This window comes from Falco rusticolus, chromosome 9, assembly GCF_015220075.1.
Source record: "Falco rusticolus isolate bFalRus1 chromosome 9, bFalRus1.pri, whole genome shotgun sequence".
NCBI classification, from domain to species: Eukaryota; Metazoa; Chordata; class Aves; order Falconiformes; family Falconidae; genus Falco; species Falco rusticolus.
In genome coordinates, this window is record NC_051195.1 from 28,367,177 (window position 1) to 28,476,275 (window position 109,099).

Sequence of the window (109,099 nt, forward strand, 5' to 3'; positions counted from 1 at the left end):
AATGAGGATAACTTTGGCTAGTTATTCAGACAGTGAAAGCAGCAAATAAGTAAAGGGAAAGGAAGTGGAGAAAGAGGAAATGAGGAACATCTGATAGAAAATACAGGCTGAGAATTGGGGAAGATTATTTAGAGAAAGTAAGGATGTCAGGCACAAATCTAAAGTTAGCAGGACCAAGCACAGTTCAAAGGAGGCATTTTGTGTGCCTTAGGAACAAAATAATTTATATCTAGCAATTGCATAATAATTAGGGTGGTGGCGGGGCTAAGATTTTAGTGATGATGCAGGGGGGAAAAAAACCACAAAAGTGTTGGTTAAATACTTTTCCAGATTTTGGGGGTGAGTGGGCAGAATGAATTCTGGTATGAAGGAATATTTCATGGAAGTATGATAATTAAGTAGACTGTTTTGTAGATTAACATTTGGGGGGCAGTAAAGTTTTATAATTTGAAATTAATTGTGCTAAATACTTTCTGAGAAGATCTATGCTCTATGATTTTTTTCAGTTAGTTTTCAACAAACTACAGTAGAACACTAGGGATATCCCAGGCAATGGGAGAGGTGCTATTGTTGACCAATATCCCAGCAGTATGGTGGTGGGTAGCCTGGAGAATGATTGCCAATTTAGTTTGACATCAGTTCTGTCTAAATTACTGGATAGATCTCCCCAATAACCAACTCTTAATAGCTAGTTCGATAGTATTTTGGGTTTTTAGAGGTTAAGACTTGTCAAAGCAACTTGCAGAATAATATTTTTGTAGAAATGGATAGCGCTGTTAAAATGGATAATGGGAATGGATGCATCAAAAAGGAAATTACTCATCCCAGATGGAAGCAAACCTGTGGGTTCATGTGGTCCCCTCAAGCAAGCATATGAATCTGCATCTTAGAACAGAGATAATCCCACCTACAAGAGTCTGCGGCAAGAAATTCAAGGGATATGTTCCTTTTGGGTTTGGAACTTGGCTAGAGGATGCATTTATAAGGAGGGGTGGGGGAAGTTATTTCAAGTTCCGATAGGCATTTTCATTTGTCTTTGCTTTCTTGAAGGCTTTTTTTGTTTACAAAGTCAGTCAGATGACTTAACAAAATAGATATCAAACAAGCCTGGTGTGATTCTTATTTGGAAAAAATGGGCTGCATTTTGTCTTATGCACGTTATAACTATTAACATTCTCTTCTTGATTTGTTTTTGCAAACGAGGCTGGAGGATCATCAGAGTTCTAGGGGAAAAAAAGTATTCTTGAATAACTGAGTGAATATTGACTAAACCCTGGCTGTAAGTTAAGGGACTTCTGAAGTCTAACTTCCCTGGTGGTTAGGAACCACCTCAGAAAAGGGGAACTGGAAGAACTAATCTCCCTGGCTGCTATTTGATAGCCAAGGGGGTGGATTATGAGTGTAGGACTGGGAAGGTAGCTGGTCCTTTATCTGATCTATTTTCCAACTAATTATTTGCACTTGTTTTATTTTTCAGAGATAGCAAATGTGGTTGGAAACAGCAAATATGAATATCTTGTGTTTAAACTTCTCCACAGCAATAGATGAATGTCTGATGTTCTGATTACAAAAGTCTCCCTGTGACTCTCCAGCAAAGAATGAACTAAGGGATTAAGACCTGAATAACAACAGACCTCAAAAATAGTTATCAAAGGAAATCATCATTAAACAGCTGTGTTTTCAGAGGTATTTTGCAAGAGGCCTGATGGCATTAGACATTTTCAATAATGATCTAAAAAGTACAAAATCATTGCTGATTTACAGATGGAGTTTGTCAGTGCTAGGAGGACCAGTACAAATACCAATTAAGTCAGAGGAAAAAGTCTAAAGAAGCCAAGAGTGATTTGAAACATAAAGAGGAAATAATAGGCTTCAAGCCAAGCTTGTAAAAGCACAGCTAATGCAACTTTGGGAGGAAAATTGGACATTCAAATACTGAATAGACTAGAAATATTTCCAGACAATGTTGTCCGGAAAAGATATGCAGAGGTATGTGTGTGTATGCATATATATCTGTATCTATCTATATATAATCTGTGACAGCCATAACTCATAGTTTATTTGCTTTCCTATATTGTATGCACTGCTGCATTACCATGGAGGGAGAAGGTTGTCCTGTGGGTAACCTTACTGTGACAACTGCAGCCTCTGTTTGCCTCTTGACTTGTAATTACCAAAAATATGTAGAAAACCCTCAAGGAATCTGTAGAGGAGAAAGACTAAATTTAAGAGGCTGGACACCTGAAAAGGGAAGAGTTACAAAAGCTATAACAATTGATAATCTCTTTGGCCTTTCCCAAGTTGTATAACTGGCTTAGCATGGTGCAAAAGTATCAGGCTTGGTCACATTCCTTCTTTTCCTAAGACATCTTTATACCTTGAGCACCTGTGGGGCTGGGAGCAACTAGCGAACCCGACTTTGGGGTTAATCATGAACCATAGAATGGGTTGGGTTGGGAGGGACTTTAAAGATCATCTAGTTCCAACCTTCCTGCCATGGACAGGGGCACCTGCTACTAGACCAGGCTGCTCAAAGCCACGTTCAAGTTGGCCTTGAACACTTCCAGGCATGGGTCATCCACCACTTTTCTGGGCAACCTCTTCCACTGTTTCACCACCCTCTCACAGTAACGAATGTCTTCCCTGGCTAGGTATTTTGTACCTTTTTACTAGCCCGATGCTCAATGACAGTGTTGCCCAGAGCTGAATTGGGTTTGAAGTGTGTTGAGACAAGAGCTGGGTTCTCAGTTTGGAGATGGCCTGTTCAGGGTGGTTAGGATGCGGTAAAGGACATAGGTGTTCAGGCCGAACTTGAGGGTGAAGTGGGTGATACTAAGATGACTTTGGTTGGGTAGCCAACGCACAAGGGATTAGTATTGCTTGAGACCAATCAAGTTTAAAATGTAAAATTCTGGGTCACATTCAGAAGAGAAGCACCCCTGTTGGTTTTCTGAAAGATGAGTTAGATGGGGTCTACTTCTTCAATTGTGTTTTGTTACAGTTTTGTCAGCTAGGTCTGAGGACAGGCTTCATAGCTCAGTGGAAGCTTCCCTTCCCTGAGCAGAGCTGAAGTTTTATGGCAAACATTTCCATCAGCATTTCCTAGCTGCAGAGCTGTTGCCAGTATGCTTACATGGAGAGCAGCAGAGCCTAAGGGTGCACTTCGGCAGTGGGCATAATTTGACATAAATTTTTACTGCTGAAGGAGACAGAAAAGGTGCTCGTCCTTGCTGCTAGCCTTGTTCTTTTTTTCTGCAGTAATTTTCAGCTTGTCTAGCTTGAAAGCCAGCACTAGCCCAAGTGAGAGAACAGGAGGCAAGGGTAAAGGTCACTCAGATTAAAGTTATTGGGAGGGAACTTCGCTGTAAGACAAGGAGAGACACAAAACCAGCGTTGTGCTCTGAAGCAGCACTACGTTAGCAGTACAAATTAAGAAATAAGTTAAAGGAAAAAGTGTGAGAGACCAGATGGAAGGGAACAGAGTCATCTAAGTGCACGCTGAACAAATCCATCAACTTGTGTCCTCTCATGCATTCACTCCCTCCAAATGCAGCTGGAAAGATCAATTTTCCAGCCTGCTCTTTGGGCTCCTTGTCCCTCTGTCCTTTGTGCTGTGCTAGCTGGTGAACAGGGCAACTCAACTCCAGGGCAACGCAGGTGGTATAGCAGTCACCGCTGTTCGTACTCTTGTCAGTGCTCAGCCACCACCAGCAATGCTACAACTTTGCCTGTTAGAGTTCTTGTCTGAATGCTCTTAGGCTTTTACTGGTCCCTTCCAGCTTGGAAAGAGCTTTCCGTGAGGATCTGCAGAGCCACTTCACTGTCTGCCTTCATATTGCCTTTCAAATTCCCCTTGTAATGTCAACATACTCCATAGCCAGTGATTTAAGTTTCTGGTATGAGGAGACACGTGCCCATCAGTCTGACCCGCACTGTCCCATGCTCCCTTGTGACCTTCATCCATCTGTACACTGCATCTCTTCTGATCAAAAAGTAACCCTTTTGGGGTGGCTGAGTGGTTTACAGGCTGGGACTTGCACCTTTGAGCAGACATTTTTATTTTGCATGAATAGAAGTTAAAGGCTCTTAGTTTGATTTGTATTTTCCCCTTTGTTTCTGATCCTCCTGAGAGTCTTTGGCCTGATCATAGAGGGCGGTGAATGCCAGATTGCTCTTGGGGGAGAGGATGAAAAGAAAATGGGCCTATTTTTACAAAGGACTGAGAATTAGCTTGTTTTTTCATTAACTATCTGCAATCTTTCAGCCAAAGCTCAAACCATCACTGGCCTTTGAGCTCTGTGTTCTGCCTGGAAGAGGTGAATCAGCAGTTCAGGATGTAGAAACCACTTCAACCCCTCAGTCAGTCAGTTCACAGCGCTTTCGCACGCGGCTCGGAGGGCTCTGGAGACAGCGGCGAGAACTGTGGGTACAGCGGCTGTGGTTTCTGATATTCACTCATAGTGACGCTGCAGGTGGGGGCAGGGGAGGCAGCAGCCTCTCCACCTTCCTCCCTGGGCTGTAGCAAGAAGGGGGAGACTCCTCCAAAAGCGAGGGATATAGGGAATTCGGAGACCCTGCAGCATAGCTGATGGGATAGAAACATCCATGGTGCATGGCAAAGCCCAGGGAGCAGGCATGCAACAGGAGGGAAGGTGGAGCTCCTCCTATGTGGAAGGTGGTAGGGACAGGTAACAGAGTGGGATCTGGTCCTCTGCTGAAATCTGTCACTCCCTCTTACCTGCTCTTTGCCACAATGGCAGGGGGCAGCTCTTGCCAGGGAGAGCATCTGCTCTTGGCCAGGATCCGCCCTTAGCTTCTGGTTCCAGCTGCTTTTTGGGAAACACACTGGAAATCTGCAATTTTGCCTGGAATTGAATGTTCTCAGTGAGTTGATCTACAGCTTCTATATATTTAGTCTTGCTTTTCTGAAATAGTATAGGAAGCCTACTGTTTGTCAGCTTAGTTTGAGACTGTGGTAAACATTGTTAGTTGAAGCTGGAAAGAACTTTATTCTGGTAAAGCTAGTGGTCAGATTCTTGTTTACACAACTTAGAAATACTGTTGTGACAAAAAGCATGAAAGCCATGAAGAAAAGAAGAAAAGAATGTTCCAGAAGTGTGTTTAGGACTTATTCTATCATTAGCCAGAGAGAATTAAGACCTTCTTTTGAAATGAATCAGTTGCAAGTTTAAAGAATAGTTTAGCAAGTGGTTTTAACATGTGAAGTGTCGAGCTATGTCTACCCCACCTGCTAAAAAGGACAGTTAGACCACCTCTTCTTTCCCACGCTGCACTTGTGACTGTCAGCCTGACCAGAGAACTTAACCTATCTGAAGAGCAGCCTGGTTTAAAAAAAAATATATATTTTTTTTTTAGAAAAGCAATCTGCACTTGCACAAATGCAAGGTAGAACTATGGCAGAAGAAAGAGGTAGGATAGTCCCTTTTTGTGGCAGATCAAACAGGGGAGTTAAGCCAACTGTGACGCTAAGCCTTTGCATGTCATCTTAAAAGTAGTGTTTTACAACAGAACCTGGCCTCATGCTATGAAGTCCTTGTTAAAGACAGTAATTTTACAGTTGCTTTTTAGGTTACAAAGCGTGTCTCAGCTTCAGAGACTAGTAATTTCTCTACCAGTTTAAGGACCTTTGAGTGTTGTGGCCACTTGGTGTCTGTGAGAATGCTAACTGAATCCCATAAGCCTGGCTGGGAATAGATGCCCTTCTGTAAATAGGCATCTTGGAGAGCCTCTTCTGCCCATTTACTTCTCAGAAGACTGTAACCATAAATTTGCATTGTAATATATTGCAAACCACATCTCAGGAACTTTTGGTGTGGTGTAGTGGTTAGTCTTTAGGTTTACTAGCATTTCACAGAGGTTATATATAACGCATCAGGACTGCTGTTAGGTAGTCCCTAATGCCTAAAGTAGCAAGTAACTGTTTTAACTCCTGCTGGTTTCTCCTGCCTCTGCCCCTGAAGTCAGTCTGCGGGAAGGAAGCATGGAGGATGCCTTCTTTCCTGCTGCAGGGCTCTGCTGCCTGTGTTTCTCTTTCAGCATGTTTCTCCTTGCCTAAATGACATTGTCCATTTTTCCCCCACATTTTTAAAGTGATAGCAGAACTACATAGATCTTGTAGCACGAGTTGTGCATGAACTTTACTAGGCTGACAATCTCCAAGTTGTTATTAGTCTGGCAGAACACAAAAGAATATATCAAAATGAAAGAAGATGAATGTAAGAGTAGGTGTAGCCAAAGCGTGCTGCTCTTTCCCCGGCCCTGGGAACTCCACCTCTCAGCAGGAGGGAGCATGCTAGGAGCCCTGCTTCGTGGGAGCTTCCCAAGACAAGCAGATGAGGTGGTCCAGGGGACAGAGCATCAGGCTGGATATTTGCTGCTCTCCTGTGCTTTTTCATCATCTGGGGAAATGGGGCTAACGGTGCTGACCCCTGTAAAGTGCTTGGCAGTCTATGGGTGGAAAGCACTGTGACAAACTTAAATGTTATGTTTCATTACTAGGGAAAGGCTGGGTTTCAACAGATGGAAAAGCATGATGGTCAGCTCTAGCATTACCTGTTTGGTATTAGTTCCCCGTATGTGTGGGGAGACAGCACTGCTGGGGAGCTGGAGTCAGCTGTGAAAGCCACAGAGTCAAGGGGAGCCTGGGAATAGTGGGAAAGTAGTGAGACAGTCCTGGCCTTGGTGTCCATGGGCTGAGAGAAGGCTGGACTCGGAAGGTTGTGACACGAGCATGAGAAAATATGTGCACACAAAAGCCTCCTTGTGAGTCTTGTGACTGCTATGGGATAATTGCAGCTATCCTGTCTCGCCAGGAGCTTTATGGGGGAAGCTGAGGTTAATGCCAGCCTTGCCTTGCGAGCCTAGCATAGGAACACTACCAGGTCTGCACTACACTAGTGACAATGGTCTCATCCCATACTGTCACTGGGAGCTGCTCAGCATGTGACAGACTGAAAACAGCTCCAGCTGTAACATTGTCAGTGAGATCTTGGGTGTAATCTGGTTTAAATCCCTCCTGGTAAGTCTGGTATTGACACCCAGGGACAAGCTGCATTGTTCCTCTCTTGGATTTCAGCATCCTCTAATTTCTGGGGGGCTGCCGCTGGTGCTGCACTGGTGCATGCTGTGGCACAAGCTCCAAGCAGGAGATCTGGCTACATCCAAGCAGCAGAGCTGCATGCAGGAGCAGACCCCAGAACAGCTCTAAAATCTGCTTCCTTTGCTGTTATTAGAGTCTCCCATAACCTAACCAAGCCAAGGAGACCTTTTCACAGCTGCAGTGATGACCTGTGAGGCAAAGGTCCTGGCACACCATGCATAAGGCAGGCATGCAGCTGAAGAAGCAGAAATACTACAGCTGGCCTGAAGGAAATATGAATGGAGGTATGTGTGTGTTTGTAAGAGACAGAGAGAGAGGACTGGAAGAAGCAACAGAGCAAGGGTTAAAAGAATGGTCTGTAGTGATAACCAAGGACGTGACTGACTGCACTGAAACTGGGTAAACACTGACAAATGTGGTGTTTGTGACAAACCCAGCAGCATGCGCCCTGATAAGCTTTACATGGATGGCTTGTCAGAAGAAGGCATGGGTGCTGATAAAGCCGCTGCGCAGATGACTCCTTGGGGAAAAAAAATTGTGCTCCGGTAATAGAAGGATGACAACAAGATCGGAGCACATCCCGTGTGCGAGTCCTTCTCCTCTTCTCCCAGCAGGAAGGCAGACTGCGGGACCCAAAATGAATGGGGAACAAAAAAGGGCGCTGAGCAGATACCTGTCCTAGGGCTCTTGGGGGATGAGGTAAGAGAGATTTCAAGACAAAGGGGTTATGCCATAGTTACTGCTAGCTCCTAAAGATGGCAAAAGACCTGCCCAAAAATTTGTAGCTTGCCACTGAAGAGGAGCCAAACAGATGCAGTGAGGACTTGGCATCTGGCAGCCTTGGTCCCATCTCATGTGGGACCCTGCCAGAATGCCTGGGTGACCTCGGTGCCTGTGAGTACAGGAGGAGTGAGCATGAGTGAGACTGAAATTACTTTTGAAACACACATTTTCTGCTCTGTAAGTTCTTGCACTGTTGCTACACTAATTTCCTGTACCATAGCTACACTAAAACTACTCCATTCTTAAATGAGAGAAAGGTGTGAAGCCTTTGTTTATAACTGGTAATCTCAGCAGAGTTTAAGAAGTTCTTGTTTTGGTGTGATCGGTGGTGCAAAAAAGTGATCAGGTCCAAACCGAGCTGTGAGAGGCTCTGAGGGCTGAAAATTGTTGGGCAAAAATATCAGACAAAACAGAACAGGAGGACAAGGAAAGTTGTTGGATGCTTTCAATGATGGGAAGTGCAAAGCTGAAACTACTTAGCTGTCTTTTGCCTTCACCATTTCCACCCAAAGTAAGTTGACTTCCCGTGTGTCTGTGTATAGGGTGAGCAGGTCGTGGCCCAGGAGGAACCCACTGCTGAGAGTCATCTGAACAAGATGTGTGTGGATCCGCATCAGTTTACAATGGATTTTAAAGCTCGGGCTCTCATCTGCTGAGAGGAGACAGCCACACAGATTCCTCTTTGCAGAGTGACCATACAGCTCCTATTTCTCCTTCAGCCTGCTAGCCCTCATTTCTGTACTTCACATCTCTTCAAGTGATCCACCATCTCTTTGGGATCAAATCCTGCTTTCAATTAGTATCATTGTCCTTACAAGTATCTGAAGTTTGAGTTATTTTTCTCATGTTTGTCTTTTTCCAAGTTTATTGTTTCCTGTGTAGGATGGTGGTTTCCATAGATACCTTGGACATTATTTATCTGTCCTCCCTGGATATGCAGTTCCTCCAATGAATTACAGTGCAGTTTGTCACTTCTGCTTGAGGCTTTTGCTCCTTCATCCATATCAGTTCTATACTGAGCATTTTCATGCTGTTCTAACCTGTCTTGTCATCTCGATGTATTGGCTTGTGCCCTTATACAGCTTTCAATCCAACGATGGAACTCCTATCCCAGCCAGTTTTAAATTAAAAAATGGTACATTGCATGTCTATTTTAGGATTTTGTACTGATAATTGTTGGAAACTTTAGCTCAGCTTTTCTCTGCTATGGGTAACTGCTAAACAGAACAGTGTTTTGTTATTTTTGTTCTCCTCCCTCCTCCCCCCCCCCCCCCCCCTCCCTTGAGAAACGTTATCAAAGGAAATAGGTCTGCACAAAGTACTCAGGATTGGTATGGTCCTATCTGAGAGCTCAGCTAGCACTGACTGGTATTGTTTGAGACAACTCTCACATGAGTTTCTCTCCTTATCCTGTTTCTAAATTGTCCCAGAGGAAAGCATACGTCCTGGATTGCAGAGGTAGATGCTAATGTGAGTCATTGCTTGGTATTTAGGCTGAGAAAGTTGACCACTATCAGTCTTCCCGAATCCTAGCAGAAGCCAGGAAAAATCAGGATGCTGCCTAAGTTAGTGCTTTCTTCTTCAGGGCTATTCTGCCCTTATGGGACTATTTACTGCCCAAGTGGGTCTCTTCTGCTGATTCAGCACCACAATAAGTGATGCCAGGGCAGCTCCAGGCCACACTTAAAAAATTACAGAGACCATTAATCACAAGTTTTCTCTTTAGCTGGTTTATAAATGGATTTGTTTTCTTTCTTGCTCCTTTGTCCCAGAGCTGTTAATAAATAACCTTTCTACTGCCCCTGCTCCTGCAGGAGACGTGAGGAAGGAAGCCTGTGCTCATGTGAACTTGCTGCAGCTGCTGCAGCTGGGCTGGGATCCTGTGGCTGCAAGGTGGGCTTTAGCTTGGGCTTGGGACCTCCCATCAGCAGAGGGAGAACGGTGCTCAGAGAGGCTGGGAAATGCAGCCGTGGCAGGGAAGCAGCGGACCTGTAACTGCTTTCTGCATGGGCCCAGGTTTGCTGGCCATTCCTGCTCTGAGGAGCTGTGCTCATCTTAACAGATCAGCTGGCAGCTCTTTTCCATACTATAAACCGGTCTCCTTCGCCGGAGTGGCTGTGTCACAAGCCTGTCGCTTCTTCAGCTGAAGTAACCTCCGTTTGTTGGCTTTTGATGGTAGGAGCGTTCTTTCTCTGTCCCAGTAAGCAGCTTTGGACACGTTAGGCTAAATCACGGAGCAGAAAGCTGGAGCCAAGTGTTGTAGAAGAGTTTGGGACTTCCCTGCTCGCACCTCCTTGCTGGGAAACAGAGAGCGGCTCGTGACTCCTCTGGGGGAGATGCAGTGGGAGGTGGGAGCTGCCGTGTCCGTTTGCTGAGCCCGCGCCTGGGTGCAGTCTCAGAGGGTGCTGGGGGGCTGCTCAGGCACCCCGAGGTGATGGTGGTTTAACGTCTCTGCAGCAGCCCCGTGCGTGTGACACACAGGGACGGGGCAGCTCGTGCGCCTGTCAGAAGGACGGGTTGCTGTGACCGTCCTTTGTCCTTGTTACCACTCTGTGCCCATACTGCCTTATCCAAAATACTTCATGTTTGTGTTTTGAACTGTTTGAGGCAAGGGCTTTGGGAGATGGGGAGGGGGGAGTAATGAAGGCATACAAATTGAAGGCCAAACTATGGTTTGATTATAAATGGGTTTCTTTTCCTAAGCCTAGCTCTCCCCAGGATTCACTGTGCGTCCTGGTAATAAGCAATCTGAATTTGAGAGATTAATCACATCCTGTGCCAGCCCGCTTGTCCAGCAAAACCCCTTTGCTGTTTTGTTCCATGTCTGCATGAGGCTTCAGCCCTTGCAAGGTGCTCTTTTGACCATGAAAATTTAGATTCATATTTAGCATATTTAACCTTTGTAACCTCCAAGAAGTATTTCTCCTCTATACTCAGGAGCTTTGTCAAGGCCTGTCCCCCGCCACAGGCTTTTGGTCTCATGTTCCTTCCCATTGGTTGTCCTGAAAATACCACAGGGTAATTTGTTTCCTGCTATTTGAAATGGAAATTGTAGCAGCATGAGGAACAGAGCGTGATTTCATGCCAAATATCATGAGCGGATTCTCACTCATGGCTTGTGGGAATCAGTTATTAAGCTGACCTCTGAGAAGTCAGTGTACTTTTTTCCGCAAAGCCTAGGCAGTGGGATGCACTCCTCAGCCGGAGACAGAACCATCCCAGCTGTTCCCTGTCCTGTGCTGTGCAATGAGGAATGAAGATAGCCGTGCTGACAGCTCGAGGTATGGGGGCAAGTCTGGAAGTGTTTAATGGCAGAGCTATCTTTTTTATGCATGCGGACTTGACCTTGGCTTGCTGAAAGGAGGCAGTGGGGCTGCTGTCCTGCCTGGACAGCAAAGGAGCCTTTCGCTTCATCTGCTAGAATTAGTTGCAAAGGGCAAGTACCTACAGTTTTCCATGCTGCACGTGGTGCTATGCATGTTAAGGGAGGAAAAACTCACTGGGTGTCTTGCAAGCCTGAGATACGCTCCTCTGAAAGAGCAAACACCTGTGCTGGAAATCATGCTTAAAAGGAGTGGCACAATTCAGGTGTAGGCAAGATCCCAGGCACACGTAAGCACTGCAGCAGTCCCCAGCATACGCACTTGCATGTAGGGCTGCTGGGGAACGGTCACCATCCATCCCTCGGCATCCAGGGGTTTTGCCAGTGGTTTTGCTGATGCTGCAGCAGCCTGGAACAGTTTGTGCTTCTGCGATTGGTCTCCAATGGTTTTTGGTCCAGAGCGGGAAGTGAAACTTAAGAAAAGCTAGTTGCTTTGCTGTGCAGAAATACTTGGGAAGCTTGCGTTCCCGCCGGCTGCAGTGGCACAGGCAGCTGCTGTTTGCTCGCATGCGGCACTTTGGGCAGCAGTGTTGTTTTTTGGAAGCTGGGGAAGTGAGCCCTGAAAGCGGTAGTGTTGCTCAACACGCAAGGGGATCCCAGGAATCTGTGACTCAGAAAAAAACATCCTTGAGACATGGCGATGGTCTTGGTGGCCTCAGCCCCTTCAAGGCAGGAGAGGTTGTCAGTGGAGAGGGCATGGAGGGAAACCGGTGGCTTCTGGGAGGGTGTGTTTTGGCATCACTGTAAGCGCCGGGTGCAGAGCGTGCTGTGGGTGGTAAGGGGATGTATATGTTTTCTGTGTAGTCGTCCCCCCTGCCAGAACCTCTTGCTGGGGGCAGCAGTATCTGCAGTGCTCAGGACTTTGTTTTCCAGGAAGTTTCTGAACTTGCTGACCCAAGATGTGTATTGACAGTGGGGAACAGTTGTTCTGGAGACTGTTTCCTCTCTTTTGCCATGACAAATTCTACATTCCCTTGGTGTGGGTAGCTGATGGGGCACAGGGGAGGGTGCGCTGTGCTGGGATGGACTCACACATCACCAATCTTCCTATTAAAGTCGTGGCCCCGCTGTCTTTAGCAGCAACAACCATTAATTAGTTGTACACAATAGCTGCATGGGAACGAGTGACCAGAACAGGGGAAGGTTAGTGCCTGTTACCAGCCGGGATGCCGGAGAGAGAGAAGAGTGTAACCGTCAATATAGAGATGAGGAAAGCAAATATGATGGTAGATTTCAGGGAATGGCAAGGTAATTCCTCAAAACCAAGGGTGTATCTCATAACTTGCCATGCATTACTTCCAGCATAAGGAAAATGGATATCAGCCCTGATCTCGATAGAGAAACATTACTATGGGAGTTATGAATTATTATACAAGTAATGCACACTTATTCAGTGTCAACAAATAACATCTAGTAGCTCTTAGAAGAAGTGATTTCCCAAATTTAAAAATACTTGAGCTGAATCAGCGGAGTATTTAAAATAGCCAAATAGGAATGCTAATCGGAAGCAGCCTATTCATTTCTTATTCTATTCCTCAAAAGCCTTAATCCAACAGTTGAAAGTTATGCTAATTTGAAAAATAATAACATCTCTAAAAGATGCTATTTCGGGGGAAAAAAGGAACCTACAATTAAGGCACATTTGAATTGCAAAGTGTAGAAGATAGTCAAAAGAAGCATAAGGAAAAATTATGGCTAGAGATTTAAGAAGAGGCAAAGAAGAATGTAGGGATATTGAGCACCGAAGAAAACCTGGTGGTGCCATTTTTGATGAAAGTTCAAGCTTTCTGGGTAATGGCAATAAACCTCTCCTGTTAAATATAGCTTTGATGGGCTGGTAGCAAATTAATACCAGAAGTTGCTTGGTAGGAGACTGATGTAACTGATAACAATTGTTTTCTTCTGATTTGAAAACCTCTTTGATGTGTGAATCCTAAAGAAATGAGTACAAGTAGGGTACAGTCCTGGCAGCCCAGTAAACATCATAAAATGTGAACACTGTCTAAAGGTCACTGTGTCAGTGGTGTCCCGCCACTTGGTGGTTGCTTTTGAGAATATTGAGTATCTCAGTCTGACTGCTGGGATGTAAGCCAGAAGAATATATTCCTGTGGAGAGAATATTTATGAACAGGCATCAGGAAAGCTTTGGTGGGGTTGGTGTATAATAACAAGGAGAGGGGCTACGATGCAGGGATGGGAAGCAGTTGTGAGTGCCTTTGTAGAGCAATCAAGGAGGCTGAGCAGTGCACACAGCACTACTGGGTGCCGTGGGAAGGTGTTTGGCAGGGGAATTCACTTTATACACAAGGTGAATAGGGAATTTGTTGGTGGGGCAGCCTGGGGTCGCAGGGATTCCTGCCTGGAACCACCAGACATCACTCCTTCAGCAGTAAACCCACACCACAGGGTCAGGGTAAGCAGGGACCGTGGGACTGCCTGAGCACAAAGCCCCTCTGTGCCGCGCCGGCTGCGGAAGGGAAGGAAGGGGCCTGTGTGCTGCCTGCTCCTTTGTGTCCATCTCCTGCTGCTGCTGCTCAGCTTTTATACCCACCAGCTCTCTAGGATTTCCACGTGCTTTCTTCTTTTCAGGTAAACAGGGGTCCTCTGATGTGTCTTGTGCAATTCCCTGGGGTCGTATCCCAGGCACAACTCTAAAAGCAGCAGAGAGTGAGGTGCTCCCACTCTACCAATGTTGTACATCTGAATAGCATATAGCAGGGTGGTTGCCATGCCTGACTTAGTCTGAATGCAACCTGGAGCTTTGTTGGAGGATGGAGGGAACAGATTTATTCAAACGCATCTGTATCCCATGAGGAGGGCATAACACATTGCATTGGTCTTTGCTAACAGCATGGCTGATGAACATGTCTTCTTTTTGCTTAACTGCCTTCTGAACTGAGGAAACAGAGCTGGAAGAAAGTCCCGGAGCCATCCTACTGTGAGGCAAGATCAGCTACAGCAGCAGTGGCATTTCATCTGAAGACAGAGAACAGGTCTTCCTTGCTCTTCTCTTTCTGAACTAAACAACCCAATTTCTCTAATCTTTCCTCTTAAGTCAGTTTTTAGACTTCTGATCTTTCTTCTTGCTCTCTTCTGGAGTTTCTTCAAGTGATCTACATCTTCCTGAAAGGCAGAGGTCCATTATTTTGGCATAGAACTTCACAGGAGGCTTTACCAGCACTAGATGGAGGGAAAGATTACTGCAAACGTATATGACTGCAAGAATGTTTTCTCTGGAAGTGCTACTTAAGCAATTGTTCACCATGATGGCTATTTTCTAAATGTCGTATTAGCTCATGTCCTTACTCAAGCCAGTTGGATGTTTTTCACCAGGGTCTCCCCTATTATCAAATTTATTTTGAATTCATTCCAGCCCTATGCGTCAGTGTGCTTTTGCTCCCAACTTGGTATTATCACAGCTATAGGCACATTCCTTACACCATCTTCCAGCTCACTCACACACACGTGTGTGTGCACCTGGCACAGACTAATTCAAGCACTCTGTCCAGCTGCATAGCCTAGATCCATAGGTCTGATGGAGTTTAAGACACGTAGGGCTGTGTGATTCCAAAGTATCAGATATCTCTGAAAGATGCCATCCAAAAAAACCATACTACATTGTTTTTTGATTATTAGTTTCACTGACATTCAGTGTTTGTACTCAGCACTTAGAAGTATTTAATCTGGAAAAAATTATCCAGTAGATGTGTATTTGTAATTGTTATGTAGGGCCACAAGGAGAGCCAGAGATCAGACAGTATTGAGGCCATGATCTTTGCCACATGAATAACTAAAACTTGGCGCAGAGCCTCCCACACTGTTTCATGTAACAGCTGTAAAAAGTGATGTAAAATCCTGATCTGGAGCTTGAATTCTAACTTCAGCATGTTCAGTGTCTTGCCCTGGTATTTTGAAATAAAACCTCTTAACCAAAGCAATTCACTTACTCTCTATTGCACTTGTATGGGTATTCTAAGACAAACCTGAGCTTCTCGCCAGCCTAAGAATATGTTTTTCTAATATGTTGGCCTGAAACAGGTGGTTTACATTGCTTTGCAGCAAGAATTTCCTAGGTAACTTGAACACGAGCATGTCTGAATGAAAAAGGCAGATGACGAATGAGTAAGAAGTCAGATGGGGCCAGAGAAGATTTCCGAAAAGGGTTTGGTAATGAATCAGTGTGGCATTTCTGAGTGTTATGACTCAGATGTTTGGTTGTGGGTGAATCTGAAGACAGGAGTGCCCATTTAGGTAGTGTAACTCAAAACCTGATGCAAGTTCAGCAGCCTCAGTGAGTGTGCAATTCAAACTGAATAAACTTCATGACTACCAAAATAGCGTTTTTCCTCAGCAGGAGGATAACATGCGTTCCCGCTATCCACCTCGAAAAAATAGCAGCACTGACTGCTCCATCCCCTTCCCTGCCAGCAGAACTTTGTAACTACGAATTCCTGCCAGTTACTAAATGGCATGGACTGTGTTGCCAGAGCCCTGTCTACTGGGCACTCTGCTGACCTGGATGTTCTTTGTCTGCAAGCACTTGCCCCAACAGATGCCCCTTCTGCCCAGGCTGCCCACCCTGTGTCACAGAGCCAGTCACAGGTGCTGGATGCTTTCAGATGGCTGATGGATTCAGGCACCCTTCAGCCATGGGCTCCTGTGCTCTTTCAGCTGGCAGTCAGGCAGGCAGGTTGGCTTCTGCTGTGAAGTACCTGGCATCTGACTCGTTTCACTTCATACTGTTCTCATTTCTCTGTCTTCAATTATGCCTGCATCCTTTTGTGATGGATCATAATTCAGTGGCTTCTCAGCACTGTGTTGTGTCTCTCTGATATGTTTAGGTTCAGGAGCTCTGCAGACTATATTCCCATTTGCTGAGCTACGTGATTACAAGAGCATCCAGCAGCTCCCCCCCAAAGACTGGACATGTGCTTAGGAAACCAGTTATTGGAGAGACTCCCAACAGACTGCAGCAGCAATGTGGGTGATCAGCAGCAGAGGTAGCTGCCAGCTGATGGGCAGGATTCATAAGACACTGTCTTATTCTGCTGTCACTCCAAGCCTTGTGGGCAGCAGGCAATGTGTCTTGGAACTCCCTTTGCTTACAGCGTGTAGCAGGGCTAATTCATTTAAATACGATCAAATAGAGTTGCTGGGTTGACTTAGCGTGGGCTGTGATGGTAGGTGATCGTGTGTCTGAGGTAGTACAAGTCCCAACCTCACTTTGTTTAGGCTGGGACTTGTATCACCTCCTGGTGTAACAGGTATGTTACAATATAAGGCTAGTCTTATTGCAGCTGTGGTCAGAGTGCTTAAGGAAAATAAAAGCAGATTATTCTGTATGCAGAAAAGGGCTGCTGGACTGTTCAGATAGATGGAAAAGTCTGGAAAGACAAAAATCCAGAAAAGATCATTGCTTATGAGTTGGTTAAGAGAATAAATTCCAGGAGGATTGGGTGTTGCAGAAGTTATGAGACAGAGGTGGAACAAGGACAGAGAATAGACTGGCCATAAATAAATTAAAGCTGAAAATGAGAATGTTTCTCACCGTACAGAGGTGTGCTGAGAGCATAAAGGTGACAGTGGGAGCTGCCTCTGTCCGGGTGGCACTCTTGCAGTAGAATAGTGATGGCCTTGTGTTACAGCCTCTTGTGTAACAGGCTGAGCATGAGCATCCAAAGGAAAGAGCAAACTGTAGCTGTTGTGCTAAGCCAGAGCTTACAGCAGTGTTTGTATTTATTAGAGACAATGGGTCACACTGAGGTTATCTGAACTGAGCATGGTTTTGGACTATGCACAGCATCTCTCCTTTTCTGCTTTGCAATCCTAATTTCAGTCCTTAAGCCAGCCTTAGCCTCTACTTATTGCATCTCTAAAAGCAGCTGGTTGCCTGAATCCTTTTAACATTTGTTGCTAAGTCTTGTTTGGTGAGAAAGAAGTTGGGAGGCGGGCAGCCTTGGCTGTGAGTGACATCTCCTGGCATACAGAGCTGCCAGTGACTTAGTGTGATGTCAGCTGGAGGAGCAGTTTCCTATTTGTCTTGCGGCTCTAGAAGACGCTGAGAACAATCCTGCTTCCTTCCCTTCACACAGAGCTGCATCTCATGCTAGTGTGGTCCTTCCTGGGTTATTCACCAAGAGCAACAGGGTGTCTGCAGCAAAACTGCTGTTAGTTGTAGTGGCTGCCAAAGTCATTCTCGGTTGATAGCTAACTTAGAGACAGAAAGGATGTTAGAATTGTTTATGTTCTGGGACCTGCACCAATCACTGTATGGAACCAGTAGTAGCCCCTACAAAAAAACAAAGAAACCAAAATTAGAAACAGACGGAGATGCCTGAGCAGCTGGACTGTGCTCCAACATCTGGAGAGTTCTTATGCCTGTGCGGCTGTGCAGGGCTCCAGCACCAGGTGGCTCTGAGCTTTGGGGCAGGGAAGAAGAAAAGCAGCATCATTTCTATGCCTGCTTACATCCTTACATGATGTTTTTATCGCCACTTACACTGGGCAGTATGGGAAGAAGAGCGGAGATCTGTCTCTATTTGGGTTCTGGCTGGGCACAGAGAGAGATCATGCTTATTTCATCTTTAGCTGAGGAAAATGCTGTGGAAGAAAAGTCCTGGGCCTGGCAATCAGAGGTGCTAGAGAGGCAAGTACTGCCCTGCTTAGTGGAGACTGAGGGGTGTTTGCACAGCATTCAGCAACATGAACGTGGGGTACAAAGGATCTGGAGGAGTCTGGGGAATAATTTAATTCTTTAGCCACTGTGGAATCTGCAGTTGTGTGTAGAGCTGATGGAGATAACCAAGTGTGCAGAAAAGGGAACTTGTTCAAATACCTTTGTGAGCAAATGGCAGGTGAGTTTTATTTTAATTACATTGAATTCTTTATCTGGATTTGCAATGTTGTGGTTTGGTCTTTTTGAGTCATCAAGTATTCAAACCTGTATGCTTTGAGTGCTGTTTGGAAGGTTATTGTTTTGTTAGGTTGCCTTCTGGATTATGCTTATAATTTGCTACCTTTTCTTGTATGAAAGATTTCAACAAAATGCTGCTTGGTAGCATTAGAGTTCACACAGATGGATGCTCTGGTGTGGGATACAGCAATGAAATCACATATCTACAACCCCCAGAGTCCTGAAAAGTTCTCATGATACTGAGCTAAAATTCAGGCAAAAGGCATGTTCAGGGTTAAGAAAATACTGTGCCTTGGAAAAAAAAATGACTAATCTCAGGTTGCAGGTGGGATGCAGACAATTAAAGTTATGCCTCTGCCTACAGATAAGGGATTTCTACAGCCGTTTATTGGAATGTTCCATTACAGTGAGAAAATTGTTCCTGCTTTGCTGTTAATGCTGCTATTTTCAGATCAGCTGCTAAAAGATACAGCAAACAGACAACACCCATCACAACAGGAAGTTTGGAAATCGTAGAAGTGATGCAAAGTTACCCATCCTTTGTTTCTGTGACAGTGAACACCCAACAAAGCTGTGGCTGCCTCTAGGCAAGATCTTAGAATAAGGGTGGCTGTAATTACATGGATGTGCTGTGCAACTGTCAGCAGAAGTTTCAGTTTTCAAGCATGCTAGCTTCATATCTACACTGTGCAGCTCATTCTACATTATAGTATGTGGTTTTATTCATTTTTCTAGCATTAATATGATTTGTGTTCAACAGAGATGCTCAGTGCTATCATAATCTGAGCCAGCTACTCTCTCCAATAAGAAGAAAAGTCTCCCAGCTGTCATGCTTTGCTGTTTCTAATAACTTCAAGCCACGAGTTCTGGGACCTTTCTGAATAAAGCTGTATAAAATGCATTCTTACCTCCCACTGTCTGGTATGTGCACTAGACTATTTTTTTAAGCTGCATTCTTGGAGCTATTGGCAAGCGTGCTGTGTCTCTAGTAGGCACTCATAAAATGCGAGCATAACTAGCTTCCAAATTTCACAGTTAGCCTCAGCAGATTTACACATAAGCGTGATGAGAGGGAGCAGAGAGCTCCAGGTCAGTGTCAGGTTTCCATGGACCTGCCTGCGGGGAGATCTTCAAAGCAAGTTCTCTTGGCACTTTTAGGCTCCGTTTTCTCTGGGTAGGTGGGAAGATGTTGTTTGCCTACAGTTAGAGATTTCCAAAGGTGCATTGCTTTTTTTCACTTGGGCTAACTTCTGAAAATAACTCTATGGTTTGGGGTTATTTGTAATACTGGGTAACACTTTGTATAGTACTGGCACGTGGGACCACTTTCATGTGAAACCAGAGTGGTTAGAAGATGGCCCTGTCCAGGAGATGAATGCTTTTCGTATTCGCATGCATGATGTGGGTGCCAGGATGGATTTGGAACATTGACCCAGTACCACCTGAGGGCTGGAGAATGACCTATGGAACTCCAGCACTGGCATGCAGGTGCAGAGCAGGTTCAGTCACCTTACCTTTTTGGAGCATGAAGATAGTTGATGTGGTTGCACAGAGGTATTATCACCCTGGATGACCTGTAGTATATTTCTAAACATCTCCTAGAATATATCTGTGTAAGGAGCAGACAAATTAGTACCCGTGTGAGCAGCCAGACAGTCAGTGCTTTTGAGTATGGAGCATCAGTGTGGGTCAAAATGGATTTCATGTCATAATGGGAACAAGGTATGTCCCCAGAGTGCTGAAGCTATTTGTTAATTCTAAGTGTTAATTTACAGCTAGATTATAAATCCGGAAAAAATACTTTTGCTGATACCCTTTCTAGAACTTCATTGTAAGATGGTATCTTATTAAACAACACCAAAACTGGCTGATCCTAAGTTGTGAAGTGAGATTTCCACCATGGAATATACGAAGGAGAATCCAAATCAGCAAAATGTCAAAGACAGCATCATGCTAGCCACTAACAAATGCATGTATATGTATATTGGTTCTGAAAGTTCAAATGCCGTATCAGTTGTGAACTATTTCCATCAGCCATAAGTGGCTTTTTTTTTTTTTTTCAGTATTCTACTGCTAACCATGTATTTTAAACTGCAAAAATCTTAATTTGTTAGATAGGTCATACCAAATATATCAGTAACAGTTAAGGAATCAGACTGGTACAAGTTTTGCAAAGTGTGTGATTTTTAAACATATTATACCAATTCTGCAAATACAGGCTGTTCATAATTTAGTGGCCTTGTGAGAACTGGCATCAAAAATCTCCATAGATTTGCAGATCATGTTTTCTATGTAGCATTGCCAAGTTGCAGGATGGCATTGTTTGGACTGACTGCTGCATACTGAAATGTTAGCGTTAGACTTCCTAAGTGCATTACTAGTGTTGTAATTTTGTTATATACATTGTCAAAACTGAAGTGCAAAGTATACTAGGACAAAATGTCACACGGAGTTAAAGCTTTGGGTTCCACAAGGTTACACAGTTTATATATTAGCTGTCTGTTCCTTTCAGCTTCTTGGGATTATTAAGCCAAATGCAGAGCTATAGAAGTTGGTGTTTGCCTCAAACAGATGCTCTTGCTATATAGTGGCTCAGGTCACCTGCAGGTATCTCAAGGGACAGGCTAACCACAAGCTACATCTTGAGGTCCTCTCTTCATCACCACCTGGCACAGGGCAGGGCAGCCCATGGAAATGTGTCATGGCTCATGAGAGCAAATCTGCAGGACACCAGCGCTGAGTTCTGCCTCTAAGAAATCCTGTGTGAGAACACGGGGCAGGGATGGGCAAAAACAGGTGCTTTGTGGTGGAAAGGAACTGCAGGAACGTGCCTGAAGACCTTTGGGGTGTGAGGTAAGATGGGCTACAGGGATATTAACATCCTTTTTCTGCTCTAGTCACAGGTACCAAACCAAAGATGTCCTGGACAAGAAAGATTCTACTCATCCTGGGACTCCTCTCTGCTTTGGCTGTAATTGCTTTAATTGCTGTAGCAGTGACCCAAAACAAGCCACTTCCGAAGAACATTAAGGTATTGCATGCTGGGACTCTTACAGGAAAAGAAGCCAGACTGGGGGGTTAGGTGTGAATAATGCTCCAGGACATGTTGCTGCCCTTGCTGGGTCTGGCTAACCTCTCTCTCTGGCTCCATGCTCCTCAACATCTCATTTTACATCTTTGTGATAAAAACAGATACAGCTTCACAGGGGATCATCTCCTCAGTAATCAGTCCCTATTTTGCTGCTTCTCTGCTCTTGCATCCTTTGATGGAAACTTTGCACTGAAGCACTACCGAGGAGAGCATGTTCCCACAGCTGCCAGAGATAGGCTGTTCGTTTCTGGTCCCCCTGTGTGTGGAGACTGGCATATGCTGTTCTGGTTTGGTGCCTCAGGTGCAATGACAGCTCTGTTTTGCCCACAGTATGGGATCGTGCTGGATGCGGGGTCATCCCACACTAACCTGTATGTATACGAGTGGCCAGCAGAGAAGGAAAACGACACTGGGGTGGTACAGCAGGTGGAGGTGTGTAAAGTCGAAGGTAAGAGAAAAAGAGAGTTGTGGAAGGGGCATGGATGAAGAAGAGATAATGCAACTAATGTGGGGGGAGGAGAAACCTGGAGGAAGAGGCCAATAGTGAAAACGGTGTTGTATCTGTGAGCTAATTTATATCCCACCACTTCCCATGGATAGATGTATGTGCCTGACCTCCTGGGAGGAAAGCTGGATCCACTTTTTCCTTTGTTTTTAGGATGCTTGGAAGTAAGTGCTTTTTGGGAAGAACTACACCAAAGAATGTACTTAAATAAAACATTTGCCTTTTTGGGAAGAACTACACCAAAGAATGTACTTAAATAAAATATTTGCATGCACCCTTGCTGAAGTGCCGACGAATGTCAGGCAGCTAGAGGGGAAGGCATGGTTTGCTCTTTTTCCAGGCTTCTGTGCAACCTAGGCACTGGGCTTGCAGGACAAGGTTGCTCAACTTACGCGTGTCATGGTTTATTTCTTATTCTACTTAACAGCTGTGTAGGTGTTGTATGGTTTAGGAAGCATAAATGAAGCCCAAGGATACACGTAACAAGGAACAGAGTTAGACCATCGTGGATCACTGCACTCTGTGGGGAGGTGTTGTCACAGCCCGCCTGGAGCCTTTTCAGGCCTGCCTGCAGTGCAGGGGACAGCCACGCTGTTCCCAACCTGCTGCAGCAGCTGCTGGGTGCTGCAGCGTGCCGCCATGAGCAGCATGCTGAGGCAAATGCAGAGTGGGCTGCACTGCTGCCCTTGCAGGCACTGGTCCTGGGGGCGGTCCGTTCACCAGGGGACATGTGGCCGGGAGGGACAATGAATTTTTCTTTGGGTTAGCACGAAAGGGGATAGCTGCAAAACACTTAATGCTGTAGTGTGAGCATACAGTACACAAATGACAGCATCTTCCCTCAGAAGGACCCAGCGCAATGAAGGGTCAGGGATTTTCAGGCACAGATCCGGGGTACACCCAGGCAGAGACAGAGATGAGTGTGCAGGTGTCCAGGGCATACTAAGCAAAAGATCTGTCCCACCGCAGCCCTCATCGCTAGTTCACAGCCTGCCTCACAGAGAGCGGGTGGCAAATGCTGGGCGCCATGGCCATCCGCGTGTGCATCGGGCTTAGCTGATGCTGTAGGTTTCTAAAACTCCTTAGAAATGGGGTGGTTGAATCTGATGTTGCTGCCTGTGATAGTAGCATGGTTTGTCATGACTGCTCGTGACAGCACTCTGGGGTTATGCTTGGCGTTTGAGCAATGGAGTGTCCTTATTTCTTGCAGGCCCTGGGATCTCAGGTTACTCCCATGCCACGGAGAAGGCCGGTCCCTCTCTGGCACAGTGCCTACGGCAAGCAGAAGAGGTGATTCCCTCAAAGCAGCACCAAGAGACACCTGTCTACCTCGGAGCAACTGCCGGCATGCGGCTTCTCAGGTACTGCACGGCTTGTCCCCTTCTCCTGCAGCACTGCACCTGAGATTGCCATGGATGCTCAGTGGGAGCCTCTTGGACAGAGTCCTTGGAAATGCTGCCAGCTCACACTTTGCCCAGAAACCCTCTTCTGCCACTGGCCTCTCTGAGCCCTGAGTCTCCCTGGGGTCTTCCCCTTCTTGCCCAGCAGGTTCATTTCCACTCACTCCAACTTTCCATCATCTCCAGCACCCATATGCAGCGCAGAGACACCAGGAGGGTAGCAAGTGCCCAAGCTGATGCTCAGGGGATGCTCAGACATCCCCCACATCAAGGGGATGCTCAGACATCCCCTACAGTCTGGTATTAGGCCTGACCCAGGATTTTTGAGCCCAACCATGTTGTGACTCCCCGCATACCTTGACTCAGCCCAAGACCATCAGAGCTAAGGTAACTTTATAATCATATCCTCCTTTAATTCCAATTTGTGATTTTTATGGGGGTGCTGCAGACCTCTTGCGTGGCTGGGACAGGGAGCTGATTTTATGTCTGTATTGTCTGGGAAATCTCCCTGGGGGGATACCAGAGGGCATGGATTTCTTCTGTAAATGGTGATGGTGAAGAGTGAGACGAATCCTGGCCTGTATCTGAAATACTGTGGCCAGCAGGACTAGGGCAGTGATCATCCCCCTGTACTCAACAGTGGTGAGGCTGCGCCTCAAATTCTGCATTTAGCTTTGGGCCACTTACTACAAGACAGACATTGAGGTGCTGGAGCATGTCCAGAGAAGGGCAAGAGGGCTGGTAAAGGGTCTGGAGCACAAGTCTGATGAGGAGCAGCTGAGAGGGCTGGGGTGGTTTATTCTGGAGAAGAGGAGACTCAGGGGGGACCTTATTGCTCTCTACAACTACCTGAAAGGAGGCTGTAGGCAAGCGGGAGCAGTTCTTTTCTCCCAGGTAACAAGCAATAGGACAAGAGAAAATGGTCTCAAGTTGAGCCAGGGGAGGTTTAGATTGAATGTTAGGAAAATTTCTTCATTAAAAGGGTTATCAAGCATTGGAACAAGTTGCCCAGGGACATGGTGGAATCACCATCCCTGGAGGGATTCAGAGAACACGTAGATGCAATGCTTAGGGACATGGTTTAGTGCTTGAACTTGATAATCTTAAAGGTGTTTTTCAACCTAAATGATTCTATGGGTCTCCATGGTGCAATCCCTACCAGGGCACATGCTCCAGGAGAACAGCTCAGCTCTGGTCTCTGCTCCAGGTATCACTCTCAGCTGTGGGGTCTGTAAGTGTCAGAGCTGGTGGCAGCTGTGCTGTCAAGGTGTGACAGAGAGGGATGTGGCCAGTTAGAGCTGGATGTACCCGTATGAATGACTGTTCTGTTACAATTAATGCTTGGTGGGGAGTTGCAGCCTGCTTACTCGGAACAAAGCCCATAGGCTGCAGAGAGCTGTCAGCCAGAGTCACTCCATCCTTTCTTTCGTTCATCCAGCTTGGAGAATGAAAGTGCAGCTGACAAAGTCTTGTCCTCAGTAGAGAAGACGCTACGCTCAGCTCCCTTCAACTTCCAGGGTGCCAGAATCATCAGTGGTCAGGAAGAAGGAGCCTATGGATGGATCACCATTAACTACCTGCTGGGCAATTTCAAGCAGGTACTGTACCAACGGCAAGTCCGTATCTGAATCGTTGGCTGGCAGCACTTTGTAAGTCATGCCTTGTAGGAGGGTGTCACAGGCACTAGTTTCCCACGTGAGCCATTTACCAGAGACCAGGAAGCTGCACATCCTGCCTCAGCGGTTATGTGAGTATATCCTGATACCAGTCAGTATCAGGATGTGCCACTGTAGTCAGGCTTAAAGTATTGAAATAAAACACCAGCATCTTCATAACTTTGCCTGGGTGTAGATCCTCCCCCCCGCACTTCCTGATCTAAAATATTTCTGTGCCTGCAAAGTTTGACTATGCTGCTTTACTATTGAGCTTATAAATCATTGGGAGCTGAAACATTAAGTAACCATTTTATCTCATAGCAATTGTATTGATTTCATATTCTTAATCCTCCTACAAATAGACATGATCTATCTTCTGCTTTTCCAAGCTGCATCTTTCTTGTACCTTGTTCCAGTTCTCATTTCATGCCTCCCTTCAGGTCTTCCTGCCTTCCTGTGTTCTGTGCTTCTGCTTCTCTCCTCATAGATATCTCTATATATATCTCTCTCCCTTAAATAACCTTCTCCATGCCTGATGTATCTGTTTTACTTTGGATTTTTTATTTATTTTTTTTTTAAAGTCTGGCTGGACAAAACTTCTACATTCCCTGAAATCCGTAAGTGAGACATCAGGAGCACTAGACCTCGGAGGAGCCTCAACGCAGATTACTTTTGTACCAAATGAACTGTCTTCTGAGTCCCCAAAGAACCTGCTCAACTTTCGTCTCTATGGCAAGGATTACCTAGTGTACACGCACAGCTTTCTCTGCTACGGGAAGGACCAGGCTCTGCAACAGAAACTGGCCAGGGACCTACAGGCAAGTGCATCTGTAATTGCAGGTGGAGATCCTGGACCCTCCCAGTTTTGACATACTGCTGCTGTAAAAGTTGCTGTATCCCAGCTAAATGTCTCATCCCTTGGTCTGGGTTTGGGAAAGGTCATCCTCCATAAAGACTGGGCAGATGGCCAAAGGGATGGCAGTCAACATTTTCAAAAATACTACCAGTTTGAGTTGCCTTGATTCTTGGGTATGGGATAGCAGGAATACTATGCCTAACTGAAGTACTCGAGGGAAAGACATTTCACCATCTCTGAGAATCCCAAATCAACAGCAGCTTCACAAAATGTGGCTGAAAATAATTTTCCCAGGGTCCTACAGGGAGGCTGTGGCAGTACCCACATCTCCCAAATCGCAGCCAGTGCCTTAAACCATCCTCATCATTTTGACCCAATGTGTGTGTCTTGGTGTGATGCACTGTGACAAGTATGTTGTGGCCACCCTTCCTCATGGCTCTTTCCCAGGGTGTTACTCTAGAGTGAACTGTAACAACTTGGGTTGATTTTACTTTCAGACCGTGGAGAACAGCAGCCTGCTTGATCCGTGCTTTCACCAGGGGTATCAGAGGACTGTAAATATAAGTGACCTCTTCAAAAACCCTTGTACATCAGCCAAGAAAAAGCAATTCCCTTTCAGCCAGTTGTACATACAGGGAGAGGGGAATTATCAAAAGTGCCGAAGAAACATCCAGAAACTCTTTAACAAACCAGTTTCCTTACTCCAGCTGCTCCTTCAATGGGATATACCTACCTCCATTACAAGGGGATTTTGGGGTAAGTCTTCACATTCTTCAACTCTCTGCAATTGAGAATATCAAAAAAGCAGAAACTCAGAGTAATGCTAGAGTATATTATCCATGGCTGGGGCAAAAAATCATTTACAAGATGGCTTTTTGGACGTGTGTCCTACTGGGTACCGCACTGTTCCCATTCTAACCCATCTCCTGCAGGCGTCTCCTTGGAGTGCTCCACTTACTGATTCATTTTTCAAGCAGTCCTACTTTGATGACCAGCACCAGAGGCAGGAGAGCCTGCTGCAGTCTGTGCATGATACACTGCTGCTGCAAACCTTTTCTCCTGAGTTCAATGGTCATACCAGATCTGAAAATTCATGCTTGCAGTGTGTGAGCGCTACTGAAACCAATCAGTCAGGTCACCTGTCCCATCAAGTTTGGCAAGCAGAGACAGCGCTTGGTCTGAACACGTCATGTGTGACACCACGTTGATCATCAGCCCTAGAGCTGCAACACTTCAGTGTTTTTGCAGCTTTCTGGGGGAAATTGTTAATACTCCCTTGCCCTGCTCATAAACTGCCCCCTACCTGTCGGCTGTTGGCCAAGGTCAGGGATGGGTTTTCTGGATTTTGGGTTATATGCTGGGGCTTGTGCACAGTCTTTTTCAGACCATCACCTCTGCTCTTTGTGGCAATGTTGACTGCAAGCTCATCTCGTTCAGTTGCCAAAATGGGATCATGGCTGTGATGGCAAGCAGTCTTCACCGTGTGCTGCTCTGGCACCAGTGCATAGAGGAGAGAGATTTCCTAAAGGTCTTCAGGATATTGTGGCCATTGAATTTCCAACTCCACCTTCCTTTTGGTGTCCTTAGCTCTCATCAGCTCTGAGGGGTGTGTCTCAAAATGACATCACTCTTGAACATATACGTACTTTTGTGTGTGTGACATTGCTTCTTATATTGCTCTATCTCTAAACAAGACCATTTTCTTTTGTGGGATTTCTGCTGTCCTGCTCATGCTGAAACCCAGTCAGATTAAAATATTCTTTCTCCTTCAGGCTTTTTCTGCATTCTACTTTGTGATGAACTTCTTGAACCTGACCAGCGAACAAAGCCCCATTGCCCTGGACAAAGTGACCAGCACCATTGAGAGCTTCTGTGCCCGGCCTTGGCATGAGGTGAGCAGTGCTTGTGGTAGTGGGCGGATGCTGCCATGTGGCCAGAGCTGCTGATGTTTTTCTGTAGGATAAGTGGCTGGGGATAACTTCCAAGGCAAAAGGGGGAAGATCCCCCCCAGCACCAGCAGTGGATGTTCAGGTGCAGGCTGGAACAGCAGGAACCTGTGATTAACTGCCTGGTGACTCCCTCCTTCCCTAGGTGAAGGCAGCGTACCACCAAATAAAAGAGAAGTACCTGAGTGAGTATTGCTTCTCTGGAGCCTACATCCTCTCTCTCCTGGAAAATGGCTATGAATTCACGCAAGAGAACTGGCAAAGGATCCACTTCCTTGGAAAGGTGTGTATCGTGGTGGGGAGGGCTCTACCCCAGCAGCTAACTTCAACCTCTGCTGCACAACCCGGCCCTTTTTCCCCAGGGGTGCCACTGCCCTGGCAATGCTGCAAGCATTCCTTGCACCTCTCAGTGCCGATTCCGCTCCTCTCCCATTTCAGATCGGCAGCAGCGATGCAGGCTGGACCCTGGGCTATATGCTGAACCTGACCAACATGATCCCCGCAGAGGAGCCCGCTGTGCCCCCTCTTTCCCATGGCAGCTACGTGGGGCTGATGGTGCTGTGCTCCCTCGTGCTGGTGTCTGTGCTCTTGTTCGCCTGGCTTCTTTCCACAAGCCCAAGTGCCTGCAGAAGGGGATTGTTTAGGAAGAGCCTTGTGGGGAGACGGGCCAAGTCCCCCTGGCCGCTCAGGGCTAGGAGACCCCAGCAGAGCAGGCTGAACTGCAGAGACCTTCTCGCCTCTCACTGAAGCTACTGACTGTGTACAACAAGGGCATTTATTTCTTCTGACTCACACTTGCACTGACAGACATTGGGACATCAGGCTCGCCACCTCTCTCTGACAAGGACAGACAAGCGGGTGTCCCCTCCTTGAATGGGTCATATTCTCATTCAATGAAACTTTGCTTGTTGTTTTTGCCTTGTGCACAGCATTATAGAGAGAAAAGCGGCAGCAATCTTTGGGAGCCAGTGCTCCTGCAAGGGTATCTCAGGGTCAACATCCCACTGAGCTCTTGGGAGCGATCACAGACAGGATGATCCTGCTCCTCCTCTACTGAAGTCGGTCCCGAGAGCCCTTCCTGCACCAGCACACCTCTGCTCGCCTGCCCGCACCCTGAGCCCTCACAACCCTACAGCTGGGTATGGCCATCTGCACCCAGCTGGGCCCCAGACACTGGCCGGGCTCCCAAATGCCACTCTGGGAATAGAAGGGATGAGGATGAAGAAACCGAGTGTGCTGGTGGTTGTCAGCCCTTAGCTGGGCTCTGGTGGCTGTCTGCTCATTTTGCAGGTGGCAAGAAGCCTCTTTCCCATGTCTTCCTGATGTTGTTGCTGGACCAAAGCTGGCTCACTGTTACACTGAGCCATTCCCATGTCCCTAGGGTACATCAAGACACGAGTTCCTGGCCAGCCATTGCTGACTTTACAGGGTCTCTGGTGTGATCAGCGTACCTACAGGTATACACCTACTAAAGCAATCCAGAGTCACTATGCTGATCATACAGCAGCCTCCAATCGAGGGAAAATGTTTATTAGGTGTTTTTATAGACAGCTGGCAGCAGTTAACCATCATGAGCATGCACAGATTGAACCACTCTTTCTGCCAGCAAAATCAGTGAAAATTTGCCTTCCCTTATGGCTTAGGTTTATCCGTGACCGTAAGACCCAGAGCTTAGTGAATGTACACACTGCAGCCCATGTTATAGTACACAACGAGGGCAATGCCACTGATCAGGTTTATAAATCACTTTCTTCCATTATCCATTCCTTGGTCAGAAAAAAAAAAAAAATAAAAATAAGGAAAGAAAAAAAAAAGAAAAAAAGGAGAGGTAAGTCAGAAATCCATTTTTATAAAAACACTTGGAAACCACTGGTGCCTGTCTACCTCCCGTGAAATCTTGGAAATCTGTTATCATCACCTGTAAGTGCTGGAGGCCAGAAGAAAGCAGATATTGTGGAGAGAAAGGCATGACAAGTACCCACCTTCACCTGTTTCCCAAAGCAGAGCTGTAGAAGGCATGAAGGAGATCAGGATGTGCAACCCCAGTAAAGTCTTCTCCTTTAGGCAAGCACACAGAGCTCGGGGTTTTCATGGTCTCCCAGCCTGTCCCTCTGCACAGTGCAGGCTGGAAAATGTCCCCCAGTTATTTCTACTTCATGCTTGGAAGTAGGAGCCGTAACATATTGAAGGACCTAAAGGTAAGGGAAAAATCTACTCTGTCTTGTGGTAAGACCTTTGGGCAGCTCATTGTTCTTCCAAAAATCTGTGTCCTATTTTTTCTCTGAATTAGCTGGCTTCAGCTTCTGTTGGATCTTGTTCTGCCCATTTCAGAAAGACTGAGTAACTCTCTGCTGTCAAAATCCCTTTTTCCTTGTGGTGCTGCAAGTCATCGTTTTATCTTATTAAATAGATTGAACTTTAGTCTGTAAAGTGCTCTGTGCTGACCTCACTTGTAGCTTCTGTGACTCCACTTTGAATATTTTTGTGTATTTCTGAAATCTGGACACCAAAGTTTTCAGCAGAGGGTGTTAGAGTTGCTAATTGTGTATATGAAAGCAATACCTTCTGGTTTTGACCTATACTCTATGTTCCCCATTTGTATATCTCGGGGTCAGGTCTTCTCACTTAAAGGAAGGTTTGGGGGCTGTTTTGTCCAGTTGGACTATTGCAACTTGGTCTTTTTTGCAGTCATTGCATTCCAGAATGGCTGCTGTCTCACACCATACATCACTGTCCCTTACCGTTAGCCGCTTTGCCTTCCACGTGGCTCCAACTGAAACACGTACTATTCAAGGAATATTCCCCCAAGCAAGTGATCCAAGTCAACCACAATGATGCTTCTGATACTGTTGTCCATTTATCAGGTCTTGTTTTATCTGCAATATATGGAGATGTTGGATTCACCTGGAGGTGGAGTCTTCCTCCTGTTGTTTTCAGCAGACAGGTGGATGGGAGGTTAACAGCAGTTTTTGGTCAGGGCTGGAAGGCAGGCAGCAAGAGCGTGTGTGATCAGAGCTGCTTCAGCTCCCAGTCAGCCCCACTTCCAACACACCCATCCTGTGCTACCTTCCTTGCATACGGAGTCTTCGTAGCAGAGCAGGTGTCCTGTAGAAGCTCCCCACACGAGCTGGTGCATCCTTGCTCCCCATGAACAGTGTGGAAACCTGCAGAATCATAATTTCTCTCCAGAGACCTCCTCAGGGATCTGGCAGCTGCTTAGTTGTATCTGTGATGCTGGAACTGTCAGATCCATTGAGACACTTCAGAAGTTGGTGCAGAAACTCCATGTGGAAATTGGTGTGGAGAGAATGCCTGTGCCAGACTGCTCTTCTGGTCTCTGCTAAGGGTTTATGCCAAAGGGAAAGATCAAATACAGAACCTGGGAGAAGAGCCTTAGCAATGTTTTATATCTTTATTGCAAGTCCCATAGTATTAATGTTGTTAGCTCTTAATTCTGGAGTCAGGTAATCAGCTGATATCTTTGTTTACTCTCTCCTGCCTTCTCTTGGTTTTTTGGGGGTTGGGTTTCATGTTCTTTTTTAAAGCTGTAAATGTGACTTGGATGCAACCTAAGGGCCTAAAACTAAAATAAATACAAAATATGTTACATTATTTTTAAACCTTAAGACTTTTAGACCACATTTATAAGTCAGTCTTTCCAGAGCTAGAATTCTAAAGTGAGACCAGACATGTTATTTAAAAATCACTTGAGCAGGCTGAGACTCTGGGAGTTGGTTGACTGATGGCATCCTGTCCAGGTGAGACCCTTGCACATCACTGGCTGTACTTGAACCTTCCCAGAAAAGCATATGATTTTTTTCTCCTCATTTCTCCTGCTATTGCAGGATTCTACCCATGGAGGCCACTCAAAATACTTGGTCAAAGAGTTCAAGTTTAATGAACATTCATTTCTTTGCTTCTGTGCTGCATCTGACACAGCTGTATGGAGCTCAAATGTGTGTTCCGGAGCCACCCAATGCATGTGTGAAGGCCATTAATGACAGTGGGGGGAATTTCCAAATATGCCGGTAATATGGTCTCACTTCTCTTGTTAATGCAGTTGATCTGCCTCACTGATAATTATCCGTGCCTTATTTCTAATTTGATAGCTTCTGGCTTTAATTTCCAACCACTGGCTCCTGCATAGTTTTGCTCTTCTGCGTTAAAGCATCTTTTAACACCTGATGTTCTAGTCTTGCAAATATTTGTTCGCTGATCAGCTCTGCTGGGCTGCTGAGATTCCAGACCTTGGTCTCTCCTATTTTGCCACAGGAAGCCCTGAGGTGTGTTGCAGCAAGGTGGGATGAGTGTTTCTCGTTGGGTTCAAATATTGACTGGTCCATTTTTGGGAAGGCTCCTTGCAGGGGGGTGTGATAGCTTTGCCGTGTACAGAAGCAGTCTGGTCTCTCTGGGACTGATGACTTCCATGGTATTCACCCAAGCATCAGGTGTGAGGCAAAACTATCAGAACTTCTCAGAAGAGAAAGGCTGGGTGTCCACAGCACGCTCATCTCTTTCAGAAAATAACCAGTCCCCGCCACAGGCTCGAAGTACCCTTTGCTCTCCTCACCGACACAGCCAGCTCTTCTCTGTGCGTGGGCTACAGCTGATTTCTCTGGCCCTACAGCAAAGCACACTGCAGCCTCCACTTGGAAGAAAGCTCTCAGAAGCGGGGCCATCACCTCTGCGGTGAGAGGCTGATTTGCAGTGTTGGTGCTGGCTGGGGCTCCCCAGCTTCTCCAAGAGCAGCTCTCAGCTGGACACATGCCCCTTCCTTCTCCATCCCAGTTCTTCCCGTGCTCTGTGCCAGGGGACGTGCAGGCTCTGCAGGGCTGCCAGTTGCATCATGGGGCTCAAGAGCCTGTTCAGGAGGGGCTGGGGGTGACACACCAAGGACAACAGCTCCTGCCAGCTGGCCCATGCACGTTCTTTTCGCAGCTCAGCCCAATGAAATAGATCTTCATTTTGATGCACGCACAAATCTCTGCATCCTTGTCACAATAAAGAGTTCTGAACTGGTGCCAGAAAAGTTTTGCACTGCTTTCCAGAAGATGGGAACTTGGCAGTAGTGGAATGGAGCTCCTGGCACTAAACATGGAAAAGTCCCGGGATGGGATTTCCTCTGTTGCCAGTTCCCTGCTGTTCTCCTGGGTTAGATCTGAAGTTCCCGGTGGATGGGCAGCATCCCCTCCTGGCGGGGAAAGGCACTGTGGTCCTTCCCAGGCTCCGGGCACCTCACACGGGTGGTCTTACTCCCAGGAAGGCTGCTAGTGCCCAAACCCATCTTTCCTTGCTTTAGCTTCACTCTGACCTCCCCAAAGGAGCTTGTTCTCCCCTGCCGTGTGCTGGATAGCTGCAGTCCTCTGTCTTCATTTTCCCTCTCCCTCCCACAGGCAGCACCACTGGCATCATAGTGGCACTGTGAGCCCCCCAAAGCAGGTGAAGGGCAGGAGGCCTGCGCCCCACGCTCACGCTGACTGCATGCCTCTGCATGCAGCCGCAGCTGTACCTCTGCCAAGGCAAACATGCTTGTCATGGTTCATCGTTTTCCTTTCAGCATGCACTCTCCCCAGTTTGCTCATTCTTACAGCTCTTAGCTTGCAGCTTTCCTCAGATTTTCCAATCTTCCTCTGGTAACAATACAGCCAGAATTAAAACAAATGCACCAGGTGGAGTCTTTCCATGGCCGGCTCTGGAGGAAGCAGCTCCTTGCTGCCTGTGACCCTTGGCAGCACCACGAAGGAGAGGATGGGGCTCGCATTCGCGTTCCTCTCACTCTCACCACCGTGGCACAGAACATTCCTGCTTGCCCTCTTTCTCCTGCTGCCTCAAGGTCTCTCCATCTTTGAACATCTAGGGGGGAGGGAGGGGGATGATCCATCCCAGATGTATTAGCTGCATTTTCCAAATTAAGTCTTTGTTTACTTCCTGTACTGTTTCTAAGAGCTAATGTCTTATATTGTTTGTTTCTGCTTTCATCAGTGTTGTTCAACATGTCCAAACTTATTATTGGCTTAAAGCTTCATTAGCATGTTGTTTTCCTAGAATGTAGTAAGAGACACGCTAGGTCAGATCGGACAGGCAGCACACTGGCGCTTGTCTCCAGCTGCGCAGTGGGCAAGAATTGAGATGGATAGTTAGGGAAAAGGTATGAGCCTTTGCTTCTAGCCACCAGGGTGTAGGAAATTGGTGATCAAGTGATTGCTTCTGGATCTGCATAATTAATAGCTGTAGTTGCACCAGTTCTCTGCACTCATTTAACTTTCAGTTTAGACAAAGTAATTTCATTGTGCCTTACGTGCAAAATTATTTCCTTTTATTTGATTTAAACCTGCTGCCTGATAACAGATTGCCTTCATCCCTATGCTACAGATAGCGCTGACTAATTCTGCAGACCTAGTAGCGTGTGAGATGTGTTCTTCGCCCACCCCAGGTTTTGCTCATGGCTCCTTTTTAGGATCTAACAGTCTGGCATTTCTTTTTTTCCTGTTGTTTCTCACATCAGTGTTGCTTGTCTCCATAGGAAAGTGAGAGCTTGTTGCATGCGTCCCTTGGCAGCACTGCAGCTTCAACTCCGCCACTGCTGTCCCAGGCTACTGAAAACAGCCTAGGAAGGCAAAGGGGAGGGGGGAGGCAGCCCAAACACAGGATTTGTGCTATTTTACTATAGCCCTGCCTAGTGTTCTCTGGCTGCCAAGTAACACTGGCTAGTGCTGGAAACCTGCCCACCTCTTTTGCATTGCCTTGGTTGCTGAAAGCGGGGAGAGAGAAGCTCCACAGGAACCCAGGAGCCCTGGGAGCACGATGTGAAGGAGACGAGGGCATGTCCCTCTGCTGTATGGGCTGCCAGCACCACAGAATACCACCAGACGTGGCTTGCTCTAAAGATAAAAGCTCCCATACCCATGCTAATTATAACTATACCCATGCCCCCAATGCCCCACCACAGCCTCGGCTAGTTTTGCTTGGTTTCCTGCAAGTGCTGGGAGAAGCTGGACCTCCAGCACAGTTTCTTGTTACCTGATCACAGATGGCTGCAATGCCGTGCCAGCTCCTGAAGCACTGACAAGTGAGGATGAAGTTTAATGGGGAGAAGTGGTTATTATGACTACTGTTAGCTTTATGTATGTATAATATCCTTCATTTTCTGATCATGTCTTCTAAAGATATTTGTTCAAAACCAGGACTTTTACACTTTTTTTTGATAGGGGCCATAACTGAGAGGAGAGCACTGTGCAGATGGGGCAGAAGACCAAGAAGGAACAGAGACAAGCAGAGAAAGGAACACTATGGTGGGACTGGGGTAGAAGAAAATTGGAAGTGGGAAGGCCTGAGTAAGCCAAGCCAGCAGCAGGCAAAGCCACGTCCTTTGTCCTCCAGCCTGCACTGTTTGCGTTAGAGGGTATAAACAGCGTCTCTCTGGTTTTATCAATTTGCTTCCTGGGAAACTGAGGCAGAAAGGCAGTTGGCAGCCAAAGCAGGTGTGGAGGGCAGGTAGGAAAGCAGTGGTGCTGGGCAACACTGGGAGAGGATGCTTTGCTGGGGGAAGAGGCAGCTAGAGCAAGCCTTGTCACAGGGGTTAGAGCAATGCAGCGTGGATCCGCTTCAAGGATGAAGGGAAGGCAGGTGTTTAGCATGGCACCAAGTATCCCGAGAAGCCCATTTCTGATGGCAGGAGGAGCTCCTTTCTAGCATGGCCTGGGCAGAGCAGCGTGGCATGCTCATGTTACCAAAGGGAGCCTTTCTCCTGGCACGTGCAGCCGTGATGGTAAATCTTTTGGCTCTTTGTGCTCACATTTGGGCTCTGTGAGGGATGTCCTAATGAACATCTGTCAGAGCTGCTGGAGTTTTAGTCCCACGAGGGAAGGCTGCCTCCCGCGGCTGCCACTGTCCGTGGGCAGAGCGCAGAGACCCTGAGGTGGGTGCTGCCCACCGGCTCAAGGATGTGCGTGGCAGAGTGGTGGAGAGGAACCAACTTCCCCCAAACCAGGAAACAGTCAGCAACTCTGTTAACAGACAGCGGGGCATAGTCACCTGCCTTTAGGCCGTTGGGCTCTCTTCTGCTGCCAGTTACCCGGTGCCTGCGGGGCTCGTTACCACGCCTGGTGCCGGGGCACAGCGGGGCGGTAGCGGGGCTCTAAGCAGCGCTCTCCGTGCTGGCACCTGCTCAGCAGACAGCTCCCGCATCAGCCCCCGCGTCGCCCTGCCCTCCCTCCGCGACGCGCTGACCCGGCGGGGCGGCCGGTGCGGTGCCTCTGGCTCTCCCGGGAGCGGCGGGGCGGCCGGTGCGGTGCCTCTGCCGGCGGCCCCCGGAGCCCCTGGCGGCGCCTCCGTCTGCTTCCCCAGGAGACGGGGCAGGGGAGCAGGCGCGGCTCGGGGCTGGCGGCCGGGACCCGGGGAGGAGCGGCGGGAGCTGCCGGCGGCGGGAGCCATGCGGGGCCGCCCCGGCGCCGTCCCCACGCACCCGGCTCTCGCCCCGCGGCCGGGCCCGGCGCCGGGCACCCCCCGCCCCCCTCCTCTCCCCCGCCCCGCCGCTCGCCGTGCGCTTGGCAGCCCCCACGCCCTCCGCAGCCAGTTTTCCAGCCCTGCGCTTCTTCTGCGGTGACAGCCAGTGGCCGCGGGGGCCTGTTTGCTGTCCGGTTAATAAGTGAGCCGGGGCGGGGGGAACTTCCCCGACGGCGGAGAGCGGGCCCGGCGGGCGGGCGGGCGGGGGGAGCATTCCTGCCCCGCGGGGCCCCGGCGCGCCCCGCTGCCGCTGCCCCCCGCCCGCAGGTGCAGGGGGCTGGCGCTCGGGAACTGGAAAGAGCTGGTTGGAGTTTGCACTTTAAGCTCCCGGCTGGGAGGGAGCCGGGGGCTGGGAGCGGGTCTGGGCGCCCGGCGCCGCGGGAGGATGGCTCGGTGGCTGCGGTCCCTGGCGGGAGCCCTGCTGCTGCTCGAGGGGGCAGCCGCCCTCAGCTTCCTCCACCATCGCTACGAGGAGATGGTGCAGGCCCTGTTCCGTGTGCAGAGCCAGTGCCCCTACATCACCCGCATCTACAGCATCGGCCGCAGCGTCGAGGGCCGACACCTCTACGTGCTGGAGTTCAGCGACTACCCGGGCATCCACGAGCCCCGTGAGTAGGGGGGGATGGGGACGGCGGTTCGGAGAGGCCAGGCTTCGTGGCCATGCTCCGTGCCACGCGGCACCGTGGGGGCACGGGGCCGGGGGTATCTCCCTTTCCAAGCAGGAGCCCCAGCGATGCTGGGCTGTCAGGGGATGCCAGCTCCAGCAGGGGCCGCGGCGGCCAGCCTTGGGACGCTCAGGCAAAACCCACATGCATGCACCACGCTTGCCTGAGCTGCGGCGTGGCCCAGGCGCGTACTTTGGACAGAGCTCTGATTTTTCAGTGCAAGCTAACACGAGCACCCAGGCACGTCCATCCCAGCACCCCACCTGCCCTGCCACCCTCTCCCTCCGAAACAGCGTTGTGCAGGTGGGGAGAGGCAGCACCCACCCTCCATCCTTTGCTGCTGGATAGTGGCAGGAGGGAAGAGTTTGGCCCTTCCTCCCCCAGACCCCAAAGCTGGGGGGGCAGTGAGCGAGGGACCCCAGCAGAGCGGGTGCTGGGCTGCTGCAGCCCCGCCATCCCTGCCAGCTGTGCAGCTCCTGTGACAGGCGGTCTCAGAGGTCTTTACCTGCTGCCACGTGGCCCTGTGGAGCCTTGGCAGCAATGGCCCCTTGAGCTGCTGCCCGTGCAGCACGGAGACACCGCCGCCAAGCCAGACCTTGCTGGCAGCCAAGTGCCCCTGGGGGAGCGGGGACCAGCTGGCTCTCCAGGCTGTGGGCTCCCTTGCTTCCCCGCCTTGTGCCCCTGGGCTGCAGGTGAGGACAGGGCTCTGCCTGCTTTTTGCAGTGTCTTTTGCCTTTTCAAATCCTGAGCAGTGTGGTTAAATGTAGGGTCTGACAAGTCCAAGCAGCCTAGTCCTGTGGAAAACTGCTGGCAGCACTGCAGGGGTGAGCAGGACCCATACCTGTGCCCCCCTCAGCAGAGTAACCCCCGCAAACCTCACAGCACCCCATGCCTGGCAGCAGCTTGCCCAAGTATGTGCTGCACTGGGGGCATGCTGCTCCCCTCCTGTGGCCCAGAGTATCACCTTCAGGGGTGCTGGGAGGCAGCACGGGTGGTTTCTCACCATGGCCACCTTCACACCAGCCCCGTTCAGTAGAGGGAAACCTGCACAGTGCTGAGGACACCTCAGGCACCTCCACAGCACATCAGGGGCTGATTCAAAGCAAGGAGTGAGCAACAGGCACTGGCAATGCACCACTGGATTTTAGACTTGCAGGACCACAGGAGAGCAGCTGGAAGGTGACCAAGATCTCCCCTGCCCCAGGCAGGCAGTGTGGACCTGTGGCCCTGCTTGTAGCATGGGCCACCCTCAGGCTGGCTCTTTCAGCTTGTAGCTCAAGGACTTTGGGAAACTGGGTTCCCTCGAAGGCCACGGAAAAGGAAGCCTAGAGTCAGTGAGCTTACATGCAGTAATTAGGGCTTATGTGTCCATGTGGATAATGTTTAGGGGTCTGCATATCAAAAAAGGCTGACGAGTCCTACTGCAGACTCAAACAAAGCAGAAAAGGAGAATCCCTGCTGAGACATTATTTTTTTAAAATAAATGCTGCACATATCCCCAGGACATTTTTATAGTTTTTATAACTGGATTACCTAATTAAATCAGTTCTCATGTCCCTGAAAATCTAACCATGTCAAAACACGTTGCCCACCTGTGGTGTCCAGTGCTGAGGCATAGCGATCAAAAGATACAGAAAAGCAAAATCTTTTGCCAAATTTAGATTTTTTTTTTAGAATCTATTTTCAGCACGTCTGACCGCAGTGTCTCCTTCCCACACAGTGAAGGTGCAGGGAATTTTGGACATGGGGCTGCAATGCGTTTTACCCCAGGGGTCCTGAGGCTGAGGGCAGCACGCTGCCACTGCGAGGCTGATCGCTGCTAGGGGCCAGAAAACTCACAGTGCAATGGGAGTCTCAAACTCTGGCAAGGCAACATTTGTAATGACAACCTATTTTTTTCCTGACCCTTTCATGTGAAAGTCAGGCTCCCTTTTTAACTGAATTCCCCTGGTGTCTCTCGTCCTGACCTGTGCTGACTCCAGCCTGCAATGGGACATTCTATTTTCCCACAAGTAACTGCTTTAAAAGACCCTCTGGGAAAGTGTAACCTGGCTTTCATGTGTGCTGCCTCTCTTTCAGCAAAGCAGCGAGTCCTGCTCTGGGCACTGTCTGTGGTCTCTAAGTCTGTTTTTCAAGACCTTATTTTTACCAAAGTCAGTGGCAAGAGATCTTTTGGCTCATATTGGAGCTGCCTGAGGGACAGTTTGATCCATATTCAACTCAGTTGCTGAGGGTTTGTCCAGGCTTTTGTCCCTGTCCCTTGAAGGTGAGGAAGCCCCTAAACCTTTTCCTTGGAGGCAGGTAAAGGGGAGGGAGAGAGGAAACCACTGCTGCCTCCCACCAGCACAGGAGTCAGGGGCTGACAGCAGCAGTCAAGGCAACCGTGTCCTGCCAGTGGAAGAGCACAGGTCGCCCCAAGCCAGGGGTTGGTTTTTTTCCTGCAGAGTAATGAAAAGCTCCTTAAAGCATGCAGAGCCAGGAATGTGCCATGCTGGTGAGAGGCACTGAAAGCAAACTGTGAAGGGCAGAGGTGGGAGAAACGGCCTGTCCCCTCCACTGCCACCCATTGCAGAGCTGGGAGGCCCCGTCACCCTGGGGCTCGGGGCAGCAGCAATCCTGCCTGCGCTCCCTGCTCCCTCTGTGCTGCCTCTCCCAGCCCAAGACCAAACACCTGCAGATACATCCTCTTGTGCGCTCCGAAGGTGAGCAGCATCCCAGTGGAGAGCCTGAGCTGCTCCCAGGGATGCTGTGACAAAACAAAGGGGAGCGATATGAGAACCATGCTACCCTCCATTGTTGAGGTTTGCATTTTTCAAGGGAAAGGGCCATTTCACACCATTTATCAGGAGTCTCTTGGGTTTGCCCAGGCTCCCTGCAGTAGGAATTGGTTCTTCCCCCCATTCCAGCCCTGGCTGATGGTATCACTCTCTTGTTCTCTCCAGTGGAGCCGGAGTTCAAGTATGTTGGGAACATGCATGGGAACGAGGTGCTGGGCCGTGAGCTGCTGCTGCAGCTCTCTGAGTTCCTGTGTGAGGAGTACCGCCGGGGCAACGAGCGGATCACCCACCTCATCCACGACACACGCATCCACATCATGCCCTCCATGAACCCCGATGGGTACGAAGTGGCTGCCAAGCAGGTACCAGGCAGCGATTGCCTCCTCCAGTTGGGTAGAGGCAGAAAGCCCTTCAGATCCCTGCAGGATCCCCTTCATTGTGGCTATGGGGAGGGGACATCCTTCCTTTCCATGCCCTGCCAAATTCGCCCCACTCAACTGGTGTTGCTGCTTCTCACCTCCATGCCAAGGGCTTGCGTCGTGTGTCCTGCCACAGGCAGCCCTGGCAGGTGATGGAGGAAGCTTCCTACATCTGTCTTACTTTCCCCGGGAGTTATTTGTCACAGGAGGGTCACTGCAAATCCCCTGCCCCAGGATGGGGAGGTGGCAGCTGAATGCCCCTGTCGTGAGCAGGCAGCGGCATGAGGGCTGGGAGGGAAGCCCTCTAGTTCTCCCCCAGAACTTCACCAGTTCCTTTATACTGCTAGAACTCAGACAAATATTTTATTCATGGCTCTTTCAGTTGAGGCAAATTGTTTATTTGGTTTGTGCTTTGCTCTGTCACCCTGGAAAATGAAGATACTGTTACTGACCTTCCCTGTCAGTGCAATATTCTTTATTCTTCTGCCAGCAATAACATGCATGTTGTGACTCAAAGGCACTGAAGTGCCGTTACGATGGCCGGTCCCTGCCGCCCTGACACTCAGCCTGCCTGCGCCCACCCTGTACTCACCCCCGTGATGCACCTTTGCCCTGCAGGGCCCAGACAGCAATGGGTACTTGACGGGGAGGAACAACGCCAATGGAGTGGACTTGAACCGCAACTTCCCTGACCTCAACACATTCATGTACTACAGTGGGGAAATCAGTGGGCCAAATCACCACATCCCGCTGCCCGACAACTGGAAAAGCCAGGTACCAGTCTGGGATGCTGTGAGAGCTACAGCATCCTCTTAGAGTGGCTAAGCGTGCAAGCTAATATGCTCTCCTTTGGCTTGCTGTGCTTGTCTCCTTCTCTATGCCTTCTGCCTGCAGAGAAACAATGTAATCCTGTCCCATATCACAGCTTCCACCTCTGCCAGGAGGAGAGGCTGGCACCACAGCCAGCTTGGGGAGAAATTTGCAATGCACAGGGCAGAGGAGGTGGCACATGCTGGCTAACACCTGTGCCTCAGTTTTTGGGGCTGTGCCGGGAGAGCTGTAGCAGGGCATGCACGGGGGGAGCCTGCTCTGAGTGTCAGTGCAGGCAGCGGAGAATGGAGGAGGCTGCAAGGGCTGAAGCAGGCATATTGCAGGGCAGGATCTGACATGACTGATCATGCTGCAATCCAGCGTGGAGCAGCAGCTAGGCCAGAGCTGGCTGAGCTCTTCTCCCTGTCCCCATCCTTCTTCTCCTCACAGGTGGAGCCAGAGACGTTGGCTGTGATCCAGTGGATCAGCAGCTACAACTTTGTGCTCTCAGCCAATCTCCATGGTGGAGCAGTGGTGGCAAATTACCCCTACGATAAGTCTCAGGACCAGCGGTTCAGGAGCCACCGGCGCACAGTCAACACACCTACCCCTGATGACAAGTTGTTCCAGAAGGTGAGCACAGGCCCAGCAGGCGAGGGCATTCCTGCAGCCTCGGCAGGGTGCAGCATGTGAGAGCTGGCACAGAAGTCTCTGGTCACTGCCTCATGCAGGAGCTGAGCCAAGAAACATGTTGGACATAACATTGGCAGACTATGGCATTTCTGCCAGCCAACGGCTCATGAGCCAGGTTCGGGCAGTCCCACCATGATCTAGTCCCACCACATGGACAGGCCAGTCTTAACTCTCAGGAGCCCCTTCCTCATCCATACCGTGCTTGGGTTCCCCATAACCCCAGTACCACCAGTGTCTTCAGTACCATCCTGCTCTTCCAGAGCTGGAGCCTGCCCCCAGCTTTGCTGCACCATTGTAACGTGTGTGTGGGTTTTTTCCTAGAGGTGTGGCAGGGTCTGGATGGGGGTCTATTGAGAGCAGGATAAAGGAGGTGGGTGCCCAGCAGGGACCTGAAGAATAAGAAATACAACAAAAAGCGCACCAGGAGCATAGGCAGACATCAGGGAATGTGTAGGTCTATGCTGCTGATCCTGCTAGCACTAGCTGAAACCTGTGGTTTTTCTCCATTGTTAAAATGTCCCAGAAAACAGTGCCTTCAGTCACTGCTTCCATTAGGAAATACCCAGCACAAGAAAAAGCAAGTCTGCATTAGAACAGTTAATGAGAAAAATAAGTCTGAGCTGGAGTTCAACCTTCTCTGGAAGCAGAGGCTGTGCAGGGGCTTGCCAGGACCTGCTGGGATTAGGGCCGTGCTCGGACCCAGATGTAGAGAGGCTGCAGTCTGGGGCGTAGGCTAATGATACCCACATAGCCTCAGAAGTCAGAAATGTAGTGAAGTAACTGTTTTCCTGCTGACAGAACAAGATTACACCAGCATCTGAACCATAATACAAGGGTATAGAGTTTGCATTTTCTCTAAACTTAGAGTTTGCAAAACTCTAAGAGAGACCAGAGTTTGCATTTTCTAATGCAAACTCTGGTCTCTCTTAAACTGTGTCTTATGCAAAGGACAGGCTTTCAGTGCAGTGGCCCAATTTTAGCCCTGCCTTCATGTCTAAAAATAAGCAGTAATTTTAATAAGGGCAATAAACAAGTGGTTGCTAGAACCAGTAAGTTGCCCAAACTCTTTCCTAATCCAAATTCCCATGATATATATGGCATTTGCATCAGGGCTTGTACTGGTTATTTTTCCTCACATATCTTCTTCCCCTCTTAGTGCCATTTGTTGTGTGGGGTCCAGCTCCAATGGGGCTGGGTGCCCCTGTGTGGGCCCAGTGCCCTCCACTCCTCCTCATCTCATCAGGAGCAGGGCAGAAGCCACCTGTGCCATCAGCAAGCCTCCAGCTTGCCAGATTTCTCCTCTTCCTTCTCCACCTTCATTTGCATATGTTTTGTAGAGGTCCTGACCACCTCGTATTATGGTATAGTGTTTCGTGGCAGTAAAATGCAGGAGCTGTCTCCTGTCTGACTTCACTCCCACGCTCCCCAGCAAAGCCTGTGTGGGAAGGAGGATGTTTTGCCCAGAGCGGGGCAAGCTCCCTAGCTATGTGGGGCTGGAGTGGTGACGACCAGCTGCTCTCTCTCTAGCTGGCCAAGACCTACTCGTATGCCCACGGCTGGATGCACCGTGGCTGGAACTGCGGGGACTACTTTGCTGATGGCATCACGAATGGGGCATCCTGGTACTCACTCAGCAAAGGTAAGGGCTGGGCACCACCCACAGCAAGGTGCTGAGCTGAAGAGAGGTGAAGGGATAGGTGAGAAACCTCAGGATGGGTTGGAGAGCTGTGGTGATAGCACCATGCCCATTACTAGACATCATTCTGAGGTCTACATCTCAGACCAGGAAGTGGCTTGGGAAGACTGGAAGTGGCTTGGGAAAGAGCCACAGAAATAGCCAAGATCTGTAGAGACCTGCTGTCTGCTGCTGGACAAAGGAAGCATTAATCTGTTAGCATATTTGAAAATGCTGTGGTGTAACTCCATGAAGACCCAAAACTGTGACCAAAGGGAAGACATTTCTTGTAGCTGCTGGCTCCTGAAAACTCTGATTAAGAAAGGTACAACGAGGAAACTGAAAATCAGCAGTTTAGGGTAGAAAAAAAAATTGAAGAGGAACTGGAAAGAGATACATAGCCCCTGTGGTACCCAACCTCCCTGAGCTTCTTGAAGGCAGAGTGGAGGGTGATCCAGCTGAAGGAGAGAGTTGGGCAGCCAAAAGGGGAGAGGGCTGCGTAGAGAAGGCTCTAGTCACACTGTCATGGAGGGAGGAGGATGCACCTGCAGAGCAAAGAGGAAAAGCAGTTCGGTTCTGGCTGAAGATAGGGGCCAGGATGCCTGGACATGGGACTGGGGAGGGAAGGGAGCCTTGCATCCCCCTGGATGCTGTTTTTCTCTTCCAGGCATGCAGGACTTCAATTACCTCTATACCAACTGCTTTGAAATCACCCTGGAACTGAGCTGCAATAAATTCCCCCCTGAGGAGGACCTGGAGCGGCAGTGGATGGCCAACCGAGAGGCCCTTGTTGCTTTCATTGAAGAGGTAGGGGGGAAGTTCTGAGACCTACACCCTTCTGCAAGCCCCCATGGGCCCTGATAGTAGGGGACCAGGAGGCACTAGAGGTGGAAGGGAGGTGGTCATGGAGCTCGCTGGGTGCTCTAGTTGGTAGTCTTTGGGGATACTGTTGTGTCCTAGACTGGCTGTGCCAGGGAGAAAGAGGAGAGCCAAGGGCTTGGGGAAAGGTGGGGTTGTCACCAGGGCTCTGCCCTCTTCCAGTGCTCGGCAATATCCTCTTGAGCAAAGGAAGGTCCTTGACCCAGCAGTCTGTCTCCCTCCCTGCAGGTTCACCAGGGCATCAAAGGTCTGGTGTCAGATGAGAACAACAACGGCATTGCAGGAGCAGTGATTTCTGTCCAGGGAATCAGCCATGACATCACCTCTGGTGGGTTGTCAGTCCCCTTGCATGCTGTCCCTTTTGGATACAGCCTCTCGGAGGCTATCTGGATATGTGGGAGGAGGTTAGCAGGCAAGGCTGTAGTATGTGTGGCCAGCATGGTTTGCTTCCCAAAAACACTAGCTGTGAGAAATGTTCCCTGTGCAGCCTGGACCAGGGAGGTCTGAGGAAAGTTTAGGAAAGAAAGAGGTGAGAACTGGATTGCAACCTTATTTTAAAGGACTTCAGAAAGTCAGCTACTATTACCTGAAAGAGAGAGAAAATGCATTTGTATATAACCAAAGAGAAGACTGAGGAAATAATCTACTCAAGTATCATATCTACGCAGAGCTGAAATAGCTGATAGCAAAGAACACAATGGCAGAACAAGATGAAAGACTGAAAGTTCAAGCCAGATAAATTTAGACTGTGAATGAAGTGCCACTTTAGTTTATCCAAGTTGTGGTGGTTTCTCATTTGCTCAACAATTTTAACCTCCTTTTCATAAACATCCTTCTCCAACTGGACCAGACGTTACAGACTGGCTGCAGAAAATAGCTGATATTCCAGCTCTTCAGAGGTCAGACTGTGAAATCATCAACACTCCTTCTGGCCATAGGTCTGTGACTCAGTAACACTCTAATACTTGGCACTTACTATGCCAGCCTGCATAGGAAAGGGGAGTGTGCAAAAGATCACAGAATCCCAGAGGCGCTGGCTGCAAAGTGCTCTCTGGGGTCTCCTGTCCAGCTTCCTGCTTGGAGTGGGATTGTCCACAACATTGCCTCCCTGGGACTGAACAGAGGGAGAAAATTACTCCCTTTGACCTGCCAGACACCCTCCCCCTTTTCCCTTGGAAGCCCCTGGCTCATGTGTGTCCAGTTAGCCCCACCTGAGCCAAAATAACACAGGCTGCCTGTAATGATTACTCAAATTTGCAATACCCATCCAGTTCCATAGATGGGAATATACTCAAATCGTCAAAGTAATCAGCAATGTGCTGCTGCCTCCCTGTCCCCTGTCCCTAACCACAGCAGTACACAGGCCATCAAAGTGCTTCTGGGGCTTCCTTATGCAGGGAGAATCAGGGAGCAGCTGAACTGATGAGCATTTAAAACCCTACTGATAACCCAAACCTGGCAAAATTGTGTATGACAGGAATTAGAGACTGCATTGTGCATAAGGAGTCAGACTGGAGCTGTGATTGCCCTTGGGTCTGCTGCTGCCTGGCTGGCAAGTGCTCAGATTTGCAGCCTCCCTGCACAGGCACAGCCAGTGCTGCTGTACCATCCCCTTTCATTCGGCATTTACATACCGACTGACTGCTCCTCCATGGCACTTAATGAGACATCACTTGCAGTCTACCAATCTGAATCCAGCCTTGCAGTGTCCAGCAGATTTGGAAGGAAGGCCAAAAAATGCCTGGGTTTTGAAGGCCACACATCCTTGAGGAAGTATACTCAGCAAGACTTACTGGAATATCTTTTGTTGTGCTCCCTGTGCATCCTGAGTGCTTTCTCTTCCCACCTTGTGTTCCAGGTGATACAGGGGATTATTTCCGGCTGCTGCTGCCTGGCACTTACACTGTCACTGCCTCTGCAGAGGGGTACCAGCCACAGACAGTGACCACAACAGTTGGCCCAGCTGCACCTTCACTGGTGAGTCAGGCTGCATAGTCATGAGGGTGTCTCAAAATGTCTTCACCAAGGGAGAAAGAAATGCAGTGGGGGATGCCTAGTGAGTAGCAGAGAAAGGAGATGGGATGTAGAGTATTGCCAGTGGCTACAGGCTGTCTGCTTTGGCTGACACGGGGCTCCCTGCAGCTCACAGAGAGGGACAGGGTGAAGGCAATGCCATGTGCCTCTTGTTTCCTTACTGAGGGCTCACAGCTGCACTGGGCTGCCATGCCAGCTCCTGTGTCCCTCTGTCTTTTGGCCATGGGGAAAGCCCCCAGCCAACCGGGGCTGCTCCTCTTTAGCTCTCCCTCCAACCTCCACACTCTCCAGGACATGATGATGTGGAGACAGCATCTGTTCCCTGAGGTCCCGTTATCCTCCTGGTTCTGTAGGTTTCAGTACTCTGCTATCATCTGCATCCTGCCTGGGACCAAACATGTATCATGTAGCAAGAGACTGAAGTCTGCCTTTCATTCCGCTAAGAGCACCCAAGACAGATGAGAACTGGGTGCCAACAAGGAACGGACAAAGCACTTTTGGGAGATGAAGTGTTCTTGACCCCTACAGTGCCTTTCTGAAGGCAGGCTGGACAACTAGAAATTGGTTATAAAAAAAAACGCGCGGTGATTCCTGCCCCTGCTGTTGCCTTGTGGACATGGTGGCACCACAGCCTCCTCTAAGGACCAGCAAGAACCCCCTGGCTGCGGCATCTTGGCACATCATTTGCTTCACTGCATGCACACTGGACAGGCTTTGCTGTAAATACACTGCGGTGATTCTCCCACCCTCCGTCTCTTCATCCCACCCTACCCAGCCTCTGAAGTTCTTCCAGAGCTGCCCTTTTCTCAGGATTATAAACCTTCTAATTTTCGTCCTAAATTTATTTATGGTCAGTTTATCCTTATTTGTTCTTATGCCAGTGTTTTGCTTTAAATAGCTGCTCTTCTTCTCTGGTATTTATTCCCTGATGTATTTATAGAGCTGTGAAGCCCAGTCCTAGCCTTTTGTTTTGCTAGGTTAAGCACCCAGCTCTTTGGCTTTCCTTTTAGAAATAGATTTTCCTTTTACCCTGTTGCTGTAGAGGACTCATTTGTTCCCTGATGGTCTGATTTTTGAGGATCTCACCTCACAGCAGCCTTTTTGTGACCATTTCCCTCTGCCTCTGCAGCAGCTCCTATACCCACCATTCAGCCCATCCCTCCGCCAGGAAGCCCACATAGCCCCATTCCAGTTTCACCTTTCTGTATGCCCATTTATCTGATGCTGTGTCCTGCATGTTCCTTCTCCCCTTCTCCCTCTCGTACCTGTTTGCATGGCTATAGTGGATGGAGGTTTCTTTCCTGGAATTTTTTTTCCTGCATCTACTGGAAGCACTGGTTGCCGAAAGACTGACTAAACAGATTTCAGCTAATGAGATACAGTTGAAAAAGGACTGTCTGTCCTAAACCATCCTGTGTATTAAATATTCACAGAGATGCAAAGCAATGCTATTTCTCTACTCTCTGGTGAGAAAAGATGAAGAAAGAGCATAGACCAGTCCCTTGCCTTTCACAGCACATCTTCCAAACCATCCTAGGACATCACATTGCCACGGGAGCAACTCTGCATAAGAAATGTAGCTGATTGTTGGCACAACATTTTCCACAGGAAAAAAAGTTTCCAGCTTATTTAAAAAGTAAGTTCCCATTGTATCGTAACACTGGCTGAGGCCCCTTATTGCTTGTCTTGACCCAAGAGTCAGCTTTGAAGGCTAGCAGCGGAGGCAGGTCCTGTAGACCCCTGAGCCAGCAGAGCACACACACTGTTATACAGTTATTTTTGTTCTTTCTCCAGGTGCATTTCCAGCTCAAACAAGACGTGGTGAGGAAGCCCCTGGAGCGTAAAACCTCAGGCACACGCACAAACAACAAAGCCCTTCAGAAGAAGGTAGTGCCAAGAGCTACCCGCCGGGGGACCCAAAGATGAGGACAGCTCACTTGGCTGAGAGCTGGGGGAAGCCATTTATACGAGGCTTGGCTGATGACTCCAGCCAGTGAACTTTCCAACAGTCCAGCATGAAACTAGCCCAAATTATTATGATATTAAACGAGGAAGTATTTAATCCCTGAGCAAATCGTGAAGTCATTCTCAACAAAATGTGCCTGGGCTACCATTCCCCAGGCAGTGTGTCTGTAGCTGCTGAGCTCTTCTTCTGCACTCGCTCCATCTTGGAGAGCTCTGCTCCCTTTACTCCTGGACTCAGTTGCTACAGCCCCCATGAGATGCTCAGACACTAGTGCATACCAGGGAGGATGAATCCAGGCCCTGGTCTTTGACCTGCTGCATTCACAAGCTGGGCACATGAATCCTGGCACTGGTCCTCTGGGTGTGAGTGCCATGCTTCTCCCTCAGGTAAGGACACTTGCTGCCTGTTGACGATGAAGTTAGGGGGAGGTCAGTTTTAAAGCAGTCGGTGATGTGACCAGCTCTGAACACAGCTTGTCCCACACGTAGCACAGCCATTGCTGGTTGGCAATTCCACAAGTAGGAACACAGCATTGGGAGGTGTGGTCTCCTGGCTGATGTCACATTTATCTTGATGTGTCGATGGGACTTTCTGGTAGCTGGTTTGGATTATTTGTAGTCAGACAGGTTAAAATGATACACACTGGCAAAAGCCAAGGATTGTCCTATATCCTTATGTCTTCAGACCCAAAGCACATGGCTTGCTGAAGGATCTGCTTCAGCCAACACAAACTATTGGTCTGAGCACAGGAGCAACCAGGTGAAGTCTGGCAACTAGTGATGAGTAGGAGTGCAAGTCAGCTGATTTGATGTTCCTTTGAGGTAAATACCCTGAACCTTGGTCCTGTCAATGTGCAACAGGAAAGTGTGGACACTGGATGCCAGCAGTGTTCTGTACAGGGACAGCACAAGCCACATAAGTTGTGATTGGATTAGGGAAGACATGATCCGTAGTTCAGTGAGGTGGGGTACTACAGGCTGGGTCTTAAAATGCTGCTTAGTCTGTGTGGGCGGGTTTGGAGTGGGAGCAAGAGCAGAAACAAAGCTGGTTATTTCCATGGTGAAAATATCTTAAGCAGGCAAAACCCTTCTAGCATTCTCCATAGAAAATAAGTAACTCCAGAGGGATAAACAGTCCCACCCATGTACCCCAGCAATTTCGTTTTCCCAGTCTCCCCCATACAGCCCTTCATTGCACTGGTTCTCTCCATGTCTCAAGCCTGTCCAGAAAGTGTCTCCCAGACATCCCCTTGCTCCTCCTGTTCTGCAAACACCTTTTCATCTCTTGTGAGCAACCTCTACCACCCTACCGCATAGGCAATGTTCTGCACTTCATCCCTCACTGTCACCTCCTCCTCTGTCTCTGCTACAAGATGCTAGTGGCATTTTCAGCCCTAGAAGCATACACACACTCTCTTGTAGCTCTGCCTGCTAACAGAAGCTGTTTCTCTGTCATGTCTGTTCTTGGAAAGGCAGAGCAAACTGTCCCTTGCAGGGTATTTATACAGGCTATTACAAAAAAGTGCCAGGAACGGTAAAGCGTTTAACCCTGGCTGTGAGTGATTTCAGTCTGCAGAGGCCAGTATGGGCTGGAGACACTGGCCAGTTCCACATGTGCAACCAAAGCTGAATTCAGATTCTCTAATTTTGTGTCTTTTGGTGACAGAAGGAAGTGAAAAACGATGGTGGGACTGAGATGTTCAAACTTCTATGTCAGGGGTCCTCAAACTTTTTAAACGGGGCCGGTGCGCAGATGAAGAGGCAGGTAGTCATATGTGGCTGCTTGTTTCCCCCCCCAGCCTCCGGCGGGGGGGGGGGGGTGCTCTGTAAATACCGGGGGCCAGACTGAGGACCCTGGGGGGCCGTATCCGGCCCGCGGGCCGTAGTTTGAGGACCCCTGTTCTATGTGGTTTAACACCTCTTTCCCCTGGACAAGCCCAACAGCATCGCTCCAGATGCTGGACCCTCCTGTTTGAAGCCATGTGTCAGTGCACATTCACCCAAAAGATTTCCTGGTGGATGTGCAGGCACAGTGAGGGAGACCACCTTGCATTCCACAGCTTGGCCCCATGCAGTATGCAGAAGGGTCTGCTGTTACCATGTGTCTGACCCACATGTGGGAAGATATTGCTGCCCCCAACCATGGCACTAGCTCAGGGGGCTGAGCTAACTGCTCACCTCTGAGGATGCGTATGAAGCTGAGAGCAAGGAAAGGGCTCCCAGGGAGCGGCCTTAAGTTGGCTAATTCAGCTAGGCTGTCCCTGGACAGAGTGATGCTCAGCCTGCACAGAGCTGCCCATGCTACCCGCATCCCAGCAGTGTTATTGGTTGCCTAGCTGAGCCTCTTGGCTGCAGGGTGCTCTCATGTTGCCCTCTTGTGGTCCTAGAATATGTAGGACCATCTCAACTCCCCTTAACTTTCCAGCATAGTCAGAGGAGAAGGATTTCTTCTCTAGAACAGGACAGCCAACCCAGGAGGCCACAACACTCACCCTCAGAGGCTGCTGTGGGGTTGGCAGTGCAGCAGTAAAATTAGTCTCACTTGCATGCTTTTTCCCCTAGAAGAGGGTTCCTATGAGATACAACCTTCTGGAGGACTGTCTCTCTCTGGGGTGGGATTTGTTCAGCTCGTTCTCCTCCCAGCTCTGAATATTTTTGTGTTGAACAGTTTGGTAATGCTCCACTTGCCCATGGCCGAGCTCTCCACACGAAAACATGGTTACAAAATGTTTCTGAGGCAGCACTCTCTTAAGCAGGGCTCTCAAAGACTTGCCATGAACTTGGCCCCCAATGTTGCAAGTGTAGGCAAAATAGGGAGCTAAACCCTTGGACGCAACATCTGCAGTGCAGTGGTTTCACATTCTTTTGAGGCTCCAGTCAAGGCAAAAGCAGTTGACGGGTTTGTGTCAGAAGACACAGCGAACAGTCCTCCCCATCCTCTCTGGGCCACTCATGATTTTGTAGACCTCTTCCTCCACACTGCGTCCTTCTTCCAAGCTGAAGAGTCCCAGCCTACACGGTTGTTCACTGTACAGTCTGTTCCCATGCCCCTGAGCATCCTTACTGCCTGCCTCCAAACCTTATTCCATTCTCTTTTAACCTTTCTGAGATGAGGAGACCAGAACTGTATGCAGATGCTGGAGAACCATGTAAACAAAGCGAAGCCAGTCCCAGAAGAATGAACCAAAACTCTTACAATCAAAGCTGTGGGATGAGCAGAAACCCCAGTGGGGAGGGTGGATGTGACGCCATCAACAGCATCGCACCATGACAGCAGTGTGGGTCGCTGCCTCAGGAGAGCAGACGGGGAGTCAGCTCCCAGCCTGTGCACATACCGACACGACTGACAGCAGTGCGTGCAACGTGCTCTGCACACCCCGCGCCTAGCTGGTAGCAAGCCAAGCTGGGATCTGGGTGGTTGCTATGGAGAAGTGTAGCTAAATGCACAAACAAGTGCCAAACAGCGATAACTGTTCTGGGGACTGAGAGACTAGGGGCTTTACAGCGTGTTGCTGAGGGATGGTATCCCTTGGGGCATAGAGGCTTTTTTTGGCCTACCAGGAAAACCAGTGCAGGACCTACTGTACTCGGTGTGCCCAACCCGTGTGATGCACAAACTGGCCTTCCCTGTCACAGTTTTCTGCTGGGGAGCTATTTGGTTTTCTTCATCTTGGTGCTCTGGCATGATCTCACGGTGTATCTAAGCAGCCAAGCCAGCTCCTAGCAGTAAAACTGAGACTGCACCAGATGGACAGCGTAGACCTACTCGTCGGCTGCTGCCGAAGCTGAAGCCCACAAGGCAGCAAGAGACTCCCAGGAGAAAGCAACAGCAGGGAAGGGAGGCCCCGGCGCTGCTCGTGTCTGCAAGGCAGCAGCGCTTTGAAGAAGTCAGAGAGGGTTTGCGCAGGCAACTGCCTGCCTTGCTCCGCACCGGGCCCCGGGTGCTCTGCCAGCAGCCTAGCACGGGTGCCTGGTGCACAGGTGCTATTCCCGGCCTGGTGGCCACGCGGGTGTCTGCACCCCATGTCCCCGCACCTGGCACCCTACCCTGGGCATTGTCCCATGTCGGGGTGTCCCTGTGGGCCGCCAGGGGGGGCGAGTGGCGCTGGAAAGGGGGATGCCCCTCGTCCCCGGTGACAGGACAAGGGGCAATGGGCACAAACTACAACACAAGAAGGAACTTCCATGTGAATATCAGGGAACACTTCTTTACTCTGAGGGTGGCCGAGCCCTGGGACAGGCTGCCCAGAGAGGCTGTGGCATCTCCTTCTGTGGAGACATTGGCAACCCGGCCTGGACGTGACTGTGTGCAGCCTGCTGTGGGTGAACCTGCTTTAGCAGAGGGTTGGACTGGATGATCTCCAGAGGTCCCTTCCAAACCCAACCGTTCTATGTGATTCTATGTCCCCATGTCACCCGGGGTCCCGGGATCCCCAGGTTGCGGGCCAGGCCCCGCGCAGCAGCACCAAGCCCGTCCCGCCAGCCCTGCCCGCAGCCTCCCAGCCGCGGGCCGGGCCCTGCGGAGGGAGCCAGGCGGCGGGCCCGGGCGGGGCCCTGCGAGGCCGGGCGGGCACTGGGGGGCCGGGCCGGCCGGGGCCCGGGCGGGGCTAGAGGGCGGCGGGGGGCGGAGGCGGGAGCGGGACCCGTAGGGTCGGAGCGGCCGCGGCGCCCGGACGGGCCGGGAGAAGGTAGGGACCCGCTGGAGCGGTCGGGGGGAGCCGGGCGCTCCCTGCCCGCCGCCGCCCGGCCTACGCGCGCCCCCGCCGCCCGCCCGCCCGCCCGCCTCCCCCCGCCCCGCGCGCCCCCGCGGCCGCCCGGCCTGCGCCTCCGCCGGGCTCCCGGCGCGGCCCGCCCCCCCGCCTCTGCCGCGGCCCCCGCCTCCGCCCGCCGCCTCCCGCCCCGCCTGGCGCCTCCAGCCGTCGCACGCCGTACCGGCACGCTCCCCCCGCGCCGTCCCGCCGAGGCCGAGGCCCTGCCGGTCCCGGGGGCTGCCCTGGGCCGCCTGGCCGGCCCGGGGGTGGCGGGTTCCCCTGGCCGGAGCGCTGCTCCCCCGGGTGGGCGCCGCTGCCGCAGGTGGGTGCTCGCCCCCGGTGCCGGCAGCCGGGCTGAGGCCCCGCAGCCCAGGGCGCCCAGCTGGGTGCTCGCCGTGCCCGCCGGCTCCGTCCCACGGCGCCCGCGCTGCCCTGGGGGTACTTGGGGCACTTCGGCAGCGTGGAGCAGCGGTGGGCTACAGCGGGGGCTGCCCACCTGTGTGTGTCCTGCCTGGCATCCGCAGGGATTTTGGCCTCTGGCTATGTCCGTGCGGGCACCGGTTCCGGGGGGATGACCCACCACCGGGCAGGCGTGCAGCGGGTGGTAGCTGGCGCTGCCTGGGCTGCTTGTTGCCCGGGGAGCACCTGGCCTTGTGGAAGCAGTGGGGGTGTGCGGGACTTTGAGTGGTCTGGCACCATGAGCCAGGGGTGGTAGCGCTGGTGAAGGGTGGCAGAGGTGGTTGCACACAGAGCAGAAGCCGCAGGCTGCAGCGCTGCGCCTTCCCCAGGTGGTCCTTGAAGAGCATCTGCTCTGCTTGGTCAGCCTGAGAAGAGAAACTCACAAGAGTTCCCCGTTGGTTCTCACCGGCAAATGCAAATCCCCCTGCATTGCCACCAGCATGACACCCTCGCCTTGTACTTTGTAACAGAGATGAATTAGAATCCAGTGGCCTCGCCAGGGGATAGAGGCTTTGCTAACGCTCAGCACCTCAGAGGCTGCTGCTGCTCCTGTACTGACCCTGAGCAGTGCCTCAGCTGATCCCCATCCTTGACACAATTTGGCCTCTGGGTTCAAATGTCTCTGCTGCAGTTCCTCACGATTGAAGTACTTCCCCCACCTCTGTCCTTTCACATCTTGTCCTCCTTGCCACAGTATCTCGGGAGGCTGTAGCTGTGTCATGAGCATTAAATCTGTTTTGAGGTTTGCCACGTTTCCATAAGTTTTAGTTTCTTCTGAAAAGGCTTTCTCTCCCTTTGCCTCTGCCATGCTCTCCTCCGCTTCCATTGTGGTTCTGTCTTTTCTTCTGCAAAAGGCATGAAAGAGTTTGTAGACGGAATTTGCAGTTGTGCAGATGCTTTGCCAAATACAGCCTCTGTACTGTGCTATAGGATGTCACCATCATCCCCCTCATCTTGACTCACTCCTCTGGCTGGAAGTCATGCTGGGCATTGTGTCTGCATGTGTCCTGCTTGTTTGTGAGGCCCTGCACAGTGCTGATAATGCCCACAGCTCCAAGCGGGCTTCTGCTGTCCTGTTCTTGAAATCTCTGCTCTGCCAAGGCCAAAGGTTTCAGTTCTCTCTCCAGATGTTCTGCTTAGGATTAGCAGTGATGTTAAAAACCAATACAAACATACAATGATTTTAGAGAAATGTTAACTTGGTAATGGGACAGGAGGAACTGAGCAGTAGGGGAGAGGAAAGGAGTGACACTTGCAGTCTGCAGAGCACTGGCTCTGCTAGCCATTGTGGAAGCATGGCTGTGTGACGTCTCGGGGTTCTATACGCAGTTGAGGTGTCCCTGCAGTGGATGACTGTTCAGACAGACTTCGTGATGGTGGTGATGTGAGCTTGGGTGGGACAGCCTGAATTGTGATTACCTTTGCACTTCACTACCTTAACTGATAATTTCCCCTTGACCTCCAGCAAAAGTATTTTTCTAATCATGTTCTAAGGATTGCTTAACCCCACTTCTGAGTGACACAGCTTTTATTTTTAGAACCGTTCGGTTGGGAAATAAAATCTATTGCTTTCTTCTCAGGAGCACCTAGGGGCTCTGAAAGGAAGAGGTACACGTGTTACCAGGTATCAGCAGAATCCCTGCCAGGGATTTAGGTTGTTTGGAGATAATGAGCAGCACAGAACAGGAGTGATGGCGGGCAAAGAGCAGAGCTTCAAAGTCAAACTCAAGTAATTTCCAGATTTCTGGACTCCCTGCCCAGCAACCAAAGCACCATAATGGGCTTCTGTCCAAAAGCTATCTTGAAAAATATGGTTCAGGGTGCAAAGTCAAGTGCTCCAGTGTTAAGGAATGTCCTTGTAGCCCCAGTTCAACCTGTTTTGGATATGTACTCAAGGTATAATGACTAATTTTGCATTTGTATACTACTTACCCCCAGTAGCCCTGCCATGGTACTGCACAGCAGAAGTGGTGCTGCTCTTGGGGTTTTGTCTGTTCCTGATTGTAAGTTATGTCATTGTAGCCTGTCTGAAAAAATGGCAAGAGAGACAGCCATGTGCCTCAGGGTGGGAGAAAACAGGACTCTGTAACAGGGTCTGTAAAGGTGCCTGCAGCCACTCCACACAGAATTTGGGAAACTCCTGTCTCCTGAGCTGGTCTTCTGGCCTTTGCGTGCTTGGGTCCCCAGTGCCAGAGATTAAATATCCATCACAGTCTCCTTGCTCACATGTTTTGGCAAGGTGTTCTGCTTTGCATTAAAAATTGATGCTGTGCTCTACTTTCCAGATGACTTTCATTTGCTTGTTGTCTGGCCCAGCACAAGCTCTTCTTCCTTCCTCCCCACGCTACGCTTACCCCATGCAAATGCCACCAGCGTGTCCTCAGCCACGTCCTGCAGTGGATCAGGTGAAAACACTGTGACAGCCAGGGCCCAACTGGAGAGAAGTGGTTTGAACGATTTGTGTGGTATGTGGCAGACCTCCTGTGGCAAATACCCCAAACCATTGCACATGTGTGGTGGGAAGCCACAGCTTGCTTAAGCAGCCCTTGTCCTTGGTTGTCCTGGATCTGGAGGGCTTGATGATCCAACCTAGAGCTGTTAATTTCAATGATTTTTGTATAGCAGATCACAGATGAAGCAAAAGAAACTATTTATTTTTAAAGTGAGGAGATTCTTCTTCCTCCTGTGAGCCATATGGGGTTAGGATGTGGAGTGTAGAAGAGATCTCATGTTTCCCACTGTGTGAAGCTCAGCGGAGGGACTCTGGGATCTGCTGAGGCAAAGAGTTCGTAACAAGAGGCTGCAGCGGTCAGTATTTCCCTGGTGAGAGAAGGCTCCTTTCCTCTACACCATTAGTTGGGGTTTTGCCCTGCTTGCTGTGTTGGCCGTTCTGTCAGGATTTATAGGGTCAGCTCTGCAGTTTGCTGGAGCCCCGGTCCTGCACTGGCACTATCTCCAGCCAGGGCCCAGGCAGCCTGGCTCAACAGGCTTATTCCACCCAGGAATGTGCAGGCGAGCAAGGACCTCCGGGAGTTACAGAGTGACATGTTCTGCTCCGAGCAGGGGGAGTGACTGTGGGTGATGGCAGCTCTGAAGGCTGGTGTGAACAGTTGGGGCATGCTGATGTGCAGGCAATGTCCTACTCTTGAAGTGTGGATGAGGACTGTGCGGGCTGGGCAGATGCAGTGGGATAAGGAGGAGGGAAAGAGGGCTGTCCAGATTTGGAGACCACAGGGAGCAACAGCAGGAAAGGGTAGGAATGCCTTGGCATGGAGTTGGTAAGCTTCTGTGCTTGTCACAATGATGTGGGAAGGCAAGTGTCACTCCTGGTTTCCTCCCACTGCATGTTAGGTACTGATCCTGCAGCCTAGAGCACAGCAAGAGCTGCAGCAGATCTGTTGTTGAAACCGGACCCAGCAGCTGGAGGGTGCGCTGAACGGGGCCAAAGGGGTCTCCAGCTCTGGGGATGGATTGCATTTTCAGTGAACAGGCATTGAGCTATAATGAGTGGAAGGAGTCATGAAAAGACCTTGGTGAAACTGATGGAGTTTTTAAATTTAAAAAAAAAAGTTCACTGGCAGTATTTGTTTAATATTTTTAATATTAATTTCTTTAATAATTCTGCAACAAATGACTTATGAACATTTCTGGAAATCTGACTCCTTCCTGGTCTGCTGCTCAGACAGGCTCGAAAGTTTTTATAGAGATTGAGGCGTGTGCTGCACAAGAATTCACTTGTCCCTCTTGTGCAAACCAATTGTGCCTGTGGAAGCCCATACTGCAGTTTTGGTCAGTCTGGTGAAATGTTAGTTTTTCAGTTACAGTGCTATTATGCTGACCATACATAGCTAACAGCACTGCTTCTTGAGTGAGAAGCTGAAAAAAGTATTATTTAGAGGGAAACAACTGGTGGTAGTGCCTGTGAAGTCTGGTTTTCTTGCTGCTAAATTTGTGGTATCTATCCATTAGTACTGTTTATCTCATGATCTGATCAGCACTTTCATTATGTCTGCAGATTAGCTGTCTGCAAACATTTTGTGTCTCTCCTTTTACGGGGTCTGTTAATAACTTTTTGTAATCAGCCTAAAATGGTCTCTTCATGTTGCTGCCTTATCTCTTTAAATGCTTGAAATCCTTGGTTCAGCATCTCTCAGCAAAAATAGGGAAGACAGAACTCCCATTTTTAAGGTACAGAAACTCACCAGACTCATTTGCTCACCCTTACCATCAAAAGGATGCAAAAAGGGCATTTATGTCACTATTTTCAGTAGTCTGCTTCCATCTAAGTGATGGTGCTTCGAGCAAGTGCCTGATAATTATTTGGTGCTGGTGAGTCCATTGTCTGAGACTTCTTACCCTGCCCAATTTCTGCTGCAAAAAGAGAGGAGGGATACAAGATGATGTCAAGAGTCAGTATGTAAATGCCTTCTCTTGGCTGCTGTGGCTTGACCCAGTCTGTGCTGAAGGTCTCAAAACAATATCGTAACAGTTAATAGCCGTCGTTTGGTTCTGGACCCTCCTTTCATCAGGCCAGACAGGCTCCAGAGCTAGCAGCAAAATGGGATAGGCAGTCTTTCATGGAGGTAACGTTAATGTGTGCTGAGCATGCAGGCAGGCAGGCTGGGAGGAGTGATTAATGCCCTGGGAATCCACTCTCTGCCTTGCTGCACAATGCTGTTGTGTCAGGGCTGGAGTTTGGCACCAGGCAGGCTGCAGTTGCGCGCCAGGAACATGTGTTACCTAGTTTGTGCAGGACCAGGCAGCGAGACAGTGTGTTCTCAGCGGGGCTCACTCGCTGCTGCGCTGCAGCTTCATACTTGCACAGTGAGGCTCTCTTTGGATGTGGGTCTGCTGCTAGGCGGGGGCAGGAATCCTGTAATTCGCAGTCCTGACCTCTGCCAGCAGCCTGAAGTCCCAGTGTTTGCTCAGTTGTGGAGTCCTCCCTCCCCCCCTCCCCCTAGCAGGCAGGGATCACCCATCCTTGAGGTGAGAGGGGATGGTACTTGGCCGGCTGTCAGAAGCCGTGACTCACTGGGGATCACAGGCGGAGCCCAGCTCTCCCTGCAGTCTTCCTTTCCTGCTGGAGCCTCTTCGCGAGCTGTTCCTGAATGTTTGTTTTCACAATATCTAGGGTGGATCGGGGAGAAGGTTGCGTCTACCATTAAGCCAGAAGAGTTGGTCTCAGTAAGTTTCTAGTCTGGAAGATGCTGGGAGGCTTCCTTCTCGAGGTGAAGGCTTTGAGAAAACATTGGCAGGCAGCTCTTCAAGGAGTAAGACAAGCTGAAGGTCCTGAAAAACATATTATTTTGTGTCCAGTTCATGTTATGGAGCAAGACTGATTCACTGCTTTCAAAATAGGGGCATAGTGTCTAGACTCAGATGGAGTCAGGGAGTGATCCTGCTCTTCTTCATACTGCTGAGGGAGCACAATCTTGTTGGGATTCTTTTTTTGGCAGTTTCAGAAGTTACATCACGCTTTCTTACCTCATGGAGTGCCTGTCAGGGAATGCTTTTCACATGAATATGTTAGTGCCCATATTTTAATGGCAGAACAGCTGCAATCCTGCCTGCCCCATCTTGGATCCTCTGTTTTGTTGGAAAACCTTGCACATTTTAATGGTCCCCAGAGCTGCAGGTGAGTTAAGGAAGTGATACTGCTGTTTTCAGGGGCAGGAACTGAGCCCTGGGCAGTGGGAAGGCTGTATCCTCAGCCCCAGTATCTGCAGCAAAGCCAGGGTTTGGGTCTGCAGCACATGGGCTGTAATCCTTGCAATCCTTAGTCCACTCTTACATCTTTGGTCAGAAGAAATGCAAGAAATCTCGCTGTACCATCATGTGCGCCTGGAGAAACTACTCCATGGCAGCAATTACATCTGCAGTACTTTTTTCCTCCTTTGCCCAGTGCAGTTGTGAAGTTTTCATATTCAGAGTATAGCAAGGATTCCTAGGACCCTGAGCTCAGCTGGCAGCCGATCTGCAGGGTGCAGCGCAGCCCCAGGTGCCTGCAAGGGGCTGCTACTGCTATGCCTGTTGCTGCTGCTGTCAGAGCATGTAGCAGCCTGTCGCAGCCACCCCACCTTGAACAGGGCAATGATCCTTTCTTCAGTGTTTGTCTTTAGTGTTTCCAAGCTAATTGATGGCTCTTCCATCTTTTTCCCTGCTCCACATAGTCATGTTTTTAATACTGTTACTCCTTCTGCCTCAGTAGGTTCCTGCTACCCTGAACTGCAGCTCTTTGTGCTCCTGATTCACTCCAGTCCATTCATCTCTTTTTGGTGGCGAAGTGCTGTCGGCTGCTGGATATTGGGCTCTTTGTTTGTACAGCCAGCACAACGCTGGCTACAAAGGGACAGCCTGTGCCCCAAGGAGCCCACACGCTACGGGAAAGGCAGTGGAAAGCAATCGGAGTGGCGGGCAGGACGGCAGAGGTGAGGGTGGCCAGGGGCCGCGGTGCAGCGTGCTGGCTGCAGCAGGGACACACTGGGGGTGGGGAGGGACGTGCTGAGGAAGCTGTTCCTGCCGAGCACAAACCCGCTTTGTTCCCAGGAGGTGAGTTGGACTGGATAAACAGAGTGGTCCTGTCAGCAGAAAGCCTTTCCCTGGCTGGCTCCCCCACTGGCACTCTCACTGGAAGTTGGCTGCACCTCATCATCGGGAATGTTTTTCTCCTCCCTGTGTTAGCTTCCCTTCTTCCTGACTCTCCCGGGCTCAGGTGGGCCATGCGCGGCTTATGGACAAATGGGGTCCCCGGGGGCCCTGTGTGTTTGCTGTGGGTGGTGCTGTGTGTTGTCACTGTGCTTTTTCTGCTGTTAGCTAGGCAGGAAGGTTTGACGAGCCATGCTGAGTAAGGGAAGGGTGTCACTGGCTGGGTGGCACTTGGAGGGTGACTGTCCACCGTGCGCGGAGGCATTTTGGGAGGGAAGGACATTGGGTCCCATTGCAGGGAAGTTGTGCCTGACCGGATGGAGCAGAGACTCTGCTTGTAATGCTGGAGGAAAGCAGGCTGTGTAGGGGGGGGGGCTGGTGGGGGCGTGCTGACGTCCCAGTGTTTCACAGGGCTGGGCTCTGAAAGCACGTTGGAGAAGTGTCAGCAGTGTCGTGCTTTGCCTGTAATTGCAGTGGGACAGGAAGATGAAGGGAAGCACTCACTGATCTGAGGTGCAGATGTAGAGGAATAATCTTAGTGTTTCTGGTTGCCTTGGACAGATGCACCTTTCCGTTCCCCTCCCGAGGGGTCTGGGACGAGGGGAAGGAGCAGCTGAAGCTGCAGGACTGTTGCTGCCTTGGTGTGTAAGGCTGCTTGGTACAAAGCAAAGATGATACAGTAAAGTGTCCTGGCTTGCCAGCTGCTTCCAGAGGAAGGGGGAGTTCAGGACATAGCCCTTGATGAGGATGTCTTTGCCTGCCTTCAGGTCCCCTGCCGGAAGGCATTTCAGCCTTGGCTTCCAGAGGCTTGGACAGGGTCTGCACCCTCATCTCAGCCTGGCTTCTACCAAAAGCTGTGGTGAGGCCTCCCAGGGCATGGCTGAGCATGGTACCTAGAAGGCAGAAGGGGCATTTTCAGCCAGGTCTGAGGATGCCCAGGCTGGGTGGACCCAAGCAGAGACAGGAAGAGGATGGTGGAGTGAGCTTGCCTGAATGGACTTTGTGCCTCTTCTCTTGCTGGGCAGAAGTATGACGCTGCTCCAGCACATGGTTCCTGTGGCCCCAACTGATGGCATGGGGAGGGGGATGCCTGTGCCCATCCTGCCAGAGCATACATGGTGGGATCATGTGAGTGAGTGGTGCTCTCTGCCCACCTGGCCCTGGCAGGCTCAGGGCCCTGCCCTGCATGTCAGGGAAATGCTGAGCTTCCTCCCCTCCTCTTGCTTCCTTCCTGATGGGAATTCACTTCCAATTTTCTTGCTGTTTCTCCCCCCACTGCAGCAAAACCACGTGTCCGCACAGAGATAGCCAGTGGGGCTACACAAGGCATGTTAGACCATGGGGGCTGCATTGCTGGAGACCCTTGGTTCCTGCAGCATGCTTCACATGGCAAGGGGTTTCAGGGAGCTCAGGACAGAACCCCCTCACACTGTTCCTGCCTTTTGTGCTCAGGAAGGGTTTTACTTTCTGAGCATATATGTGATAATTTCAGGTGTTTCTGGCTGCTAACAAACTTCTCTCTGTGTCTCAGCCTGAGGTACTGATCCGCCTTCAGACCCCACACAATGGAGGCTGGCTCCGTGGTACGAGCAGTCTTTGATTTCTGTCCCAGCGTCTCTGAAGAGCTGCCCCTCTTTGTGGGAGATGTCATTGAGGTGCTGGCCGTGGTGGATGAGTTCTGGCTCCTCGGCAAGAAGGAAGGTGTCACAGGTAAGAGCTGAAAATGCCAGTACCTGGATCCATAATGTGCCAGCTAAACATCCACTTCATGAGCACACATCCCCTTGGCCAGCACTGTGCAGGACCAGATCTGATTTACTAAATCTTTCAAAGGACTTTGCTTGGGACTGAGGGCATGGGTTGCTGCTACTGGTCTCCTGCCAGGTTTGTGTCAGCTATTCATACTGCTCATTTGTTGTTTTTTGAGAGAGATTAGTGGAGGGTCAGTTCTCAAGGAGGTGAGAGCTTCACAGTACTAGTTGCTCTGTCCTCTGTGGGGAGACAGCCCATTTGCTGACTAGTTTATGTGCTGATCTGCTGTGGCAGTGGAAGGGGAGAGAGGAAACAGATGCACTGAGAGCGGAAATGCATCCACATCCAAGTGACCTTGTCAGGTCAAGTCAGTGGGAGATGCAGCAACAGAGTCCATGTGTCCCTCCAAGCACTCTGACTTAGCTCCACTTCCTCCTTTCCACGTTAAAGCACTTTCCTGCACAAGCTGCCATCAATATCTGGGCACCTGAAATAGTGTGCAAGTCTCTTAAATTTTTGGAGGGGTGTGAGAAACTTCTGAAGCAGCAAACTGCTCTTAGTGAAACACTTCAAGTCTTGTGGTCTCTGTTTAAGCAGCTCTTTCTCATCTTAATACTCATGTTGAGAGGATATGTGAGCTCTCAGGGAGATGAAAACCAGGCCACTTCAAAGCATAAGCCTGTGTTCAGCATGAGGGTGGGACTGGAGTTTCATGCCTGGCCATGGAGATGGGGCTGCTATTGCAGCAGCAGTTTGGCCGCTGCTAACAGCCATGAGCTGTCGTCTCCTGGCTAAAACAGAGATGGACAGGAGCAAAAGTGAAGAGAGGGACTTCTCTCCTGTGCTCCATGTAGCTGATAAATGGCACTGAATGAATGGGCACCTGATCCTGCTGCTGCTGCTGAAGTCACTGGGCACAAATTACTTCTGTAGAAATCACCAGTATCTTCTTCACCACAGTTTTGTCTCCCAGCATAACTGATGTGCTTGTTGTCAAGAAGATGAAGCTATTAAGGAACAATAAACAGATGTGTGTCATAGCTCAAAGATCAAGAAACATGCTAAAGTCAAACCAAATGGTTTTTAATGACCTGTAACTCAAAACCCACTTGCATTCCTGCTTTCCTGTGGAACAGCTGTTGTAGTTTTCTGCCCAGTTTTCTAAGCTGAAGTTGTAGGGAATTGAAAAAGCACTTTTGAATAGAAACTGTGGAGGTGCTGCAGTCTACCAATAATAATACTTAGAACTCTGTGGGGGATAACTAATGTAGCTCTGTGACTTTCTTTGTAACAGCATTAGGTTGTTTCCATGTACACAGCAGGAAACTAAAGATATGGAAAAAGAAGTAGAGTTGGTTAAAACTGTGAAGGAAGCCACTGAGGTTAGCAGCCTGTGGGATGCTCATTGCACCTCAGGTTAATGACAGCAGATGCCAAACTGCCTAAACCCAGTGCAAAGTTATGGGTGTCTAGGATATGGTGTCTCCAGGTTTTACTGAACAGCGTGGATGCCATATGAGGTCATCAAGAGTGAATGCCAGAAGTCCTACTAGCCCATACTCTATCGTACTCTATTGCCACAAATTACAAAAGATGGGAATCACATTTTTAGTGACCTTTGCAGTGGGCTCTGCCACGTCACGTACAGACTGAAATTAGTAGCTGAGTGCTATCTTATGATGGCCGACAAGTGTGCACTGCCCCGTCTTGCTGTGGCCTTCTCGCAATGCTGGGCATCCAGCAATGGGTGCCATGGTGAAGTAGGTGCACAGAGGTGATAAAGTGGGGAAGGCCTCTGGAGACTCAGCAACACTGAAGCTGTGACAGAGCCTGTCACTCACAGATGTGGTCATCCCGAGTGTTGTGACCTGATTTCTGTGCTGAGGCCACATAGGGCCCAAGCTTTACAGAGTGAGGAGCACCAGATGGATGTGCCCAGTCAGAAGACTCATGATCCAGCATTATTGGGTCTCTCAGTCCTCATCATGGCTCTGAGTTGGGAAGCAAGCAATGAAAGCAGAGAAAACCTAGTATGTCTGTTCCCACTAACTCCATGCTGGTGGCACAGTCCCAGCAATGAACACAGCCTGTTGGTTGCCTGGACTGAGCCAAGGGCACAAAGCTTTTTGTTCTCTGTTAGCTCTCAAGTATTTAAAACCTCAGGAATTCCTGACTCTCAAACTTGTTCCTCTTCCACCATGCTATTGAGGCGCCCTGGGTAGCTGGGTATTTTCCTTTAGCAAGAGATGAATAGATCCCAAAATCTGTAAGAAGCGTGGAGGGAGTGGTGGTGGGCTACAGGAAAGACTCATCACTGACAACTGCTTCTCATTTTAGGACAGTTTCCTAGCAGCTTTGTGGAACCTGTGGATATTCCCCCTTTGAAGGAGGGGGAAAAACTGTTTGTTTGTACCAGTGACTTCACATCTCAAGAGCCAGGGAGCTTGTCATTGCAGAGAGGTAATTTCTGTTCCCTTCCTTTGCTTTGCATCTCACAGCCCTCAGCTGTCTTTCCAGAAGCATGAACCTAGTCACAGCATCTTGCCTAGAGTGATGGGAGAGAGAGGGGAATTTCCTAATACCTCATGACATGGGCCATGTCAAATCTACTGTGGACCTTCAGGCTTCTGCCACTCTGATACTGGTTTTTCATGATCTATCACTACTCTTGAAACTCCAAAAATCTGGATTGTCCGATCACGTAAACTTACAGCTGCATTTTAACTGCCCTCCAATCCCCAAATCTTAGACTTGCATTTGAGGTAGAAATCAAAGCTTTGGTGCACCTTCATGGCTCTGCAGCCAGAAGCATGTATCTTAGATATGTGTGTGCAACAGGCTGCTGATGCTTCATGCCCTACCCCCATTCTGTTCTCTTCTGCATCCCTAGCATGCACTACGCTCTGTGCAGAGTGCCAGACCTCACCCGTAGCCAGGAGGGACACAGGGAGGCAGTAATAAGAGGTGGGAAGCAATCGTGAGGGCAGTTTTGAACTAGTGTGTCTCATTCCTTGCAGGAGACCTGGTGATTCTGGGAGGGTCCTTGGCCTCCAGCTGGCTCCAGGGCCGAAGCAGCTGGGGTTCCAAGGGCTTTTTCCCCTCATCATGTGTACGGGAGCTGTGCCTTTCAGTTCAGAGCCGTCAGCTGTCCCAGAGCACTCTTCTGGAGGTACCTGCCTACTCACTGGGCCAAGCCCGGGCTCTGATGGACCTGTCTGCTCAGCTGGAGGAGGAACTGGACTTCAGGGAAGGGGATGTGATCAACATTGTTGGTGTTCCAGAGCCTGGCTGGTTCGAGGGCGAGCTCAGAGGGCGCAGGGGCATCTTCCCAGAAGGTTTTGTGGAACTGCTTACTCCTCTGCGAGCATCAGGAACCTCAGCAGATCCAGAGCCCACAGAGGCTTGTGACACCAATGGGACAGTGGAGATGCCCCGCAAAGAGGAGGAGGAGGAGCCAGGGAGCACTTATGGCGTTGCCCTCTATCAGTTCCAAGCCCTGGAGTCCAAGGAACTGGATTTTGATGTGGGTGACAGAATTCGGATCGTAGGCATTCTGGAGGATGGGTGGCTGGAGGGGGAGCTGAGAGGGAAACATGGCATCTTTCCACACAGATTTGTGCGGCTGGAAGCCTCCGAGGCTTGCATGGAAAAAGCAGGTGCTGGGGATCCCCAGGGTGGAGGCAGCTGTGGAGTGACCATCCATCAAGGCCCAGAAAGCACCTGCTCCAAAGCTCTTCCTTTGCTGGGGAAGGATGGCAGGGAGAAGGAGGATGGCTCAGCTGCATACCCTGAGCCTGACAACATACTGTCTCACAAGGCGGGGAGGTCGGAGGATCCCCTTGGCATTGACTTGAGACAGCATCAGGCCTTGCCTAGCACAGGACACCAAGGGCCATGTCCCAAAGGCACAGTGGACTCCCTCCCCTTTGACAGCATGAAGGCAGTCAATGGCCTTCTCCCCTCTGCTCAGCTGCCTCCCCAACAGGGCAACAGGCCTGGCCAGGTGGGTGGGTTGGAGCATGAGGAGACTGTTTCAGCCCCCTCAGGAAACTCAGAAACTCACGCCCTGCCTGAGCATGATGGAGGTAGTCCCACTGTGACCCCGCAGGCTCCTCGCTCCCCGCAAGATTCCTGTGGGAGCCAGGTGATTTCTTCTAACAGCTGGGTGGTGTCGGAGCCCAAGGAGAGCCAGAGCAGTGCCCGGGATCTGGACAATTGGGTGGACGGTCAACAGGAGAAGTCCAAACCTGGTTCCTCCAGCTTGGGAGGTGCTCAGGTGGGCCTGGACACATGGGCTGGGAGCTGGGGGGAATGCTGCCTGCTCACAGTGCAGGGGGACAGCTGCACGGACCTCGACTCCAAACTGACAGAGCAGCTGGCGCAGTTTGAGAAGAGTCTGTCGAGTACTGGTGCTGAGCAGGACAAAGTCTCCCGCCATTTCTCTATCCTGGACTACAGCTCTGAGAAGGACATTGTCCGTGGGTCTCCTGAGTCTGCACCCCACGCCAGGCAGCCGGAGAGGAGGAAGGCCCTGAGGCCACCTCCTCCTCGGCCCAGCAGCCTCGCAACAACTCCTGTGCACGTGCTGGATGGCCAGGTGCCCAAAGGCAGGTCTCTGTCCTTCTCAGTCAAGCCCTCCCGGCCTGCACCCCGGCCTCCGTCAAGCAACCAGCGGAAAAACATGGCCCCTGCGCAGCTTCAGCCCAGCACCCAGGAGCAGAGAGTGGAGGAGGGATGCGAGGACTTGACACAGGCAGGATCAGCTTCCCCCTGCTCCATTCTGCTGATGAGGATCGGAGAGGTGGAGCGAGACCTGGAGGCTTATGGCAAGACCCGCACTGAGCTAAGCCTGATGCTGGAGGAGCAGCAGGATGAGCTGGTGAGGGCAGAGACCCTGGAGAACCTTGAGTTCTGTGACTCCAACATCGAGAGCCTCAGCGTGGAGCTGCAGGAGCTGAGAGGTAAGTCTGCAGTGGCATGGGATGGGAGTGCTTCAGAGGGACGGCTGGCCCATGCTGCATACAGGCACTGTTGGAAATAGGCTTCTCTTCCTTTCTTTAATTTCTGATTTTGGTAATTTTGTAAGTATTGTTGCAATACAAATCATCATGATTTTGCCTCAAGAGAACCACAGTGCCATTCTCTGGACCTCTCTCAGCCCTGGCTTTCCCCACCCCTTTTGCTTCCATCTCTCCTATCTCCCCTTCTAGTCCCACCATACATCCAGAGCCCTCATCTGATCCATTCCCTAGTGTGTCCTTGCTCTCAAGCAAAAACACAGCTGGTGCTTCTTCAGCCCCCCTGCCTCATCCCCTCTTAGCTGTAGGGGAGTGAGCAGGAGCGTCAGAGTGGCTTTGCTGATGGTCCTGCAGTTGAGATTTGAGTTGATGTCTGTGGTGTGACTGCCCTCAGCCTGTCAGGGCACTGGGTGTCCTGTGGTTTCTGCTCTGGTGGTGATACAGACCTTTGGGAACTTACCACACAAATCAGAGGGAATGCACAGAAGGGCACTGAACCTGACCTGGGAGTGGGATGGGTTAGTAGGCAAAAAGTAAAGCCTGCCCCTGTGTTCCTGCCACCTGTGGAGTCCAGGACAGGAAAATGATGCTGCGCTGTTTGTAATATCCAGAAGGAGCTTTTAATTGTGGCATGTCTGTAGCTGAAAAGGTGAATTTTGTCCATGCAGCCCAGAAAAATTACTCAGGGAGGAGGAATTTGCCATCATTATATCAGCACATTTGGGCTCTGAAACCCAAAGATGCCATATAAAGGTCAGTGCTGTTAATTGTGTTATACTTGATATTACAGTACACAAAGTGGAAAGACGGGATCACGTACATCTCCCACAGTCCCTGTCCCAGCTTCTCCCAGGAGCTCTGACATAGCAGTTCTGTTACCGAAACCCACGATGTGCAGGAAATGTGGGCACTGCATGCAGGAGGTGGAGTGAAATGCCAGCTCCTGCCTGGAGATTACTCACTCTGACTTCATTGCCTCCATCCTCCCACTGCTTAATCAGTGCTGAGGAGCACAGGCGCTTTGCTGCAGGATCGTGTCTGATGCAGAGCACATGGGAATGAAGGCTGATACGGGTGTACCAGGGAAACAGGGTGACAGACAACCTCCACATCAGTAGCATGCGAGAGGGATGCTTGGAAGGAGACTTTGGGGATTTGAGGCTAGGTGAAATAGCTTGAAGGTAGGAAGACGAAAATCTAGGCTGGGTCTCAAGGGAAAATTTCTGATGGGATGGGTCTTGCTGGGACATGTCTCCTGCTGTCCTGGTGCCTCCTGACAGAGGATGGATCCTGCGGAACCTGTGCTCTGTTAGTTACTGGAACTGGAAGTTTTAGTCAGGCACTAAACTATCTGAGAAACTATCCTGAGACATCCTACCCATCAACTTACCCCTTGGCAGTCCTGGAGAATTTTTCACAGCTTCAAGAGACCTGAGGATTTATGTGTAACCTCTCTGGTCCTGTGATAAAGATGTGCCCTACCCAAGCTCTGTCACATCCCTCCTAGCACATCTGAGCATCGCCAGGGAGCATGCCTCAGGCCTGCTAGCCCAGCTTTAGTGCAGCAGGCCAGATCAGTAATGCGGTGTTGGATCAGCTCAGCAAAACATGTTTGCAGCATGCCTAAAGCATAGCCTCTACCTTGTCACCATTAGGGAAGCATGGAGGCACGCTGGAGGGAGAAAAGTTTTCACTAAGCATTGACCAGCAACCAGTGTAGGGCTGCATGGTCCTGGGGGAACCCAGCCCCTTGGTGTATCCTTTGGAGAGCCAAAGGAAGAGCAGAAGATACGTGGTTTTCTAAAATACATGTGTGAAATCTGCAGGTTGCTTTTTGGGTGCATCTTGTGTGCACGCTAAAGGTTTCACTGCTCACCAGGCTTGGGCAGGGTTAGTGCTTGCACTCCTGCAGTTGGAATAGGTGGGTCCATTGGTTTTGTCTTCTACCAACTGGGAGTATTGGCTGGGCATTCCTAACAAATGTTGCAAGAACCTAAGATGTGGGTGGTATTCATGGACTCTGCTGCTTTCTGTCTAGGGCGTGTAGTGGTTTCTTAGAGGAGCTCCTGCATTTGGCATGGAAAACTGGGAATATGTTGTGCCCTACAGTGAGAGGTGTTACTGGAGTGTGTGTTTCTATGCCCCCTGGAAACTTTTATTGTGTGTTGGCACTGGACTCCATAACGCAGATAGTCCTTTCAAGCCTGTTCCTGTCAGTGTTCCTGGTCCTATCAGACCAGCCTTTTGCCCTGGAGCATGGAACATGGCAGCTGTGGCTGCATGGCACTGTGTAGATGCTGCTTGGGGATGCTCTTATCATGCAGAGAGCTGCTCCTCTCCTGCTTTTCCCAGGACCTGTGGGTGAGGGCTGGGAAAAAGATGGGCTCAGCACCAGCTTTGAGCCAGAGGCAGCTTGAAGGCCTCGGTTTCCCCCGGTGAGGTGTGGAGCAGAGCCCAGCCTCTGCTAGACCACATCGTTCAGCCTCCATGCCAACGGGAGCATGAAGACAGTGGAAGGAGATGTGGTATTCCCTCTCTGGTTTGTGGCTTCCTGCGGTCTCACTGTTTCCCTTCCCTGAGGACGTTGGTCTTGGGGCTGGGCCTCCACATGCTCCAGTGCCCTCCTTTTCCCTGCCTGTGAGCCGCCTCTGGAGAGGCTTTGGCAAAGCTGCGGAGCCGGTTTGGGCGGTGAGAGGCTGCCCAGCCCAGCCCCGGCCTCCCTCCTCGGGGCTGGTTACTGATTACTTGGGGCAGCAGGTGGAGGAGGCCAGGGCTGGCAGCGATTGGCCCTTGTGCCTCTGCGTACCCTTGGTGGCTGCTCTCAGGAAGCAGTACCTGCGTTTCGCTTGGGACTTGGGACGGGACGGGAGCGCTGGAGCAGAGCAGAGAAGTTTGGGACGGGAGCGCTGGAGCAGAGCAAAGAAGTTTGGGACGGGAGCACGGAAGCAGAGTGGAGAAGTTTGGGACAGGAGCGCTGGAGCAGAGCGGAGAAATTTGGGACAGGAGCACTGGAGCAGAGCGGAGAAGTGGCGTCAGCCCAGGCTTGGGCTTCTGGAGCAGGTAGCAAAGGAACTCAGGCCCTGCACCGCACCTGGCAGGACTATGTGCACTTATCCTGGGACGAAGCACGGTGTGGAGGATCTGAGGCAGGAGCCACGGCTCCTTGGCTGTGACTATGAGGGCTGTTGTGCTGTGTGGAGAGAGGTTTGCGGCAGTGACAAACCCGGGGCGAAGAGGCAGTGTGCAGGCTGCCAGCAAGCAGACAGTGGCTGGGGCCGTTACAGGAGAGGGGAAGGCATCTCTGTGGACCAATGGAGCATGAACGGAGACTGCGGAGGTTTTTGGAAGGGGGATATCCAGTATAAGGACTGCAGGAGAGCAGATGGTGCTTGGGAAGGCAAAAGCCAGGATATAGATGGTAGAAACTATAGGGTGTATGAGAGGGAGGATGTTCAATACAGAGACTGCAGTTCTGAGATAAGAGAAGGGTGGTACAGAATGGACAGAGTACCTGGGAAATACAGGGAGGGGAGAAGGCAGTATAGAGAGGATGGAGGCAATCAAGTATATAGGGAAGGGGAAAACTGGTATAGAGAGGGTGGAGGCTCTGAGGCATATGAAGAGCAGGAAAGGTGGTATATAGGTGTCAGGGACCAAGCAGACCAAGAAGACACTGAGCGACACAGGCAGTCCAAAGGCCATGTCATGGACCACAGCAGTCTGGACAGAGGTTGTGAAGCTCCTACATTTGTGGTCTGGTCCTCAGGAGACAGTAGTGTGAGCCTGCAGTCAGGCACCTGCTACACACAGTCCAAGACACAGGATATCAACAATTATGGCTGTGGGGAGCTGGAAGAAGCAGCCGCAGGACCCAGGATGTCAGCCAGGAGCAGCAGCAGAGCAGAGCGCTCGAGGGTGCGCACGGGCCGGCCAGACTGGAGCCAGGTCTGGGAACAGGAGGCCGAGGAAACAAATAGGGTGGGCTCCATGCTGCAGCGAAACAGCTTCTACAGACGGACGGCTCCCAGTGCCCTACGGCACTCAGAGTTTGTGCAGACCAGGAAGAAGCAGCAAGGTATGTGGGGAAATGCTGAGCGGTTGCCTTGGGTGTGCCTTTGCCTTGCCTTGGCACCTGGGCAGCACCAGGAGTCTGGCACAGGTGGGTGGCCAGCACAGCCGGGCTCTCATGGGAAACCCTGGGGCTTGCTGAGATGGGCATCATTATCGTTACCCCTCTGTACAGTCATCAGTCTGCCCTGCAAGGGCTTTTGCTCCCCGTTCACAGAGGCCGAGGTGGGAGGGAAGCACAGGCAGCACAGACCCACAGCTTACTGCCATCCTTTCGGTCGCTCTGTCATCTGTGCCCGAAGTGTTTTGGGTACACTCTAAAACCTGTGGAGCTGATTCATCTGCTCTCTCAGGGCCCTGAGAAGGTTCCTCATGGAGGAAAGGGTGAGGTGCTGGGATTATTTCCACTGCCTGCTTTATAAGCCATCGTGAACACATTCTGTGTGTAGGAATCAATTCCTGACCTTCCAGAGGGCAGGTATGGCAGCTTTTCACAGGCAGCGCAAAGCAGGAAATAGAGGAAGTTGTTTTAGCACTGAAACATACGTGGAGGACAAGTACTTGTGGTTGCATAACTACACATGGGCAGGACATTGAGGCAGTTGTGTGTCAGGGGCTGTCACAGATGGCAGTGGTACCTCCTGCATCTCCAGCCCCTTGGTATACCAAGTGGTCCCTTGCCTGTGCTACAGCAATTGTGTGCCCTGTGTCCCTGAGCCATCCGTGGGTCTCCAGTCCCATCAGCCAGCACCCCTGGAGCTGGAGAGATAGAAGAGCTGGAGGGCTCAGGCTGTCTTGGCATGGGCAAAATCATTCCATTGATGCTGTGGCTGGGACAGACTCAGCTGCAGACAGCTTTGTGGGGCTTGGCTCGCTGTTGCAAGAATATTAATATGTGTTGGGGAAGGGGCAGCTAGATGGTAGGGTCTGGGCAGAGGGACCAAAGGAGCCCTTCTTGGTAGGCAGGCCTCCCTGCTGGGCAGCCAAGTGTCTGAAAACCAGTTTGCGCCTGCACCCTTTCTGCCAGCAGGCACCTGTGTGTGAATCGTCCATGAAGGGGGATTGAAATGCAGAGGACAACAGCACCACAGTACAACAGCCAAATTGATGGCAGAGCTGGAGGCTGTGGCTGCCTGTCAGCTTAGCATGAAATCTGTCCTCTGGAGGTATTTGATTAAGCAGGCTCCACCAGCTGCCCTGGTAGGGTGGGACTTTGCTCAGCTGCGTCCCCAGGGTGAGGGAAGGGAGAGGTTTTGCAGTGCCAGGATGTCCAAAGAGCAGTGGGGAAGCTAGGAGGAGCCAGGAACAAAGTGGGGAGGGAAACAGCCCACAGAGCCTTAGGAGGCTGGAGCAGTGCCAGCCTGGCCAGCTTTTGCGAGAGTCGGAGGGACAGACTGTGATGCCGGGTGAGAGCCTTCACTCCTCTGATGTTAAATGAGATGCTGTGTACACCCATGTGTGCGCTGGGAGGGGGTGCTGGATTTTATTCTCTGTTGTGGCAGGCTCAGGAGCGCAGGAATGACTGTGGGAGGTGCAGGGCAGGATGCCCTCACCATCAGGGCCAGTGTCCCACAGCAGGAAAGGTGGGAGGAAGGCTCCAGGTGTTTTGAGACACTGTCGTGTGGCCCATTTCTGGTTGCTGTTACGTTCCTGTTATGTTCGTCCTCCTGCCCTGCTGGAGGACCACCAGCAGCCCTCCTTGGCATATAGGCTTTGCTGCTGTAGCTGCCTCAATGTAAGACCTCTCCAGCACCTGGGAGCCTCCCCAAATGCCCTTCCATCACACTTAGCAGCAGACACCCACCCTCCTGCTCAGCTGGTAGGAAAAAGTTGGCTCTGTTTTTCCCTCTGTGTTTGCTCTGGGCACCTTTTACAATGCTCTGCTTCTCTCCCAGGTTCCTCCTCCTGTCCGCAGTGTAACAGAATTTAGGATCTGAAAGCCCCAGTAGAGATGAGATGGTCTGATGTTTTCTGTAAGCAGAGTTATTACACTTCTTACAGATTTCTCTGTGGTGCAGCCTGGCGACAGCTACTTGGTTAGAGCATCTCTTCAGGGATGAGACTCAGATGTGTCTGTCTGCCTGCCACATCAACAGAAGGAGAACCCACCTGTCATAGCTTTGCTGCTTAGTCACCATCACTCTTAAAGGTTTTGCATGTTAATGTGTTGCATTTCAGCTCTGAACCCCAACCTTTTTCTACTAAATTAGAGCTTTTTAGTTGATATTCTTCTCAGACATGTACTGTAATTAAGTAATTTTTCAGTCTTCAGTTCTTTGTATCGAATAGAGTCTTAAAATAGTCATGGCAAAGTCTCACAGGAAGACCCTTCAGTATTTATTCTTCTGATGCTCGCTCATTTTTCAGTTCAGATGCTTCTAAAATAGTGGACTTCAGAGCTGCGTGAAGCATTCTGGGTGGGTGTCAGCACTTGCTGGAACAGAGGTTTACCTTGCTGCACTCCTGTGCCCTTGTTCAAGGACCCCAGTCTGGCTTTGCAGCGCTTGAGGAACTCCTGCTGAGTTTTGGCCAACCAAGTAGAAACATTACTCCCCAGGATAGTCCTGCGTGTGGCTGCATTTCTTGTCCCCATTAATACATTAATGAATTTGTCTGCGATAAACCTGCTTGGTTTGGATAACTCCATCTCATTTAGGATACCCTGGGTCACTCAGTGACTCATATGCCTCATCTTTAGTTGTGATTCTGTTGAACTGATGTTCAGTTCTCTACATGACAGCAGTGATTTTCCATTTACTTCAGAAATACTATGTAGGATCAAGCCTAAATACAGTCCCTGGAGAACCTGATTAGGAGTGCCCTCTTTTATGGATGTTCTCCACTGGCAGTAGCTTTTCAGGGTACCAGTTAGCAAGGTCTTGTCTTTTCCTTTTAGAGGAAAGAAACAGAATATTTATTGTTTAATTTTGCCTTTTTGCCATTTGTACACCACCATATTACTTCACTTTTTTTCTGCATCGTAGCTTGGGACCATCCTCTGTTCACACAGAATGCAGTGGGGCTGGACAACCACAGGCTGTTTGGGTTGATGGTTGTAATCCTGTATGACATAGGGACATCCCCACCAAGCAGGCTCTGCACCAGACATCTTTGAGACATCAAGCAGTTCCAGTGGCCCTGGAGAAGTGTCCCTGTTCTGTTCCTTTTCAGCTCATTTTTATGGTTTGTCTGGATTTATCTCCTGCTGCGTGGTCTCAGGACTCTGCCAAGGCTGAATTCACTTCTGTGGGCTGAAATCCTCTTTTAACATTGCACCTGTCTTCTGCACCCCCGGCTTCCTTCTAAGGAGCAATGAGACACTGAATATATTCAGTCCGTTGCTTTCGGAGCAGTGGATGTATTCTGTTACAGGCTTATTACCAATGTCCAGAGTGAGAGTTTTCAGCCGAGCCAGATCGTGCTCCTGGCAGCGAGTTTTAGCCTTTCCCTCAGATTAATTATTCCCTGCCCTAGTTTCATCCCCTCTCCTCTCTTGGTAGGCAGTGGCTCCTCCCCTCCTGGCGTCCACATACTTCAAATATTTGCAGCTGGTTTGTTTTGTCCTGAGTCACTGCTTGACTCTGCTGAGCTGTGAACCCGGGGCTGGGCATGTCTTGCAGCTGGGTGCAGCTCCCGTCAGAGGTTCATGCTTAGGGAGCTGGTGCGAGGGGTTGTCCTCAGTGCTGATGGGCAGCACATCCCTCTCCAGATTGTGTTAGCAGCCTGGGTGCCCTGCAAGGGTGCGCCGTGTCGTGCTGCAGGGGATGCTGGCAGGTGAGCCCCGATGACGAGGAGTTGGCGGGCGATGTAGCCCTTTGGGTGAGCTCCCGAGCCCGTGTGTGATGGACATGCATCCTGTTGGATCTGGTCTTCATGGGTCAACTATGCTTCTAGAGTGGGGCAGGGAGAAAACCTCTAATCATGCGTGTGCTCCCACTAGGGGGTAGGTAATAAGAATTAGCAGGTTAATGGAAAGAAAGTTGGTGACAGTGGCATTTCTGAGACAAGCAGAATGAGCCGTGTGATTGCGATAGTAAATCATGGCCTCTACAGGAAGGACAGAAGTGGGAGTGTGCTGCATCTTGACACCTCGCTGCCAGGGGCTGGGTTACAGCTTGGTGTTGAATCTCCCATGTGTCAGTGGGGGAATTAGCAAAGCTCAAAAGCAGGCACTCCTGGGAGGCTGTCACAGACCATCAGACCATTCCAGAGAGCCAAAGACTTGTTGCAAATTCGCTAAAGGGACTAGAGAAAATGATGTTATTAGAAGTTTTAATTTAGAGAGGCAGATTGCAGAGCTCACGCAACCTACAAGAGAATTGAGTCTCTGAAAATGGTGATTGAGAACATTGTTTTTGGAAGGGTATTTCTGAATGTCTGTTTGGCATCTGTGTCATGGGTAAACACAAATTTGTCACTGGTTTGGAATTTGGTGGCTTCATTAGAAATACCAGTCTCATTCCTGCAGGCTAGTGGGGCCCATTCCAGCTGTGGTGTGTGTCTTTGTGCCTCCAAAGCTGATGGGCATGATGACTCAGATTGAAAGGTAACATTTACATAGAAAATCTGTGAAGTAAAATGGGGATCTGTTTAAAAAGCATTTACTAGATGACCAAAACCCACAGCTGTGAAATGGGTGGGTTTAGTCAAATGCTTAATAAGCCTAATTTAGGGAAAACTGCTACTAGAGATGCAAGAATGTGTGACAAACAGGAAAAAAGAAATTGATGGCAAACAACAGAGATGGTATGAAATACAAAAAATGAGAGTTTTTAAAGGTGCCAGAAACAAATCCTAAGTATTACACATATTGGTCAGATAGAAGAGCCAAATATTAAAAACAAATTCAGTACTTGAATTTTTTGAACTGCTAGTGTTTGGAAAGAGGCAGGATGACTTTTGAGTTCATCGCTGAAGGAGGATGCTGGACTAGTGATAAACAGCAAGAGTCCTAAGAGACTTGGCTGCAGTGTAGCCTTGTTTTTAAAAGAATCTTGAAATATTCAGAAACAGCAAGAAGGCCAGAGTAGAATTAATTTATAGGAGTTTTCAAAATAACGTGAATACCAATACGGTGTAAGAGTGTAGAACGGATGGCTACATCATGCCAGGTCAGGCAGGCTGAGCTGATGACTACTGTGGGCTTAAAACCTGTGCAGGGAAGGTTTTAATTTCCCTTCCACAGGCAGGGATTTGAGACTTGCAGAGGAAGGGTGTCACAGAGCTGGCAGTCTCACGAGTGTCAGTCAAATCCTCACTGCAGGGCGCTTTCTGAAAGGGCCTGACCTAGATTTACTTGCCTGGGGTTTGCTTGGTGGAGCGTGGGGACCTGCTGCATTTGCCAGCAGCACTGGGCATCCCCATCTACATTTTGGTGAGCTGGAGCCAGATACATCATGTGGCTGCAATTTAGCTATGGCAAAAGCTGGAAGAACAGCAGGGTTGTTTGGTGGTAAACCCCCAAGATGTCCTGTACGAAGCTTCATCTGGTGGCATTTTGCCTGGAGATAAATGCAAAATCCTATTCTTTGGCCAAGCAGATGTAGTCTTTTCCATTTGTCTTCCCAAACGCTGCTGCATGGGTCATTTCTGGCTGTTGTTCTGGCGAGTCTTCAAGATTTTTCTCAGGCCACCCGGTGCCTCAGTGTCAGCTCATCCACCCACCTCCTCTGGGTTTCACATGCCTGTTTGCATTGTAAATTAACACCTTCCTGCTTCTTCCAGGTTGCCTTCCCACTTGAGCTTGCTCTCCCACAAAACAAATGCCATTCCTTAAAAAAAAAGTATCCTTCTTTAAAATGACTTGTTACTTTCTGAACTCTTTCAGCTGCAGAGACCTGCTGACTGAATTGTCTTGGTGTTTCTTTGTCCCTCCTGTACATGTGTCTTGTCTCTTCAGGCTCCAAGCGCTGTGTCTTGGGAAGGATATCGCTGTTGGATGTTTGTGGAGGGCCTTGCACGGCAGGGCACAGTCTGCTAATGAGGCTTTGCAGATGCTGTGGAAATGCAAACAGCAAATGTTAAACCCAGCAGCTGCTCCCAGGCCCTCCTCAAGGGCTTCTGTTGCATATGAGTTGATAAAGTTCATCACTGGGGACTTACCTGGTGGGGAGCCAAGACAGCCATTGGCTTGGCTGAACCTCCCCTTTTCGCTTATGCAGTTTGGCTCTGTTGGGGGGTAGTTTTAAGGATACTTGCTGATAGGAATCGGTGAAGCCTGCTTTTCTCAAGAATTGCTTGCTAAATGTAGTGCTGGTTGTGCTGCTAAATCTTCCTCCATGGAGCTGCCCCTTTTGGCTCTCCCCAGGCTCAATTTCAAGGCAGAGCAGCAGCCAACAGCTTAGAGAGACAGGTATTTTCTCTGGACGTTTTCTGAGTGGGGTTTCAGCTGGGTTTCCCATTTGCTGTGGCTGGGGAGGTGCCTGGGACTGATTTCAAAGTTGTTCTTTCTGCAAGAGGCACAGCAGTTCATCTGCAGCCCAGGTAGCTGCGAGAAGTTGCTGTTTGATGCCAGTGCTGGTGGTGTCTGTTGCTGCTGCTCTGCAGCAGGGAAGGCCTGCGTGGTTTCGGTTAGGTATGGGCTGAGTCGCTGTCTCATCTCAGCCATGTTTCTTTTCTTTCCTAGGTCATTTCAGTGCAAAACCCCCAGCCTGGCAGGGCAGCAGGCAGGATGCTTGTGCAGAGGCAGCACTTTCCCATCCCATGTTTCATGCTGCTGCTGGTTCCGGCCATCGCCCCACAGGGCTGGGGGCTGCCTGCCGGAGCAGGGCCTGCCTGGGAGCACAGAGGTCTCTGGGGGCTGTGCTCGGTGGGTGCCGGGGTACCAGGGTATGTCCCGAGCCCTGCGGGGTGTCCCCGGGACCCCCCCAGGCTGGGCGGCTGTTGCCTGAGGCTGTAACCAGAGAGGTGAGGGAGGTGGGGATCTGGAAGTGCCTGTCCGGCAAAAATATTTTTACAAATGCCTGAGCTGGAGCATGCCAGCAACCCTTAATAAAATCCCGTGGAGAGAGAGCAGCGGGGATCCGTGGGAGACGGCTGGAACAGGCGGGCGTTTGTCCGCTCAGCCGTCGGCCTTGGGTCGGTACCCGGGGCCTGCCGCGGGGGTCCGGGCAGTGCTGCTGCGGGGGTGCTGCCTGCGCTGGGGGGTGAGCGGGGGTGCGCCGGTGCTGCGCCTTTGGCCGGGGGGCACACGCTTTCCAAAGCGGTCAGGTGGGATAGAAAGTAGCTGGGGCCCAGGAGTCTGCTGGGGGATAAAATGTCTCGGTGAAACCGGGAGGGGGCTGGGCCGCCCGAGAGCCGCAGGTGGGACGGAAAACCAGGAGAGAAGCCGCTGCCGGGGCCCCAGGCCGGGGAGGAGGGCGGCCGGCTGCCGGCACCCCTGGGAGCCGCGGGCATCCGCTCCGCGCCCCGGCGGCCTGTGGGGGCTGCTGCGGGCGGGGCGGCGGCCCAGGCACGGAGCGGGCCCCGGGGCTGTGCTGGGGGCCTCCCCGCCCCGGGGCCTCCCCGCCCCGGGGCCGCCCGCCCCGGCAGCGTGGCCGCCCGTGGGGTGCATCCGGCCAGGCCGCGCCGCCGAGTGCCCACCCCGGCCTTCCGGGCCCAGCGAGGGCTCCAGCTCCGGGCTTTGCCGCCGGCAGCACTATTGTGGGTGCCCGAGGCCGCCTTCGGCCATTCAGATGGAAATGCCCCGGGGCTGGAGAGCGGAGACCCTGTTCCCAGCCTGAGGGGAGGGGGCGGCCGCCATTGCCCGGCTGGGAGGGCGGTGAGGAGGGGAGCGGGGCTGCGCGGCCCCACGGCGCCTGCGGGAGCGGCAGAGCTGGGGAGCGGAGGTGGGAGAGGGGCCCGCACAGTCATCTGGGGCCGGGGCCTGGGGCAGCGCAGTGCTGCCTGGTGCCCGCTGTCCTGGCGCCAGGGACATGGCAGCATTGCTGGTGCTGCGGGGGCAAGCTGTGGGGGCTGCCTGGGAGTGCCAGGGATGGCCTCTCTGGAAAAGTCCTTGGATGGACGGTCTTGCACTCTAACAGTCATGTTTGGCAGTCTCGTAGATTTGAGTGTGGCATAGTTCAGGTGCTACTTGTCTCCTGTCCTTGCATTCCTCTCGGAGGATGCTCATCTTACTTGTCTGTCTTGCAGAGATGACTCTCCTGTCCTCCCAGACACCATCACTGGAATCCTCAGCTGCCACTGAGAGCCCAGAGCAAAGGATGCTGGAGAAGAGATCCAAGGTTATTGAGGAGCTGCTCCAGACAGAGCGGGACTATATCAGAGACCTGGAGATGTGTGTGGAGAGGATCATGGTGCCCCTGCAGCAGGCGCAGGTGGGAGCAGGGGGGACAAACTATGGTGTGGCACTAATGGGATGGGGTAAGGATACTGAGTGCACTTTGTTCTTAGAGGCAGCCAGGCAGCAGGATGGGAACCCATGGAGGAAACTCGGCTATGCTGAGGGGAGCAGGATGGTTCTCACTGCTCCCTGCACTCATAGCAATAGTCCCATCTGTTTTGGGATCCTGCTGAGTTCACTGTTGCTGAGAGCAAGAGACCTGGCAGAAAGTAGCACAGATTTATTTTCTGGGGCAGGAAATGTTCCTTTTCATTTGGTTTGTAGATTAAATTCATTGTCAGGAGAAAGAAAATACGGGGTCTTGGTATAGGGACAGAGTTGGTGAGAGGAAAGGGAGAATGACAGGTGAACAGAGGCAGGGATGAAATTGCTGGGAAAGAGGACACTCTGGAAGGATGCATAAGGACTGCAAGTTTCAGTGCACTTAGGGGATCAGGGAGTGAGTGCAGAAGTCACTGTGATGGGAGGAGGTCACATCAGGTGGCTGCTATGAAACTGAGGACTGATGGGTTGCAGGAGGGCAAGGAGGGGGCTGTTGGGTCTGACGGGGACATGTTCCCCCATCCAGGACGTCTCTCTTCCCGTTCCCCAGATGCAGAACATAGACTTTGAGGGTCTTTTTGGAAACATCCACATGGTAATTAGCTTCTCCAAGCAGCTGCTGTCCACCTTGGAGGCTTCAGATGCCGTCGGTATGAATTCTGCTGTTAGCTTTTCTCAGTAGATTGGGATGGGTTTTGCTAGTGTTGGGGCAGAAAAATGTAAATGGTGGGAGAGGATCACTGGGGTTGGGCTTCCTCCCCATTGGTCCCCATTGCCACTCATCCAGCGAAGAAGCCAAGGAGATCTGTGTTGCCCCATGAGTTGCTATGTTGAGAAGCATGGTGCCTGTGGCCCTCCGTGGCCCCTTGCCCCAACGCGAGCCCCACTTCTTGCTTCTGCGCTGCCAGGTTTTGCTACTCAGGCCTTGGGCAACCTGTGCCTTTGCTCTCTGTGTGATTCCAGTGGCCAGTGTCCCCACTTCTCACCCCTGGGAGACCTGGATCAATTGAGCTGTCTGTACTAGTGGGTGATCAGGAGACATTCTGGGTGCTCTAGTAGCACTGTCTTCTTGAGTTTCTGTGTGGAATGAGGATACTGGGTGTCTCACCATGAGACGTGCTGGTGTTGCTGGAGGCAGCTGGGGACCAGGAGTCACTGAAATACTGCCTTGCTGCTGTCTGCAGGGCCAGTGTTCCTGGCACAGCGTGCAGAGTTGGAGAGCGTCTACAGGGTGTATTGCCAGAACCATGATGAGGCCATCGCACTGCTGGAAACCTATGAGAAGGATGAGAAGATGCAGAAACTACTCCTGGACCTGCTGGATAGTCTCAGGTTGGAGCCTCTGGCTGTGGCAGCCAACAGGCTGGGCTAGGGGGGTTAGTCTCCAACGTCCCTGCCCCTCTACTAGCAGTGCTTGGACAGTTCAGGTGGTAACAGAGAGGGAGGCTGGCTGTGTCACTGCATAGTTGACCAGGCTCTGGGTTCAGATAGCTCCCTGCCCCAATGCACAGGTGCTGGGACACCTGTAGGCCCCCTAAAGCTCTGAGCAGAAGCCACCAAGGTACAGAGAAGGTGGCACGTCCTGGATTGAGGGCTCCTGTTTCTTAAGCCCTACCCCACCATGGCTGGTGAGGAAGGAGCCGCTTTGCCTGGCTCAGTGACTGCTAGAGCTCCAGCTTGTGGAGGTTAATGCCCCAGGAGCCAGCAACACTGGCTGCTGCTCTGGGGGGACAGGGCTGCCCACTGCCCTGGCAGCGTCACTGTGGGACAGGGAGAAGGCTCTGGCTGCAGGATTGCACGCCTGCCACCCCATTAACCCATTGCTTTTCTTTGCTTTTTGGCACTCTGTGGGCCTGCAGGAGCCTGTACAGTGAGTGGTAAGTGCATCCTTCCTTTTAGTCCCCTGCTTGTCTGTCTTAGCCTGGCTGCTCCCTTGTAACTAACCTCCTACCACCGGCTAGGTGCACACTGGGGGGCCCTAACTGTGCCTAGTGGAGGCACGTCTGGGAGGAGTGGGATGTCTGGGGCATGATCACAGCAGAAGCAATGGGTGGGCTACACAGGCAGGCAGCACAGATGATGAAGTGAGGGGACGTCTTGGGCAGGAAACAGGTTTTGGGAGCCATCAGCCCCAAGGAGCCAGGAAGGCCCTGCACTGACTGTGGTCCTGAACACAGTCGGTCTGTCCTGCACTGGGGGACAGATCTGGGCAGTTGAATAGTGGGACAGTCTGAAGCAAGTTGTGTTCTGGTAACTGTGGTAACTGTACCTATGTGGGATTTCACGGTGGGTCTGGTAATGGAGAGGATCCTGACTGGGAAGGGTCACTTGGTGTGAGTGAGGTCTGAAAACCTGGGGTTGATCTGGGAGCACCTATGAGTGAGAGCATCTGAGAGTTCAGGAGTGCCGTGAGTTTGGAGGTGAGGGTGGCGTGACTTAGGGAGTATGGTGGGTTTAGAGGCATTGGTGTTCTGGGTCTGGTTGGCATTGGTTCGAGGGGGCAGAATTTGTGTGGCAGAGCTGGACTGAAACCTGGTGCATCTCCTTTGTCCCACCTTCCCAGGGGCTGCACAAACTACATTAACTTAGGCTCCTTCCTCATCAAGCCAGTGCAAAGGGTGATGAGGTACCCACTGCTGCTGATGGAGCTGCTGAATGCCACCCCTGAGGCTCACCCTGACAAGGCACCACTCACAGCTGCTGTCCTCGCAGTCAAAGAAATCAACGTCAACATCAATGAGTACAAGCGCCGGAAGGACCTGGGTGAGTAGCTGGGTAGTACTAGGGGGAGACAGGAGTGGCTGTGTTGAGATTGGTGTCTGCTGGCTCCTGAGCCTTGGCTGGCAACCACAGTCGTGGAAGGAATCTGCTCCCAAAGTCTGTGCACTCACAGAAGGGCAGTGGAAGAGTTGCATTTAAAAAACCTGAGCATGAGTACAATACTTAAAGTAATGCAGCATACATCTGACTTCAGCTGTTTCTTGTGGTACAGGGATATGTAACGTATGCAGTTGCTGTTCATATGACTATTAAATGAAAACAAAAATAATGAGAAGACAAAAGAATATATATTTAAAGTTTAAAAATGCAGTTTTAAACAACACAAGCAGGGAATTAATCTGCTAGGGCAGTCTCTGTGTTACTGATATTTGGAGACTTAAATTTGAAGGAATGTCTGTAGACAGGACAGAATCACAGAGGGGCTGGCAGCAAGAGCTCTCTGAGGTCTGCGGTCCAACCTCCTCCTGCTTTGAGCAGGATTGTCCCCAACGCTGGCTCTGATCAGCCATCGCTCCCTCCAGCAGATTCTCACTGACCCCCAAGGATGGAGCTTTCACAGCCTCTGCTTTCTTGTGCCGGGGCTGCACCACCTTTAGGGTGAAGCGGTGAAGTTGTGCTCCCTGATCTACCCTGAAGCTCCCAAGCTGCCACATGTGGCCATTGCCCCTCCTTGTGTTGCCTGGCACTGCTCAGAAGAGTTCAGCTTCATTATCTGTGTAGCTGCCATTCAAGTGGCTGCTGGATGTGAGCAGATCCCACTCTGCCTTCTCCCAGGCTGAGCCCACCTGACTCCCCCATATCTCTCTTGACCTGGGGGCACCAAAACTGAACATGGTATCCAAGTGCAGCCTCCTTGAACTGAACAGAGGGAGAAAACTATTTCCTTTGACCTGCCAGCCACCCTTCCTGTTTTCCCTTTGAAGCTCTTGACTTACACAAGTCTAACACTTTACTCTTTCCACATAGCTCCACTGAAGCTGAGAGGACATATGCTGCCTGTAAAGCTTGCTTATGTTTGCTAAAGAAGCAAAATAAATACCTTCTGTGTGTACAGTGGTTATTGTACACCATCTCCTATGTCATCTTACATTAACACTATGCATAATCCTATTTAAGAATTTGAGTGGTGGTTCTACAAACTGTAGGGCATATCAGGAGCCAAAAAGGGTAATACAGGTGGCACAGTGCTGGATTTCAAGATGATGTATGGTATGATACGATATTTTACATGGGCATGTAGTGATAGGACAAGAGATAATGGCTTTAAACTGGAAGAGGGTAGATTTAGATTAGATGCAAGGATGAAATGCTTTACTGTGAGGGTGGTGAGGCGCTGGAACAGGTTGCCTAGAGAAGCTGTGGATGCCCCATCCCTGAAGGTGTTCAAGACCAGGTTGGATGGGGCTTTGAGCAACCTGGTCTAGTGGAAGATGTTCCTGCCCATGGCAGCGGGGTTGGAACTAGATGACCTTTAGTGTCCCTCCCAACCCAACCCATTCCATGATTCTGTGATGATATGTGGGGTACCTGGCACTGTAAAGGCTTAGGGAAGGGGAGAGCCAGCAAGGCAATTGTTGATGAGGCACTGGAAGACATGGGTGTTGTGCTGACAAGGGTTCTGATTTCTACATCAATCTCTTTAGTACTAAAGTACCGCAAAGGGGATGAGGATAGCCTTATGGAGAAGATCTCCAAGCTCAACTTCCACTCTATCATCAAGAAGTCCAACCGTGTGAGCAGCCACCTCAAGCATCTCACAGGCTTTGCACCCCAGGTAATTTACATCAACTGCCAAGTGCACTTACACCCTGCAGTGCTTCTGTGGTGGTATCTGCTGTCCCCCTACACCTGCTACTTCCCCGATGAGTGACTCTGATCCTGGCCAGCAAGGCAGAGTGAGCTTAGGGTCTGAACCACCCATCTCTGCTGTCTGGCTTGTGAGCAGGAGGCCCCACATCTTGCACTCTGCGGGGTGCTGGAGTCCTGCATTGCCTCCCTTGAGATGTTTTCTCTCACAGCTGAAGGATGAAGCCTTTGAAGAGACAGAGAAAAATTTCCGAATGCAGGAGCGGCTGATCAAGTCCTTCATCCGGGACCTTTCCCTCTACCTGCAGCACGTCCGGGTGAGTCAGTCTGGGTGTGATGCCCAACCCACGGGGCTTGCTGTGCACTGCCCCTCCTGCCTGCATGGTGTGTGGCCAGTGCTCCTGCCCTCAGCCCTGCGACTGGGGTGGTCTCTGAGAGTCTGGGCTGCCCTGGGAGGCCTTTTCTCCTGGGCAGCAAGCATGGCTGTGCTGACTGTGTGTCCCTGGTGCAGGAGTCAGCTTGCATGAAGGCCCTGGCAGCAGTGAGCATGTGGGACCTGTGCACAGAGAAGGGCAGTGGGGACTTGGACCAGTTCCAGAAAGTGAATCGGCTCATCAGCGACCAGCTCTTCTCCGACTTTGTGAGTGAGGCTGTGTTCTAGTGTGCTGGGGGCACCCTTCTGGGGCCTCCCTGGGGGCCGGCTGCAGATGGGCAGCCCCTGGGAGGCTGCAGGGAGAATTAACACAGTGTGGAAGAGGTGTGAGTGCTCCTGTTTGGCTCTTCCCTCCTGAGAGCTTTGATGCCTGTGGGTTTGTGATGTATATTGAGTGTGCCTGTTACACATTTTTTCAGCCCTAACTGAAATGTTACAGCTCATTACGTGAGTGGTTCAGGTACTTCCCATAGAGTTGCCCACACTGGCATATTTATGTAAGATTGTAGAATAGTTCCTGTTGGAAGGACTGTGGAGCTCTGGTGGGTGCCATCAGGAAGATGGACCCCGTGTGCCCTGAGGAGGTTTTGTGCTGGAGGGTGAGCTGCTCTGTTCACTGCACAGTGAGAGAGCGCACCTTGACTCACCTGGTCTCTGCATCTCTGCCCACCAGAAAGAGCGGACAGAGCGGCTGGTGAGCTCACCCCTGAACCAGCTGCTGAGCATGTTTGCGGGGCCCCACAAGCTGGTGCAGAAACGCTTTGACAAGCTCCTTGACTTCCACAACTGCACGGAGCGAGCGGAGAAGCTGAAGGACAAGCGAACGCTGGAGGAGCTGCAGTCAGCCCGCAACAACTATGAGGCCCTCAACGCCCAGCTGCTGGACGAGCTGCCCAAGTTCCTGCGCTTCGCCAAGGAGCTGTTTGCCAGCTGCGTGCGGGGCTATGCTGAGGCACACTGTGACTTTGTGCGCCTGGCCTTGGAGGAGCTGAGACCCCTGTTGTCGGTGGGTTCCTGGAGCACAGCCAGCACTCTGGGCTCAGGGCAGTGCTAATCCCTGCGTGGGGCTTGTCCCCGAGCCTCCCTGGGACTCGTCCAATTGCGGGGGAAGCTGCTGCTGCAGTTTCAGGTCCCAAGTGCCTTGGGGAGGGCTGCTGTGGGATGCTCTCAGGGCAGGGATTGTGGGGTCACAATGCAGTTGTGCACAGAGATGGTGAATGCTGTGGCTGTTCCTGGAGCAGTGGCAGGAGAGGATTTGCCTGGGAGAATCTCAGGTCATGAGTTTGGGGAGAACTCAGAGCTGGGTCAAGACAGGACTGCAAATGTGGGCCTGATGCAAGTCACAGGCAAGACTCAGAGCCCTGCCTGGCCTGGGAGCTAATGTGGTCTCTGCTGTAGCTCTTGAACACTTCTCCCAGCATCTGTCACCTAACCATGACCTCCAAACTTGCTCTGGTTCCAGTTACTGAAGGTGTCCAGCAGGGAGGGGAACCTCATTGCTATCTTCCAGGATGAGCACAGTCGAGTCCTCCAGCAGCTTCAGTCCTTCACCTTCTTCCCAGAGTCCCAGGCGGCTCCCAAGAAGCCTTTTGAAAGGAAGAGTGTGGAGCGGCAGTCTGCCCGGCGGCAGCCCCTTGTTGGTTTGGTGAGTTCCCTCTGCCCCGTGTCAGGGCTTGCATTGCCCAGGGCAGCCGCTCATGCCCACCTTGTTCCTCTGCAGCCTAGCTACCTCCTGCAGTCAGATGACATCCGAGCTGCCCTCCTGGCCCGCTATCCCCCAGACAGTCTCTTCCAGGCAGACCGCAATTTCAATGCTGCCCAAGACTTGGATGTCTCACTGCTGGAGGGAGACATTGTGGGTGTCATCAAGAAGAAGGACCCCATGGGCAGCCAGAATCGCTGGCTCATAGACAACGGGGGTAGGTGGCTGCTCCCTGCCCTTGGCACCTGCTGTGTGTCCCCTCCTCTGGTCCCCCTGTGCCCCAGTCTGAACTCCCTTCCTCTCCCTCTCTGCAGTGACCAAGGGCTTTGTGTACAGCTCCTTTCTGAAGCCTTACAACCCACGCCGCAGCCAGTCAGATGTCTCTGTTGGCAGCCATTCTTCGAACGAGTCAGAGCACAGCAGCTCCTCTCCCCAGAGCAACACCACACTGACCTTCAGCCCCAGTGGGGCGGCCGTCACCTTCACTCAGAAACCCCTGCAGGACTCAGCCTCCCTGGCAGACCTTTACCAGTCCCCACAGCCTGCCACGGAGGTGGACTCCCCCTCTCTGCCCCAGCTTGGCTCTGGTGACAGGACAGCCCCACTAGAAGCTGGTACAGTGACATCTCAGCGCCGCTACAGCCGCCCTGAACTGAGCTGCAGCCCCAGCTCTCGCAACGGGCACCTCACCAAAGCACATCTCAGGCCCGCAGCCTTGGTGGAAGACAGAGACTCTGGGCTGGAGAGCAGTGAGTCAGAAGGCAACCAGGTGAGGCCCCTCAACCTCCCCAGGCAGCTGGGGTTGCCAAGGACTGGTCCTATTGCTTGAGTGGGGGCTGAATCATCCTCCTCCCTGGCAGTGACCAGGGAGAGGTGGGACTTGGAGGCTATTTTGTCCCAAAAGGCTGAGATGGAGGATGGGACCTTTTCTCCTAGTGGCAGAAGTGCAGAGGCAGAGAACTAGGCTGCAAATGGGGGTGGGCACGTGAAGGCAGGGCAGCTCTGGCAGAGGCCAAGACAGGGTTGTGGTGTCACTGTTTGGGGAGAGGAACAAAAACTGACACATCCTGTGCAATGCCACAGCAAGGCTGGGCTGGGGGCAAAGCCCACAGACTTCATGCAGACCCTGCACGGCCATGCAGCTGACACTCTCCCTCTGTCTGGCAGGTCTATTATGCTCTCTACACCTTCAAAGGCCGAAACACCAACGAGCTGAGTGTGTCAGCTAACCAAAGACTCAGGATCCTGCAGTTTGAGGACATCACAGGCAATCAGGAGTGGTGGCTGGCCGAGGCGCATGGGAAACAGGGCTATGTGCCCTCCAGTTACATCCGGAAGACAGAGTACACGTGAGGCAGCGGGCAGGAGCCTGCACCCCATACCTTGTTCCTGCCAGGACTGCCAGGGGCCTCAGGGAGGCTGGCCAGCCCTGCAGCCTCTACTGCTTGCCTTGAGGCTGTGTCCCTCGCAGCCTTGCAGTGATCCTGGGCCCCAGCATGCTAGCTGCCACTTGCTCTTCTGGGAAGGAAGAAGGGTGGGCTGGCAGGGCAGGCAGGAGCATGCAGCTTCTGTGAGGGCAGGGGTGAGTTCACCTATGCTGTTTGAGTCTCCTGTGTCTGTCCAGGAGCAGGGGAGCAAAGCCTGGGGCCATGACCCAGGAGGGTAAGGCTCCACCAGGGCTGAGGAGCTGCTGTAGGTTTAAATTGTGGAAGATTAATGCTGAGTTTCTGGAGCCCGTCTTCAGCCCAGTAGTGTTAAAAGCAACCAGGGCCCTTTGAATGTGGTCCCTGTGTCTTCTTGGCAGCAGCAGCAGAAGCCTGGTCTCGCCTGTCCGTGCAGGACCTCGGCATGGGACATCCGCACGCTGCCTGGAGAATCAGCTCTGAGGTTCTGTGGGAGTAATTGAGCTGCAGGGCTGGGATGGGCCCAGCCTCTGAAACCCCCTACAGCAGGTGCTTCATCCCTGTGCTTTGTCTCCCAGGGGCTTGGGCCTCTCTCAGCTCTGCTGCTAGCAGCAGCCATTGCATTCTCACCCTCCAGGTGGGCCAGAGGTCCAGAACACCATCTTCCCTTGACAGCACAGTATCTCCAGTGCCCAAGACCTACTTGTCTTCACACTGGTATCCCTGGGCTGGAGCAGGGCAGAAGGCAAAGCACAGGCTTTGTGTTTCAGAAAAATCACAGCCTGATTTTCTGGGGGCTCTGACCAGGGTTGTCTAGCCTGTGCCTTCCTGCAGGGCACCGGAGACACTGCTGACATGCTGGGAGGGAATGCAGCGCCCTTTGCTGGCGTGGTGTGTCTTACCCGCTGCTGCCGTGCCCTGAAGGAGGGAAGCGGGAAGCTCCCTTCTCTTGGGGTAGTGTTTGTATCCCCTGTACTGCTGCTCTGTAAATAAAGATTTGCCCTTGTGTATAGGAGGTGCCTGTGCAAGTGTCGGGACAGTCGGGAGGAGTGCCTGGCCAGTTCTGGGCTCGGGGCAAAGCCCACAGACTTCATGCAGACCCTACAGGGCCAGGAAGAACATGTACCTTTCGGTGGGGTCCAGCATGCTTCTGCCTTGGTGTTTGTGCCAGCTGCAGCTCAGGCACTAGGAAACACTCAGAGGAAAGTTCATTAAAATGAAGCGGTTGCACTGCTTTCTCCCCCCACTGTGTGTTACATGACTCAGCTGGGGCTGCAGGTGGCTTTGGGCTTTCCTACCACCAGCCAGGGGTGAAGGGGTTTGCCCTGCTGTGAGTGGGGTGGGCAGCACGCACATGGGCACAGGCTGCCTGCATGCCAGCCGATGTCACTGATACAGCTCCCGGCTTTCCTGCCCAAGAACAGGGAAAGGTCAAGAGTCTGTCAACAGTAACCACTGTATTTTGCGTGTGTACATGTCAGTGTAGCACATACATGAGCCTGCACCTCCCCAACTTGTCTCCACCACCATCAGGTTTGTAGTCTGGAGCCACAGCCCAAAATCTGCCCCATTAGTGGTTACAATAGCTCCAGGGACTTCCTCATTTATTTGCACTACAAGCAAAGGGAGCTGTAGCCACAGGGAAAGCAGGCAGGCTCTGGCTTCTCCACCTCCACTGCCAGAGAGTAGTGTTCATACCTGGGTATAGCTTTGCTACTTGATTGGGACTCCCCACCCACGTTCGTCTGCCAGACCTGTGTTAGCAGCTTCCCCCAAACACTGGCTAGGTTTCAAGCTAAACCAGGGCTTATTTAGCATGCCTTAAAGTCAGACTTTTAGTTGGAACACTAAAAAGTTACAAAAAAGTAAATAAATGGTAACATTCACTCTTAGATTAAAACCGTACAATTCATTCTACAGTGCTGAAGCATCTCTCAGCTAGGTTCCCCTGGCATGGTGAAATACAAAAACTAAGACCCCCAAGGGGGTCGTGGTCTCCCTGCCTGGAAGGTAACTTTTTCCCTTTATACCGGAATAAATTATGCAGCTCCAGACCCTTGCGTGCAAGGTAACAAGGTTAACAGCTCGCTTGGGTCCAGGTCCTCTGTCCCTGACAGCCAGAGAAGCCACCCTCTCCGCTGCCTGGCTGCAGGGAGACACCGGTGCCTACTTGGTGAGTGCCAGTGGGAGGGAGCTGCCCGTGCAAGCACCCACACACTGCTCTGTTCCACCTACAGCATGGTGGTTTCTGTGTTCATGATGCCGGCATCCTTTGCCATTGCGGAGAAGACACCCTGCTTCTTGAGCAGCTCCTCAGGGCTGTCGTATTCCACAATCCTCCCAGCCTGCAGCACCATCACCCTGGCAGCAGGAACAAAAAAGGCCTGAGCTCCCGGGATCTGAGCTGGTAGCAGCGCTGGCACAAGCACCACGGCCCCACCGACCCTCACTCCGACAGCCACGTCATGCGGTTCATCTCGGCACAGAGGCGAGGCACAGCTCTCCTTCCTGTGCCAGCAGGGTGACACACTTAAGGTGTCAACAGCAAACACCTCTATGGCCTGTTGCTGTAAAGAAGGATCGCCAGAAATGTTTCTCGCCACAAAGGCGTAACTACTGCATGGCCATCCTTGTCATCCCTCTGTTCTCTCCTAGAACCTCTGTATATTGCTGTCCCGGGCACTGCATCCACCCCTGCCCCTCTGGCTGCATCCTTGATCCCGACCCTTACCCCACCATGCTGCCCCACAGTACCTGTTGCTGTCCATGATGGTGTGGAGGCGGTGGGCAATAGTGAGGACAGTGCAGTCTGCAAACGCGTTCCGGATTGTTGTCTGAATTAAGTGATCTGTTTCCAGATCTACAGCTGCTGTTGCTTCGTCCAGGATGAGGATCTTGGCTTTGCGGAGAAGGGCCCGGGCCAGGCACACCAGCTGCCTCTGCCCAACACTGGGATGACATGGAGAACATGAATTACTAGGCAGACACCAGCACGGCTTCTGCAAGCCTACTGCCACATGCTGCCCTGAGCCCACCACCATGCCTGCCCGGCCTTCCCCCAGCTGATCATCAGCCACCCTGCGCACCATGTCCCTCAGCATCTTGCTCTCTGGGCCACCACACCATGGAAGGGTTAGCTCACACTACTCTGTGAGAGCTCTGACTCCTGGACCCTTTTCTCCCACCTTCACCTCCCAGAAGCTTCTGTGCCCTTGTCCCTGGGCAGACACTCTACTGGAGGCTGCTGTCCCAGGCTGGTCCCTGGGACCCAGGGAAGGGCGGGAGCTGGGCATGCCTCCACTGCTCTGCTCACCTCAGGTTCTCCCCTCCCTCGCTCACAACATGCAGCAGCCCCTCAGGAAGGTCTTGCACATATGTCTTCAGGTGGGCTAGCTCAAGGGCCTTCCAGACCTCCTCGTCTGTGTACTGGTCAAAAGGGTCCAGGTTCATCCGCAGGGTGCCAGTAAAGAGGATGGGGTCCTGCCAGGGACAGCACCATGTTCAGTCACACCACAGCCATTCAGCAGGGGCGACGGCTCCAGGCCCCCGAGGCTGGCTCCATCCTGCCCACACCGCTGCTGCAGCTGGGCAGGAGGTGGTGGTGCCATGCTCACAGGCCCTTGGAGTCTCTGCAGCACCCAGGAATGCACTAAGGGCAACGCATCCCCAGGGAACAAAGCCAGGGAGGCTGTGCAGCAGTGGAACATGGAAAGGCAGGGATCAGCTCACCTGGGGGATGATGGTGAGGTTCTGGCGCAGGTCGTGGAGGCCAATTGTCGCTATGTCCACCTCGTCAATGATGATTGTCCCTCCAGCAGCCTCCAGCACACGGAATAGGCAGTTGGTGAGGGAGGATTTTCCAGCCCCAGTCCGGCCCACAACCCCAACCTGTGGAAGCAGCTACTTAGACCAGCTGACAGGGTTAAAGGAAGCAGAGCATATGCTCTCCATCTTGGTCTGGTGGGACTTCCAGCCCTGCATCTGAAATCACCATCTCCCAGATGGTCTCTGGTCCCTGCCCTGCAGCTCGAGTTCCCAGGAGTCACAATCCTGTCACCATCCCTCCCCAGCCTACAGACTGAAACCAAGAGGAGAGAAACAACTTCAACACAGTGTTGCTCTGGAAAGAGTGGAGTGAAGGCAGAGAGGTCCTCACCTTCTCAGTGCTCCCAATAGTGCAGGTGATCTCCTGAAGAACCAGATCCAGCTCAGGTCGGTAGCGAACCTTGTAGTCAATGAACTGGATCTCACCTTTGCTGGGCCAGCCAGGAGGTGGTCGCTTTTCTGTCACCCATGGAGCCTGGAGGCATAAGAGCATTAGAGGGGTTGCACCCTGTGATACTGGCTAGCACCAAGCTGTGCAGCAGGTGTTTGTCTGGACCCTGGTCTCCTCACCTCGTTCTTCACCTTCGTGTACTCATGTACACGCTCCACAGCCACAATGTTCGTCTCCAGCTCTGAAGAGGTCCGCACCAGCCAGTTCAGTGTCTGCGTCACCTGCATGGCACAGCCAGAAGATGCAGAGCTCAGTGGGACCCAGGAACAACCACCTCCCACCTCAGCTGAGGGACTCAGCCTGGGTGCGAGCATCCCTGGCCTGGCCCCTAACTCTCCACTCCCCAGCAACAGCCCCCTCTCCCCAGCCCTTCAAAAGCTTTGCTGCAGCTTCTCTGATCCCAACAGGACCATGCTCCTCCCCACAGCAGCAAGTATCCCCCTCACACTGGGATGTGTTTTCCCCTGGCTCCATAGCAGCTCCCCAGATGATGGGACACCCCAACTAATGTCCTCTCCATGGATCAAAGCTGGAGACATCCTGCAGCCAGGCCAGAGCTCCCAGGAACAGTCCTGTCCTGGAGTCAGAAAAAGCTTTCGTTGACTCACATTGAGGGCAGAAGAGACAGAAAGACCCACAATGCCGCCTTCCAAAGTGCCCTTTGAAATCACTGCCAGAAGTGCAGAGAAGAAGACCACCAGGCTCCCAACAAACTCCAGACGGATGGCCAGCCACCTGTACCAGGAGAGGATAGCTGAGGGGTGGTGGGAGAGGCATCAATCATCAACATAGGGCCCGCCAGTAAGTCCAGCACCCCACCACCATCCCTGCGCATCCAGCCCTGAGCCCAGCGCTGTACACATGGTACCTGCACCCACACAGCATGTGATTTGTGGCCAATTCTGCAAGCAGATTCATTGCATCTGTCAGTCCCCCCGTGTCTCACACATAACCTCCTGTGCTGATAATGCCATGTTTCAGAGGAGCCCCAGCTGTACAACCCTCAAACATCCAAAGCATCTACCAGTAATATATCAACACCACAGTGCCCCCATGGCACCGCCACCTGGCCTGGAGTATCAACCTCTTCCCTGAACCCACTGAGAGCATCTCAGCCCTTGACAGTGCAGCTCAACCTGCTCAGGCTCTGGGCACTTTGTGGGGGGCAACACTCTCGTTTTCAAAATCACCCTAAAATGTCCCCTTCCCACAGATGGTGTCCCAATCCCAAGCTCCCCAGTTCCTACACAGACCTTCTGTCCTAAGATCAAGAGGGAGGACTGCAGCATCTCAGGGACCTCCCTCAAGACCCAGAAGCCCATGGACAGAGGTGCTGCAGGCTGTGCTGTGGCATAAGAAATAAAACTCACCGATTTGAGATTATCCAGGAGTAAACACTTTTCTGATTTATGTCCATGGTGCTCTCATTTTGCTTCAGGAACCGTTCTTGGTGTCCGTAGGCACGTATCACGGAAAGCCCTGACACTGTCTCACCGAAGTGGGAGTAGATGGGAGACCTGGTGACAGAATCCAGACGCCGTAGCTGGCGTGACGTGGAGACATAGAAGCGCTGAAATGAAGGACACAGCTTGGTTACCAACACAAAGCCTGACAGCCACAAAAGATACTGCTATAAGCAGGGCAGAAGCTTTTCCCAAGCTCTGGTTACTCACCAGCACAAAATAGTAGAAGATGCTCAAAGGAATAATAATGAGAGCGAAGAATGGGGTGGCCAAGGAAATCATGAGCAATGTGCTAATGATGGCCATGAAACAGGAGAGCCAGCTGCGAAAGGACATGGGAATGGTCTCATCTATTGTGAAGATGTCCTGGAGCATTCAAAGAAGTAGGGAGAAGCAGTCAGTAATCCCAGCGAGAGGGAGAAACCCACAGGCCCCAAACCTACAGGGTTCCTACATGCTCATCAACACAGTGCTAGACACTTGCAAAAATATTGGATGACAGTGAGTTGGTGTTAGAATCACAACCCCATTTAGGGCCATAGCTCTTAGCTTGGGAACGGCTGGTTTAACAGACAAGCTTTCTATAATATTCCCCTGTAGCACAGACCAGCTTTGGAAACTATATCTTCATCTGGACCCAGGATGCATGAGCAGGAATTGAGGCAGAAAGAGGGACAGGGCTGACTCCAGGTCCACGCAGGTGCACCCAGGTCTCCAGCTAGTCATCGTCCGTCTCCTAGCTGGGCACCACAAACTCCCTCATCTCAGAGTAAACCAAGCAGGCCCATAGGTTTGATCTCAAGAGCAATTTTTGTTTCCAAAAATCAAGTGGTGGCACCAAAGGAGGAAGTGGAGTAGCAGCACACTTGAAACTACCTGTTTGTGTTCTCCCTCCTTTCTCATTTTCTCTTTTTTTTTTTTTTTTTTTTTTTAATGAGCTTCATTTACATAACAAAGAACATATATTTTGCTGAAAGTCCATAACCAGGACATGTCAGTGTGTGACATGAGCTCTAGGCTCCCACCTCTCTTGGTAAACTACTCTGGACCTCTTCAATTTCTCAACATCCCTCTAGACCAGGTGGCCCCAGAACAAGACACAGTATCCAGGTGTGGCCTCCCTAGCACTGAGCCGAGGAGATAACAACTCCTGCAACTTGCTGGCCACTCTCCTCCTGGTATAGCCCAAGATGTCGTTTGCCTCACAGCCAGCCTCACATCCACCATGCCCTTCTTGTCCCTTCCAGGCCCTGATCTGGGCTCATCTGTGCAGTGTTGAACAGCAACAGAGTTATGCCACCACCCAATGCTCTCCAGACCTGCTGGAACACTTTCTTCATGTTGGGGCTGTTCTCTTACCTTGGCAAACCTATTGACAATGCGGCCAGTCGGGGTCGTGTCAAAAAAGCTCATGGGCACACGCAGGATGTTGCCGAGCAGTTGCTGATGCATGACCCGGGAGGCTCGCATGGCACCATGAGCAGAAAGGATGGTTGCAAAGAGTAGGAAGAGAGCTGCAAGGAGAGCACAAGGCGGTCATCACCAGCTCATGTGTGACTCTGGCCCCAGGCACCCTTTGGCTCAAGGGACACATCAAGGAGCTCCAAGCCAGCAGCTCTGCAGCGAGCCACTGTGATAGCCCAGCATTCCACCTTCTTGGGAGGCCCCAGTAATTGTGTTCCACCACAGGGGAGGAACGCTAACCCTTTGGAAGGCCTTGAGCCATAGCACTATCTCCAAACTGATTAAGGACGGTGACTTCTTGGGGCAATTTATGCTGGTTTCAGACTGATCTCTGCCCTCAGTTCAGCCAGGAACCAGAAGGAAGGCAGCAGCAGGCAAATGAGCGCAGTGCTGGCTCCCCTGCCCCTTGCTGCATCCCTGGCTGCAGGCCTTGCAAGCCGTATCCCTTCTGGCCACACAGCTGAGGTGAGTGGGACCCCCTGTGCTCCCACGCTCACCTTGTGACACCCCCAGCGCCCCAAAGACACCAATCCGCAGGTCTCGCTGCTCCACGGGATAGGTCTGGTTCAGGTAGCGCTGTGCATCATCAGTCCAGGCACTGAGCCACAGGTTGGTCCCCACAAAGGCGACATACTGCCCAACATAGCCCATGGCAACCCAGAAAGAATACCACAAGCCAACAGCACGCAGGTACCGCAGGTACATGGAGAACTTCACCTGTGAACCGATTCAGCCCATCACCACTGCCCAGCAAACTGTGGCCAATGACACCCCGGCACAGCCTCGGGGCTCCCACCTTGCTGCCCACAGTGCTCCCCTCCACCACCTTGCCCACCAGTCCCAGGCAGCTCTGCCTACTTCAGTGTCTCTTGGCTGCAGTGGGACCACAGATAGCTAGCACCAGCTTCTCTGAGACACAGTCGGGGTCTTGTACCTGTGCTTCATCCATCCATCCATCCATCCATCCATCCATCCATCCATCCTCCTCACCTTGCCGGTTTCCACAGCTTCTTTTTCAATCAGTTGCTGACCCTTCAGCTTCTTGGGGGGATCCTCCTGGGTCTTCTTCCAGGAATTGGTGCTGCTTTTACTAAGGCTGCAGGGAGGTGTTGTTAGTCACAGGGTGCTGGATGGGTCCTACTCTCCTGGGGGTCCATCCCTATGCTGCCCTGGGACTACAGTGCTGGAGCCCTCTGGGAAATAATGTCCTAACTGGAGCAGCTTTGAAAGAGCCTTGTGGAAGCCCTAGTCATTTGCAGCCTTGAAATCATCGCACTCATCCCCAAAAGCAGAACCAGCCAGCAGCATGAGTTTCAGGGAAGACCACAGAGTTAAGGCTGTGACACACTAACACGAGTAAAGGCAAGATCAGATGCTCCTGACCCAGCCCAGCTGGTGTAGGAGCAGGTAGAGAAAGTCCCAGCGGGAAGCCCCCAGACCCCTTTTTGCAGGGAAGCAGTGCAGGAGGCAGGAGGGAGAGCTGAGAGCTCAGGTCAAGTCCCACCTGCGACTGAACTCCCTCTGATGGATGCTGGCCTCTCGCTTCAGGGTCATGGTCACCACATCATCAGGGCCGTCTTCCACACAGGGCTCAACGTCTTCATCACCCTGCTCTTCATCCTCAGCTAAAGCAACAGCTACAAGCACAAGAATGAGGGAAGGTAGGGAGGAGAAAGCAGATCCCATGCACCACACCTCTGCTGCACCCAGCTCCATCCCACACCCCAGGCCCAGGCTGTGTCCTACCACTACACATCACACCTTCTCCAGCCCTGCTGCAAGCCCAATACAGCAGGAGGAAGAAATCCATTGTGCTGGCAGGAGAACTGACACAGGGCTCCACTGCATGGAGGCAGTTCCTGCTGCTGATGTACCAGTACCACTGGTGGGACCCCAAGCAGATATCTATGCTAGTTTAGTAGGTCATATCACTCCAGTTCAGGAGCATCCTTTTGAGCAGGTGGAGATGGGTCCTGTGGCAACAGACTGGGAATAGCCAGGCTCCAGCTGAGCAACCAGGCTGAGCCCAGGCAAGGTGAGCATCTGCCTGACCAGACACCTCTCCGCCCCATAGCGCAGGGGGACATGATAGAGATGAAACATTATCCAACAGCACATTTAGAATAAACCAAAGGATCTTTCTCACCCCAGCATCACTAAGGTAGGGAGCCTGTTGCCACATAAAATTATGGGACCCACAAACATAAATAAACTAAAAAGGAAGTAAAAAAATAGACAGGTCCTTTGCTGGCTGTTCAACATCACGTCTGGATGCCAATCTGAAGCAGAAAGTCCTTGTGCTGCTGATTGCCAGAAGCTGGGAAGGACTCACAGCAGCCACCACTGGTGCCTGGGCTGGATAAAGCCAGGTCAGGCTGACAGATCAGGTCACACGCAGCCCCTCTAACTGCCACAGCCCCATTGTGTTCCAGTACCTGTGGTATTTTTCTCTGAAGCATCCTCCTCCTGGCTGCCATACAAGTTCAGAAACTGGGCAAAGGCCCCCCTGTTTGCAAGCAGGGTGCTGTAGGAGCCATGCTCAGACACTGCTCCTTCCACCAGCACCACGATGTTATCGACCTGGGGCAGGAAACTGATACTGTGTGTCACCAAGATCCGTGTCTGCAACAAAGTGGTTGCAGGGTAGTGAGCATCAGAGCACCCCTTGTTCCCCATCCATGGGCCTGCAGGCTTTCCATCCCTACTTGGGGACCCCTCTGCTTATCAATTCCTGGCTATGGGGACATGGGGCACCCTTCTGGGGACCCACGGAGGCCTCTCCTGATTGCTGCAGCCCCACAGGAAAGCCACAGGACCCCTCTCTGTCCCAAGCAAGCAACCTCAGATTTCCCTGGATGGTCAACACCAGGCTAGTGCCATTCCTGCCTGGCTGGGTGGTGGTGGGGAGGGCACGGGCGCTCACCTTCTTTTGCAACAGCCCTTTTGGCCCCAGCACGTGGTCAAAGAGGTACTTGCCAACGTGAGCATCTACGGCAGACAATGGGTCATCCAGGATGTAGATGTCTGCGTTGCTGTACACTGCCCGGGCCAGGCTGACTCGCTGCTTCTGGCCCCCACTGAGGTTAATGCCCTGGAAGGGACGGGATCTCCCTGAGCACTGGGCTGGCACAGGGCAACAGCTCTGTCCTCTGCTGTACGTGCTGTGGGAAACCCATAGTGCCCAGGGCTAATACCTTCTCCCCGATCTCTGTCTGGTCACCCGCAGGCAGCAATTCCAGGTCTGGAAGGAGAGCACAAGCCTTGATGACCTGCTGATACCTGGCTTCATCCAGTTCTGACCCAAAAAGGATGTTGTCTTTCAGTGTGGCATTCTGGATCCAGGCCTGCTGGGGGACATATGCCAGGGAGCCCTGAAAAGAGAGACGTGCAACCAGCTACCTTCAGAGCATCTGCCTGAGCACTGCCACCTCCTGCAGCCTGGCCTTGCCCTAAGCCACCACGCTGTGACCAGCCCTGCCCTGCTGCCCCCCTGGCTGGGCTCCCAAGCAGCCCTCACAGCCCGCTGTGCCAGCCAGCTCCTCTCACCTGGATGTTGATGTGCCCCTTGATGTTCTCCATCTCCCCAAGCATGGCTGACACCAGTGAAGATTTGCCTGAGCCCACAGCACCCACCACAGCCACCAGGCTCCCAGGTGCGATGTCCAGGGTGACACTGCAACAACATGAGGGCTGAGCACTGCCAGCTCATCTGGCAGCTCCTGCGTGGGACCAGCATGGAGCAGTGCCCCTGGGGCACACGCTTCTAGCAGCACTGCGAGAGGTGGCTGCCACCCCTGGCTGCCACCACAGAAAGACCCCCTCTCCCCAGCCGCCCGTCCCCAGCATGGCATGGAGCACTCACTCTCTTATCGCAGCGATGCCGTCCTGCTCCCAGGCAAAGGTGGCCTCCGAGAAACGCACAGCGCTGCCTGCCAGCAGAGAGCCGTCCCTCAGGGCTGGGAAAGCCCGGGGCTGGGCCAGCCTGTGACCCACAGGGAGTAACCTGGAGGTTCACCTGCCTGCAATGGGGTTGTGGTGGATAGCTGAGGTCTTCAGGTCTTCTCCTCCCAGGTAGCGCTCCAGCCTCTCAGTCGACACATTGGTCTGCCATGGCAGAAAGAGGATGGCATGTGGGCACGGGGCACAGCTGGGTGGGCTGGCAGGACCCCCGTAAGCAGAGCACCCCATACACACAGCCCCCACCCCAACCTCTGAGCACCAAGCCTGTGTCACGTATGAGTCCTGTCCCACCCCACTGCCAGCAGAGTCCCGTGCACTGGCCCCTGGGTGTCCAAGGCCCAGGTCCATCACACACCTGAGCCCCATGTGCTGGATTGGACAGAAGTATCATAAGATCTCCCTGCACCCCCTGCCCTATGTAAGGGCTGACCTGCACCAGGGAAGAGAGGACCAAGGGCAGCATGGCCATGGGGAAGCGCAGCACATTGAAAAGGGAAATGGCAGTAAAGGCCTTCTGTGCATCCAGGATGTTGTTCTCATCCACTAGCACGTAGACAGCAAAGCTGGCCAAGGAGACCTAGGACAGACAGCAGGGAAAGCCACCATCAATATGGTTGTGCACAGCCCAGCCCCTCATGCTCCCCTAAGCCCTCAGCAGTGCCTTCCCACTGGGGACCTTTTCCCCTCCTGCTTCCCTTCTCCACTGAGTCCCGCCTCACCACCCTGATGGGATCCCTTTCCACCACAGCTCTCCTGCCAGCAACTAGGACCATACTCTGCATCCCAGGCATCTGCCAGCCAGCCCCTTCCTCGCTGCAGGAGCACTCCAGCTGAGGTTCCCAATCTTTCCCATCCCCAGCTCTGAGGAAGATGCAGCCCTCCCCAGGCCTGCTGGCACTCACCAGGAAGGGGGCACACGTAAACACGAAGATAGAGATTGACTGCAAGTAACTGAATTTCACCAAGTTCTTGAGCTCTTGTGCCCGGATCTCACTGACTTGCTTCTCAAAGGAGGGCTCCCAGGCAAAAAGCTTCAGAATCTGTGGGATGAGCAGGGTGAGCAGGTGCCAGCCTCACAGAAATGCCCATCTGCACACTCAGCTCACTGGTGGCCAGCACATCCATATCTCCAGCTCCTGGCTCGATCGGAACCTTGCTTGGTCACTGCATTTCCTCCCTCCTGTCCTGCCCCATGGCTTACAGCACTTCTCCACAGCATTCCCACTCCCTCATCCTCGGCTTACTTGTCACTGACAGCCCCTCTGCCACCACGGCAGCCTGCTCACCACCACAGCAATGCAGGAAACCCCCAGAAAACCTTCTTTTGGCTCCCAAGTCTTGGTCCAGGTACCCAGAGCTCCTCCCCAGCCAACCTTTCAAAAGGTGAGGAAGGCAAGGAAGCCAAGGGAGCTGCAGAGACTGAGGCTTGGCTATCCCAGACACAGGGGCCCCAAACTACACTGTAACGCTGGTGCTACAGGGTTATACAGATGTGCTGCCTCCAGGTAGAGTACACCAAGAAAAGCAGTGCAGCAACTTCCCAGGGGGTCTCCACTCCACAGCTCACCTTGATTCCATTGAGGATTTCACTCATTATTTTCATGCGTTCATCCTTGTTCTTCATATTTCTCACCTACAAACAGAAGAGCCAGAGATCACCTAAACCAGATAGCAACTCACCCTTGGAAATACGTCTGGGCTGCCACAGGAATGGGAAGGGTGGGCTGGACCTTGGCCCCTGGGGCTCTGGACAACCTGGGAAAAACAGCAACCTGTTATCAGGTAGAAGCTAAAGCTTTATTTGATGGTTGGCAAAATCTCATTTTCAGTCCTCAAGGCTGCACCCAGCCCTGTTCAAGTTCAGCTGTGATGGTATAACAGGTCTCACCTGCCTCCTGTTCATCTCAGCTGATCACCCCTTGGCTCAGGCTAGAGGCACCCCCAGCCCAAGTCAGATGAGCTTCCCAGGCTGGAGAAGATCCACAGCATATCAGGAAAGGGTTGGGGAGTGTGGAAAACAAGTGAGGGGATTAACAGTGGGCCTCAGGAGTGGGAGGCCAAGGAGGATCCTGCACCCACCACTGACCTGGATGGCTTTGGCCTTGGCAACCAGGAACCCATTTATGGGGATGAGCAGCACCATGACTGCAATGCCAGCTAGGACAGAGGGGCCCAGCTCTCCCCAGAGGAAGACGATGGACAGGATAATTTGCAGGGGGGATGACCACAGCTGGTGAACAAAGTTGGCCATGTCCATGAATCTCTGGGCATCAGCTGACATCAGATTCACAGTCTCTCCCACTGTGGACTCCTTGCGGGTGGCACTGGACATGGTGAGTGCCTGGAGAGAGAAAGCATAGTCGCTGCAAGCCAGTCTGGGAGCAGCCTGGCTGCTAGCAGCATGGCATAGAGCAGGGAATTAGCAGGCCAGGCTGGGTCACGGAGTTTGCTCCTGGTGCCTCTCTGCTGGCCACAGGTGCTGTCATTACTGCCTGCACACCAGGAACCACTGGATGCTGGAGGAAAGAAACACATTCCCAGGCAGGGATGCTAGTGGCTGCTGCCCCAGGTGTTGCGCTGCTTTGAAGAGAAACCTCCCTCAGCCCCTGGTCGCTATCAAACACATGGCTGCAGCACGCAGGTCCCAGGCAGAACTAGCACCCACAGTGTCCCACAAGCAGAGTTCTCCCTGCGCCTTCCTGGGAAGTGAAGGGCGCACACTCCAGTGGTCCCAGGTTGATGGGGCAGGCAACGGATGCCGGTATCCCCAGCTGGAGGAAAGCCAGCAGGGGTGATGACAGGGCCATACCAACCTTCTTGTAGATGGCAGCAATGAGACCGGCACGCACATTTATGCCAAGATGGAAGCACAAGCTGAAGTACTGCTGCAGGCAGAGGGACTGGATCAGCGCTGTCAGGAAGAGTAGGATGGAGTACAGATAGCCCTGCCAGGGAAAGGACTCCTCATCCGACACAAAGGCAATCAGCAGCCTGGAGGATAAAGGAGCCCATGAGACCCCCACCCTACTGAGACAGACCTAAGCAAGATGCCCCAAAAAAACACAGGGAGAGCACCCTCACAAGAGCAGTGACAGAGACCCTGTGCCAGACAGCTGGCTCAGTGCTCAGCCAGCTGGGGACCCCTGTTTTGCTGGGTGTCCCTGTTCTGCCAGGGACCTGCATCTCACATACAGCAATGGGTCACTAAGGTCAGATCATCCACAGAAACTGTGCAGCTCTGCAAAACAAATCCAGGGCTGAGCTGGACTGACTCATGAAGGGCCCCAAAGAAGAGCCAGAACTGTCTCCAGGGAGGGAGTAGGACTGCATAATGAACGATGTTGGGAGCAGGGAGCAAGATATCCCCTGCAAGAGCTGGCAGCCAGCTCAGATCAGTTCTTCACTATACTAACCCAACACGTTCTCACGCCTTTGGTGAGGACACAAGAAGTCCCCAGAGTGTGGGGCTGGGAGAAATACCCCTATGGAGATGGTGGGGTTGGATGCAGTGCACATAGAGAGGTGGTGGGGCTGGGTGCAAAGCCAAGGCAGGGAACGGACAGGGGCAGAGAGAAAGGACTCACTTCAGCAGCTGGGGGCTGACAAACACAAGTCCATCATGCACCAGCTTGAAAGCCACTGCTAGCAGGAGGTTCTGCCAGAAGGTCTTGCCCAGAGTTTTTATCAACCAGCCCCTGGGGAAATCCTTGCGAGGGGCAGAGTCCCCTTTGTCTCCCTTCTTCTTCCTCTTGGGCTGCTTCTCCTCCTAGAGGGAACCCCACACAGAAGTAAAGGAGCTGGTCGTGCAGGCTTCCTGCACTTGGAAGGATGCTTCCAGGGCAGCACCACAGACCCCCCAGGTCAGGCATCCCAAATGAAGCCTTAGATTTATCTCCTGTTGTGTTCCCTCTCGCTGATCTCTGCTCAGGTCATACACCCCCAGCAGTAACACCTCCCTTGTCTGTCAAAGACAATTGTTGCAAACCCCAGACCTGTCTGAATCTCTCCAAAAATCAGACATCCCAGGAAGAATCTGAGACCGGGGGTGATCACAGAGTGATGTTCACTCTGACCTCATTGCTTGGAGGTATCTGGCCTTATTTCTGACAGAAATAAGGGAGCTGCTTGTACTGCAGACTTGAGGGTGGTTGCTGTCCTTCTGCAGGGCAGAAGGATGAAGACTCTCTTGGTCTCTCAAAACATGGGGATCTGCCAAGTACAGGGCATGTCATGTACCCTGTCATGAGTTCCTCCATCCTTGCCCACAGCCCTGCAGAATCAGAGGGGAAAACCCAGCAAAGGGAGCTGCAGGGAGGCAAGATGACCCTACTGCCCAGGGCTGGACCTGGATCTCTCAGTCCCATGCAAGGCCAAGAGTAGGAAGGGATTTACCAGCACCAGGATGTCTTGGCTCTGTGCCTTGCTTATGTTGTTCCCGTGGTCCGGGTCACCTTCCCGGGATCTTTTCTTGCGTTTCCGTTTCTCCAGTTCTGCTTGGGCCTTCCTCACAGCAGTCTTCATGTTCTTCTCCAAACCAGCATAAATAGCCTGCGTCTTGTCTTTATCTTTCAATTCCCAGATATCCTCTATCTCCAAGGGTTTGCGATAGCCCTTGAAAACCATGCTGTGGAGCAGAGAAATCTCCTCTCAGCAAGCTTCCCACACTACACCTGTTGGCAAGTCCTTGCTGCAAACGCAGAGCCTTCACACCCAGCCTGGCCCTGAGTTCGGGCTGCACCGAATGCAGTGCCTCTCATGACTAACTCCAAGCAGCCTGTGCTGCAGGCTTCCCCAAAAAGGGATGGGCCAGCCCAAAAGCACCCCTACATTTCGCCAGCCCAACCTCCCACAGAGCCCAGCTCACCTGGTGTACCATTCAAAGGTGATGGAGCTCAGGAAGGAGGCTGTCACCTCCGGGTTCTAGGGTACAAAACAAAATGGGTACCAAGAGATGATGAGGGGTAGCGTTGACAAGAATTGACTCAGCACCCCCTGCCATTAAGGACCCCAGAAATTTCAAACTGTGCCAGCTCCAGCCCCAGGAACCCCACCTCACACCCAGAAGCATCAACCCTTGGACATACAAGCAGATGCCCCAGGCTGCAAGCTCCAGCTCTTGCCGTGGCTCTCGCTGAAGCTCTCAGGTCTTCCTTCCCACAGGGGCCAGGAGTCTTTGCATGGAGCTCACCCTACCCCCATGCCACACGAGCCAGGATGTGGTACCCGAGCCCCAAGCACAGTCCCGCATGGATGTCACACCTTCTTCCTGATTTCCTTTGTTTCTGGGGCAATATCTGAGAAGCCTGAGACAAGGAAGAGCAGCAGCTGGAGCCCGTAGGAGATGAAGAAAAGGACAAACCGTGGCACATCGGAGATTGATGCCTGCAGGAATGGAGAGCCCAGAGAGACTGCTGGGGGTTTGTCTCAAGGCCATCTGGTGCTTAGAGACAAGATCCATCCCCAGGACAGTGAATGTGGCTGAGCCCACCAGGGCCATGCAAAACTTGCTCTGGGTCCTGACTCAGCTTCCCTTTGCCACCCCTCCCTGCCCTCCTCTCATAGGTCTGTAAGGGGAGAAATTTGTCCTGGAAAGCTTATGCCTCCCTCAAAGAAACAGGATGAATTCAAACAGCAGTTACTTCTCAGGTCTCTTCTGGTTCCTAGAGCAGCTGGGACCTCAGTGATACCACTGAGAGCTTGTCAAGAGATGAAGTCTGAAGGGACTTTCTTTGAGGACAGAACAAGACTGTGGGGAAGCACAGAGCTTCCTGCTGAACAAACCCAACCTGCAGGGCTCTCCGGAGGAGCGACTGGAACGGCAATATCCCACAGAGGAGGGAGAGTGTCCAGAAGCAGAAAAGTATCCCTGAGTCTCTGCACAAGCAGAAGCGCCGCACATCATGGATCAACAGGACCAGGAGCTGGGGGAAGAAAGATCAGTCAGAGGTTCAGGTAGGGCTGCAGGACTAGGTCTGGGCTCTAAACGTGCCTTTGGGACATGTCTCCTGGGATGCCAGCACACGTGTTCTGCTGGGATTCACTGCCTTGAAGACACTGAGCTTACTGCCAACCCTAAAGAAACTTCAGAGTTAATTGCATAGGGCAAAGGTTTATTTCAGGAAGACATATCAGGATCCTCATCAGAAAAGCAAGGTCTGAAGGCACCCCGACAACGCAGCAGGGCACTGTTTCTCTTTTTAGCTGTTCTCACCTTAAATTCTCAGATGTGCCCAGCTGTGAGGGGTCACACCCTGCCTCCTGTGTCTTGCCTCCAGACCTGGAACTAAAGCCAGGTCAGAGTGCCAGCAGCGCACCTCTCTGGGCAGTCCTCTTGCTTAGAATTTCACGTGAACTCTGCACATGTAACTAAACAACATGACAAAATACGGAGGATAGCAAACGGGGGTGCTGCTTTTGCTTGTAGCTGCTGAGCATTTTGGCTTTATTAAGATTGCTAGAATATCCCATGTCTCACACAAGATATCTGCAGCTTCCACGCACATATTCCATCAAGCTAACAGCCTCTACATCCTCAGCTTTCTCCTCTGCCTGGGAATCCTGTGGCACTTCCCGACTGCACAAAACTGAGCAGCAACCCATGGGAAGCTGTGAGACATCAGAGCAGCGAGCCATGGTCTGATGTTCACGCTGTGCAATCAGTCCTGCAAAGCCCACACTGCTGCTGCTGAGGCTCCTGCCAGAAAGCTCAGCTACACTCGTACACATGTACACATATGTGTATATATACACACATACACAGGCATAATACCTATCCCAGTCTTAAGGACAAAGGGAGGGAGCACTGTACAACCAGACACCTGCCTGCAACCTGTCGCCCTTGTGCACCACCTGCACGTGTTCAGGGCTGGTCCCTACCCATTTTCCAGGCTATGCTTCCCTCATGGACACGGCTTCCTGCTAATCTCTGTGCTAGGAAAGTTTTCTGCTGCTTGACCCCACAGTCTCACACCTGTCTCTTTGGTGACACACAGCACATTTACCCACTGATCCCTTACCCAGGTGGCGATGTACAGGCTGGGGTTTGTGTACTGGACAGCTGGCAGGGGGTCCTGCTCTGTGTCCTCTACGAACGTCAGGGCCAACTCCACCACTGCCGTCAGCATCAGCAAGGTAGCCAGCACCTATGGGACAGCGGGGCAGCCGTGAGGGGAGACCCAGCCTATTGTGGGCACTGGAAACCACTGGGAGACAACACAGCTGGGCATAAAAGCACTGTTCCCCATACAGCATTATACCCTTTCCACACAAACCTGGCTTGGGAGAGCTTTCTAGGGCCCTGTGAAGCTGCAGCACTTCCACAGGAGCACTGCCATCATTTTAAGCTTTGAGGAAAACAGCCCACAAGGTGAGAGGCCCCAGTACACACCTCTGCCCTCCCTCCCAGTGCATCCCAGCCCTGCTAATCCCTCTGTCCCAGATACACCTTAGTTCTGGGTTCCTCTTTACATTTCTGTCCCAGATGGTGCCCCAGCCCATACGCTTCTCATCTCCCCAGCCCACACCTGACTCCAGCCCAGAGGCTTTTCCACTCACCACCCCTCCAGCCCAGGCTGCTCCAGCCTGCCCTCCACGCCCCCTCAGTCCCACTCTACCTGTTTGATGATGTAGAGTTTGGTCACAGAAGATTTCTTAGTTCTGGATTTGCACATGGGCAAGAGCTGCCAAGGAGCCAAAATCCAGAAGAAGCCAAGGGGGACCCAGACCAGCACAGTCTGCTGGAAGCACACAGGCAGGTCGGCATCTGGACGAGCAAGGTAGGAGGCATTCTGGGGGCAGCAAGGACAGACAACCAAGTCACTTGGTATGACTTGACCCTCACCTGGTTCACAGCACAAAAGCCAGCAGTCCCACAGCTCCTGCCCACCCTGCTCCACCCCATCACACCCCCTTTCCTCAACAACCACCTCCCTGGCTGAGCATTGCAGCACTCAGCCAAGGTCCCAGGTGATGTGCCCCTACCCATGTATCTGCCTGAACTTGGGAGGGCCTCGCCCACAACCACCCCAAGCTGGACCCAGATCATTCCCTGAGAGGTCCATGCAGGATGTCCCATGTTCCCAGCTGGGCTGCAGGTCTAAAATAGGACAGGGCTCACTCCAGAAGCTGTCACTCATCTTTAGCTCGCAGATACTACGCAGGCTGTGCACAGCGCTCAGTGCCATGGCAGTCCTGGATAAATAGCAGAACCTCTGCTGACCACTGCCAGTTGGGTCTCCCTGGCTGAACAAGCCGTGAGTCTTGGGAACTACTGCTCTCCCCTTCCACTAAGCCTCCTACCCCAAGAACAGGCAGTGGGGGTGATGCAGCCACTCACCCAAAAGACGGAGCCGCAGAACTCCTCCAGGGCTGCCGACATGGCTCAGGGCAGAAGAGACAGCAGCTTCTTCCCCTCACTCTGCCTGGCTGTGAATGTCCTGGGTGGATGTTTAGGACAAAAGTCCCCACACACCCTCAAGTGGTGTTGGGACAAAATCCCCGATGACACACAGTTAATTGTTAACTTGATGCTATTGCACAACACTACAGACCACAGCAGTGACCACGAGGGCTTTGGAAACTGCACGGGCTCTGGGGAAGGGAGGAGAGGAAGATCCAAGGAAGAGGCCAAAGGGGAGATGCAGGGAAGCTGCTGTTGTGGAGTCACTGCAGGACATCACAGCCGTTGCTCAGAAATCACAGCCTTCAACAGTGCATACCAGCAGAGACAAGCTCATATGGACCCACTACAGATGCTACTTCAGTGCAGCAGATCTCTCCTGCCAGAACAAGCCTGCTTAACGTTGCCAAAAGGTCCAGCAAAGGCTGGTCTCTCAGGAGTCAAAGATGACAGCACCCTTTTCCTCACGTGCCATCCAGCAAGGAAGCCCAGGACACCAGCAGTGCTACAGGCCTGAGAACTTGCAACATCTGGAAGCCCAGCAGACCGCATGCTGCAGTGGTCCGAGTCCCCAGGATCCGTGTTCCTTTTAGCAATTTATTCTGAGCTGCAGAGCCTGGAGACTTTCCCAGCTCTCCCTTTCCCACGTCAGTGTTGTCTGCATGTTCTGGCAACTAGCTGACCACAAAACCTAAAAGAGACTTTGCATTTTCATTCTAAAGCAACCCCCAACATCTGAGACAGCCAGAGGACCATCCCCAGAAAGCGTGACTGCCACTAAATCATCACCCTGCTGCTTAGAAAGGTGGTGTGGGGGCAGGTGAGAATGGTGCTGCTCTAAGGCTGGAACTGAATTTGCTTTATCACGCATGCTCTTGAGGAGCACTAGGTAGAAGGGGACAGCAGGGTGACCACAAGGATTCTGCTGTCTCATTGTTCATGGAGTTAGTTGACAGCTCAGAAGTCAAGGGTGACACAATGAGTAATTGCTCAGGAACAACCCCCTCACCATCAATAGCAAAGAAAGGTTCAACGTCCAGCTCACTGGTTAATTATTATTGGCTTGTCTGATTAAATCCACTTGTTTTTGTAAAAGTTACTCGTAGTGCTAGGTCCTCCAGGCTGGAACCAATACACTGAGGTGAGAGCAGCAATTTGATGTAACTGATAAGAAAATCAATGGAGCAGTCACTTCCTCAGTCCTTCTCCATCCAGAGTGGTGACATGTCTTCTTTCTTTTCACTGGCACAGGTGCCCTCTGGCCTTGCTTGTACCCACCTGGAGCGCTTCTGCCAAGGGGACCACTTGCTCATGACACCTTCCTATTTAATGCTCTGTCCCATACGCTGGTCTGTTTTCAGTAGATGTCACAGCCCCATCCTCACCCCATCTTTGGTCTCAAGCAGAGCACAAGTGCTTTGCTCAGCACCAGACCCCAGCTATCTTTAATGTTCAAAGCAGGCACACCCCCACTTTCTCTACCCTCATACCTGCGATATTCTACTCCTAAAAACCCACCAAGCTACCACATTGTCCTTCAGCTCCTTACATAAAGCTTCCTTCACTACAATACCCAGATGATGTTGACTGGGACCAAGCTAATCAAAGCAGTTCGGCACCTTTGGCCAACAATACCACAGCATTTCCCCGTGCTCCCCTGCCTTTACCCATCTGTTGTCCATCATCTTGTTGGAAATGTAAGTTTTCAACTGTCCATCTTACGCACAGCCTGGTCCAGGACAGAGGCTTCTGCAAGGCAATCTACAAATCAGTCCCACCCTCACTGCTCATCTCTGTTTCTGAAGGGTTTGTTTCTCTGCTTTGTTACGCTGTAACCCCATGAGTTCAAAAGCCTTTTTTTTGTTGTTGTTTTGTTTTTTTAATCTTTACACAAAAAGAGACAACCAAATTCTCTGTTTATGAGGGGTGGGGGAGCTGGGTCAGCAGAATATTCATGTTGAGCTACCAATATCTTAATCATCACCATGACTCATGAAAACTCACAACATAAGCCATGAACTCTTAGATCAGGTATTCTGAACTATACTGACTATAACCACAAATTTCATCATTTTGTCTTCCAAGTTTGGATCCTTACTACTGCCTGCACGTCAGCACTGAAGCAGGGTCTGACACCAGCACTAAGCAGCCATCTCCTTCCCAGCTCAATGTTGAGAACTAATACATATGTTCCCGAGGTGTGTTTTGGGAAACTGCAATACCTCTGACGGATCCATGTGAAAAGGTGGATGTACCCTCTGAGC

The 109,099-nt window shown here is 51.5% G+C and overlaps 4 protein-coding genes across 9 annotated transcripts; 3 read left to right on the forward strand and 1 right to left on the reverse strand.

Annotated features, from left to right (window-relative positions):
* The first annotated feature begins 7,613 nt into the window (after positions 1–7,613).
* Positions 7,614–31,271, forward strand: ENTPD1 (ectonucleoside triphosphate diphosphohydrolase 1). The gene is given in 13 exon segments (XM_037399802.1): positions 7,614–7,819; positions 18,959–19,119; positions 21,096–21,229; positions 21,620–21,737; positions 23,005–23,155; positions 24,633–24,792; positions 25,431–25,667; positions 26,203–26,393; positions 26,395–26,461; positions 27,478–27,597; positions 27,797–27,934; positions 28,090–28,252; positions 28,255–31,271. Coding segments are annotated over 12 exon segments (1,545 nt in total). The 5' UTR covers positions 7,614–7,819; positions 18,959–19,094; the 3' UTR covers positions 28,296–31,271.
* A 5,076-nt stretch (positions 31,272–36,347) lies between these two features.
* On the forward strand, positions 36,348–48,177 carry CPN1 (carboxypeptidase N subunit 1). Of its 2 annotated transcripts, XM_037400734.1 has the most exons (9): positions 36,350–36,764; positions 39,764–39,960; positions 40,636–40,791; positions 41,278–41,460; positions 43,048–43,159; positions 43,863–44,002; positions 44,303–44,402; positions 45,933–46,051; positions 47,903–48,177. In XM_037400734.1, the coding sequence occupies exons 1-9, from the start codon at positions 36,542–36,544 to the stop codon at positions 48,032–48,034; spliced, it is 1,362 nt and encodes a 453-aa protein (XP_037256631.1). In that variant the 5' UTR covers positions 36,350–36,541; the 3' UTR covers positions 48,035–48,177. The 2 variants fall into 2 exon arrangements, with proteins under 2 accessions (XP_037256633.1, XP_037256631.1); XM_037400736.1 differs by lacking the exon at positions 44,303–44,402 and having other exon boundaries at positions 36,348–36,764; positions 47,903–48,015.
* A 4,528-nt stretch (positions 48,178–52,705) lies between these two features.
* Positions 52,706–88,289, forward strand: LOC119153780 (dynamin binding protein). 3 transcript variants are annotated; one of them, XM_037400631.1, is made up of 18 exons: positions 58,389–59,711; positions 59,830–59,995; positions 61,460–61,638; positions 64,018–64,140; positions 64,698–66,641; positions 78,897–79,081; positions 79,700–79,799; positions 80,334–80,481; positions 81,009–81,026; positions 81,713–81,912; positions 83,574–83,704; positions 83,949–84,053; positions 84,248–84,376; positions 84,843–85,175; positions 85,632–85,814; positions 85,890–86,088; positions 86,186–86,640; positions 87,039–88,289. In XM_037400631.1, the coding sequence occupies exons 3-18, from the start codon at positions 61,494–61,496 to the stop codon at positions 87,222–87,224; spliced, it is 4,584 nt and encodes a 1,527-aa protein (XP_037256528.1). In that variant the 5' UTR covers positions 58,389–59,711; positions 59,830–59,995; positions 61,460–61,493; the 3' UTR covers positions 87,225–88,289. The 3 variants fall into 3 exon arrangements, with proteins under 3 accessions (XP_037256529.1, XP_037256530.1, XP_037256528.1); XM_037400632.1 differs by lacking the exons at positions 58,389–59,711; positions 59,830–59,995 and adding an exon at positions 52,706–52,761; XM_037400633.1 differs by lacking the exon at positions 81,009–81,026 and having other exon boundaries at positions 58,388–59,711.
* A 423-nt stretch (positions 88,290–88,712) lies between these two features.
* On the reverse strand, positions 88,713–107,600 carry ABCC2 (ATP binding cassette subfamily C member 2). 3 transcript variants are annotated; one of them, XM_037400628.1, is made up of 32 exons: positions 106,773–107,600; positions 106,051–106,224; positions 105,454–105,579; positions 104,224–104,358; positions 103,697–103,819; positions 103,302–103,357; positions 102,830–103,061; positions 102,022–102,203; positions 101,251–101,428; positions 100,524–100,778; positions 100,005–100,070; positions 99,340–99,477; positions 98,868–99,014; positions 98,493–98,581; positions 98,340–98,402; positions 98,024–98,150; positions 97,672–97,848; positions 97,401–97,568; positions 96,913–97,099; positions 95,982–96,114; positions 95,468–95,573; positions 94,975–95,194; positions 94,373–94,527; positions 93,224–93,379; positions 92,921–93,120; positions 92,159–92,285; positions 91,670–91,771; positions 91,431–91,574; positions 91,004–91,162; positions 90,588–90,754; positions 90,029–90,223; positions 88,713–89,635 (listed from the first exon to the last, which is right to left on the reverse strand). In XM_037400628.1, the coding sequence occupies exons 1-32, from the start codon at positions 106,812–106,814 to the stop codon at positions 89,506–89,508; spliced, it is 4,659 nt and encodes a 1,552-aa protein (XP_037256525.1). In that variant the 5' UTR covers positions 106,815–107,600; the 3' UTR covers positions 88,713–89,505. The 3 variants fall into 3 exon arrangements, with proteins under 3 accessions (XP_037256525.1, XP_037256527.1, XP_037256526.1); XM_037400630.1 differs by lacking the exon at positions 105,454–105,579; XM_037400629.1 differs by lacking the exon at positions 103,697–103,819.
* Positions 107,601–109,099: the final 1,499 nt, after the last annotated feature.

Excerpts from the sequence above, each read along its gene's own strand:
- LOC119153780 (XM_037400632.1), top strand. The coding sequence starts at position 61,494 with ATGGAGGCTGGCTCCGTGGTACGAGCAGTCTTTGATTTCTGTCCCAGC. Across the intron at positions 79,082-79,699 it reads TGCCCCTGCAGCAGGCGCAG|ATGCAGAACATAGACTTTGA; the intron begins GTGGGAGCAGGG and ends CCCGTTCCCCAG. Across the intron at positions 84,377-84,842 it reads ACCAGCTCTTCTCCGACTTT|AAAGAGCGGACAGAGCGGCT; the intron begins GTGAGTGAGGCT and ends TCTGCCCACCAG.
- CPN1 (XM_037400734.1), top strand. The coding sequence starts at position 36,542 with ATGGCTCGGTGGCTGCGGTCCCTGGCGGGAGCCCTGCTGCTGCTCGAG. Across the intron at positions 44,003-44,302 it reads TTGTTGCTTTCATTGAAGAG|GTTCACCAGGGCATCAAAGG; the intron begins GTAGGGGGGAAG and ends CCCTCCCTGCAG. Across the intron at positions 44,403-45,932 it reads CAGCCATGACATCACCTCTG|GTGATACAGGGGATTATTTC; the intron begins GTGGGTTGTCAG and ends CTTGTGTTCCAG.
- ABCC2 (XM_037400628.1), bottom strand. The coding sequence starts at position 106,814 with ATGTCGGCAGCCCTGGAGGAGTTCTGCGGCTCCGTCTTTTGG. Across the intron at positions 94,528-94,974 it reads GGCGCTGGGGGTGTCACAAG|CTCTCTTCCTACTCTTTGCA; the intron begins GTGAGCGTGGGA and ends CTCTCCTTGCAG. Across the intron at positions 93,380-94,372 it reads TTGTCAATAGGTTTGCCAAG|GACATCTTCACAATAGATGA; the intron begins GTAAGAGAACAG and ends TGAATGCTCCAG.